The sequence below is a fragment of the Staurois parvus genome, unplaced genomic scaffold (assembly GCF_062004578.1).
Source record: "Staurois parvus isolate SC_StPar_1 unplaced genomic scaffold, SC_StPar_1.0 ptg000321l, whole genome shotgun sequence".
Taxonomy (NCBI): domain Eukaryota; kingdom Metazoa; phylum Chordata; class Amphibia; order Anura; family Ranidae; genus Staurois; species Staurois parvus.
Window position 1 is genome coordinate 181,302 of NW_028318117.1, and position 125,766 is coordinate 307,067.

Sequence of the window (125,766 nt, forward strand, 5' to 3'; positions counted from 1 at the left end):
ACGTCCAGACAGGAAGTGGTTAATAACAAAAAGTTAATACTTTTTTTCCCCTCAAAATTGTCGGCTTTTTTTTTTTTTATAGCACAAAAATTAAAAAATGCACAGGTGATCAAATACCACCAAAAGCTCTATTTGTGGGGAAAAAAAAAGGAATGCAAATTTAATTTGGGTGCAACGTTGCATGACCGCGCAATTGTCAGCTAAAGGCCACAGTTTGGACTGGCTTGGACTCCCTACCAATGCTTATACCACTGAGCTGAATTCCACAACAGCACACTAGGCAAACAAACAGACTTGCATATCCAAAACGAACTACAGAATAAACTTCACAAACACCTGTGCCACCCCTTGAAGGGAAAACTGAAATTTCAGCCCAAATAATAAAGTGCAACAAAATAACTATTCAAGGTCTTGTGTGTGAGTAGCAGTTTCTATGCAGTCAGATATCTTTCCACTCCTACCCCCATCCAAAACTGCAATCAGCTGTGCTTTGCTGCCATACCAAGTATTGCTGACTGTAGCTTCATAATGCTGAAAGAGTACAGCAATTCTTTCCTGCAGCATGATATCAGGCGAGGACTTTCCTGCACTGAGCATGTGCAACGAATGTGCAAACAGAGCAGCTGTGTCAAACTCAATTTAATCACAGGCTGCATCAGCATTATGGTTTCCCTCAAAAGGCTGGTGAATTTGTAACACTATATAAAATGTATTCATTCTTTATCTTATTAAATAATTTCCTCTGCATTCAATTACCAATTTCAGTAATAACTTAATACTTAAAGCTGTGAAGGGCAGGTGGGGACCATCACTGAGTCCACTCACACCTCTGTAGCAGATAAAGTCTGAATAGGAGGGTCACACACCACTGGTATCATCCACAAGAAAATGTATTTGAGACTGCTCAGACAGAACACTGTCCTGCCTAAGAACACAAAACTCCACGAGGAAGCCGACACATTGGTAAAGAACAGCAAGTGGTTATCCTTTATTATAGTTATAGTAGAGTGAAGTACAGCCATAAAAAGAGAATGCATTTTGGCCTTTCGGGCCTTAAATCAGAGCCATGATTAAGGCCGGAACTTGTATTTCACACTAATAAAGGATAATCAGTTCTTTATCGAAGTGTCAGCTTCCACTTGGAATCCAGTGCAACTATGCTGAGGCTTGTGTGCACAGAAGAAGTGAGCATGTCCACACCGGCAAGCATTTTGCACGGGGTTGAACTTATGAATAAATCGTTTGCAGCCTCTACTAGCAGTCTCCAGGTCCTCTTCATTCTCCTGCGTCTACTGCATCAAGAGCAGGTAGATACACTTAAGACATAGGTAGCATAGGTGGAGATGGGGAAGCCTGGCACTCCAGAGCTCTGTACAGTGATGGCTATTAGCTGTCAGAATGTTATAGTTGTAGAGAAATCTGCCTTGGTCAGATAGGCTGCTTGTTACATGCCTGAGAGCTAGAATTTCATGCAGATACTAGTGTTAAAATAAGGTCCTGCTCCAGTGCAAAACAAACAGTCATTGAGCAGCTCAAGTGTCTTGCAAACCTTTGACAGAGCAAGCATTTGAGTTCTTGCCTTGGTTCCCTTGAGCCTGGTTTTAGTGTGGGTGTGGAAAGTGGGAGTGTCTCAACCTTCCTGCAGCAAAGTCCTTGTGGGTGAAAAAAAAAAAAAAAAAAAAAAAAAGGGGCAGAAGGAAATGCCCAAGTACCTTATAAGACAGAAGTGGTGATACAAGTACAACCTGTGGTGTTATGGAACACCTATTCATCAGACTAAGTGCTGCATGGTGGAATTTTCACTACAAGGGTTTAATATTCCGACAGAAAAACTTTGACAGTTTTGAATGAAGTGACTACTATTCAGAGGACATGTAGAAAAGTGTACTGCAAGTAATAGAGATATTGGTCCAATAATCAGGATAAACCTGTCCAACCTTTCCATGTCACTGGATCCCATATGGATCAAGGTTTAGCCCGTCACTGTGGGAGTCTTTAGGGTCTGGGAACCAGAAAAATGAACCACAGTCCTGGACCTGTATAGCATCCTGCTGCTAAACTACACTCTCAGCATTCAGTGCCAAAGTGAGCACCTAAGCAAGTCCCCGCAGCATGGGGTCCGGGTGCAAAAGGTATTATTGAGGGTACACTGTTCCGGATGAACGGCTTCTATTGTTATAGTAGAAAGCATTAAAGAGTTGACTGAATCCAAAATAAAATAAAAGTGAAGGAAAACTGGTTAATTATAGAAAACCTGTCCCATAGGGGTAAAGAGGTTCATCTAAGGACACCAGCAAAAAACTGAGGACTCACAGAGTAGGGTGGCATTATAAGTGTGCACACCCGTAAACGAACACGTTGTTGAAGCACCTTTTGATTATATTACAGCACTCTCTTTTTGGGTATGAGTCTATCAGCATGGAACATTTTGACTTGGCAATATTTGCCCACTCTTCCATGCAAAAACACTCCAAATCTGTCACATTGCGAGGGCATCTCCTGTGCACAGCCCTCTTTAGATCACCCCCACAGATTTTCGATCAGATTCAGGTCTGGGCTCTGGCTGGGCCATTACAAAAAACGTTAATATTCTTCAGGTGAAGTCATTCCTTTGCTGATTTGGATGTATGCTTTGGGTCGTTGTCATGCTGAAAGATGAAGTTCCTCTTCATGTTCAGCTTTCTAGCAGAAGCCTGCAAGTTTTGTGACAATATTGACCGGTATTTGGAACTGTTCATAATTCCCATTACCTTGATTAAGGCCCCAGTTCCAGCTGAAGAAAAACAGCCCCAAAGCATGATGCTGCCACCACCATGCTTCACTGTGGGTATGGTGTTCTTTTGGTGATGCGCAGTGTTTTTACACCAAACATATCTTTTGGAATTATGGCCAAAAAGTTCAACTTTGGTTTCATCATACCATAAACACATTTCCCACATGCTATTGGGTGACTTCAGATGTGTTTTTGCAAAATTTAGCCGGGCTTGGATGGTATTCATAAGAAAAAGTTTCAGTCTTGCTACTCTACCACATAGCCCAGACATATGAAGAATACGGGAGATTGTTGTCACATGTACCACACAGCCAGTGCTTGCCAGATATTCCTGCAACTCCTTTAATGTTGCTGTAGGCCTCTTGGCAGCCTCCCAGACCAGTTTTCGTCTTGTCTTTTCATCAAATTTGGAGTGACGTCCGGGTCTTGGTAATGTCACTGTTGCACCATATTTTCTCCACTAGAGGATGACTGTCTTCACTGTGTTCCATGGTATATCTAACGCCTTGGAAATTCTTTTGTACCCTTCTCCTGACTGATACCTTTTAACAAAGAGCCCTCTGATGCTTCGGAAGCTCTCTGCAGACCATGGCTTTTGCTGTAGGATGTGACTAAGAAAAGGTTAGGATAGACCTACTAGAACAGCTGAACTTTATTTTGGGTTAATCAGAGGCACCTTAAAATGATGGCAGGTGTTTACCGACACCTATGTAACCACTTCCAGTCCGGACACTTACCACCTTCCTGTCCAGGCCAATTTTCAGCACTATCACACTCTGAATGACAAATTGCGCGGTCATGCAACACTGTACCCATATGAATTTTTTAGCATTTTTTTGAGACAGATAAAGCTTTATTTTGGTGGTATTTATTCACCACTGGGATTTTTTTTTTTTTTGCTATGTAAATTAAAAAGTCCAAAAATTTTGAAAAAAAGTGTTTTTGTTATAAAGTTTTGCAAATAGTATTTCATCATAAATCTTGGCCAAAATTTATTCCGTTATATTTTTAGTAAATAAAAAAAAAAAAATATCCAAATTAGTTTAACCAAAAATTATAATTTTTAAACTTTTTTACATTTTATTTATTTTTTTTTACATACTGTCACCCTAGCAGTACAGTGTCACCATGGTGACACTGTACTACTTGTGGGAGGTGATTTTTTTTTTTTTTACAGATTGCTTTTACACCCATAAAAGGATGTAAAATAAATAGTTTCTCCTCTCTAGCTGCATTCTTGCATCCATTGAGAATTACTGAGTGAGCTGTGATTGGTCACAGCTTGTCACATGGTACAAGGCTGTTAATAGCCTTGTACCATGTGACCTCTGATCATTCACAGATTTCACAAGTAGTAAGCAATGATGTCACAAGTGACATCTTGCTTACTACTCTGCATGTGATCACTGATTGTCCAATCAGTGATCACTGATTGTCTAATCAGTGATCACATGATCAGGACCTCGTACAGAGGTCCCGTCCGACTATCTTTGTTCCACTGTGTCCGGATCATGGTGCTGCGCGTTCCCAGGGAGCGCGCACAAGCAGGGTGCAGGGAGGCCATTTATAAACGGCCACCTGACCCTGCACTGCCACCGTCCGGCCGTTTATATACAATGGCCGGACGGGAGGTGGTTAACATGATTTTGAATGTGACTGCCTAATTCTGAACACAGCTGCATCCCCAGCTATAAGAGGGTGTGCACACTTATGCAGCCACATTATTTTAGTTTATTGCTGCTGGTAATAGCAATCTGATTGCTATTACAAGAGAACTGACTGACAGCTCTTAAACAGTACCAGGATGATGTCTTCAGCTGGTACAAACACTTGAAGGGTACTGACGTACCAGGTACATGACTGGTCGATAAATAGTGAAAATTTGTGAAATATTGACGACCAGGTAATGCTGTTTTCAAAAAGCCTAAATTACATCTGTGACACAGTCTAACCAGATCCCAAATATAGCTGCTACAGGATGCACAAGCCTCAAACAGAAGAAAAAAAAAAAAACCAATCACTTTATGTATCCCAAGTGAGCCAAATCCTTCCTTTTGTGCAACACATGCTCCCCCTCCCAGACACTGCAGGGCACAATGGGAGGGCTTCATCAGCACAGCAAGTGCTGTCAATCATAAAGCAGTGGGTGGGCACAGCTAGGTGTGATTAACAAGAGATAATGTTGATAACCACACCCCTTAAAACATCTCATCCCACTGTAGTGCAAAGTGGCGACAACACTGCTTTGAATGCACACATAAAATACATATAAGGGAGACGTTTTACCAAAGGATGGCAGGTCTTGTCACAGCACACTGAAGAGCTTTCTCTCGCTCTGCGCTCTCCTTGCTGTCAAGTAAGCACTGCACCACAACTCACTGGCTTGTTTTAGGCTGCACACTTTAGCGTTTTGTAGCTTGACGCTCAAAGCTCCAAAAAAGCTCAAACTTAAAAATTAAATTGTTTACACCTGATCGTGCGAACAGGCACTATAGAGAACAATTTATTTTCAAGTCTGAGGTTTTTCGGAGCTTCAAGCTACAAAACACTCAAGTGGGAATTAGGCATTCCTCAGCCTTAGGCATGTTGAGCTATCAGAAAGCCTACCCTGAGGAAAGACGTGTAGCTGACATTGTGTAGCTGAACGAATGAACATGGATAGAAAGTGGCAGGATGTTATCAGAACTTAGACAAAAGAATAGGCAAGAGCAAAATAAATATAAAAAAAAAAAAAAAGGTAGCGTCTTAGCAAATAAATGGTCATTAAACTAGAATTTAATCCAGCCCTCCGTGAGATAACTAGCCTCCACTGCTACCTCCCACGTTCTGGGAAGGCTACATGCCTGGCTGTTAAAGGATAATTTCACCTTTGGGAACATGTTACATGTTCCACCCATTTTAAGGGCTCTGGGAGCTGCAGCCGCTGCCCCTCCCTGTGACAGAAGTACAGGGAGAAGCTCCCTGTACTAGCTGTCACTTTATAAAAACAGCTCTGCTGATCGCTGGTGCAATGCTTTACAGGCTCCTGCAACTAAAAATAATACCTGCAAAAAAAGTGCCATATATAAAAAGAAAAAAAGTGTGATGTGAAAACATGTGCACCATTGTACATTGATGCAGCACACAAAAAAGGCATTTCATATGCTCTGTGGTGCCACTCATTGTTAACTGCACCCAACACGTACAGCTTATTAACATGCGTTGTGGTACACGTACAGTATCACACCCCCCACATTTTTGTAAATATTTTATTATATCTTTTCATGTGACAACACTGAAGAAATGACACTTTGATACAAAGTAAAGTAGTGAGTGTACAGCTTGTAACTCAATACACAGCCATTAATGTCTGAACCGCTGGTAACAAAAGTGAGTACACCCCTAAGTAAAAATGTCCAAATTGGGCCCAATTAGCAATTTTCCCTACCCGGTGCCATGTGATTAGTTAGTGTTACAAGGTCTCAGGTGTGAATGGGGAGCAGGTGTGTTAAATATGGGGTTATCATTCTCACTCTCATACTGGTCACTGGAAGTTCAACATGGCACCTCATGGCAAAGATCTGGAAAAAAGAACTGTTGCTCTACATAAAGATGGCCTAGGCTGTAAGATTGCCAAGACCCTGAAACTGAGCTGCAGCACAGTGGCCAAGACCATACAGCGGTTTAACAGGACAAACTCAGAACAGGCCTCGCCATGGTCAACCAAAGAAGTTGAGTGCATGCGCCCAGCATCATATCCAGAAGTTGTCTTTGGAAAATTGACGTATGAGTGCTGCCAGCATTGCTGCAGAGGTTGAAGGGGGGGGGGGTTGCCTGTTAGTGCGAAGACCATATGCCTCACACTGCATCAAATTGGTCTGCATGGCTGTTGTCCCAGAAGGAAGCCCGTAAACATTTTGCTGAAGAGAAGCAGGCTAAGCACATGGATTACTGGAACCATGTCCTGTGGTCTGATGAGACCAAGATAAATTTTTAGGTTCAGATGGTGTCATGCGTGTGTGACAGCAACCAGGCGAGGAGTACAAAGACAAGTGTGTCTTGCCTACAGTCAAGCATGATGGTGCGAGTGTCATGGTCTGGGGCTGCATGAGTGCTGCCAGCACTGGGGAGCTACAGTTCATTGAGGGAACCATGAATGCCAACAAGTACTGTGACATACTGAAGCAGAGCATGATCCCCTCCCTTCAGAAACTGGGCCGCAGGGCAGTATTCCAACATAACCCCAAACACACCTCCAAGATGACCACTGCCTTGCCAAAGAAGCTGAGGGTAAAGGTAATGGACTGACCAAGCATGTCTCCAGACCTAAACACTATAAATCATCATCAAATGGAAGGTGGAGGAAAGAAAGGTCTCTAATATCCACCAGCTCCGTGAGGTCATCATGGAGGAGTGAAAGAACTCCAGAGGCAACCTGTGAAGCTCTGATGAACGCCATGACTAGGAGGGTTAAGGCAGTGCTGGAAAATAATGGTGGCCACACAAAATATTGACACTTTTGACCCAATTTGGATATTTTCACTTAGGGGTGTACTCACTTTTGTTTCCAGCGGTTTAGACATTAATGGCTGTGTGTTGAGTTATGTTGAGGGGACAGCAAATTTACACTGTTATACAAGCTGTACACTCACTACTTTACATTGTAGCAAAGTGTAATTTCTTCAGTTGTCACATGAAAAGATAATTTACAAAACGTGAGGGGTGAACTCGCCTCTGTGAGATACTGTATATATTAAAAAAAAAAAAAAAAAAAAAAGTTGTACACGTACCCTCCTCTTCTAGTGTGACCTCGGTGCACTGGCCAGTCCATTCAAATTGTGTTCCCCAATACAACACATGCTAACTCACGTAACATCAATGCGCACATGCTGGGGTACATTGTGCACAAGTGCTGCAGTGGATTGTTAAAACTCAGTGTTTTCCCCCCTCCCTATACTATGCACGACAGAACATTGCCGCACATGTAATGCACCGTGCTGTGGTAAAATGTATGCCTGGATCATTTTATGGCAACACAGAGCATCGCAGATCGAATCAATCACAACACAAGCGTAAGCCCCCCAGTCACATTGGGTGCGACTTGGCATACGATTTGCAAGTCTCCTGGTATGCAAATCGTTTGCCAAGTGGCACCCTATTGTCCGCTTTAGAGTGGTCAGATCGGTGCGGTTCCAACTTTGTACTACACATGCACTACTTTTGTTGCGATATACATACACACCTGTGTCATATCTTGCAAATCGCAATGAGATCAGCAAGTCACCAGATTCTGACATCGTGCAACCTCACTGTAAGTCGTACAATTTCAAACTCGGCTTTGATGTGACCGGGGTGTAAAGCCAACATCCAGATTTATAGTACAAGTTGCTTATTTAGTTTTAATGTACTGTTTTGCAAAAAGGCAGTTTAAAATTTTTAAATATTAACACAGTTTTAGCTTTTATATTTAGCAGGAATGGTGTTTTTGTGACCGCCAATAAAGATTTGAGTTCATTTTGTATTGAATAAATATTGGTTTTGATAAACATTTGCACAATTATCACGGAACCTATAAATTAGCATGCTTTTTTACTCTACCCTCTGCTTTCAGAAAATGTATATTGGGGGGGGGGGGGGGTGTATTTTACATCTGAACGTTCCAAGTGAAAAATGATAACCTCCAGACTTAGTGTAAGGTGCTTATTTACAGTCTGCATCCCTTTGATTTTCACCATTTTGAAAAAAGAAAAAAAATCTAAACTGTACAAATAATACAATACAGTTTAATTTCTTAGATTTAGTAGGCATTTTGTAGGTTATGTTGGTCCGATTATGTACAGATACATACACATGGATCATCTAAAACATTATCACCACTGACAGGTAAAGTGAATAAAATTGTTTCTCTCATTACAGTGGCTTATGTTAGGCAGCAAGTAAACATTGTCCCTGCAGTTGATGTGCTAAAAGGAAGAAAAAAAAAAAAAAATTATGTGCAAATGTAATGGTTTGAACAACTTTGACAAGGGCCAAGTTGCACTGGCTAGATGACTGGGTCAGAACTCCTCCCAAACTGCAGCTCCTGTGGATGTTCCCAGTCTGCAGTGGTCAGGGCCCACAAAAAGTGGTACAAGGAATGAAAACCAGCCACCCAGCAATGGATCATGGGCAGCCAAGGCTGATAGATGCAAGCGGGGAGTGAAGGTTTGCACGTTAGTCCAATCTACAGTAGCTCAAACAGTTTAAAAAATGTATGCTGGTTCCGAGAGAACAGCGCATCAGTTTGTATATGGGGCTGTGTAGCTGCAGAACGGGCAAGGTGCCCATGCTGACCCTTGTCCACAGCCAAAAGTGGCTGCAATGGGCATATGAGAATCAGAACTGGACAACCGAGCAATGGGAAAAAAGGTGGCCTGGTTCATGTTTTCTTTTATATCATGTGAAAGACCAGGTGTGTGTGCGCACATGTTGCTTAAATGGAGGAAAGATGGCTCCAAGATGCAGTATATGAAGAAGGCAAGAGAAGCAGTGTGATGCTTTGGGTTGAGAAACCTTGGGTCTTTCCATTCATGTGAATGTTACTTTGATACATTCCATCTATCTAAACACTGGTCCTCAAGAACACCCCTTCACGGAAAATATATTCCGAGTGGCCTCTCAGTAGGATAATGCGCACTGCCACACTGCAAAAATGGTTCAAGTATGGTTTATGGAACAAAGGTTTGAGGTGTTGGACTTGGACTCCAAATTCTCTAGATCTCAATCCAATCAAGCATATGTTGTACAGTGCTCAGCATAAATGAGTACACCCCTTTTGAAAGTAAGATTTAATCAATATCTCAATGAGCATATGAACAATTTGCAAAATTTTGAAAAAAAAAAAAAAGAGAGTTTTAAAGAACATTTGTTTAGCACAAGATAACAGATTACAAAATCTTCCGTTTTACTCAAAATTAGTTGATGCAAAAATGAATACACCCCACAGGAAACTGCTACATCTAGTATTTTGTATGACCTCCATGATTTGTAAGGACAGCACCAAGTCTTCTACACATGGAATGAACAAGTTGGCGAAATATTGCAACACCTTTTTCCATTCTTCAAAAAGGACCTCTTTTAACCTCCTTGGCGGTATTCCCGAGTGTAGCTCGGGGTAACATTTCAGTACCAAAAGCGGTAACCCCGAGCTACACTCGGGCTTACCCTGCGGCACTGCTCCGGCAAGTGTACTTCACTTACCTTACCCTGCGCTCCCACGATGTGTCCCCTGCAGCGTCCCCGGCCATCTCCTCCGGCCGATGCCGGCATCCGGCTTCTGTGTCCTGTCCCTGTGACGTCGGGACGTACGGGCGCCGCCGCCGGGAAATTTAAAAATTTTAAAAAATGTCTTTTTTTTTTTACATTTTACATAGTAAAACATTGCTGTCTCAACCAATTTCACATACATTTTGTCCCTAGTGCTTTGTCCTGCGCCCTGCCTGCATTTTGTCTGTTCTTTCTGCCTGGAAACTGAGAAACGTCCATGGCGTCCAAAAAGTGTCCCTTTATGTCAAAAGCGGTTTAGATCAGCTAGAGAACAGCGATAGTAAATCAGAACCACTTGCAGAATTGAGTGATAATGATTCGTGGGGGAAATTCGTCATCAGACACTGAAAACGATTTTGCGACTGAGCTCAGCAATGTGCGAACTTGGCGCTATATTTCACATTTCAGTGTTTTTGGTTTGATTATATTATTGAATTAAATTTTTTATTATTTTTATATTATTTTTATGATTATTTATTAAATTATAATTTATGATTTTGTGTTTCAAATTTTATCATACCCGGGATGTTTACTAGACTCTTGTTCGGACAGATTTCAGTGAGTTTTTCCTAAAAATTACAGCCTACAATAAAAAAAATACATATTTCCATGCAAAAAAAGGGTACCGCTTTCAGCACCAAAAATCTGAAATAATCATACCGCTAGGGAGGTTAAAGCCTGGATGTTGGATGGAGAGTGATGTTCAACTTGTCTCTTCAGAATTCCCCATAGGTGTTTTGATTGGGTTCAGATCAGGAGACATACTTGGCCACTGAATCACTTTCACCCTGTTCTTCAGAATTGCAACAGTGGCCTTTGATGTGTTTTGGATCATTGTCATGTTGGAAAAGTGCATGACAACCAAGGACACAGGGTGATGGTAGCATCTTCTCTTCCAATATAGAGCAATATCTCCCCGACATCAGCAGCACTCATGCAGCCCCACAGGAGGACACTGCCACCTCGATTCACTGTAGGAACCATGCACTTTGTACTCCTCACCTTTGCAACGCCATACATTTTTGAAGCCATCAGTTCCAAAAACATTTATCTTGGTCTCATCACTCCAGAGTACAGGATCCCATTAGTCTTTTTCAGCATGGGCCCTGGAAAAAACTGGCTTATTTTGTGCATGGGCTTTAGGAGAGGCTGCCTTTGTGGACGACACCCATGCATACCATTCCTCTGCAGTGTACGCTGTATCGTGTCACGGGAAACAATCACCCCAGTTTGGCTTTTTACTTTAGCCAACTTCGGTGTATGGCAATTTTCTTCAACCCTTCTCTTTAGAAGACGCTCCTGTTGAGGTATTAACTTCCATGGACGGCCTGGACATCTGTGAGATGGTTACAGTTCCATCTGTTACATTTTTGTATCACTTTTGCTCCAATATTCTGACTGACAAGTAAAGCTTTGTTGATCTTCTTGGAGTCTTCACCTTTCTTGTGTAAAGAAAAGAAATTATTCTCTTTCTCAAGCCTTGTAGCATTTCTCTTCCATATCCGCCATTTCTGACAGCATGAAATGGGAAGAGGGTTTCTTTGTTAAAGTGTTACTAAACCCATGACCCTGCCATCACTATATCTAGTCTCCCACAGTACATGGAAATGCAATTATTTTAGTAAATATAAACTGCTAAATACCTTTTCTCATCAGCAGTTAGAAGTCACGAGACTGCTCTATTAGTATCCAGCAGAGCACTGGTTAAAGCTTGTAGGAGTTTTCATTCTCTCCTGATTGTCCTATGAGGCTGAAAAACCCCTGACCCTCTGTCTGGACAGTGCTGATTGAAAAAGAAAAAAAAAAAAAAACAAACCTCTAGCAACGCACACCAAACAGAGCTTGTGCAGCTTGCCAAGGCTGTTCTATCAGAACATGGATTGGGGACCGTAAAAGAAGGGGGGGATCTGAGAAGACATGATCAAACATCCTTTACACACAATGCAGAGGATTAACCCCTTAGGTTCCACTGTGAGTATAACAAGCATGCTTCACTGCATATACAGACTGATTTTACGGTTGTGGGTTTAGTAACATTAAGTGACGCCTGTTTATAATCAACTGTCTGCTGGACACCTGTTTAATGAATACTTAGACTCACTTGTAGTTGAATTCTTGTTAAGGATTTTGTTTTCTAAAATTTAGCTTTGCGCCTAAGACTTTCATTGGGGTGAATTCATTTTTGCAACATGGCCTTGAATTAATTTGTTAGGAAAAACACTATGTGCAAATTAATAAATCTTGTCTTCAATCAATGGCCTACATTTTGTAGTATAGTGACCCATAGAAAATGTTGATTCTGAAAGGAAAGTAAAGGTTTTCTGACAAATTTGTTGGGGTGTACTCATTTATGCTAAGCACTGTATAGGCTGGAAAAAAACAAGTCTGATCCATGGAGGCCTCACCTTGCAACTTGCAAGACTTAAAGCAGAACTTCACCTAAAAATAAAGTTATGCTTTCCCCCATCCCCTCCATCACCACCACTTTGAAGAGCCTTTTTTTCCCCAGGTACTGAGTATCCAGTTGTCAGAAATACCCACTCCCACTTGGGCGCCTAGGTGATCAGAGCGAATGCCCTTCCCTGCCCGCACCTCCAGGTCCCAGGAGGTTGCGGGTCTATTCAGAAAGCACAGTGGGAAGCTGGCTGTGAAGTTGCTGAAGTCCAAGACGGCTTCCGCACTCAAGATAGTGGCGCTGGGAACCCAAAGAACTGGCTCAGGTGAAGATAGTGTTGGATCCCTGAACTGGTCCATTTAGTAAAAGTTAGCACCTACAGTATTGGTTTTCTTCAAACAGCTGTAGCTCCTTTTTAAAGGATCTGCTACTGGTGCCTTGGTGCCAGATACCACAACATACCTTCAGGGGTCTAGTGGCATCCACACCTTCATGGATCAGAGCTGTTTTGGTAGTAAAAGGGAGACCTACTTAACATTAGGTGGGTAGACAAAGTCATTGCTGATGGGTGTGGGTTTATAAGCAAATACTACATTTCTTACAGTGGAATAATATAATGTAATGTTCTATCATTATGCATACGATTGATATTTTCATGCTCCTGCATTACAGAAAACAAATTCCCTATTAAGATGTCCTTGGGTGCAATGCAGAATAATCACTGCAATAGGAAGTAGAACTGTTCAAATAGACAATCATATTTAACTGGGAAGCACTGCTGTACTTATCTGCAGATAGTGTGACTTCACCTGGAAACTGCAGTAATACAGAGGCCTCAGCTTCTTGGTAGTGAACACCACTTCACTGAGAACCGCAGCACAACATGAAAAATAATCTGTTTTAATAACAGTAATTTACATCACTGCTTTAACGTCTAAAGCTGCTTTAAGCTGAATTCCAAGTATGTACATTTTTGCATAGGTAGAGTGGTCCAATTTACACCACTGCATCTTCCATGTGTGAAAGATCGCAAGATGACACATGCATCCTTACATTGGTCCAAGCCGGACCAATAGACCGATGCAAAAACATGGATACCAGGAGTTTCTTTAAAATAAAGTGGGTCAGACTGTTTTCTAGACGGTTTTTAACCACAACACTATGAAAAACGATACCAAAAATTCTGAAATGCCACTTAGAGCAGTATGTACCCACTTTTTTTTTTTTTTTTTCCAAAAACATGGAAACTGTCAAGTGACATTTTCTAAGCTACAGGGATTTTAAATACCCACAATTTGGGATCTGTCCAGCTCTAAGACCTGCATAAATGTAAAAGCAAATGCAATAAAGAGCTAGTGTGATGCATACTTATCACAAGAAACATCAACTGGGTTCCATATTATAGCAATAACCACTTGATCCGAAAAGCATTAGTGTTAACCAATTCTCTATAAAGCAATGAGGAGTCTGGGAAATTTCAGCAGCGCCAGCAAAGTTTCATAGTATATACTCACAGCAGAGTGAATGTACTCCCTCAAAACTATTCCATACATTGTTAAGTGCATAGCTCATAGGTTCTAATCCTTTTCTGAAGCCTCTAAGTGTGCCTTTTGTAATCTACTCCCAAGGGCACAGGTAAATAACAGCCAAATTGCTGGTGACCTGTCCTCCAGTGTACACAAATAACTGCAACTCATTCAGGATATGCAACATGCCTGGAGGTGACAAGTTCACAATAAACTAAAATAAAGCGGAACTAAACTCTCTCAAACATTAACTATTTTAATCTTCTGCTACTAGCCTTAGTAAATAAATGGGAAGGTATATTAAGGGTATATTTACTTTTTTTTTTTAATTTCTTCAGTTTCTTCCTAGTTTCTGGCCTAGGTCAAAATGATGTTGTACATCACAAGACTCTTCATGGGCATTTTTTTTTTTTCTTTCATCCGGGGGAAGGAGGGCACTCAGCTAAGCCCACCCTTCTGCCTGCATGCCCAAGCTAAAGGCAAACGGATTCAAGGAAGTAAATGTTACAGGAATCATCTGCCCTTACTCAAGATAGCTGGAAATGCTACGTGGGAAGGGGTGTTTCTCAAAGCGATTTCTCAACAAATGTATGTGTATGGGTGAGTTTGCTTTGAATATTAAAATGAATTAGGACTTTAATTTTTGGTGCTCAGATACAGTTAAAAAATGTTTCCTCAATATCTCATTCCTGATATGTGACTTATACCATGGACTTGTGTCAAAAAGGATCTCGTCTTTGTATTGCTCCCTTTGTGTGAAATACTTTATTACCCTGCAGGTCCCCCTGATTTCCTATTTCAAACTGACCAAGCTAGGCATTGGAGCACAGCCTGTCTGTCCTACAATGATCAGACGTGTGCTTACACACCTCATGCAAACCCATTTGATAGGAAGATCATTGTACTGCTTTTTCTCTTCTAATCCCCTTATGCAACTAAGAACAGCCCTTATGTGACCAGGCTTCAAGGAGCAAATTAGTTTTTTGTGCTTGTAGTCTGATATTCACAACTACCCCTAACCTAACGGCACTTCCAAATCTTCCCTAAACCCCAGTTAGCCCATTGCTTTCATGCAAATGTTGTCTAAAACAACCCTGAGAAATGGTCAACATGGTTGGGGAGTGGTAAAAACTGGGTAAGCCACACTTTTACCCCCTTCCCCAGCTGCAAAAGGCACCTGTATAGAGGGTTTACACGTGTCACAGCACAAAGCAAAAACGCAGCTACACAAATTATTCCCTTGTCCCATTTGGCAGGACGTACGGCTCACCAAACATGACCCATTCATGTAAATGGGGTGGCGTCCCAATCTCTTACTACACACGTGGCTGCGTTGCAGGCAGGGACCAGAGCCAGTCAAACAGCTTCTGAAAAACTTACCCACCTCAGATCACTTTTCAGAGGGCAGAACTAGCATAAATAAGCCCCAAGTTTAAAGCAACCAAACAAAAAAAGCCCAATTATATAAGGTTTTGGAAAGAATCATTCACAGCCTTTGTCATCCACACATTTAAAATACACACAAATACCAAGCTCAACAACAGACATTGGATCTAAGGTATCCAACACCAAATTTCCATCCACGAATGGTGAGGCAGCTGCACAGAAGTCCATCTACTGATCAACTTCTGTAGAACCACCCTGTCAGATTTTTGCCACTTGAGCAGCACTCACCGGCTATAGTCAGCAGTGCTGATCAGTGTATTCTGACAGCGGGGAGACTACAGAATACAAAAGCACAATGTGAAAAATCCCCCTCCACCTCCTACATAGTTCTGAGCCCAGAACTACTTCATAAGACCAGCAGCATCGCACCGATATTTTCTTAGGAAGCATTCACTGTAAAAGGGCATTCTGCCTACTGAACCACAATTAACTCATTTTAATAGAAGTTCTGAGACTTGAATATTTCAAGGGTTCCTCAGGGATAAAAAGGTTCAGAAAGCCTGTTGTAAATAAATGTTTAAATGTTAAAAATAGGTACTCACAAATAACCAATAAAAGGTACATCATGAAGGAACAGCTCTGTCCAATTCGCACTGCATATCTGTCTGTAATGAGAATTCTGGACATCCAAAAGGCTGAGGCGTTTCGAGGACTAGCCTCTTCCCCAGAGCCAACAGGCTGCCACGTTTCGAGGACTAGCCTCTTCCCCAGAGTCAACAGGCTGCCACGTTTCGAGGGCTAGCCTCTTCCCCAGAGCCTTACAGGCTGACACGTTTCGAGGGCTAGCCTCTTCCTCAGAGCCAACCTCTGAGGAAGAGGCTAGTCCTCGAAACGCGTCAGCCTGTTGGATGTCAAGAATTCTCATTACAGATACGCAGTGCAAAGCGGGCAGAGCTGTTCCTTCATGATGCCATTTATTGACCATTTGTGAGTACAATACCTATTTTCAACATTTAATAAACATACTTTTAAGGTAATGCACTATGCCAGTGCACCCTCTGTTTTGCTCTATTCAGTATATTTGGACTCCCCCGGTCCATTGAGGGCAGCAATGCGTGCATATCTTTTTATGCATATTTATGGACTTCAATATGTACTTCTGGCTCAAATCACAAGCGGACAAATCTGTGGCGAGTTGAAAAACTAGCAGATCTGATCCCTTGAAGAAAAGCTCCAATTCTGGCACTTTATGTGTATACAAAAAATGATCTAAACCTGTTGTCCATCATTGTTACCGTTCTTTGAGCTCATTAAACGGTATCCAGATGGTTTATGATGTATATTGGCATCTTTATTCATAATGCCGGGTGTGCAAGCAGTCAGTCCCTTCAACAGTGTCACCCATTGGCTGCACCCCACCATACATAGAGGAGATGGACACAAAAATAACTGATTTGTAGGTACTGAAGGTAGGTAACAAAACACACAGATCAACTTTCATTGGTTGTCCAGTCCAGGGGCGAAGCAGATGCGTAAACCTCAAAATTAGAGATGTCCTTGAAGCTGCACCAGAGCACTGCACATTACCAATGTAACAAGGTTTCAAGAACTGCAGGTGCAGTGGAGTTGTGCGACCATTTTTTCAGTTAGAGACTTCTGCCATTATCTTGTGCTTGGCACTAGATATGTGATATACTACTTAAAAGAAACAAAAAGGTGGCGCCAGACTAAGTGTAGCAATGCTAAGTAATAGGCTTATTAAAAGACAGTTGGCAACTTACTTAAAAAGGAGATCTAAAAGCATATCAGTATCAATGGCCGTGGTAGCTTGTGAGCCCGGGAATTTTATGGACTTTTTATAAATGGACTATTATGACCTGCTACGCATGGTGTTTGGACATTGTTTCTAATAGTTTTTAATCATCTGGGCACTATTGTCTTGTCAGCACCATTTCTTTCCCATTATACACTACTGCAGTCCACTTCAGAAGTGAGCAAAAGGAGGATAGTTACATTCCCACATTCAGTTGGGCCATGTAGACTGAATGCAACCTCAACCAGAATGGATGTTTCAATAGCCCACATTAAAAACAAAAATTTGTGAATGTACTGACCAATGCAGCTTTTAACAGGTAAAAATATATCAGTTTAAAGCATTGAATATGAAATATGTGCATTTATTTCTTGCAGAAAGGTATACTTCGCCTTTAAAGAGTAAAAACGTTTGGTGAGGGGAAAACCCTTCTGTAATGTTCAAAGTACATTGCAAGGATTTTAGCAAACCTTGTTGCAGATTCCTACCTTTTATTATTCTGGAGAGAGCTGTTGTCTGTGTCCATGTACAGACTGAATCTGTATGGGAGTGGTTTCACAATTATTAATCATCCGCTGCACCTGCAGGGCTCCAATAAGGAAAGTACCAGGGTCTGCATCCCTTTACACATGATTTGGAAGGATCTCACCAAAAATGAGATTTTTGTTGCAGGAGATGTCCAAAGTCTGATTTGTATCTGAGTGCAGACTTCTGGGAAAACGAGTAAGCCAATCACTGAAGCAGGAAATGATGTTTTCAGTGGGTGTTCTGTACATCATCTGTGTACAGAACACCTCCAAGTTGCCATATTGAGTTTTACAGAAAATTACAGCACTGAAGATTGAAATGTAAAGGTCATTTTTAATAAAATTAAAATAGGATTTGTGTTGCAATTGTATATGCTGTATCCCCCCCCCCAAAAAAAAAGTGTTGTTACCCTTTAAGCACTGCTTCCAATATCAATATTACGTAGTGTACAGGGCATTCAATATTGGCAGATTTTTGTTACGGTCACTAGACCGAACTAAAAAATATACAGCAGGTAAAATAAGTATTGAACACATCACCATTTTTCTTGGTAAATACATTTTTAAAAAAGGTGCTATTGACATGATTTCTAATTCCGGATAGATTTCAGCAGGTGTCTTGGCTTTCCATGCCTATTTGCACCTCTTTTTCTTTGTGTGTTTAATACTTTTTCCCTGTGTCATTTCATTTTATTACACAACTTAATTTCTGAACTTATTTGTTTTGATTTCTTTGTACGGATGGCATGGGTTGTTAGCAACATGTGATGAAAATATCATGTCAACAGCTCCTTTAGAAATATATTTACTGAGAAAAATGGTGACAATTTCAATACTTATTTTACCCGTTTTATATTTTACAGGCAAAAAAATATGCATTTATTATCTCTGGCACAGGAGCCTGCAAAGTACTGCACCTGCAATCAGTGGATCAGAGGTGTAATGTTGAGCTCTTGCAGTCACATCCTCCAGCATCCTTGCTTTACTTCTATATAGGCTCTCTGTTAGAAAGCTGGAGGACATGTCAGTGGACTACAAGAACTACCTATTGGCAGACAGGACTTGTAGTTCTCATTCACAGAATGCTGTGAATGGGAAAAGGTGAGGGGGGACTGGTTCTGGAACATGTTACACCCCAACTATGTGTAAAATGCTCCAAAAAAGGTGACATTTTAAAGCCTATCTCCACCTTTACCCAACATGTTACACCTGTAATCAGGGTGTAACTATTTAACATGCTGCCAACTACTCAAACCCTTAACCCCTGAGCCCCAACTCCCAGTCACATTTAAAGTCGTCTGGGCATGTAGATCTCAATGGACTAAAACTGTGCTCACATGTAGCCCAATGCCACTTCCTGTCATGTAACTGAAAGCACATACAGCACTATGAACAGACAGGTAGGAAGTGCCTGTAAATGCCTGACATTGCACTTGTGAACAACTGATCACAGATGCAATACTTTGCATGCACCTGTGTTGTGTGTGTATATATATATATATATATATATATATATATATAAAAAGGCCATATTAAAACAGAAGTAGAGCCTCACTATCATAATTACATTTTAACAGACCAGTTGAGCAATAGGTCCTTACTTATAGACGAGGCCAGGCAAACATTTTATTTTTTGGTCTTTGCCAACACAGCCTCTGGGTTCTTGTGCACCACTTCTCTGCACTGCCTGTTGGGAGGGCGCACTCATTTTCTCCCTTACGGTCTGCAGTAGGGGGGCAGTGTGGTGTGCGATTCAGCGCACCCCACAGCTCCCTTTTTTTGTGAACTTTATCTGAAGTGAACAAAACATACATTTCATTCACAGAAATGTGCAGCAGTGCAATGCACTGCGTTGCAGTACATTGCCATGCGATTTGGCAGTCTTCATTTTATCGCAGCTCAGCCGTTGGCTGCGTTGCAGTGTGAACTGGACACACAGGAAACAACTATTTCCTGTGTCCTTGCAGTGACAGACATTTTAACATGCATTAAAACATCTGTCACCACATATAGTGTGAACTCACCCTAAAAGGGATCCCCGATCTCCCCCTTAAGACTTACATGTCCCATAATTCCGCGCACACCATGGTCCAATCTAATCTTCCCTAGCTGCCAATGTATGATGGCATAGGCATCAGCACACAAGGTAAGTACTGAGGGCAACTTCTGTAACTGATATTAATAAGTTAAGTGCTTGCTTAAAAAAAGAAAAAAAAAAAAAAAAAAAAAAGAGACCAGAGAGAAAGAAGTTTAACTTTTTTTTCTGGATTCCGGAGCACCATGTCTGGTTGGGAAGTGTGCACTTATTGCATCCTAAGAAGTTTCTCTGAGCTTCCTCTACATGTCCCTTACTTTCAAGTACATTACAGCCCTATCTAATCCTCCGTCTGCTTAAGCTGGAGTAGGCATCATCATAGCGTCCACCTGGAGCCTCCCAATAGTGCACAGGATAGACTGGCAAGCTTACAGCAGAACTACACTGCATCTGAACACCACAAACCGATGTTATTTACTTCATTTTTAATATCCGAAAGCAACCCCCCCCCCCCCATGTCTCAATACCTTTTTTTTTGTTAGAAATCACTTTTAAAAACACCTAGCATTTCTGGTCTGGCCCATCTTGAATAAGGGCAGATTATTCATGTAGCAATTACTTCCTGGAATGCATTGCCAGAAGGGTGTGCTTAGCTGAGAAAACCCCTCCCGAAGACCCCTGGGATGTATGACATCATTTGCCTAGGCATGGAAACCAGGAAGTAACTGAAGTGAAAAAGAAAGAAAAACAAATTCAAGTTTAAAACAAGCAAATATGATATACTTTCATTTATTTACTAATGCTAGCAGCACAAGGATTAATATAGTCCATGTTAATTGAAAGATTGAAATTCTGCTTTAAGACTGAGGAGGGGTGGGCTTTGTGAAGAAAGAGGCAGCACACAAGGCAAGTACTGAGGGCAGCTTGTGTAACCAGTAATAAAATGTTCTGGTTTATTAACAGTGCAAGACAAAGTTTAATATCAGATGAACCCGTGCGGTGCACTATTCACAAGCAATGCATACAGGTAAACCTTAACAAGTAAAGTGGGTCACACCCTTTTTCTTATTTAAATAAGATTGGTTTTCTTCTCCCTTTTCAAGAAAAATATTTTATGGAAAATCCATTTATGTAAATCACAGCCCATGCGTTTGCCTTTCGCACCTAGACGGGCACGACATCCCTTGCTGCCCTCAGCGTCCTGGGAAACTCACACCACATGCCTTAGGAGACTTAGGGGCAACACACTGGCTAAGTGTTTAGCACTTCCGCCTAGCAGCACTAGGGTCAGCAGTAGGGATGCAATGATACCGGTGGTTTTTTTGTTTTTTTTTATATTGACCAGTACCGATACTTTCAGTCAAGCACTCGCCAATACTTTGTGTTTCGATTTGCATTAATGGAGGCAAATTGCACTGCAAAGAATAGCAGGCGATTTGAACAGGAATGTGATTCCTGTCCAAATCGCATGGTTTCCACACAGCTCCTGTGTGAACCCAGGCTTCTCATAGTCCGAGTTCACACCGGAGCAGTGCAGAGAGGTTTCCCGCAGCAGAGTGGGCTGTATACTATAGAGGCATATGCTCCATATTCAGTGGTAGGAGAGGAAAGTAGCAGGGATTTGAAACCCCCATTACTTTCTTTCCTCTCCTTGCAGGGATGACAGTTGGGCTAGGACTTTTGATTGGTCAGCAGCACTAGCTCATGGATGGTGCTGACCAATCAGATGACGTCTAGCCCAAACTGTCATCACTGCAAGGAGGAGAGAAAGCTGCTTCACAGGTCTGGGGATTTGAAATCCCTGCTGCTTTCTCTGCAGCAATGACAGTAGAGGCAAGACCACATCTGACTGTGCTGACCAATCAACAGCCCTCTAGCCCACACTGTCATCCCTGCAAATAGAGGAAAGAGAGCAGTGAGGATTTGAAATCTTCGCCGCTTTCTCTTCTCTCCTACCACTGAGGCATGGGATTCCTTCAGTGAAGTCTTCCACGCTGCTTCTGTGTGAACTTGGGTTATGACAAGTCTGAGTTCACACAGGAGCAGCAGGGAAACTGAATTGGACAGGAGTCACATGCTAATCTTTGCAATGCAAGTTGTATCCATAAACGTAAATTGCACCGCAAAGCATCAGTTAAGGTATCGGGATTGTTTTCACAAGCACTCATGAAAATACTTGGTATCGGCACAGATATCAGTGCATCCCTAGTTGTCAGTTGAAATCCCAACCACGGCATACCTTCCTAGAGAATGCATGAACTCCCTGTGCCTGCGTGGGTTTCCTCAAGGCACTCCGGTCTCCTCCCACACTACAAAGACATGATGGTGGGTTAATAGGCTCCTGTCTGAATTGGCCCTAGTATGTATGAACGTGAGATAGGGACCTTAGACTGTAAGCTCCTTGAGGGTTAGGGACTGATGTGAATGTACAATAATGTGTAAATTGATGGCGGTATACAAGTACCTGTAAAAAATAAATAAATCCTAGAATGCACTGCACATCTGGGAGCTGCTTGCCAGAACCCAGAAGAGACAGATGACTCGATGACGTAAGCAAAGAAGATGGCAGCACGGCAGATTACAGAATGCTGGGATTCTCCAGACCTGCGAGCATGTGTTGTGAGAAAAAACCAAGAGGAACAAGAAAACAAAAATTAACATGGGGGGGGGGGGGGGCGCTCCCCTTTAACCTTGACCTCTGCAAGAGTCAGCGAACGAACGCAGTATTCATAAATGATCTTTAATACAGGAGGGGGCAAAACACAACCGTATCCTCCCTAAGGTTGCGTGTAAGTTACATATTGCAAGCAGGCATCCCTTTAAATACAAAGGATAAAAAGCCCGTAGATGGGGGAGACAAACACGCACGCCTCTGAACTGAACTGCCAGGAAATCGGCACTGCGATAGTTAAACATCAAAGCAATTAACGAAGGTTGATCCACCAGCAGTGCCAATCTGCCTCCTCGGCACTGCCATGGGTGGAGGTCGGCTCGCCTCCACCCTGCAGGACGCACCCTTTCCCATCAGGAGAGGGCTGCTGAATGCCCCTGCACGCTCAGGGACCGGTCTAACGAGAATGAATGAAATCAGGGGCCCGTGGTTTGGGCGGAGGTTCCCACAGAGCTGATCCCGCCCCGTCATCACCATGACAAGGCCAAGACTGGGGAAACTCCCACTGATGGCCACAGTGACCCCGAGATGAAGGGGGGGCAGGGCGACACCCCGGCATCCTACAAGGGGGTCCCACGATTTATAGAAAAAAAAAAAAAAAAAAGGGTGATGGAGAGAGGGCTGTGTGCCACCATCATTATTAATGAGACAAAGGCTGGCAGACACAATGACTGGGCACTGATTGGATGAAAAGGAGCCGGCTGTCAGAGCAGGAGCCCAGTGGGGCAGAACAAGGCATGCTGGGATTTGTAGTCCCCCAAGCTGTGTGTATGGGGGAGGTCACCTCCCTGGTGTCACCGCTGCATTGTGGTGACATTGATGCGGTCCACGCCCAGTCTATCCCCGGCTCAGGGGCCCCTCCAGCCGCCAGCCGGCCCTCCTCCTCCCCCGGGTCTCGCCCTACTCGGCGGTCGCCATTTTGCAGCCGTCTCTCTTCCTGCCCGCCGCCCTTCCGCCTCTCCGCCGCAGAGCTCCCCCCGCTGAAGCCGGCCTCCCCTCCCCCTCCGAGTCCGGCTTCACCACCGACCCCCGAGCAGGAAAACAGCCCCCCGCCGCCCTCTCCTTTGTGCTCTCCTCCCTTCCCCACACCGGCCGCCATTTTGTCTCGCCTCCATTCTCTCCGCCCGCCGACCTATGAGAGAGGGGAGGAAAGAAAAGCCGCCCGTTCATCTTACCGTCGTATCGCTCAGCCTGTTCAGCCAGCTTGGCTTGGTACACTAGGTCCTCTCGCTCTTCCATGGCGGTAGCTAGCGGCTGTTAGGGGTGATCTACTGGGCGGATGGAAGCCGATTGTAGGTGTCCGTCTCCCAGCAGCGCCTCTGTCTCTCTAGCCGAGCCCGGGAAAGATGGCGGCTCCTTGATCCGGGAACTTCCGCCTGCGCACGCGGACAATCGCTCAGTTCTATGGCAACGGCTCCCTGGCAACAGCCAGCAGGCGCGGCAGGAGGAGGCGTGGCGCGAGGTTCTTGCGTCACCGGGGGCGTGGGCGCGGCTATAACCGAGTATCCCTTAAATGGGAGCGCGGCGGGCACGGCCTTGGGTGTCGCTTTATAGACTGCGTTGCGGGTGTGTGAGGAGAGGCGTGTGCCCTGTTCAGGGACATTGTGTGCAGCACTCCCATCCTGAATGTGCACAAACACGTAGTAATTAAAAATGATTATTATGATATGCTCTTATCAGCTTCATGGTCATACATTTACCTCAAACCCTGGGGAGAGCTGGTGACTGCATTTGGCCAGTTATGAAATTCGGGCCAATGCCTGAGTGGAGATGTGGGACAAATGAGTTTCCGTTAGCAGGGGCAGACTGACAACTCATGGGGCCCCTGGGCAATAGGGGATCATGGGGCCCCTATGTCCTTGCCCATACTAAAAGAAACCTATGAAAGAAGCCAATGAAAGGTACCTGGGGCATCTCATGGGGCCCCTTACTGACCCTGGGCCCTCGGGCAGTGCTCGAATGGTCAGTCCGCCCCTGTCCATTAGTATCAATAAATTGTGTAGAGCAGCCAGTAACCCGTGTGGACAGACAAGTACAGGGCCCATGTAGAGCTATGCATGTGTGTAGAGGTGCGTTTCTTTTGGCAGCATTAGGCCGGTGTGTTGCAGTACCAATGTGTGCTTCCCGCATGTGTTGACATGCATTTTGGCTCACATTTGTGCAGTAAAAAGATGTGTTGCACCCTCTTGGCGTAGGCCTCATTCACACTTGCAACATTGACACAACTTTGGATGGGTGCGACTTGGATGTGACTTGTCCCTCTGCTAGGTCGGACCCTCTCTTGCATGTAAAACATTCAGGTTTGATTTTCATACTACTTTTGAGGGTTAACATTGAAGTCTATGGCCCCCAATTTGCAAGAAAGTCAGACCAAAGTAGCGAATGAACTACTATGAAGTCATTGCTACTTTAAATCACACATATAAAGATGCTAATCATTGGAAAACATGGGGTACGACTTGTCATGCAGCACGATGTCCAAACTTGCATGACAAGTCACACAAGTGTGAATGGGGTCTTAATTAGCTTTTCCTCCTGTAATCAAGGGAGCAGTAATGGTTTGTTCTGGCCTGTTCAGGATCTCACAGACTGGGCCTTTGATTGCTTCAGTATCCAGTAGAGGGCTGAAATGGTGATAAACAGTGTGAGATGCTGGAGAGCAGAGTTCCTTCTCCATAGGAAAGTTCCAGAGATAGTGGGATCTAGAGGTCTTAGCAGTGCCAAAACCGAGGGCCGTAATGGACTTTGCTTGGAGCTGATTGCAGAACCACACCTCAGGGATCTGGGCCTTAGAGGTGGCATGTCACTCACTGTGTGAGCAGGGTGCAGCATGGTGTGATGGCGGCAGAAACCAGACAGAGGCTGAGTAACGGGAACTGTGTATTGTAGAAAGTTCCAACAAAGGTAAAGCTAGGCCCGGTGGGAGAGCACAGTCCTCTGGAGCCACTTACATAATCTGTAGCAGAGGTACTTTAGATTGAAATGATGCCAACAGTTTCTGCATTGGGGAACCGGAATGCAGCCTGGCCAGTCCAACTCAATTGGGAGGCTTCATAAGGTGGAAGATAATGTGGTCTCTGCGCTGTCTCTACACCTCCAGAATCTCTGCCTAACGCTATAAATTGTCCCTACGTTAACACACCATATTAGGTAGCCAGTGTCTTATATAAGCACTGCCCTCACCTACGATGGTCACGCAGGGCACCAGTGTCCAATCAGTTGGCTGCTGTCCTGATGGCCACAGGAAGTCATAGGTTCCTCAGAACATCTGTGTTGCCACTCATACCTAATTCCGAATACATAGGGGATACCGACTGCACCTGCCTACAACTGAACCATGTCCAGAGGAAGCTGGAAGGAGGCAGCTGTTCTGGGGACTTGTGAGTAGTGACCTTAAACTGATCCATGTGACTGGGTAGTGTACCCGAAGCTGCACTGGGTAGCAGAAGTAGTGCACAAGGTAGTCAGGTGCCAACCCAAAGATTAACCCTGTTATCTTCAGCTGTGGGACCTGAGACTGCCCAATGGTAGCTAGTACTCCTAGAGAACATTTTCCTCCAATTGCTGACTACCAAGCATCTTGAAGTATCCCATGTCCAAGTTGCCCTCTCCTGCTGAAGTTCTTCAAGCAATAAAATACCAAAAGACATCCCCTACACTGTTTATTGTAGCCAGTGTGAATGGGCAGTTGCGTAAGTAGAAAGGTAGCCTCTGTGCTTGTTGGGTAAGAACCAGTTAAATGCCAGTGGCCCTATTGTGGTAGTGCTAAATATGGAAAGGATGGGGTTGAAGGGTTAGTTCACCTTTACAAAAAAATTACCCATGCATTCCAGTGGCCAGTGTATATTAGAAAACTGCTCAAGTTTTGAAAAGAAGCCTGTACCTGTAGGCCTTTCCCAAATCTGTCAAAAAAAGGTCCTAGGTAGGAGCAAACAACAACCCCACCTAGATGGCAGGATTTTTTTTTTTATGGAGCTCCATGGTGCGGTGCTTGCTGAACCCCTAAAAAAGTGAACCATGAAATCACAGCATAAAAAAAAATGTACAATATAAAAGAATACCAAAACTCCGAAGAGGAAGAGCCTCAAAACCTTGAACACCCAGAGAAGCAAGACTCCCCAACAGGAGCAAGGAACTCCAGGGTCTACCTAGGCTGAAGCCAAATGGACCCTGTTCCTTAGGGACCTGCCAAAGCTGGTCCTCCAATTACTTGTTTTAGGATCTTATGAAGAGAGACACCTCTGGTTGGGGAGAGGAAAAAGATCCAAATGTCACAGATCCTTCCCAATCAGAGAAGGCCCCTATAATCTGCACCCTTTGTCTCTGTGTATAAACAAAAAAAAAACAAAAAAAACAACAACAAGATGTGCAGTAGAAGTGCCTGTGAATAAACCATGAAAAAAGTGCTGCATGTAGCACACACAGCAGTCTTTTTGGCCTGTATAAATATTGCTGCAAGCCGGCCAAAAGGCCTGCTCAAGAGGTATTTGCAGGAAAAGCATAAAGTGACATGGCCAAGTTCCAGTGAAAAGCTCAATGGTGTGCAATTGCCCAAAGTGTTTTTTCCAACAACCCTGGAACGCTACTACCAGGAGGCACATCATCGGGAGCTCCTTGTGCCTCCTAGCCCCTGGCAAAACAAATGCAGCTACCAGTACCAGTAAGGTAGGAAGAGCTCTGCCTTCAACGAGCTCAACCACATCAAACCACATTCAACCCAGAAGAAAAAGACACCCCCCACCACCACCACCATAATAAATCAAGAATTAACTGGTGCCCCCAATTGGCAAGGAGAACCAATCTTCTACTCTCGAAAACTGAAAAGAACAGATATGACACTTGATCTTAGCCAAAAGGTTGAGATGGCAGGGTTTGCTGGATGCTAGGCATGTGCCCCTTACAGGGGCAGACTGACCATTTGGAAATTCGGACACTGCCCGAGGGCCCGATGTCCGTAGGGGGCCCCATGAGATGCCCCTGGCTCCTTTTTCATAGGCTTTTTTGAGTTTGGGCAAGGACACAGGGGCCCCATGATCCCCTATTGCCCGGGGGCCCCATGAGTTGTCAGTCCGCCCCTGGACCCTTAGCTTTGCATTTAGGAGCTCTCTCTCTCAGCTGAGCTCTGCATTGTGTGATTCACAACTCACCTCTGTATTCCTGTTTGCGGCTCATCTCTGCACCCCCAACCATTCGCAACTTACCTCTGTACCCTTGTGTGCTACTCATGTCTGAACCTCTGTCCACAACTGTCCGCAGCTTCACTCTGCATCCCTCGCCCAAAACTCACCTTTGTACCCCTTCCGCAATTCACTTCTGCACCCCCTTTCCGCAACTTACCTCTTCAACCCTGTCTGCAGCTCACCTCTGCACCTGCCACTCATCTGCAACTCACTTCAGCACCCCCATTCAGAACTTACCTCTGCACCCCCCTCCTGATTCACAGCTCACCTCTGCACTCCCTGACTACAGCTGGCCTCTGCATACATCGCTCCTTCAACAGCTTACCTCTGCACCCCTGGCCAAAGATAACCCCTGCTCACCTCTGCACTCTTCTTCCACAGCTTATGTTATGCATTTACATGGAAAAAAACACATCAGGCAAAAAAAAAAAAAGAAGCAGAAATCAAACAGAAAAATGCACAACCAAGAAAATGTTATGTCTGCAACTGTGGATAGTCACATGTGATTCTTTTCATGCGATCAGTCATTTCCACAATGGGAATGGAGGTTTTCCGGTAGCTAAACTATGCTGCTGTGGTTCCCCCGGGATCTTGGGACATCTCCCACAAATCATGAACATTTTGCTCCAAAATTGCCCTCATTTAGTGATGCATCGTCTGTTCTCCCACGGTCAATTTATTGCTGATGTTGACATGCTATCCTTGTTAGAAAGCAGAAGAGGTTTTATAGAAGCTGGACTGCCGATAGGGGGTACAGACAGAGGTCAGCAGGTGGGTCCAGGCCCGGAAGGGGCTGCCTGTGATGCAAAAGAGCACTCAGTGGAAGTGAACACAAGAATAGGGGCACATGCTTACTCTGTACACATAGAACTTTGGTGAGAACTAAAACTAGGATCCCAGTACTGAAAGGCAAGAGTGTTAACTGAGAATTTACAAATTTTCCATACAGTCAGCTATTAGGAGATGTGTAAATTTAAAGAATACCCATGTTATTACCCAACAGTATACTAAGCCTCCACCTACAACTAAAACATGACTTTAGGGTGAACTGGGCCTTTTTAAGGAATACATGGTGTTACCGATATCTCTAATGCATGGTTTGTGGGGCTGAAAGTTTAAGAAGGGATCTGATACTTAGTGTGACTCCGTGTGCCCAACCTCCACTGCCCTACAATGTTATATAGTTCATTGTACCTAGCATGATGATAACATGTTTAAATCTGGGTTTATGTGCACTGCTTTGTAGGCCCTGTCAGGCTTGCTGTAAGGTGTGAGGCCCTGTTAGGTAGATTGTATGGGGCCCCATGTTTTCTAATGGTGACACTGTTCATAAGTAGCCTGGTTAGGTACCATTAAGTACAGTGGAAACAGTATTGTAACAATTGTTGGGTTTCAGCAGCTAAGGTTTAAAAAAGAAAATCATATGTAACAAAAATTGTGGACCAGTGGTTCTTTGCCTAATTAGCCCCCTACCCACTCTATGTGGAACGATGTTAACTTTTCTATGAATAAATAGATGAAGGGTCAGAATAAAACCAATTATGTATTTTGTTTTCTTATTTTAGCTACAAAAGGAATAATAGGTAAGGAGTTGTTTACCTTTACCTTGGAAACCCTGATGCTATTGATGTCTGTAGGTTCTCATGCACACTGGACATTTTTACAGCTGCTGTTTTTGGCTTTTGACGGTTTTTTCTATAACCAGTAAACCCCCCAGCATGTTATCCTATGTGTCCATGCACACATACACTGTAATCAGCGTTTTTTGGCAGGGGCATTTTTTGGCTGGAAGAAACCCAAAATGCTCTAATGCTGAAAAACGCGGTAAAACGCTTTAAATCACAGCAAACCAACGTTTTTGGTAAAAAAAAACCCACAAAAGTGAAAAAACGCTAAAAGCTAATGCAAAAACACTAAGAAACGCTGAAAAACTCACATTTTTAATGTGACTGTACACAGCCAACGTTACCAGGGTTATTAAAATGTCCAGTGAGCATGGAGCCTAATGCTAAAAAGAATGAAAGGGAAGTAGTTAACCAGGTGTGAATTGGCAACCCAAAATTGTTTAGTCCTGGGACATGCGCAGAATCCATGATACAAGTCTGCATGTGATTGACTGCATTTCAGACAAGGGGAGTAGCTTAAAGGATAAGGTCAAATTTTGACCAAAAATAATAAATGCACATTTTTCTGCAGAAAAAAAAATGTGCATTTATTATTTTTGGTTTGGAGGAGCCTAGAAAGCATTGCACCAGCGACCAGCAGATCCTTGATGCCACGCAGGTCTCCCGCAGACCTGTCAGTATATCTGCTTGCCCGTATCGGATGTACGGACAAGCAGATATACTGACAGGAAGATTCAATGAACTACCACGGTGCTCCACAGTGCTGTGGTAATTCATTGAGAACTACAAGCCGACACCCACTAAGGCTGTTGGGACTTGTAGTTCATTTATTGACAGGACGCTGTGGAACCCCAGCACAGCCGCACTGTTTTTAAATAGTGACAGCTAGTACGGGGAACTTCTCCACCATCCTATAATCGGTTTGAACACGCAACTTGTTCTCAAAGGTGAACTTATCCTTTAAGCCCATGAGATAAGATCAATGTTTATATATGCAAGAAAGGTGAAAAATATGAGCATCATTGCACATTTGATTGCTGTCCAAGACAGTTGCAAATAATTTAAGGGCGTGTGTGTGTGTGTATATATATATATATATATATATATATATATATATATACACATACTGCTCAAAAAAATTAAAGGAACACTTTAAAAACACACCAGATCTCAATGGGGAAAATATCATTCTGGATATCTATACTGATATGGACTGGGTAATGTGTTAGGAACGTAAGGATGCCCCATCATTTGATAGAAATGAAAATTATCAACCTACAGAGGACTAAATTCAAAGACACCCCAAAAATCAAAGAACAAAAAATGATGCAGCAGGCTAGTCCATTTTGCTGAAATTTCATTGCAGCAACTCAAAATGGTACTCAGTAGTTTGTATGGCCCCCACATGCTTGTATGCATGGCTGACAATGCTGGGGCATGCTCCTAATGAGATGACAGATAATGTCCTGGGGTGTTTTCTCCCAGATCTGGACCAGGGCATCACTGAGCTCCTGGACAGTGTGAGGTGCAACCTGGTGGCGTAGGATGGACCTAAACATGATATCCCAGAAGTGTTCTATTGGATTTAGGCCAGGCGAGTGTGAGGGCCATTCAATGGTATCAATTCCTTCATCCTCCAGGAACTGCCTGCATACTCTCGCCACATGAGGGCAGACTTTTTCATGCGTCCCTCCATGGATATGTGTTAGAGATCCGGGTATGACCAGAAATGTATGGACTGACACAGGGAAGTAGCAGGCTTCAGGAACACAGGCGTAGTCAGGCTGGAGAGGTGGAATGGTCAGGCAGGCCGTAAGGTACCGTTAGGCACCGCCCAGCGGGATCTCTAGTGACCCAGAGAACAGGATTCCCCAGGGCGCGGAGTCTAAGCCCCAGTTTGCCTTTTCACCAGAGCCCCTGATGGTGGGGATGGACTTGGCGCAGGACTGAGACCAGGTCGTGGCCCCTGAGTGCACCCAACTGTGGTAGAGGGGTCTGCCGAGGGTATGTACCGGGGGAAAGGCTGATGTGAAGGGGCAGGCAGGTTTGGACAGTTGTGACTGGATCTGTGCGGGATGGATGGATCGTCTGGGTAGCGTCAGGCGTAGTCAGGCAGGCCAGGTCAGCAGTGAGGTACCGGAGGAGCAGGCAGAGAATAGTCAGGGTCACAAGCTGGGTTCAGTAACTCACGGGCAGCACGGTACAGAGGATCAGGCAGAAGGATGGTCAGGCAAGCCAGGGGTTCAACAGAAGACGGTCAGCAGAGGTCAGGATCAAAGCAGGGTCAGCAACTAGGCAGGAACACAGGATACCAGGTACAGGGGCTCATGGGAAACATACACCAAGGCCCTGGTCACAGGCCTGGTCATTCCTTAAATACACCTCCTGCAATCAGCCTCAGGTGTTGGCTGACTGCAGGAGTGAGTTTCTGGCTGCTGAGAGCACCCGCTGTTCAGCCCTGGTACTGCAGCCCACACGGCAGGTGAGTCCCACCACCAGTGCTGAGTCCATTCCTGACAGTATGCCTCCCCAGACCATCACTGACCCACCACCAAAACGCTCATGGTGAACGATGTTACAGGCAGTATAATGATCTCCATGGCTTCTCCAGAACCTTTTGCATCTGTCACATGTGCTCAGGGTGAATCTGCTCTCATCTGTGAAAAGCACAGGGCACCAGTGGTGGACCTATACATTTTGGTATTCAGTGGCTAATGCCAATCAAGCTCTATGGTGCCAGGCAGTGAACACAGGGCCCACTAGAAGACGTCAGGCCCTCAGGCCTCCCTCATGAAGACGGTTTCTGATTGTTTGGTCAGAGACATTCACACCAGTGGCCTGCTGGAGGTAATTTTGTAGGGCTCTGGCAGTGCGCATCCTGTTCCTCCTTGCAAAAAGAAGCAGATACTGGTCCTACTGATGGGTTAAGGACCTTCTACGGCCCTGTCCAGGTCTCCTAGAGTAATTGCCTGTCTCCTGGAATCACCTCCATGCTCTTGAGACTGTCCTGGGAGGCACAGCAAACCTTCTGGCATTGGCACATATTGTTGTGCCATCCTGAAGGAGTTGGACTGCCTGTGCAACCTCTGCAGGGTCCGGGTATTGCCTCATGCTACCAGTAGTGACACTAACTCTAGCCAAATGCAAAACTAGTGAAAAACAGCCAGAAAAGATGAGTAGGGAACAAAAATGTCAGTGGCCTCTACCTGTAAAACCATTCCTGTTTTGAGGGTAGTCTCATTGTTGCCCATCTAGTGCAACTGTTGTTAATTTCATGAACACCAAAGCAGCTGAAACTGATTAACAATTCCCTCTGCTACTTAATTGACCAGATACATTTCCCAGGAGTTTAACTGACTTGATGCTATACTCTGATTAAAAAGTGTCCTTTAATTTTTTTGAGCAGTGTATAAAGAAAAGTTGTCATGGATGAATAATCTAAGGGCAGACTATAGAAGGCATATAGACTAGGAACAGCTTGTTTTTCTGGATTTGGGGATTGCAAACAAATATTCAACAGGTTTGTCCAGTCCTTTTGGAACCGTTCCTTAACAACAGAGAAAAATAACATTGTACTTTCAGAAAGACAAATGAGTTAATAGGGAAGTGAAATTTCTCCAATGCAGTATCCATGTAAGCCTTCCCTACCTTGCCCAATACTAAAAAAGACGTTTTTGGTATACATATTTACCGGCCTAATGTGCAGCAAACTGAAATCAACATGCTGCTAATGATGATCAACAAGTTGTTAAATTTTTAGGTAGTGTAGCACCCTCCAGAATAGGCTGCTAGGTTGGTTAGACAAATTTAGTTCTTTTTGGCTCCTCTGCACTCAGTGGAGAAATTTCTGATTGCTTTGGGCTGCTCTGGGATTCACTGGCTGTAGGTTTGATTGCTTCCCTTTGTTCTCTGGAGGATTCTAGAATGTAGGGTGCTGGGTGAAGCAACTCAGCAGCTGAATAATTATGTTGTCGTAGTCAATCCCTGGTGAGGTTCCCAGAAGGTGGCAGGGAATGAGCATAAATACTTTGGAGCCTGAAGCTGCCATGTGTTTGTAGGAGAAGATCACAGTTTGAAGGGCTTCTGCCATTCCAGGCAGCCTGGAGAGAGTGCAGCATGTATTCATCAAGGTCCAAGCTATGCCAAAGGAGGGGGGCCTATTTGGATGTGTGTGGCAGACAGCTCTAAAGATATTGTGAGTACAGATCTGAGGGTTGAATCCCAGTGACTGTTTGCTGTCGCTATTTTGTGCACTGAATTCACTGCATGCTTTCATAGGGACAACCCCTATAGCAGCTTTTTTCAACCAGGGTGCCTTGAGGTCTCTTCAGGGGTGCCTTGGCAAAATGTCTAAAAACCGCCCAAAACTTTTAGTTATACAAAGCCATAGGTTTTCATTGTGCACCATTACAACCTTCTAGCCATCCACGTCCTGACAACCAATTACATCATCATTTGATAAGGAGTTGATGTCAATTGCCTGCATCTTTATTTGACCCTCCCCTGCCCCTCCATCAGTGCTGGTGTCACATTAGCTCAGGGATGGAGAAAAACTGAGGGAGAAGAAAAACATTGAAATACTAGTCAGTACCAGTGTGTAAGAGTTTATTTGCTTTGGAGGAATAAATCACTTCTAACATTGGGCATCCTAAATGTTTGGATGATGCTACATTATATAAAACTATTAATTTTTTACATTTTAGAATGGGGTGCCTCAAGACTGTCCATAATTTTGAAGGGTGCCTCAAGACTGTCCATAATTTTAGAGGGTGCCTCAACATTGTCCCTACTTTTAAAGAGTGCCCTGACTTATAGGGTTTTAGGGCTGTTCAACCATTTTCAGGCTACTAGAGCTCAGACAAAAGTGGATAGCGTCTTCTTTTGTTTTTATTATACTGTGCAATTAGGGTATCCCACAGTCCCCTACATCCTATGTTTTTTCAGCAATAAACCACCAAAAAGACAAACCACTAGACTGTTTATTGAGCCAAAGAGTGACTGTTTCTGTGTGTCTGACTGCCTCTGTACTGAATAGGAGGGACTTTGGGCATCAAACCAACCCCCCTGCAGGGGAAAGCGCTGCAGTAGCAAAGATATTTAATCAATAGTGTATCCATAGCTTTAGATACTTGCATATTCCAACTATCACCTTCAGGAGAGCAGCTGGAGCCTTAAAACTTGGGCACTGTATTATGCAAATCTCCATGTTTTGCTGGCTTGCCCCACATCCATATTGGCAGAACATCGGCTGTGACATCAGCTTTACACAGACAAAAATATTGACAAGTTTCCTTAATAATCAAAATCAATCCAGAAATTTTTAGATAACTTGCCAGTCTGAAAATATAAAGGCTGCCATAGCTAACTTTTTTTCTGGAAAGTTTGTTTGCCTGATTGTCATGTTAACCCACTGACTTTAATATTTTTTGGAATAACTGATCAAGTACACATTGGCAGATCAGAGGTTATGACCTAACCACTTGTCCTCCTGAGGATTTACCCCCCTTCCTAACCAGGCCAGTTTTTGCGATATGGCGCTGCATTACTTTAACTGAAAATTGTGCGGTCATGCAATGCTGTAGATAAAATTAAATGTATGTCCTTTTTTTTCCACAAATAGAGCTTTCTTTCAGTGGTATTTGATCACCTGTGCGTTTTTATTTCAAACAAAAAAAGACAGACAATTTTGAAAAAAAAATAAAAACAACATTTTTTACTTTTTGCTATAAAACATATCCAGTGAAAAAATTTAGAAAAAAAATTAAATTTCTTCATAAATTTAGGCCAAAATGTATTCTGCTACAAGTCTATGCAAAAAAAAAAAAATTCCAATACATGTAAATTAATTGGTTTACGTGAAAGTTATAGTGTCTACAAATGGTGGTATATATACTGGAATTTTTCTTTTTTTATACTAATAATGGTGGCGATCAGCAGGACTGTCGGACTGCAGCGAGCATTCTGACACTGGGTGGAAACTGACTAATTGCCACTGACATCCCAACGACACTAATACAGTGATCAGTGCTAAAATAAGCCCTGACACTGTACTAATGACACTGGGCAGAAGGGGTTAACATCTGGAGCGATCAAAGGGTTAACAGTGTGCTGTTTTGTTGTGTGTTTTACTAGGGAAACATGCTGCTGTGTATTTCTAAGCTGTGCAGGGAAATACACAGCAGCATGTCTTTGCTGGCAGGAGAGAGACCTGTGTTGTTTATACACAGGTCTCTCCCTTGTCAGTTCCACGCGGCGATCACCGAGTGCTGGCGGGGAATCTCCATCTGGGACCCAGTGATTGACATCCGTAGCCGCCAATGGCGGCAAGGGTAGGGCGGTGCACGTGTCCCCTACCCAGAAATGCAAATCACGTACATATATGTGATTTCGCACAGCCCTTCTGCCCTGTAGCAGTAGTTCTACTGTAGGGTGACAGGGAAACGGTTAAAGATGAATTCCAGGTGTGATGTTTTTTTTTTACATAGTTACATTAGTAAAGCTTAGATCAGTATAACTATGTATATACCATACTTGAACAATGGCCCTGGAAGAAGGAAATCAAAGTAGACAACACTACTCCAGTGATCTCCATTTGCTTCTAGGTCCCATAAAAAGCAGCTGGCCTGCTGCATTCTGAACACAGGAAGTTGGCCGCTCAGCACTCAGAGAATGCGTTACAATTTATAAATGAATGCAAAGCGTTCTTTGACTGGATAAAGGTGGAGAGTGTAATGTCACAGCCATGCTTCTCCACCTTGTTAAATCAGAGAATGCTTTGCATTCATTCGGAAAATGTAAAGCATTCTCTGAATGGAGATGATGTTGAGCCGCAGACATCCTGTAAACAGAATGCATCAGGCCAGCTATTCAGCTTGGGACCTAGAACAAGTGGAGATCACAGGAGTAAAAGTGTCTCCTTCAACGATTTCCAGCTTCCTGGGGTGTTCTGCTTCATCAATCTACACACTAAAAGTGTGATATCTACAGTATAAAACTTAAAGACAAAATTCACACTCGGATAAGATACTTTTATTAGAAAATGATGAAAGTTCAGCAACCAGCACAAAGTTTGTAATACAAAAGATATAAAAACCCTAACAAAGAAATAACTAATGGGGCTTTTAAAGCACCATACCATATGAAAGTATAAAGATGCACAACATGAACACACTAGATAAAATAGAACATATTTTATTGTAATTTTATAAAAAAAAAACACATAAGTGGTAAGAGAGACCAATTGGTAAGCCAAAATAGACACATGCATAATAAAGCAGAAAAAACATAGTATATATCTATAAGTAACATAAAATGAAGAAATGCTCTGGCCCGGGACGCAAAGGCGTCGCGAGCAAGAGTCTAAGAGCCCCAACAATACCATCAGATACATAGATCGTCAATAGGCAAATGTATTTCCATAAAGTTAAATTAGTGATCCAGAAATCTGACGCTTTTCGTAGGACCCACTTCTTCAGGTAATTTAGGAAAACAAAATAACTGTTGATGATGATGCTCTGTACAATAGTAACACCTGATGTAGATGAAGATCAATATTGGTAGAAACTAGAAAAAAGTCCTATTCAGCGGACATCGAGGGGGGAAGGGGAGGGGGGGACCATCAGTCCAGAAGTACCTCTGGACCTATTAGGGAACCGTTAGTCCAAGAGTACCTCTGGTCAGATAAACAGCACAAAGCCAAACCAATGTTCGTTCTAATTGTGCAAGGCTGCAGTAACCAATCATCAAAATTCAATGATGAAACCCAAGATTAGCCATATTCAGATGGTAAAAGAGCAGAAGTTCCAGCAATGGACAAAGAGAGGTCAAAACCTGCCCAAACAAGAGCCCCAGTGTAGTCCTTTGTAATACAAAAACTTCTACTAAATATAAATCCAAAATGTGCAGCACTATATAACGTTAGGAATAAAAATTGACAATCTAATCAAAAGTTTACTTTTTAAAACTTTTGATTACATTGTCAATATTTATGCATAAAGTTATATAGTGATACACTTTTTGGATTATTATTTAGTAAAAGTGTGATCTCTATAGCTGATCCAGTTGTGGTGAGATAGCTTTAAACTGATCTTCACTCTCTCAATCAACAATAAAAGTAGAACTATAGGCACAACCTTTTTTTCATTTTAGATAAAACAAGGGAGGGTTATAACCCTTGTCAGATTTTGTTACACTATCTGTGCCCCATAGGGGAGATTTCCCATCACTTCCTGTCCCATGGCCAAACAGGAAGTGAGAGGAAATGCCTGCAAATTAAGGGAATTCCTTGAGGACCTTCAACTCACCAAAACTAGTGTGCCCATTGGGAGATTTCCTCTCTATTACTGTTCTGGGGACAATGCAAAATTTGGTAAAAAGGACAAAGAGAGAGTGAATCTCAGCAAAAAAAAAACAACAAACAACTGACAAGCGTTCTAATCCTTCTCCACTCTACCCAAAACTAAGAAAAAAAATTTGCCTTTAGTTATACTTTATTTTTAATCTTTAAGCTGATAGCATTAGTAAATTGATAGGTACAGCATATTATATTTACTTGTTTTAAACTTTGTTTTTTACATTTCTTCACTTACTTGGTTACCTGGTTTTCAGGCCTAGGCAAATGATGTCAGACATCCCAGGAGCCTTCATGAGGGGAGGAGGGTTTTTTCAGCTAAGCACATCCTCTTAGGGCAGATGGATTCAAGGATGTAAATGCTACATGAATCATCTGCCCTAACCCAAGATGGCCATGGCCAGAAATGCTAGGGGTTATTTTTCAAAGTGATTTCTCAGCAAAATAAAGAACAGAGACAAATTTACTTTGAATATTAAAATATATTGAATATATTGAATATTAAAAATGGATTAAATAGAGTTTTTGGTTTGTGGTGCTCAGATGCAGTGTAGTTCTTCTTTAACTTACAATCTAGTAGCTTGGCAGACAGTGACTCAATCTAGATGACATCCTGCAGATTGCAGAAAGCTTTAATCGAAAACGTGTGCAGATCTTCACAGATGAACATCAGATAAGTCAAAACATCATAGTGTGTCTAGCCAATGGTGTATTTAGTTTATGCGCTGCCCTAGGCAACACTAAAATCAGGTGCTCCCCACCCCCCAGCACCCCCCCCCCCCAGATCATTGGAGGAGAGCACACTGACTTCCCAGCATAGCTAGAGAACTGACCACGGTGTGTTCTTATGCCTAATGTGGTCAGTTTTTAAATAGGAAACCAGAGGGACTGACAGGAACACCAGGGATTTCACACAAAGAAAGCAGAAGAGCACAGGATACTTTTTCATACAAGTACACAGTACAGCAGGTACATATCAGGAATATGAAATGTTGGGTTTATATATTCTTCTTTAAAAGGCAACCCTTTGACATCGCATTGATTCAGGAGATGATTGGGCTGATCTACTAAACAAGTTGAGAATGTTTGCACAAAAAAAAGAGTCAAGAAATATTCCCTTCAATTATACACGCATGTGAAAAGCTAATTGTTGTTTATTTCATGTTTCAAGAGTCAAGCTTCACTCTTGTTTGTTAAAACATTCTGAACTCAATTAGTAATCCTGCGTTTTATACACCTGTGTTTGATTCAACAAAATTTAGTAACCATGTTAAGCTGAATTCTAGGCTGATAAAAAGAAGCTTCCATGAAAAAAGAAAAGTCTGCTTCTCTGCTAGCCCTTCGTGACCTCCTCCCCAATACAATTATTTAGAAGCATTTCATGTTTTTGAGTCCCAATTTCCACACTTCTAGTAGGTACAGGTGATGTCTCTGTGCCTCACCATTAGGAAAACATGGGCATATGAAATCCCATTGGAATGTGGCCCAGTCCATTGCAGGCATGCAATCTTCCAAGTGCAATCACAATGCTGCCTTATTTTGTTTATAGGGATAGTGTTGTGCAACTCCACCCTGCATGTTTAGACTGGGCATAGTTGAATCAGCAGACAATGAATCACTATTAGAATTGATATCACTATGAATCACTATTAGAATTGATATCACTATGAATCATTATTAGAATTGATCAGATGCTGCATACGTGCATGAAGGAAATAGATCAGGTTTCCCTTATCCACAACCACCCTATGAAGAGAAAAAAGGCAAAAAATACACTAAATTAAAAAAAATATTAAAAAAATCAGTAAAATCTCTGTAAACACCAAACATTCTTGTAAACAATCACAATGTCCTTCAGAATTTTGTCAATTGCGTAGCTATAAAAATGTTGATGTTAATTTCTGTCTGCAAACCTGACTTGGTCTTATCTTAATGTTACACTAACAATCTGTGCAAATATTTTATTTTGCTGCGTGTGTTACATATTTGGCAGACCTCATGACCAAGCTGCCAGAAGGTGCTTGGAGTCAGAGAATACGGCTCATGTACATCCTACCTCCCAACTGTCCCTGATTTCAAGAGACTGTCCCTCATTGCAACAAAGTCCCTCCTCTTCATTTTGGTCTGATTTACACTATATTGTCAAAAGCATTGGTACACCTGCCTTTACACGCACATGAACTTGAATGGCATCCGAGTCAGGACTCTGTGTAGGCCAGTCAAGTTCCTTCACGCCAAACTCGCTCATCCATGTCATTATGGACCTTGCTTTGTGCACTGGTGCGCAGTCAGGTTGGAACAAGAAGGGGTCATCCCCAAATTGTTTCCACAAAGTTGGGAGCATGAAATTGTCCAAAATGTCTTGGTATGTTGATGACTCAAGAGTTCCCTTCACTAGAACTAAGGGGCCAAGCCCAACCCCTGAAAAACAAACCCACAACATAATCCCCCCCTCCACCAAACTTTGCACTTGGCACAATGCAGTCAGGCAAGTACCATTTTCCTGGCAACCGCCAAACCCAGACACATCCATCGGATTTCCAGACAGGGAAGTGTGATTCATCACTCCAGAGGACACGTCTCCTGCTCTAGAGCACAGTGGTGGCGTGCTTCACACCACTGCATCCGACGCTTTGCATTGCACTTGGTGATGTAAGGTTTGGATGCAGCTGCTTGGCCATGGAAACCCATTCCATGAAGCTCTCTATACACTGTTGTTCTGCTAATCTGAAGACCACATGAAGTTTGGAGGTCTTTAGCTATTGACTCTGCAGACAGTTGGTGACTTCTGTGCACATGCGCTGACCCCACTCTGTCATTTTACGTGCCCTGCCACTTTGTGGCTGAGTTGCTGTTGTTCCCAGTTGCTTCCACTTTGTTATAATACCACTAACAGTTGACTGTGGAATATTTAGTAGCAGGGAAATGTCACAGATGGACTTATTGCACAGGTGGCAACCTATCACGGTACCACATTTGAATTCATTGAGCTCCTGAGAGCGACCCATTCTTTTTACAAATGTTTGTAAAAGTAGTCTGCATGCCTAGGTGCTTGATTTTATACACCTGTGGCCATGGTCAAAATGTGTTTCCCAATGCTAAACCTTTTATCCAGTTTCTAAATGGTTGCATTTGTAAGCTTCAAAAGCCAGTATGAAGGAAAAGTAGTGGTTAACAAAAAGCACTTGTGGGTTTAACTAATCTTTTTTTTTATAATTCTCCTTTAAAGGGGGCTGGGGAGGGGTCCTATGCCTACATACATTTGCTAATAGGTGTCCCTCATTCTCATCTCAAAAAGTTTGGAGGTATGTGGACATGTAGTGATTACCTGCAGTTAGGGACAGTTATCCACCCTGGATGCAAACTGTCTGTGCGGAAGCCCTAAAATGATACATGGGGCGCTGTGTATCAAGGTAAGGAGATAGCTGAATGCACATCAACATGCTGCACATTTGGAAGACCAAAGGTGTATAAGGGCGTATGAAATTCCTGCAATGATCTCTATTTCTCTCTGTGCTGTATTGTTTCACACGTTTCCACTTTTTTCTGTAGCCTCCTTCAAAAGAAAAAATAAAGTGGTAACAAATTAAATCAACCTGTTAATACCAGTACAATACCATTCCAAAAAAACAGCTGCGTGACAATTTTCTTTCAGAAAATATAAAATGGATTTGTTTTCCTTTTTTGTACGCCTCATACACACAGAAATAGTTAAGCCTGGATTCACATATATGCGTACCGAAATCGCAATGCGATTTAGGCATGTCTTTCTTTCTGAATATCAATCCAGTTGCTGTGTGATTTCATTCAATTTTGCCAGCTTTCTCGCTCTTGACAACTGTCTCCTATTGATGTCAATGGGAGACAATGGCAGATGTCAATGCAAAATCGCCTCCCATTGATGTCAATGCAAAAACATCTCCCATTGACTTTTTTATATATTATTATACAGGATATATATAGCGTCAACAGTTTGCGCAGCTGTTTACAAAATGAAGGTAGACATTACAGTTACAATACAATTTGCTAAAAGAGGAATCAGGGGGCCCTGCTTGTTAGAGCTTACTCAAAGCAAATTGGCCTCCCATTCACTTCAATGCAAAATCGCCTCCCGTTGATTTCAATGCAAAAGCGCCTGTCATTTGCAGGGAGGGAAATATGTAAAAAAAATCTAGAAAAAAAACCCCAGGTGGATTTGCATTGATGTGAACGCAGAATTGAGATTTCAATCTGGTCCCATTGACGTTTATGGAGATGGAATTTGCACAATACCGCACTAAACTCACACAGGATTATTTAAACTGAATCAGAATCACACCACATAGATGTGAACGGCCTTCATTGAAAACAATTTTTTTTCAGATGACATGCAAATCTATGCCTTTTGGATTGCATCTGATCCACATAGAATTCGAATCAGTGTGAACAGTAATCAAATCTCCATCGGATGCATCAAACATCAAACCTTTGCCCTTACAATTCAGTTGTGTAAAAAAAAAACAAAAAAACAACTCACATCTCCAGTATAAAGAAGCCACCCTCCCATATTAAATCTTACTTACAGCAGCTTGCTCCCACATCTTAGTAAGGCTGCCAATCGCATCCATCCACTTGGACAAGGTCTTCTGAAGTGACCATGAACTTACATCCTAAGAAACTGAAGCCACCATAAGGATTCCTGACCTGGCATGTTTGGAAGCACTTCTGCCCCACCAGAATCCTTACAGAGGCAGCAGTGAAAGAGTTAAAGTGGAGTTCCAGCTGAAAAAAAAATAAAAGTCAGCAGCTACAAAAACTGTACCTGCTGACTTTTAAAATACAGACACTCACCTGTCTCTCGTTCCAGCGGTGTCCTCACTACCGCTGGTGTCACCGGCATCTTCTCTCCCCAGCATCTTCAGTGTGTCGGCACCCGGGTGTGACAGCTTGCGGCTTCATACCCGGGTGCCATTGCGCATGCGCAAGAAGCACTGCACTTTGTGAATGGCCCTGTAGTCTTCTGGGACCTGTCGTGTCCTAGAAGACTACAGGGAGGGGGGACAACTTCTGCTTCCAATCGCCTAGGCGATCGCAGCGGACTTGGGAGTGGGTACCTGTCCAATTTGGGTACCCGCTCCCCAAAGGTGCCAATCCTTAATGAGGAGTGGGGGACAAAGACTTAAAGCGGAACTTCCCCTTTTGGGTGGAGTTCCGCTTTAAACAAGTTTTTAGCAGATTCCATCAAGCTTTCAGCATTGCCAAAGTTTGCTTAAAACCAGGGCTTTTTTTCAGAGAATAGGTGCAGGAATCCCCCCTTCTGAGTCATCCTTTGTCTCCACCTCCAAGCACCCCCTTTTAATTCCACCCCCTAGTAACGCTCCTTTTAGAGAATACAGAACCAAGTATCATTTTGTGGTGCCAAGAAGGGCTTTTTTCTTAAAGAATAGGTGCAGAAACTCCCTCCTTCTGAGTCACTCCTTGTCTCCACCCCCTACCCACTTCCGAGTACTGTCCCTTGGTTCCACCCCCTACCCACCTTCCAGTACCACTCCTTTTAAAGAATACAGACTCACGTATCATTTTATGATGCAAAGTAAAGTGTATGGAATTTGTTAATGATAACAAGAAAACCAGTTAAATAGATCCACTGCAGCCAACAATAGACCCCCCAGGCAACAATAGATATCCCCAGTGACAATGGATTCACTCCAACAATACCCCTGGCAGCAACAACAGATCTCTCAGCAGCTAGCATCAATAAACTCTCCAGCAGCCAGCAACAAAGACCCCCCCTCAGCAGTAGATCCCTCTCGGGAACAAATGCCCCTGCCCAGAATCATAAGACCAACCAACAGCAATAGAACCCCCTAGCAACAATATACCTTCATGCAAACGTAGATCCCCTCAGCATCAATAGACCCTCTAGCACACCCCAGTACCCCTTGCCATTACATACATTCAGTGCTGGAGGTGCCGCAACTGCGTTTCCCCACGCTCTTGCTGAAAAAAAAGCCCTGCTTAATACTATAGCCAGCATTCCTATCAAAATCTGGTTTCAGCACCCCCTGACTAGAGCCAAAGGGTTCTTTATAGTGGATCCTAAAAAGTGTTTCAATAAAGTGATCTCTATGCTTTGTTCACTTAACAGATTTGCCTTTCTTTCTAGAAACCCCCCCCCCCCATCAAAACAGAGTACACTGCTTCTTACATTTCCTTCCCTTGTTACTAATACTGTACATGTGCCCCAGCATGTGTAGGATGCCACAGTGTGGAGCTCCAAATGCTGGGTTGGAATAGGCTGTTATTTCATTAGCATTTAAAGCTCCTATCCCAAGACCTTCACTCCTTGAATCCTGGGCCCTTGATCTAACATATTACCCAGGATTTTCCTGGACTCGCAGAAGAGTTCTGTTGTGCCAGAACTTGATTAACATTTTCAATCCTGAAGTACTGACAGCCCATCTAATTTCTTGAGGCCCAAAAATGTCAGAACAGTACAGATATCCCCCAGATTACCCCTTTTTGCAAAGTAGACAGTCTGACGTATTTGTAAGCATAAATCACCAGTGCCAAAATTAAACAAAATAAAACAAATAAATGCTGCTTCTCATCAGTGCAAACCCACACTAAAAAATATTTAAACAATACAAACAGCGCAAAAATAAATAAAAAATAAATAAAATATATAATGTGTTTCCCTCCAAAATATTATATCATGACATATATAAATAAATAAATATAAATCATATATTGATAAAATTGATAGAAGAAAGGCCCACTCCAAAATAAGTGAAAAAATCTTTAAAAAACACAGAAAGTCCTCTTTCCAAAGAAATGTGCTTCCACTAGGAATAGTGCTCAAACAATATATACCGCACTCACCAGATAGTGGTGAAAAAAACGCCTTTTAGGTTTTATTTGGGGATCCTAGACCCAGTTGATACGCCTCCAGATCTCCACTCCATCCAAGAATAGCCAACCTCCAACCTTCAGGATCACAAGACTCCACTCTCCAAGAACACTCAGTGCAATGTAGGGAAAGACAAAATAACATAGCGTAATACTGCAACACTTGGTTCAACTCAATAATCAAGTACCAAGCCACTCACATTCTCAATGATAAAAATCAGCATTTTATTTACATAAGATGAATCCAAAATCGCCACAACACCAGGGTAGTTTCCAGAGATCCCACAGTCAGCAGCAGATGACAGCATAGAGAATCTCCCATACACAAGATGGCTCCCAGGAATGCAGCACGCCGGCGTGCGTTCCACTCACCAGAACTGACGTAATACGTATGGTGGCGGAACCGGAAATGCGTCAGCGCGTTTCGCCCCTCCTCCAGGGCGTTTTCACAGACAACCTTCCAGTTAAGCGCCGTTTATATGCTGAATGCAGGATCCTCCCCCACTCTACCTGATAGGCTATATGCAAATAACAAACCCTTTACAGCTGTCAACTTCCACCGCCGTGGGATCTCTTTACAATACACTGTATTTGAACTTCTTACATCTCAAGGGCAAAAAACTTTAGCAAGTTCCAAAAAATGCATTCCTACTAACATTTTATTAGAAATACTAAATTTATTAAAATTAATAAAAAGGAAGATATTACAAAAAATAATTCTTTATTAATGAAAATATCAAAAAATAAAATAAAAAGGTGATAGGAGATTTTTGTTCAGACCATCAGAGGACTCCCATGTTTTTTTTATTCCCTACATAAGTATTTATATTTGAAAAGTAGGCGCATAGGCATGGAATTACTGCATCATGGCAGTTGGGCATGGCATCATGGCTGTGCCCTTCCGCCACCATTTTTCTCTTAGTGTCAGGAAAACTTGTCACTCATACCTTTAACAGAGGAACAAAGTAGCAGAGAGAAATGACTTTTAGTGCTGTGGATAGAGACAAATACATACTATAGAGGGATATGCTTTGTTCTTATTTGATGTCTGAGGTTTACAACCACTTCAGTAAAGATATTTATTGCACTACTATGGCATGCTCTTCCTTGGTCTGTTGTTTTATTGTTTAGATTATCCACAGTTCTTGTTTTGTCAATTCAAGGGATGGCTGCAAACACCCTGATATAGTGAAGGCTGTAACACTGGCTTGGAGCTTTATTGGCTGATCACATCTGAGTGCAAGAGTGGGATTAATGGTGATCTGGTTAATAAAAAAAAAGTGCTTTTTGTGATTAACCAGTGGTTAGACATCCAATGGAGATTAATCCCACGGAAAATGATGATCCTGATTATTGATTAACATTTTCAATATGCTATTCAAAATAAGAAAAAAAATTTAAATTCTGAACTATTTCATTTCATTGTGGCCCACGACCAGTCACCAAATCAGTTAAGTTTCCCACGCTCTTCAAAAGGTTAACCACTTCAATACCGGGCACTATTACCCCCTTCCTGCCCAGGCCAATTTTCAGGTTTCAGCGCTCTCACACTTGCAAGCATTTAACTGAATGAAATCGATTCATTCAGCTTTTTTTGTTGTGATTGGCCACGGCTAAATCACCTGACACAGATGGGCTGTGACTGGCCCAGCCTGTGATCACTGTGACCATACACAGCTAGACACACTTGTATACAATGGATGGCATGAAAGGAAGCCATCCATTGTATACAACTGTCATGTGACCTGCTATGATTGGGCACAACAGATCACATGGTACTGGCAACGGGGCAGGTACACAGATCTGTCATGCCCGCGGTACACAGCTGGTAACAGATCTCGCCACAGCGTGGCCCTGCGGCACGTTTAAAGCGCGATCTGGGAAGGACATCATATGACGCCCTACTGGAGGGACGAGAGGTTCGCCCGGCTGTCATTTTACTATAGGCCGGGCGGGAAGTAGTTAAGCACCCCTGATCTAGTGCCTGCATCTGCATTTTGAAAATGCCAATTCTCAGTGTATGTGTGCTCTGCCAGCTGCTCTGTACAAGTCCATAATTAGCGGCAACCCCACTGATGTTTAGGGGGTCAATTTCAGAACTCCAGCCAACATAACATAATAATGAATAGCACTGAAAGATGAAATAGCAAAATCAGCTTGATGTCCTCAGTCTGATGGCCAGCATCATTCTGCCCACTTTTTGAGCCCAGGTCCTCCTAGACACACCCCAGCCTTTGGCTGGACAGTGAAAGGAGAAGCAGCACAGTGATGAGCTCATCTCTGTCACTCCAGTCTCTCCTCCTATCAGCATGCTTGTCAGCACACAAAACTTATTGTGCTACTTCTCCCTCTTATACTCCAGCCCTGCTGAACTGCAAAATGGTGATACCAGGTCAAATTCAGATTCTTACACTGCTTGCATTTAAAAAATACATTTACCAATCATTCGACTATTTAAATGATTACAGAGCTGCCTTAAAGCAGTAGTAAACTCCCTCCCAAACTGCAAGTTAACGTCATAATGTGCTATATGGTGAATGTGAACAGTAACAGCCGAACTTCTCTTAGCAATGTCCTAGGAGATTTTTAGTTAGGTTTCAGGAGGTACATAAATGGCCTACACCTACACCTATTAAACTTTGATCAAAGCTGCACAGTTTGTTTATATCTACAGACGCTCCTGTCAACTCTGCATAGGTATTTTTCTGGTAAAGGTAAACTAATAATAGTTTGAATTGTGAAGTAAAACATAATTAAAAGCATGTAAGATATAAAGGTATTAATACTTCGAATACAGTATTTATTAGTATTAAGCACATAAAGTTATCAAAATGAAATTTTTTACAATAGTGGTACCAATGAAGGGACATGTTGGAAAATTTGTCTCGATCAGCAACTGCAGCCAATCAGCTGCTGATCAGCATACTCGGACAGCAGGGGGTCCCGCTGTCAGAATACAATGTCATAGTGATGGGGATTCTTCTATTCACCTCACTTGTCTGGATGGAATCTGTTAGTTATTTTTCATTCAGCCAGTATACTGAACCGTATATGATAGCTTAAAGTGGTACTTAAGTCTAAACGCTCTTTTCCTCCCGCCCAGCTTATAGACAAATGATGGCTAAGCGGGAGCCCTGCCATCCTTGGTGGAGGTTATAAGATGTCATCCCAGGACTGGGCCATGCTGTTGCATGATCTGTCACCCTCAGGGTCCACTGGACACAGCAAATGACAAGTCACTGCACTTGGCAGCTGCCGGTACCATGTGATCGCTGTGACCAATCACAAGAGATCACATGGCAATAGTACACAATGAAAGGCTTCCACTCACACAGTGATCACATGGTACAGACACAGCCAACCACAGTACATTTGTATCATGTGATTAACTGTGGTCAATCACGCCTAATCACAATAGTACACTCTGGATGAATGGATTTAATAAAATGGTTGCTTATAACAGTGATTATCACTGTTATAAGCAATCATAGTGTGTTAAAAAAATCCTGATCACCTCCCCAGAGTAGTACAGTATTACTATGGTAACACTGTATTGCTCTGGTGTATGTAGCAAAATTATACATACTGTAACCAGGTAGTGTACTTGATCACCGCAGTACCAGTTATATGATGATGCTGTTCTGCACTGGTATGTTTAAAAAAAAAAAAATATGAGAAAAACTATTTTTAATAATTTCTTCATTTTCCAAAAAAAAAATATGTAACAAAAATTGCAACTTCTAAAATTTACCAAGCCTCTTACTAAGTACCTTGGAATGTCTACTTTCCAAAAAAGGGGTAATTTGGGGAGTATTTGTACTGTTATGGCATTTTCAGGGCTCAAGAAATGAGTCAGTACATCAGGACTGATCGATTTTCAGATATACTGTATATACTAAAGTTTGTGGACTCTACAGCTTTCCTACAGACAAATAATACACACTGATTTGGGTTATTTTTTACCAAAGAAATGTAGCAGTATACATTTTGGTCTAAATTTATGAAGAAAGATTATATATTTGCAAAATTTTATAACAGAAACAAAAGAAAAATGCTTTTTTTTTTTTAAATTTTGGTCTTTTTTGTTTATTAGGAAAAAATACAAAATCCAGTGGTGGTTAAATACCACCAAAAGAAAGTTTATTTTGTGTAAAAAAAAAAATGTAAAAAATGTTGTTCCATGAATGAACAACTGTCATTCAAATGTGTCAGTGCTGAAAATTGACCTGAGCAGGAAGGGGGTGAAAGTGTCCAGTACTGAAGTGGTTAATGCATTAAAGTATATGTAAACCCCCACCTTGTAAAACAACCTATTTAGTTTAACCGTTTCTATACAGGGCACTTTTACCCCTTTCCTGCCCAGGCCATTTTTCAGGTTTCAGCGCTCTCACACTTTGAATGACAATTGCGCGGTCATACAACTTTGTACCCAAACTAAAATTTTATAATTTTCTTCACACAACTAGAGCTTTCTTTTGGTGGTATTTAATCACCGCTGGGGTTTTTATTTTTTGCTAAATAACAAAAAAAAGACCAAAAAGTTTGAAAAAACCCCCACATTTTTCTTTGTTTCTGTTATAAAAGTTTGCAAATAAATAATTGTTCTTCATAAATTTAAAACGAGATGTATTCTGCTACATGTCTTTGGTGAAAATAACCCAAATTAGGATGTATTATTTAGTTTGTAGGAAAGTTATAGAGTTCACAAACTATGGTATAGATCTGAATATTGATCAATCCTGAAGTACTGACAGCCAATCTAATTTCTTGAGGTCCAAGACTGTCAGAACAGTACAGATATCCTCCAAATGACCCCTTTTTGCAGAGTATACAGTTCGACGTACTTCATAAGAGGCATGGCGAGTTGTATTTTTTTTGTCATAATTTTTTGGAAAATGAAAAAATAAAAAAAAAATTTTTTCACTATTTTTTTTTTACGTTCTGTCACCAGTGCAGTACAGCGTCATCATATAACTGGCATGGCGGTGATCAGGGACACTGACTGGTGACAGAATGAAAAAAAAATAATTTTTTTAAATTATTTTTAATTTATTAATTTTTTTTCTTTTTTTAAGATTTTTTTTTTCATATTTCACAATGACCAAAGTAGTACAATGTTACCATAGTAACATTGTACAACTTTGGGGAAGTGATCAGTATTTTGTTGTTTTTTTTTTTTACACAATTTGCTTATAGCAAAGAATTACTTTGCTATAAGCAATCATTTACCTGAATGACATTGATTCATTGAGGGTTTTTTTTTTTTTTTGTGCTTAGCTGTGATTTGGCCATGGCCAATCAGATGACACAGCTGGGCTGTGATTGGCCCAGCTTGTGCATGTGATCGCTGTGACCATTCACAGCTAGACACACTAGTATACAATGGATGGCATGAATGAAGGCATTCATTGTATACAACTGTCATGTGACCTGCTGTGATTGGTCACAGCAGGTCACATGGTACCGGCAACGGGGCCGATACTCAAATCTGTCATCGGCCGTGTCCGAGGTACACGGCTGGTGACCGATTGCGCCGCTGCACGGCTCTGCAGGCGCGCAATCTGCACATGCCCGAAAGGATGCCATATGGCGTCCACCAGAAACGCTGAGGGATTTTGCCGGCCGCCAATTGGCCATTGGCCGAGCGGCAAGAGGTTAAAATAGAAATTAAAGGGAAAACATTTCTGTATAGATATAAAAAAACATTATAAATACCTTTCCCCCTTTTGTTCTCGGCTAGGTAAGGAGCTCAGAGAGCTAGTGGAGGAGAAATGACAGCACTGGTTTTCCCAGGGAATGGCTTGGGGAAAAATTCCAGTATAGATACCATTTTGTAAACACTATAACTTTCACGTAAACCAATTAATTTACACGTATTAGGATTTTCTTTTAGCAAAGACATGTAGCAGAATACATTTTGGCCTAAATTTATGTCAAAATTTAATTTTTTACTGGACATGTTTAATAGCAAAAAGTCAAAAATATAGTTTTCTTTTTCAAAATTGTCGGGTCTTCTTTTGTTTCTAGTGCAAAAAATAAAAACCGCACAGGCGATCAAATACCACCGAAAGAAAGCTCTATTTCTGAATTTGGGTGCAGCGTTACATAAACGCGAAATTGTCAGGTAAAGTAGCGCAGCACCGTATTGCAAAAAATAGCCTGGTCAGGAAGGGGGTAAATCCTCTGGAGGGCACATAGAGCATTCGAGATGAACCACTGCTGCCAGAATTTGAAAAACAATATACATCCTAAATTCCTGCTCTGCAAACAAGTGTTAAAAAAGAAAGAGCAATACCTTTTTGGCCATTTAATTAGGCATCAGGTTACCAGGCTGATGCCAATCCAGAATACCTGCAGGGACAGGGAAGTCAGCAGTGTCTTGGCAGCATGGTTTTGCCACCTGCTATGTCCCCAATGCCTGCAGTGCAGAGCTGAAGCAGCTGGGAAACATAGGCATGCAGGAGAGGCTAAAAGAGAGGTGTTCCAGATCGGGAGCTGAAAGGGAGCACTTGCTGCACCTCACCCCCTTCCTGTTAATGATACTCAGAAAGATGCTACCCTGTGAGATTATTGTTCAAAGATTCCTCCCAGTATAGCTGGAAAGGAAAAAGGACCCAGGAGAAGTAGATAAAGTTCCTTGCTGAACTTATATCTGCTTATATTTTGCCTGGCCTAGTTTCTCCCACCCCATCATTTTCTCTGTGCTTCTCTATTCAATGCAGGCAGATAATGACTGAGGGGAGGGGCCAGTAAATTACTTCTTGAAAACATCACAGCACCCTGCCTCAGTACTCAAGAACGCTTAGCCCTGATGCAAGCAGCAGGCTGGCTTTTGGAATTATTCACATATCCAGGGGTATTGCTAGTACTGCGCACCCAGGGCGTGTGCTCCGCATCCCCAGTGCAGGGATCCCTCACCGCTGCAGGACCATCATCTCTCCCTGCTAGCTGCCTCTCACATTAGACTTCAGAGCCGAGGGAAGCTGCTCCTAGGTTCCTACTTAGCTACAAAGTGTTACATGATACAAGACAGGAGCCTAGGAGGAGGAGCATCCCCTACCCATCTGCTGTGCTGTATCAGAGATCTGTAAGTTGGGGGAGGGGGGAATTGTACTGGGTGATTCAGGAAGATGGGGGAGGTGGGAAAAAACAGCGGTAGAGTAACAAATATTTGTATTTGCGGGAGGGATTGGAGATTTTTCTCAGGGGAGGTGTGAATTTTTGCATTTTTGTATTGGGAAAATTTTGGCTTGCAGAAGGAATGTGTGTTTGTGGGGTTTGTGCACATTAGAGTTGGGTAAAGTGTGGAAGACTATTGCTTGCAGTGGGGACCTATACACTTTCCTGACTCCTAAAGACTCCTTAACTATTTTATATACGAGGTGTGACAATTTGACTCCCGGAATACCAGTGGCGTAGTACTCTATGGTGGTGATTCACAGCATATGATATGTTCTAACTTGCACTCACCTGGGTCGCAGACCAGTTGACTCAGTCTTTACGGAGTAGTAGAAGAAATAACACGTGTGCATTGCACTGTTGGTGGAAAATGAGGGATTAACATCAAATTTTAAGTGAAAATTAGCAAAAGTGCAAGTGAAACTTTAGCTCTATTACAAAATGCTTATGGTGAACATTTTATGAAGAAATCAAATCTCTTTGAATGGCATAGTCTGTTAAAGGAGGGCCAGGAAGATGTTCACGGTGACGCAAGAAATGGGCAGGCAAAAATGCAAAGGATGGATGCAAATGTGGACAGAGTGCAAACAGGAATCTGGAAAAAAGACAAACTGTGGCCTGGATTCTCCACTATGACAATGCTCCTGCACATGATGGTTTAGTGTTCACAAGTTCCTGGCCCAGCAATCCATTTGGAAACTTAACCAAACACCTTTTTCCCCTGACTTCGCCCCCTGCGAATTTTGGCTATTTACAAAATTTAAAAAAAAAAGCCTTAAAAGGACATGGATTTTATGACAATCTGGATATCCAGCACACGGTGACAAAGATACTGCGCAGCATTCTGGAAAACTAATTCCAGGAATGTTTCCAGCAGTGGCACAGTTGTCCAGAAAAGTGTGTCGCCTCACAAGGGACTACTTTGAAGGTGACAACGGCCACTAGTGTATAGGTTACCAAATATTTTTTTTTTCAGTCCATTCTGGGAACTAAAAATTGTCACACCTCACACACTAGGGGGTTTATGAAAACAATTGTTGGATGAATGTGACAAGCATTCACCCAGCCGTGACAAAATTCTGACCGTACTTAGCTTAATAAAATAATTTCCTATGATTTTCAGTTTTATTTAGGGCTCATGTACACTGCAGCTGATAAACTGACGTTCAGGAGCTGTTCAGCGTTTTTTTCAGCAGCCCTTGAACTCTCCCTAATGTTTTCCTATGTGTCCATGTACACATCGTCGTTTACAGGCAGTTGCGTTTACAATCATTTTTTTGAACGCACCAAACTTGAGTTCAGGATTAGATTTTATCAGCGTTTCAAACACTTGTAAATGTGTGTAAATGCGGCTAACCGTGTTTATAAGCATTTACTTTTAGAAGCGTTTTTTGACTGGTCCATATCCAGGGCACAATTCACTAAGCAGTATCCTACAGCATTCTAGTATGCGGTAGGATACCGCACAGCATTTAAAAAAAAACAAACAAAAAACAAATTTAAATCCACTAAAAAAAGGCTACTAAAATACTGTATGATTTTATCAAGTCATGCAGAATTTTAGTAGTGAAAAGCATGCATCATGTTTCAGCTGTAAGCGGGGTTCCCACTGGCAGCTAAATATAAACGAAAGAATTGCTGGCAATTAAAAAAATAAAAAAATGTTGTGGGGTCCCCCCCTCTCATCCATACTAAGCCCTTCGGGTCTGGTATGGATTTTGAGGGGAAGTCCCACGCCAAAATGTAAAAAACTGTGGGGGTCTGCGGGCAGAATCTGGAAGCCCCCTTTAGCAAGGGGGCCCCCAGATCCCGGGCTCCCCCCACGTGAATGAGTATAGGGTACATGGTAACGCTACCCATTCACAAAAAAAAAGCTGTAGTGTGAAAAAAAGACAGGAGTCATTCTTTGACAATAAAAGAATGTCTCTCGAAGTAGATCAACGTCAATCACGATTTAAGAACTGTCAAACCAGCTTCTGAGCAGACGGCCGGGGACCAGCGTAGGTAGCGAATCATTTTTTCTTTTCCTCGGAGCGGCGGCAGACATCGTGATTGACGTTGGATCTACTTTGAGGGACATTCTTTTATTAAAGGATTTGTCAAAGAATGTCTTTTTTCACACAACTTTTTTTTTGTTAATGGGTAGCGGTACCATGTACCCCATACTCATTCACTGGGGGGGGGGGCCCGGGATCTGGGGGCTCCCTTGCTAAAGGGGGCTTCCAGATTCTGCCCGCAGACCCCCACAATCACAGCCCAGGGTTGTGGGGAAGAAGCCCTTGTCCCCATCAACATGGTGTTGAGGGCATGTGGCCTGGTATGGTTCGGGGGGGGGAGGGCACTCGCTCACCCCTTTCTTGACCTGCTGGGCTGCATGCTCGGGTAAGAGTCTGGTATGGATTTTGGGGGGCACCCCACGCCATTGTTTTTTTAATTTTGCCGTTTTATTATTTTTTAATTACCGGCAATTCTTTCTTTTACATTCAGCTGTCAGTGGGAATCCCGCTGACAGCTGAAACATTAAGGCATGCTTTTCACTACTAAAATAGCACGACTTGATAAAAACTCATGCGGTATTTTAGCAGCCTTTTTTAGTGAATTTACTATTTTTCAGTGCATTCTGGGCATTTGGGAGGGTTTCCTGAGGTTATCTTTTAAAAACGCTTCTAAACGCAAATGTGCATAAACGCGGCTAAACTGATGTTTTTTAACCTACGTTTTCCAGCAGTCAGTTTCCATTGTTCAGAAGAGTTTTCCAAACGCCCCGTGTACATGAACCCTAAATCACTCCCATACAGATTCACTCTGAATATGGACACAGACAAACAGCTACTCCATCAGAATAACAAATGGTAGGACTCTGCAAAAAAATTTATTAACCACTTACCTACTGGGCACTTTCACCCCTTTCCTGCCCAGGCCAATTTTCAGCTTTCAGCACTGTCGCACTTTGAATGACAACTGCGCAGTCATGGAACACTATACCCATATGAACTTTTTATCATTTTTTTTGAGACAGATAGAGCTTTCTTTTGGTGGTATTTAATCACCACTGTATTTTTATTTTTCGATAAACCAAAAACTGAAAATTTTGAAAAAAAAAAAAGTTTGTTAGTTTATGTTATAAAATTTTGTAAATGAGTAATTTTTCTCCTTCACTGATGTGTGCTAATGAGGCTGCAGTGATGGGCACTGATGAGGAGGGCACTGGTGGGCATTCACAGACATCACTGAAAGACAGTACTCATATGGCACTGATAGCGGCACTGAAAGGCAGCTCAGATGGGCACTGATATGTGGCATTGATGTGCACTGACAGGTGACACTGATGGGGCTACACTGATCATCAAGGCACTGATCATGAGTGCCCTGATGATCAGTGTAGATGTCCCCTCTGAGGAATGCCGATTACCGGCTCTCCTCTCCTCCCGAGCTACCCACATGACAGCTCGTGAAGAGAGAAATGCCGATAACTGGCATTTCCTTATTTACTTGCGATCAGCTGTGATTGCACACAGCTGATCACATGATAGCGCCAAAGTCATTGGCTCTTTCCGCTGATCAGTGATCCAGTGTGTCCGCCGTGACACGGCTTTGTGGCTTATGTATGTATTTGCAAATGTGTGCTTACTAAACCAGTTTTTAACGTATACTGGTAGGTTAATTTGGTTGTTAGTAAGCCGGCTGGCAAATTAAGCTGTGAACTTTCTTTTCTTTTTGACATGCATTGCCCGTTCATGTGTTCCTTGCTGTAAAAGCCAGTTATAGACTGGGGCAGTGGCCATTTTTTGTACTGTTGAATTGTTGGCGAGTGGGTGCACTGCACACCCTGGCTGCCATTGTGCTACATGCTGGGTATCCAGTGCGCTCCTGTACCTTTAAGGAGGGGTGGGCTCCTTCAGGTTCACCTGCCCTTGGTCTATCCATTAAATGCATGTGCCTCTACGAGGGCTCTCAAAATTTGTAGAGTTAGGATCACAGATTATATCGGGGTGCTGTGACGTGGCTCTGTGGCTTACATATGTATATGCAAAACCCCTGTTTTTAACGTATACTGTTAGACAGGTAATTTGGTTGTTAGTAAGCCGGCAGGGAAGTTGAGCTGGGAACTTTCTTTTATTTTTGACCTAATTCAAGTTCCCCGGAGCAAGCAAGGGAAGGAATGTTGTTATTCCCATGTTTTTGTAGTGGGGAAGCCTGCTAGCAAGTTTTGCCTGGTCCTAAACCTGCGCCCTTTAAATCAGTCACCTTAGTGCACTTCAGGATGGAATCGATCTTCTCTGTAAAAAACATCCTTTACCCAGGTTGTTTTATGGCCACGCTGGCTCGAACGAATGCATATTTCCACATTCCCATTCGTCAGGCGAGTCAGAAATACCTGACAATAGCAGTAAGGATGGGTTCAGGAGATCCTCCACTGGCAGTGTCGGGCTCTACCTTTTGGTCTGGCTTCCGCAACAAGAATTTTTACAAAAGGTGCTTGCGGAGGCTTTAGCTCCCCTAAGAATGAGGTCTATTACCATTGTTCCCGATCTGGACGATCTCCTCTGCGTGGCCAGATCTCACCAACAGTTGGCAAAAGATCTGCAGGTGGCTCAGGATTTCCTTTCTGACCCTAGGCTGGCTCATAATCAGGGACACGTCATCCTTAACTCCCTACCAAAAAGTTACCTATCTAGGGTACGAGATTTCCTCAGTGGAGAGGAAAGCCTTCCTCGGGAAAAATTTCTCAGGATAGGTTAAACGCTGGCAAAATTGCAGTGCAATCTATCCGTGGCAATAAGGAAGATTTTGAGGGCAGTGGGTCTCATGACTTCATGTTTCCTGGCGGTCCTGTAGGCAAGATTCCACCAGCGACCTCTGCCGGCTTTTCTTCTGAAAGTTTGGAATGGGAAAAGGTCTACTTTAGATCTATCAGTCCAGCTCTCGTCCAGGGTCAAGGGGTCCCTCTGGTGGTGGCGGAAAGAAGTCAATCTGGCCAGGGGTCTGGATTGGAACTCTCCTCCACTTATTATGGCCAATGCCAGCGGTTTTGGTTGGGGCGCCCATCTAGGCGACACAGTGGGCCAAGGGCTGTAGTACAGGGAGGCGGCTCAGAGATCTTCAAATCAGAGAGAGCTTCTAGCAGTCAAACAAGCATTGGATGCCTTCAAAGCAGATCTATTAGACCGTCACCTACAGATCCAGTCGGACAATATGGCTACAGTGGCGTATATTAACAAGCAAGGGCCCTCCTCTTCAAATAATAACAGGCAGCATTCTATCCTGGTCCGAGCAAAATTTGCTTTCGATATCTGCCATTCATCTGAAAGGAACACAAAACTCCCTAGCACACTTCCTAAGTTGGCGTCCAGTCAGTCACGACGCATGGTCCCTCAACCACGAAGTGTTCTCGACCATCATTCCCAGGTGGGGCCAAAAGGCCAATCTCTTTGCTTCCCGGGAAAACAGGAAAGTCAGCCGATTCTTTTCCCTAAATCTGCGGGAGCAGGCTTTGGGGGTGGATACCTTGGCGAGCACGTAGAGGTTCAATATCTGTTACGAGTTTCTTCCTGTGAGGCTGATCCCAGCAGTCCTGCAGAAACTTCTGTTAGAAAAAACAAATCTCATTCTGATAGCACCATTCTGGCCAAAGAAGCCTTGGTTTTCTCTGCTGTGGAGCTTGGGCTCGGGTCACCCGCTCCCCCCTTCCAGAGAGGGAAGATCTGATCTCTCAGGGTCCCATGCTGCACCCTCAAGTCAGAACCTTGAGGTTGGCAGCGTGGTTTCTGAAGAACAACTCCTGAAAGCACAGGGGTTTCTGACAGCGTTATAAAACTTTAGTGAGCTGCCATAAACCAGTAACCAGAGCTATCTATGCGAAGGTCTGGAAAAGCTTCAACTCCTGGTTGCTAAGTAAGGGGCGGGGCCCTCCGGATATTCTGGCAGTTTTGGATTTCTTTCAGGAGGGGGCAGATCAGGGGCTTTTAGTCACCACCTTACAAGTGCAGGCCTTGGCCCTTAACGTTTTCCTTTAGATCTCCCTCCAGCAGGATCCCTTTATAACAAATATTTTTCAGGGCCCTTTCCAAATCCAGGCCAGCAGTGGTCAGATCTTGTCCAATTTGGAATCAGTCTTTGGTCCTAAAAGCCTTTGTCCTTTGAACATCTGGAGAAATCTGCAATTAAGTTTTTGACTCTAAAAACTGTTTTTTTGATAGCAATCATGTCAGCCCGTAGGGTGAGTGAACTGCAGGCGCTTTCCATTAGGGAGCCCTTTTTGGCTGTTTTTGAGTACAGGATTGTGCTCAAAACAGATCCAGGATTTCTCCACAAGGTTTTCTCCTCCTTTCATAGGTCTCAGGATATAGTCTTGCTGACCTTCTGTTCTACTCCCGTAAGCAGGGAGGAAGACCGATTACGTTTATTGGATGCTAGAAGGAGCCTTTTGTCTATCTTAGTAGATCCAGAGAATTCAGGAATTCGGATTCTCTTTTTGTTCTTTTTGCAGGGGCACGGAAGGGTTCCAAAGTGCCTAAGTCCCACCATAGCTAGGTGGATTAGGATGGCCATCACGGAATCGTATAGTTTATTAGAAATTCCTCCCCCATTTGTTAATACACACTCAACCAGACCCTTGTCAGCGTCCTGGGCATAAAGAGCCGTTGCCTCGCCAGAACAGATATGTAAGGCAGCCACTTGGTCCAGCTTTTCTACCTTTGTGAAGCATTATTGCCTGGATCTCCTTTCAAGCAAGGATCAGGTATTTGGGTGCAAATTCCTCCAGGCAGTAGCCCCGCCCTAGTGGGTAAATTCTTGATTATCGTCTCAAGAGGCTGTGCTGGAAGACATTTAGAGAAAACCAGAGTTAGGCTTACCGGTAACTCCTTTTCTACAATTCTTCCAGGACAGCCGGGATTTCCCACCCTAAGAATGTACGGTAATGTATATTTTTTTTACTTAAGTGGTTGTGTCTTCCTGTGGTTCTTGAATAAAACTGAGGAGGGAGGCCTGGAGGTCTTCCTTTAAAGCACTGGGTTTACATGTTTCCTGTCCCGGAGGGAGGAGCTCTACATCTCAAGGGGCTGTCTTGGAAGACTCGTAGAAAAGGAGTTACCAGTAAGCCTAACTCTGGTTTTCAATGCTCCAAAGGGGGGGGGGGTATGGCCTAAAGCACAAACTGTATTTTAGAGGCCAGCGACATTAAATAAAGTACTATGGTGTGATATTAAGAGTATGTAGCTCTGCCATGAATTTTTGAAACATATGCTGAGTATGACAAGCTGTGAGAGCCAGCACCTGATGCAATAATAGGACCTGAGGAGCACTTTAGCAGAACTGTATTAGTTTTTGTGGAACTAAACAGTGCACTTACAAGGCTAAAAAAGAGCTTCTGAAAGCCATGAGATTGTCTGAAAACTAAGGCAGTAGTCTGGGACCCTAGCATTCCATGTTTGCAAGATTTTTTTGTTAATCAAATGCTTACGTCCTTAGTCGTCAGAACTGTGATAGAGCATTTAAGACTATTAATTTAAGTTACCGACCCTGCCTTGTTCAGGAGGCTGCAGAGCTTTCCTGATCCTCCAACGAAGACAATCAGAAGTTGCAAGAAGTGATCTTCTTGAGCTTGAAATCACCAAGAAAGACCCACATCTACCAGGTCTTAGCTACTTAAATGCTGTGCACAGTGTTAAGCCGATTGTAGTAAGATGACTACACAATATTCAGAACATATGGGTGACAGGTGGTTCCAAATATAAGCAGGGGTTCCAAAAACAAGCAACGCAAGCAGAAGCTGGTCAAGCTCAAGCTACTTAAGCACAAGTTCAAGCACTGGCTGTAAAGTAAACCAGATTCCTAGCACCGGAAAACCAGTGCAGGCTTATGCTCACACTTGTGTGTGTGCATTAATCACATGTTCATACTTCTAGGCAAAGAGGCAGTAGGTGTACTATTCCAGTTTATCATGCTCACATTTGTGTACCCACTGGCACAAGTACACACTTACGTGCGCATACCAAATAGCATGCCCACTTGGAGCCCAGTGACCTATTTAAATTGGTCTGTTACCATAAGTAGTTGCTGGTCTACAGCTTGTACCTGGATTCTTCAGAACCTGATGCATTGAACCAGCTTGCCTGTGTAGGACTCGGCTTTCTCCTGGACTTCGCCTTTGCTCTTGCATTAACCTTGCTCATCTGATCTCTCTGACCTCAGCCTGTTTACTGGACTTGTTTTCGCCTACTGGTTCTGTACTGCACTGCCGGGTTGCACCATAATGCCTGGCTGCCGCTAGGCGCTGCCTGTATTCCGGCTCTACTACCATCTCCTGTTCTGATGCCAAGCTGCTTCAGTATCCTTTGCTGAAGACTGTGACCCCAGCTTCACCCACCTAGAGAGTGGACTTCACCAGCCAGCCACTCTGGCACTTGTGACATTCTGAGCCCTAACCCTCTGTCTCCACCTTCAAGAGTGTTGGGCGGGAGGTGCAAGAGAGGCCGCCCCAACATTCCAGTCGTCACCAGATACGTGATACTGGCACCTACTATAGAGGCCCAAGCACAAGCTGTAAGGAATCAAGCAGAAGTTGAAGCAGAAACAGAAAAGAAGCAGTAGCTATGGCCAAGCTCAGAGTTTTGGAACAAGCAAAGGAAGTCGTCGCCCATCATCCCATCTTGACTACTGCCAAGACAAACCTTGCAATGCAATCTAAGCCAGAACAGTGACAAAACAATGCACTGCATGCTTTAAACCCTGTACACCAACCCTCAGTACATTCAGCAGCAGAAAAAACTATAGCAATCACCCATACAGGTAAACTTGGAACACTGAACATTTCCCTATATCCAAAGTTACTAACATCCTAGGCAGCAGGATTAATGTAACATTACAGACAGCCTGAATCCAACTCAACAAATCAACTCAAAACCTCCTGAGACTGGTCACCTTATTCTCTGGACCCACACCACGAGACTTCCAGATCCCAAACCTTCACCTCTACTGAACCTGTCTGTACTTCATACTTTCCGCCACCAGCTAAACACCATGTATTGCATACCACCACTTCTATATATGGTGAAGAAGCACCTGTCATGACAATGCCTCAAATAACTGATACTCAGACCTTGCTAAGTACATGACCTGCAGAGAGCTAATTAACACCGGCCATGATGATCGCCTGGACAACTATATAGGTGAAACTCGAAAAATTAGAAAATCGTGCAAAAGTTCATTTATTTCAATAATGCAACTTAAAAGGTGAAACTAATATATGAGAGACTCATTACATGCAAAGCAAGATAGTTCAAGCCGTGATTTGTCATAATTGTGATAATTATGGCTTACAGCTCATGAAAACCCCAAATCCACAATCTCAGAATATTAGATTACTTGCAATCAATAAAACAAGGATTGTACATAGAACAATATCAGACCTCTGAAAAGTATAAGCATGCATATGTACTCAGTACTTGGTTTGGGCCCCTTTTGCAGCAATTACTGCCTCAATGCAGCTTGGCATGGAAGCTATTAGCCTGTGGCACTGCTGAGGTGTTATGGAAGACCAGGATGCTTCAATAGCGGCCTTCAGCTCTTCTGCATTGTTCGGTCTCATGTCTCATCTTTCTCTTGGCAATGCCCCATAGATTCTCTATGGGGTTCAGGTCAGGGGAGTTTGCTGGCCAATCAAGCACAGTAATCCCACGGTCATTGAACCAGGTTTTGGTGCTTTTGGCAGTGTGGGCAGGTGCCAAATCCTGCTGGAAAATGAAGTCAGCATCCCCATAAAGCTTGTCTGCGGAAGGAAGCATGAAGTGCTCCAAAATCGCCTGGTAGATGGCTGCGTTGACCCTGGACTTAATGAAGCACAGTAGACCAACACCAGCAGATGACAAGGCTCCCCAAATCAACACAGACTGTGAAAACACTGTGTGCCTCTCCATCCTTCCTCCATACTCTGGGTCCTTGGTTTCCAAATGAGATGCAAAAGTTGCTCTCATCAGAAAAGAGGACTTTGAACCACTGAGCAAAAGACCAGGTCTGTTTTTCCTTAGCCCAGGTAAGACGCTTCTAACGTTGTTTGTTGTTCAGGAGCGGCTTGACAAGAGAAATACGACATTTGAAGCCCATGTCCAGGATCCAGCTGTGTGTGGTGGCTCTTGATGCACTGACTCCAGCCTCAGTCCACTCCTTGTGAAAGTCCACAACACTTTTGAATGGCCTTTTCCTGACAATCCTCTCCAGGCTGCGGTCATCCCTGCTGCTTGTGCACCTTTTTCTTCCACACTTTTCCCTTCCACATAACTTTCTATTAATGTGCTTTGATACAGCACGTTGGGAACATCCAACTTCTTTTGCAATTACCTTTTGAGGCTTTTCCCTCCTTATGGAGGGTGTCAATGATGGTTTTCTGCACAACTGTCAGGTCAGCAGTCTTTCCCATGATTGTGATTCCTACTGAACCAGACTGAGAGACCATTTAAAAGGCTCAGGAACCCTTTGCAGGTGTTATGGCTTAATTAGCTGATTAGAGAGGGACACTTTGAGCCTATAATATTACATCTTTTCACAATATTCTAATTTTCTGAGATTGTGGATTTGGGGTTTTCATGAGCTGTAAGCCATAATCATCACAATTATGACAAATCACGGCTTGAACTATCTTGCTTTGCATGTAATGAGTCTATCTCATATATTAGTTTCACCTTTTAAGTTGCATTACTGAAATAAATTAACTTTTGCAAAACATTCTAATTTTTCGAGTTTCACATGTAGAAGCCAGAAATCCACCTTTAAGGCAGTAGTCCAAGACCTCAGCATCTCACATATGCAAGAATTAGATTTTTTAGATGGTTATGTCCTCAGTTGTCAAACTGCATTAAAAGACCTAAAACTGTTTGTATCCATGAACCAGAAAAAGGCCTTAATCTTGAATGGCAGAGACTAGAGCAAATTAATGGGAGCTGAAGTTATTGAGCTTGCCTTGTTCAAGAGGCTGCACTTTTAAAACTGTCCATCAAAGAAAATCAGAAGTTCCTGGAAATGAGCTATCTTCTTCTTCAGCTCGAGGTCACCAAGGAAGACCTATATCTACTCAGTATAAGTTAGACACTGCGTACAGTGTTCACCCATTTGTAGCAAAATTACCATACAATATTCAGGACAAATGGGAGACAGCTGGTTTCAAGTACAAGCAGCAGCATCAAGTTTCCTTCCTACCCTTTTCATTCTTTACAAAGTTCATCAAAGACTTGAGCTAAAAATGATCCAAGCTCCTCAATTATTAGCTCATTCCTTGCCCTCCAACTACAGGAACAGAAAACTTGAGATTGAGTAACCACCAAGAGTCTAACAGTCAGCGGCCAAGGAGATTCATGCAGACCATCAGCCTGAGATTTCAAACGAGAGAGTTCTCCATTTTGCAGGTTAAGAGCCAAGCCTTCTGAGGACAGAGTCATCCAAAATTCCTTCAAACAAGTGAGATTTTTCAACTTCAACCTCAAAGTAGTAATGCACACTTTGCCACCCGTAGAAAAATTACTTCATGCCTCAAAAAAGGTTTCAGGTATCAAGACACCAATGTCTTGATCATCCTAGGCTATGCCTGGTGTTTTAGAAAAAGCCTTCGAACCTGTCCTCTAGAAGGTACTTGAACAACTAATTCCCTGGATAGTGCAGGGCCATTCTGCAAATCTGACTGTCCTGTTTGAGAGAAGAAAGCGGGGGGGGGGGGGGTAATTTTTTTAAAAACAGTTTTGTACTCTTTTGAAATCACGGGTCTGGGGCTTCTGTGAACCAGAAACACCCCATCTCATGGGAGTGAGGAACCCCTTCACTGGGAAGTGGGCTTTAGACAAGATTTGGTTGGCCTTGTAGGTCAAGTCTTAAACAGAAAGGAAAGGCTGAATTTGGGCTTGTGAAGTGGAAGCCTGGGTAGAGTACTGAGGTGTTCTACATTTTGAGGAAATATATTTGCAAATTTTCATTTGTGGAAGAACTTTAAGCCATAAGATTCTGCGCATGTGAACGTAAATCAGAGCCATTCTAGAGATTTGTACCATAACTTGTTCAGAAGAGTCGACACAAAAAAGCAAGCCAGAAGTAAATTTCTGTAATTGTTCAATTAAAGTACAGGCTTGGAAAACAGGATGATGTAGGTTTTTCATTGTCCTAGTCCAGTTAGCTGGAGTGTAGAAGACCGAAATTGTAGCAATGGCTGGTTTCAGAGCTGGGTCTGCGAAAGTTACAAAAAAAAAAAAAAATTTTGACTTGCATGTAAATTCCATATCTTGAAGTACAGGACACAGGCTGAGTATTCATAAATCCTGGGTTGTAGGCTCATATTGTCATGTAATTGCACACTGGCAAGCTTTCGAGAACACCCCCCCCCCCATCCGTTCCCCTATAACCTTATCCCACTCCTGACTCGTCAGTTTTGTATACTGAATTGTATATTGAATTTAAGATAAAAGGAAATTTTGACTTACCTGTAATTGTATACTACAGGACACAAGTATTCATGGACCCTAGGACATCCCCCAACCAGTGAATGAGAAGGGTGGGCAACAATGAAGCAAACAAAACTGTGCCAACGAACCAAACTTTAGAGTGCCACTGCAAAAACCTTGAGGCCAAAAGCAGCATCTGCAGGAGACTGGATGTCCATCTGCTGAAACTTTGAAAGTTATGAACAGAGGACAAGGTGGCACCATTACAAATCTGGGCTATGGAGCCCTGGTGTTGGGATGCCCAGGAAACTCCCACTGACCTGGTGGAGGGAGCACATAAAAGCACAAGAGGAGATTTATCCTTGAAAGTGTAAACTCTTGCAGTCAGATGTCCTACCTATTGAGCAATGGTGGACTTGAAAGCATCCCCTCGTGACAGGGAATCTGTCTAATTGAAGCTGTTGCTTTGAGGGCAACTCTCTATATCCCTATGTGCATGCAATGGGGAGAATTTCCTTTGGATGCTTTGCAGCAGGGCAGGACTATTTCTACATTGAAGTGGATGGTTGTGAGAATAAGACTACCTTGTCATTGAGAAGAATGGCTCCTTACAAGAAAGAGCTGCAAACTCAGAGGTTCATCTGACAGATGTGACAGGAACCAAAAAGGCCACTTAGGAGGACAATTAAGGTTGAAGATGCATGGGTGAAGAGCCAATTTCCCTTGATCCAGGCAGTGGAGGCTGAGGTAATCTGCCTTCTAGATGTCCATTTCTGGAATGTGGAACAAAGATCGCTAGGCAGTGAGTCTCTGTCCATGATATATCTGGCTTGCTTTCTTCAAGAATGCATGACTTCTGTTGCCCCTTTGATGGTTGATGTAGGCCACAGCCTACATGGCATTGCCTGACTGCTCCTTGATTGGGTATACTACTTGTAGAAGGGGGTAGTTTAGCTTCCACTGGTGACCATGTGCCCTGGATTATGAGGGACTGGAGCACTCCTTCCCAGCCTGAAGATAAAGACTTCCCTATTGTTAAAGCACAGCTGAAGATCCACCAAGTTAAGGAATTCCTTGCTCGACAGGAGCATAGGTAGGCTGAGAGAAGGAGCATGCTATTTCCAGTTCTACAAGATGTTGTGTGGAGAGGTCTCAAATGAAATTGGGCATTTAGTACAGCCTCAAAAAAGGAAGATACAATGTGGCGTAGAACTCTCAAGGAGAATCTCATTCTGGGATGTCTGACCTTAATTCTGGAACATGAGCTCAGAGAGAAATTTCTCCTCTGGAGGGAAAACCTTTACTTGGGATGTCTGCAGGACCAGACTCCAAGTATTCCAGGTGAAGAGAGAGCCTGGAGCATCTAATCTCTCTTGTGGACATTTGCAGAGAGATAGTAGGGAGAGCAGTCCTTCTGAGTTTTTGAGACCTGAAGGTAAGAGCCTATGACCCAGGGTCAATGAGTACTCGGCCTATATCCTGTACCGTCTGATTAAGATAAAGGAGGCAGCAGAATCTACCACCAGAACAGACCATTTTTTAGTGACAAAAAATTTGGTTACGATTTTTGGAGGTTTAAAAAGTCTTTTCTGGATTTACCCAATTGTCATAAATTGTCCATTCTAATGGTTTGCAACTAGGAAATGTGTTTTTAGCAGGTCTCTTTGTACCCAAAGGGGCATGGCAAGACAAAGGAAATTCAAGTATACAGCAGAAGTAAGCACATTTGCAAGCATATTGCTTAAGGTTTTGATGTCAAGAGCCCAAGGGCAAGAAATCTTTTGTTGCTTCCTCTTGTACCACCTCCAGGTCTTCATTCCCTTCTATGTCTGGCTCTTTCAGGGCAGGCATATCAGGACCCAACTCGGGTAGAGATGGTGGAACTGGAGAAAGTATGCAGTTTTTGAGGCCTGGACAGTGATGGCTGTATTAAAAAACTGTTAGTTGTCCTAGAAATTTGGACATACAGTACGGTTCACATATATTTGGACATAGGCACAATTTTAGTTTTTTCAGGTATTTACCAAAACATTCAAGCTATAGTTATAGAATGAATATGGGCTGAAAGTGCACACTCTCAGGTTTAATTTGAGGGTATGTACATCCAAATTTGAGGAAGGGTTTAGGAATTACAGCTCTTAAGAATAGCCATCCCCCTTTTTTCAAGAGACCAAAAGTAAATGGACAATTGAATCAAAAGCAGTTTCATGGCCAGGTATGGGCTACTCCTTCCTTATTTCTTAATTAAGCAGGTAAAAGGTTTGGAGTTGATTCTAAGTGTGGTATTTGGAATCTTTTGCTGTGAACCTGCATCATGCGTTCAAAGGAGCTGTCCATGCAAGTGAAACAGGCCATTGTAAGGCTTCAAAAATGAAACAAATCCATCAGAGAGATAGCAACATTAGAAGTGGCCAAATCAACAGTTTGGTACATTCTGAGGAAAGAAGAATGCACTGGTGAGCTCAGCAACATAAAAAGGCATGGACATCCACGGAAGACAAAACAGTGGTGGATCCTCTCTATGGTAAAGAAAAACGCATTCACAACATCTAGACAAGTGAAAGACACTCTCTGAGAGGTGGGCATATCCTTGTCAAAGTCTACAATCAAGAGAACACTTCACGAGAGCAAATACAGAGGTTCACCACAAGGTGCAAACCATTCATAAGCCTGAAGAATAGAAAAGCCAGATTAGACTTTGCAAAGAAAACATCTAAAAAAAGCCAGACCAGTTCTGGAAAAGCATTCTTTGGACGGATGAAACTAAGATTAATCTGTACCAGAATAACGGGAAGAGAAAAAAAAAAAAAAAGATGGATGTTGCCTACATCTTTCATGTGCCTAATGCACACAACCATTACACCCCAGCCCCCCCTTTCTTGCACACAAAGGCAATCGCATACCTAGGTTGCGCACGCAATATGTAAGTGCTATAACAAGAGCAATTGTTTCAATCGTTTTTATTGTAATTTTTTTTTTACAAAAAAAAAACAACGAACAAGACATAAGTAAATAGAGGTTTTGATAGTATCATCCACAAAAACATTGAGATTCATACATAGAAGGAAAGAGACATATGGATAGCCAGATACACGTATCTATCCCCCTTAGGGGGTGAACCCTGTGGTAGGCAGAAAATTGCAGCAATAATTTAGGCTCCAAGAATACAGAATAAAGATTAAGTGTACATGTCTGGTCGGCAACTTACAGACAGCCACTGTGCAGTTGCATTAAACAAAGTGGAGCGAAAGGTTGAGCCAATCCCTCCAAATCTCGCAAGACCACTGGCCCACCTGGGCCCCTTCGGGTCGGACCGGGACAATATAATCTTTGGGTCCTTCCCCTGAAGGGCCCACAAAGGCCAAGGCATCATCAACATCAGACATAAATATAAAAGTACAATAACACCGTAAAACAAGGTCATAGTTGGCGATTAACAACAGATGTCCAGGTATTGAGACGGACTGTCAATGCTCAAAGCAGTGATCCCCCAACTCAACCAAGACATGTTCAGATCGAGGGGGGGGAAAAAATACTGGAAAGGGAGAAAAGAAAAAGGGGGAGGGAAGAGAATAAAAAGTAGGGATAGAAAGGAAAGGAGGAGGGTAGAGGCAAAGGACAAGCATAAGGAGGACAAAGAAAGAGGGGAAAGAGAGAATGGAATCAGAAACGAGAAGGGAAGAGCTAGTCCGAGACAAGAAAACATCCGTGAATGAATGAACTGCAAGTCCCGACAGCCTTCATGGCTCTCGGATTGTAGTTTTAAATTAACTGCAATGGCACTGTAGAGTGCCGTGGTAGTTCATTAATGCTTCCAGTCAGACTGCTTGCTCGTACATCCAGTACGCCAAGCAGATATTCTGACAGGTCTGCAGGAGACCTGCACCTGAATAGCTGGTGCAATGCTTTCCAGGCTCCTGTAGACAAAAAATAATAAAATGCACTTTTTTTTTTACCTGCAAAAAATGTGCATTTATTATTTTTGTCTAAAAGGTGAACTTATCCTTTATCATTTTTTTTTTAATTTTTTAACTAAAAAAGCCTTTACTTACCTGGTCTGTGCAACAATATTGCATAATGCGTTCCCTTACCTCCGTTATGGCAATCCCCTGCCGACACTGTCCACTTATCCTGCAGGTGGCCAAGGGGGCAGCCACGTGCACTCCTGAGCAGGGCTGTGTGGGTTCATAGACATACAGAGTGGCTCAGCCACACCTCCACTGACAGCAAGATTTTAGATAATTGTATTTCCATTTTGTCCTCACAAACCAGTTTATGCTTAATGTAGTAAAACCAATGGTTAGAATATTTTTTTTATCAATTTCAACCTTAGTAATCAATATGAACAGCACCACATGGACCTCTTATATCAGCTATACAAATTGAGTCATGGTCACTAATAACTTATTACACAGATTGCATTTACAGCCATCATGACTGTAAAAACAATCATTTCTCACTCTCTCCAGCTGCATTCCTGCTGCCATTGAGAAATAGTGAGAGCACTGCGATTGGTCACAGCTTATCCAATGGTACAAGACTGCTGTGACTGGCTTTGTACCATGTGATCTCTGCGATCAATCACAGAGCCCATAGTAGTAAACAATGATGCCAGGAAAGGACATCTTGATTACCAATGTGCATGTGATTGCTGATTGGCTAATCAATGATTGCATGTTGCTGGGGCCACCCACTGTTGCCTGGTACCACAATCCGTGTTCTGTGTCCACTGGATCTCACAGTTACAGGCGGCAGATGCGGGGGTGGGGGGGGGGGGTGTTGGACATTTAGAAACATCCCCCTGCATCAGCGCTGCTCCCGTCGGGCCATCCACATAAATGCTTAACCCCTTGGCACCGGCCCACTTGACCCTTTAAGGGTTGCAGAAGCCAGGGGGCGGGGTCATATGACCGCTGTGACACGCATCACATGATCGGGAAAGGTCCAGATCGAAATAGGAGATCGGGACCTATCTGTGAGTACCGGACATGTGTGCTGGGAGTGTGCAGGTTGTGCGCTCTCAGCACATATGTATTTTTTTTTTTTTTTTTTTATAGAACGCAAATACGCAGCAGCTCGTTTTTGTGAACAGCATATACAAATACACTCAGGAAATTAGGGATACAAACAAAAACCCACACATGGTATTTATCCATATCTTTATTTACTAAGCATATTATGAATATACATACATGCTATAAAAAGTTCGGTACTGGTGGAAAAGTGTATAGTGTTAATATACAATGGCACATTTTATTTTTGTTTTTTTTTTTTACATTGCCCCTTCTATGTAACACAACAAAACATTAGAGATGCAATGTATCTTTACTTTTTATTCTTACACATGGTTAGAGCTGGAATAAAAAGTTTACAGAGATTACCCAGACATTTGCAATATAAAATATTAGTGATAAAATGCTGGGATCTACTGACATTAGTAAGGAATGCAGCAGCTGATTTGTTCCACATATTTAAAAAATAACACTAAAGTAATGAATAAATGCACTATATAAGTCAGTGATTTATGTTCTCATTAACATTAAACACATCAGCCATTTCTAATTTAACGTCCCCTTCAGTACAACCATTAATTACCTAGTACTCTAGGCTGACACTCACAAATCTCAAATATGGGAGGAAAAAACAGAAAAACTTACAGACTTCAAAGATAGGTAATGAAATGCTCACAGGATTACCCGGATAATCAAAAAGCACAGAGCTTTGAAAGGACAGGGGAATAGAATTGAATTGAAACAGTTCACAGACCTATTTTGATAAGAATGGCCTAAACAGTACAAGGTATATGGTAAGGTGTCTGCATATTAGACAATCTGGGTTCAGTAAAAACTTGTCCCCAAGCCCTGGTTCACACTGAATGTGGCTTTAAATTCAAAGTCGCTGGTCAGTGAGATTTCATGTGCGGCTTCCTTAATATCTGTGCAACTTCATGTACAGATGTCTATGCAAGTCGCACATGAAATTGCCAAAAATAGTGCAGGAACCTTTTTTCAAAATCGGTGCTGCATCGCAACGTCAGAGTCGCACCGATTTGAGCAGTTCCATAGGCACAAATAGGGTGTGACTTGTCATGCGATTTTGACCTGTCAAGTTGCATAGGTGTGAAGAGGGGCTTAATTTATTAGGTTTATGTACATAAACCTGCAGGAAAAACAAGTGCCTGCAGAGCATCGTAAACTAATCCTGCTGTCATTTTCTTTATTTAAAACTAAACTGAAATGTGATGGACAGACTTTTTAAAAACAATTTTCAGTCAAATACTTGAAATATAGGGCAAATATAGGAAGCAGGAGGTTGTAGTCACAATTGTTGCAATTCTGGAAAAATCTGAAAGTCTCCAAGGGAGACAGTTATACGACACTTTCGGGCTGAACAATGGACAATGTCTGCAAAGCTTATTTCCAAATTTCTGTTCTATTTTGCAAGGCAAAAATCAGCAAAATTGAGGTTTTTAGCGGGTTTGATTTTTTTTTTATACATCTCTATCATCTTTATACATCTCTACGAAGTTTAGTGGTCCTAGACAACATATTTGAAACCAACAGTAGGTGCAATTTATGTGGTAGCACATGCAGTAACTTGAGAACACTTTTCCACACTGACTACTGCAGATTACCATGTCCCTTTTGTTTGAACGGGGACAGCACAGAACGCCCACATTCAAACTGGCAAAAAAGCTGATGCAATAGCTCAACACTGTCAGGAAACTCAAAGCACTATAAATGCAATGAAGCATAAATGGGTGTCCCAACAAGGATATGTTAATATAGAATGTAAAAGTGGGCACTCTGTTAGACCTTCTAACCACTGAGTCAGAAAGAGCATATTGGGCCAAGAAGCTCAGTACATGCTTTCACGGTCGATGGGCATAACTTTGCATTATGCTGACCCCTATGTTGAATGCAATGACTGGGCAGCATCTGCCATTGGTCCAAGTAAGAGAGCTTATATAGCACAGACAGAATGCAGTATATATTCCATATTCCACTTTTAGTGCATGTGAACACAGCTTTGGAAAATTGTAGATACGATCACAAACCTTCAGGCATAACGCAAAGCTATACCCAAAAAGCATGAAAAATGTACGGAGCTTCTTGGCCCAAATTTACACCTAGAATAACACATGTATGTTTGACCTCTGTGCCTGTTTCACCTTTTACCAGTACTTTGACCAATAGTGTCCCATTTCTTTCAATGCAGCTTGAGCCACCTATGTGTATGCAAACACTGACTAATGTCAGTACTGGATCATGTTTAGGCACTAGGGTTTTCAGACATGGAGCACCATCACCTAGGGAGTGTTGTTACTAGAGCCATATTACAGAGGTCATGGTGTTACTGTGAGCTGCAAGTGCCTCTTAAAACTGAAATGCACCCCACTTACCAAGTATTCATAAACTATTTAAAAGGTCTAGAGCAGCTTTCTTGAAGACCTCCAAACACCTTTCAGCACCAGATTTTGAATGCTGAATACACATCTTAATAGAAATGCCTTGTAGCTTTGACAAGCAGAAATTCTGTAAGCTCCAAGAGTCTACTGAGCTGTGCTCCCCACATGCTAAATGCATGATTCCCATCTGAGACCATCTGTGTTGATAGCTATCTGCTTGGAGTTATGTACACATGGTCATTTTTAATCTTGGCTATAAACATTCATCTTAAACACGATCGGATCTGCAAAAAGGATTTTCAATCCTATTCAGTCAGCCTTGTTACCCTGGTAAACTGACAACATTGCCCAGTGGGTGAACTTGCATTCCTTCACCATTTAAGAGATAGAGCTTGGTTTTAGACATCACCTCCAGCCTTCTGATTGAAAAATGGAGAAGGAGCACCACACTGATGAGGACACACTGTTCTCTCCTCCAGGCGGCAAGCTCCCGAACTAACATTGCCAGTACTGTGCGTCTTGAGTCTTGTTAGGCAGGAGATCTCAGAAAACGAAAAAGGTGTGCAAAATTACGTATATATACACACACGTGATTTTGCAGATCCGGGTAGGGGGCATTCTCTCCCATCAGCTCCTGCACACTGCTTAGTATGCTTACAGTTGAAAGCACACACAGCACATAACGTAAAATAGAACACAGTTAACCCTTTGACCGTCTCACATGTTAACCCTTTCCTGCCCAGTGCCATTAGTACAGTGTCAGGACTTTTTATTTGCACTGATCACTGTATTAGTGTCACTAGGGATGTCAGTGACACCAAGTCAGTTCCCCCCCAGTGTCAGAATGCCCGCCGCAGTCCCGCTATAAGACGCTGATCGCCGCCACTACTAGTGAAAAAAAATACAGTATATGTACCGACATTTGTAAATGCTATAACTTTCACGTAAACCAATTAATTTACACGTATTTGGATTTTCTTTTTAGCAAAGACTTGCAGCAGAATACATTTTGGCCTAAATTTATGACGAAATTTGATTTTTTTGATTGAATTTTATACTGGACATGTTTAATAGCAAAAAGTCAAAAATATTTTTTTCAGCACAAAAAATAAACACACAGGCGATCAAATACCACAGAAAGAAAGCTCTATTTGTGGGGGAAAAAAGGACGTAAATTTCATTTGGGTGCAGCATTGCATGACTGCGCAATAGTCAGTGAAAGCAATGCAGCGCCGTAATGCAAAAAATGGCCTGGTCAGGAAGGGGGGTAAATCCTCTGGAAGGCAAGTGGTTGAAAAGTTCACCCATTCAAATAAAAACAAACAAGTGCAGGTTAAGGAAAGGAAAAAAAAAAATTTTTTTTTTTTTTTTTAAATTGGGAGCCTGTAAAGCATTGCATCCACAATCACCATGCAGGGCTTTTGCAGACTGTGTGTAAGCTCTCTACTCGTACCTCTGATTAGCAGTTAGTTACACACTGACTGAAAGCCTCAAATGAACTACCACAGCACTCAACAACAGCACTGTGGTAGTTCACTGAGAACTACAGCCTGACAGCTGCAAAGGCTGTCGGTAGTTGTAGTTTCACATTCAGAGAATACTGTGAATGAGAGACATGGCTGGGTGGGCAAAGCCCCACGCAGCTGTCTTTTTTGACTAGTGACAGCAGACATGGGGAGAAGATCCTTGGTCAGCTGTCACAACAGGGACTCGGGGAGGGGGGCACGAGGGCAGCTGCAGCAGGTGAATACAGTACAGGTGCAGCATGTAACATATTAGAGAAGGTGAATTTATCCTTTAATGATACCTTTCGTGTTCTACTAAAGACTACCTGATTTCACATGCTGCATCATCAGCTGCTGTTAGAGCTCAAACTGAAAAAACAAAAAGAAAAACACAAAAAAACAAAAAAAAAAAACACAAAACACGCTATGCCCCAGTTTGAAAATGTATTCACCTGATAACTACACACCCCAGATAATATAAAATGGATTACCACTTAAAGGACTCAATGCAGCCTTTGCACATTCAAACTGAAATCATCCCTCTATGCTAGAAGAACAGACAAAAAACATTGGTAAACACATGCTGTTTCCACAAGCAAAAACCTGGCACACTGTAAACTAGAAAAAGTGCTTTTTTAAAGAAAACCGCTTGTTTTAGCCCCTTTGTGAGCGTAAGACCTAAATCCACTTTTTTTCAAAAGGTGGCACTAATAAAAGTAGATTAGCAGATTTCTGCTCATTGTACAAACCAAAACCACAATTTTGCTGTCACTTTACCTCACAAAGTAGCTGTTGCTGTGCATTACAAATTATGTGCAGATGTGTTGGGGGTGCGCACACACTACCCTGACTGAGGCTTGCCTTCATTATATAAAAGATCTAGCACATTTTTGTCCAAAGGTATAGTTATTACTTACAATATTTGAATGGACTAGAATCTAGTGACTGGTTTAGGGCTGATCTCTATAGGAGATTTTAATCTTCTGCTACTGAGTTTATCCACTTGTTTGCAATATCATCATTAGCAGCACACGGATTTCAGTGTATTGTGGATTAGGCAGCTGTATAGCTTGGGACTAGGCTTGCCATACATGTGTCAATTTTTAGCCAATTTCAACCAGTTTTCATCAACTGATAAACATATGATTATACGTTATCGCCAGAAGCCAAGTGATGTACCAATCTTGAATTTGAATGATCACCGTATTTCAGTAGATTGTAAATTCTAGAAATCGGGAAATAAAGCAACATCTTCATTATAGTTTATTAAAATTTCAAACAGAAATGGGAGGGAGGAAGGAAGAAAAAAAAAAAAAAAAAAAAAAAAAAAAAGCTTATGGCAGTTTGGGCAAAAGCAGCTTAATTTTGCCACCTGGTTTGATTACAGCAATTTTGATCCAATTTTGCAGTTGTTCAAAACCACTATTTTAGGTCTTTGACAAAAAAAACACACAACAAGAAAAAGTTTGATCGATCCCTCTATTAAATTGCCACAAGTATGGCTAACTTTAGGTATGTTGAAAATCTTCTAGTGAGAAAAGAATGGATGTAAACTGTCAATGGCACTCGTCAAGCTGACAAAATGATGGTATTCAGTACATATTAAACCATGACAATACAGTCACTGTATTGTGAAGCAGAATATTGCTACATCTTTCTGAATGGGGAATTCAAAAGTAAAAAAAAAAGAAATGTCATTAAACAATCTTCTAAATATTGCTAGAGTACATAGCTCTGTACGAAAACTTAGGCAGTATTTGGCAACATAAGTTTTAAGAATTATGGGTTCATAAGATTCAACTTAAATCTGCGCAAGATGTACAAATAGTATCGCCGCTTTGTTTTACAATATACAATAATACAAGGACATTGCATGATCAGTAATACAAATAAAACATTCAGTTTTGCAGGTGATTAAAAAAGGTGCTTCAAACTAGTAACTGGAAGAGCCTATCATTCTGTAACAACCACATACATAAAAAGTCACCCAAGACTTTGGTTAATACATTTGTTGCTGACCAGAGCACCAATTTACTTTGAATCTATTTACAATAGTGTTCTAGAAAGAAATTAGTGTTTGTTGCAGCTCACTAGGTTCACTTAATTTGATCTGGAAACTTTTCCAGATTATCAACAGTCAGTGTCAAAAGGCATAAAAAAATAAGCATATTTAAAACAAGATTTCTCAGCTCATGAACTTGATGGCCATCAATCAGAATTTACAGCAGAATCAAAAGGAAATAACATAGCTCTTGAAAGAACATGAATGTTTGGCAGTGACCAAGGGCCGGAATAAAAAACACTTTACACCATGGTTTTAGCTTGAACCACAGAAACTAGACTGACAAAGTGCAAGTACAATGGGTCATCAATAATTAAGTGTGGCCTACAGTATACGTGTACAAGCGAATTCAGCTCACTGAGCATGAAGTATATGTTGGAGAAACCAGAACATAATATAATGTACTGAGAATTCCTGAAATTATGGCACATTTACATGGGCACCAGTATCCCTGAGCAGCTAAAACATGAAAGTTATGGGAAATCTTTTACAATTTTGCTCAGTATTTGTTTTAGACAGTATAAAAGACTTGACAGAAAAATGATATTCCATAATTTTTGGGCTCTTTAAGGCCTGTGTCAAAGGATGTAGCTGGCAAAATAGGGTATCTTCCCACAAGTCAATGGTAATGCAAAAGCAGCTTTAAGCAAGGTAATGCATCCTAGGCCCTTTCCACATGGGATGGGTTCCGTTGGTGTCCGCTTGCTCAGTGGGGGATCTGTCCGCTGATCCCCACTGAGCAAGTGGATAGCAGGTCAGTGTCCACTCCGCTTATGACAGAGCCTGCTCTCCTCTACAGGCGGTCGGATGTAAAATGGACCGCCTGTTTACATCCATATCCGCTAGACAGATGGGGATCCCCATCCGTCTGTTTTTATCAGATAGAAGCGGACGTAGGAGGGTGTAAACAGACACGTCCATTTACATGGAGGCCGGTAGAGGAGACTGGAGGGTCTGCCTGAAAAATGGACAGGTGGACCCAAATCGGTCTGCTAGTGTGAAAGGGGCTTTAGGAGGTCAACTGCACTGATCGATGAGCGACTGAAAAAAACTGATCTCAAATGCTAGCAGAATGCACTTGCCGAAACATGACATCAATGCAGGAAAAATACAGGCATTTATTGGCCTTTTTCTTGATATTCTAAGTTCAGGGGCTACCATTTTTATCCTTCCTCTAGTACCTTGTTGGGAATGCCAAAAGGTTTCCCCGTGGTCATTGACTTGGTAAATAGTTTTAACAAGCGTGACAATCTTCACCTTTAAAGTCAGCAAATGCAACTTCTGTAGTTCTTTCTTAACAGTTTGCCTTGAAACTTTTCCTGTCATGCTACCTTTATGCCAATTCCTTCTCATATGTGTGGTTCATGACCATTTAGGAATCCTTTTTCTTTCATAATCTAGTAAAACCAAAAGGCACAGGCTGAAAAAAAAAAAAGAGCTGCAAACTGCAAATAATTGTGAGCCCACTTTAAAGATTGTGTTTGTGAACATGCACCAACATAAAATCTTGGCTTAATTCTAAAAGTGGGTCTGGGCACTTGAGATTGGGGTGGGGAAAAATAACAGTGTTTAGTAACTAGTCAAGCCAATCTAGGTGCAACAAGCAACTTGGCTCCCTTGGCAATAAAAACAAAAACCTATTATTATTAGGCACCAGTTGTAACTTTAGGCACACTAGATGCCCACTACCCGGGATCTGTCGAGCCCAGGTGGATGAGCAAAAATATCCAAGCAACACATTGCTGAGACTAGAGAACCCAACAGTGGCAGGTCGTCTGAGAAACTATACAAGTAGGGACTAAACCTTGAGTTGAACATTAATTGCACATTTATACGTACACAAGTCATGAAAAAGACTAATGTATGATAAAAGTACATTTGACATAAGTCAAAGTCCAAGTATTTATTAAAACAAGAACGGGTGGTTGGGGGGGGAAGGTAGTAGTAGTGTTGTAAAAGGCACACCATCCACAGTGATTTAACACCCCCATTAACTTGCCTTTATTAATCCTTAAATTGAAGAAGAAAAAAGAAAAAAAAAAAAAAAACACACAAGTTTGCATTACTACAAACCGTAATACCATCTAGTGGAAGCCCAATGTCTTCATAGTTGTAGGGTTCACTTATAAGAGAAAGTTATTTCGTTAGTATTAGAAAGCAGTTTGTTTTTAGATGTACATATTGGGGCACATTTGTGAAGTAGCGAGTTCACCAAACAGTCCCTGCTTGAGAATCAACCACTCATGTAAAGCATACACCTAGATTTACCACTTGTAGTGAATGTTTGGTTAACACTATAATTCAATTTGGGGGGGGGTGAACCACAGAGGATGCAATTACCCCCCCCCCCCCCCCCCCCCGTTTGAAAGAGCTACATTACCTGCAGCAAGTACTAAACAACCAATTAAGGGATAGATATATAGGGGGAGAGTGTGAGAGAGCTTGCAAGATGTGCAAATTGAAATAAACTGATAAAAGGTTTAAAAACTGATACAATTTTACAATTTACACACCTTGTTAACCATTTAGAAGTGGAGGCTGCTGCAGACATGGCTTAAATGATGCTTCTTGCCCTTGTGTTACTGCTCTTTTTTTGTCAGTGTGCTATAGATGATACAGCTCACACCTGACACCACTATTAAACTATCAGCAGCACCATGCCATTGCTTGTAAAGGACAGCAGGAAAACCATTCCCTTTTTTCAAGCACATGTTACAAAACAAAATGTGGCATTTGAAAGCTGGTACTTACACGTTCTACAATGACCATGGTATACAAGATGCGCCAACCTTTTTTTTTTTTTTTTTCTTCCTAACTTGACCTGCTCTGCATCCAGACAATGAATGGTTGGATAAACTTGTCTAGGAACGATTATGGGGTCGATGTAATAACAGTACCTCAATAGGGGTATTCTCATTTTGGGATGGCGATGTGACCATGAGAATGAAATAGGTGGAGAAGAATGGCATGACCACTCCAAGGGCAGGGACTGAGTTATTTGTTCGTAGGTCTGTCAGATATACAAGGTTCAAAAAAAAAAGGTAAATTGACAGGATCAGTCTCCTAAACCTAGGTCACATCCTTTTCCGTACTCTGCAGTGACACGGTCACTGTCAGTCCTTGTCATTACTTAATCTTTGTGTAACGCTGTTTATCAATAGCTGTCTTTTTGCACACTGATTGCTGAATAAGTGCAGATCACTAGAGACATTCTATTTGCTCGGCCCTATTAGCTGGCACGATTTTCATAGTACTGTAGAAACTCAGAATTTGATCAGGGAGATCCTCACTCACTAGTTTTGCTTCTTTAATAAAAAGCTGAAGACACTAATTCTCACTCCCAGTGCTGCTTTCCAGAACCCTTGGAAATGGAGGGGACACATGTGGCGAGAAGCATGGCAGAGAAGCGATGGCAGAAGAGTAGATTAGTGAGTGGTATCAGGGAAAGTGGCAAGGAGGATAGTGTAGCAACCAGGACAGCCTAATGAAGGATGTGTGAAGCAGTTAACAGACCATTCAGTTAGAGGAATGATCCTAATGGAGATGACTGCACAAAGTGTGGAGAAGATGAGACAGCAAAAAAGTGTCAAGATCCCAAAGAAAAAAGCAGCCAGACAGCAGACTGACAGAGAACCCACAAAGAGAAATCAGAATACAAAAGCACCATGCCAATGTTAGTGGTGTGTAGCCTCCAGGAAGCATAGAGAAATGTGCCAAAAAGAGGAGTGAGAGGTGGCCGGGGCAGAAGGGCAGAATGCTGGGTGGAAGACACATGATTTTACTGGGACAGACTGCAGTGCAGCATACAGGTATTTTGAGGCAAAAATGGGAATCCCCTTGTGTTGAAACTTTAAAATGCCTTGCAAGATCAGCTTTTAATTTATATATAGGATTAAAGAAATAATACTGGAAATAGCAAAGCAGCTATTTGATTTTCATTTACAGCTGATTTAAACACAATATGCATAACTATTTAGCCAAATAAATTGGCGTACAGTGTTTACAAAAAACATTAAAAGTCAGTTTTAGAAAATGGTGATGTCCAATGTCAGATCTTGAGACTTATGCTGGTCTGGAAAACTATACAAAATGAGAATGAACAAAAGCCCTGCAAATATGTCTCTTGTTCAAATAAAATGCCTTGCTATAAGCAACCGTGCAGTTCACTGCATCTGTATGTGGTATTGCCATGCTTTGATGTTTCATTATTGCCTACTTTAAAAAAAAAAAAAAAAAAACACGCAATGCGAGCTTGTACCCTGCCAAATCTCACAGGAACTGCCTGATCACAACTGAAGGGGTTCTGGGGTATTTGCTACTTTTTGTAAGCTACACATCTGAAAACCTGAGGAAGGCAATCTAAATGGCAGATGGAGAAAGAGAGAAACAGAGCAAGATTGTTCGCATTTTGGGAATTGGTCCAAGTCACACTCAGCTGAAGTCTTCATCAGGGTTCTGTTGATCCAGCAGACGTACATGTGTAAATGGAAAGTGACCATATTTTCCATTACACTCTCCTTCCCATTGACCGCTCACGTTAATCTTTGTTACTGTCACTAGGTCACCAAGCTGTGGAAGAAAATGGGAGAAAATGAGCCTAAACAAAAGCAAAAAAAATATACGCAGTTGCTCTGTAAATCAGGAAACATTACCATTTTCCAAGAATATATTTAGTACAACGCACTAAAGTTTCATTTGGTCTATTATAAGTTCACCACTGTAAGCAAAGTTATAGGTTCAAAACTGAATTAAAGTATAGTTAAACCCAAAATTAAGTACTAAATAAAGATTTTTCTATAAAAGGCAATGTCATAATGTGCTAGTATGCATCACATACTAGCACATTATGAAAGACTTACCTTAAAATGAAGCCATACAGCGGCCTGCTGTCACTGATGACAGGGCTTCCATCTTCATCCGATCTTCCTTCTGGGTTTGCGGGCTCTGGCTGTCTATCTAGCCGAACCGTAATGACTTCACTCCCGCGCATGCACCTGGGAGTCACCGTTTCCGGCACAGACCTCTGAAGGGAGAGCATGGGCATTTCGTTCCTTCAGAGCGCACGCGCAGGTGACATCACCGGCTGCTGCTCACTGGAATATCTCCTAAATGGTGCACATTTAGGAGATACTCATTTTACAGGTAGGATTTACTATACAAACTTACCTGTAGGTAAAAAGGTCAGAAACAAAAGTTAACTACCACTTTAAATGGCGTGTGCATTTTTTCACTTAATTTTCACCCAATAATCCTGCGAACACCACCCTCTGATGTTTTTAGGTCTCATTTCTCCACTGTATCTACAGGGACAGCCATGGTTGTCACACGGGCTGGATTTCAAATAATACTTTATTCTTCTCCACTGAGGCTCATTCACTGCATGGATTAGTGTATTTCTGTGGCAGATAAGGACAAGTGCTTGCAATCACCTGTGGACAGGAAGCCTGTACAAATCAATGATAGGACAACACAGTCATGTAATACAAAGTGCAGCAAGGACAGATGAGGACACCTGGCTGCGCCCACCACAGAAACGCTGATCTAGGCAGTGTATGTTCATGTGAATGAGCCCTTACATATAGAAATAATACATTAAATTTGTGAATTGATAGGATTATTGGATTACACAAGAAAGAAGGTTCATTCTTTCTGTGCCTTTTTTTACATTCACAGAAGTGACAAGGACAGTGCATTTGCCAACAAGTATTTTCTGTACTTGCTGAAAATGATCTTAGCTGGAAAAGTCAAACATATGCAGCCACCACATCCAAAGAGTGCGTGTGTGTCACTTAATCTCCTGGGATATTGATCTGGTCAGTTAAGTAGCAGAGGGGGTTGTTAATTTAATTAACACCAAAAGCAGCTGAAACTGATTAACAGGTGCACTAGATGGGCAGCAATGAGACAACCCCCAAAACAGGACCGGTTTTACAGGTGAAGGCCACCAACATTTTTTTTCTCCCTACTCATCTTTTCTGACTTTCACTAGTTTTGCATTTGGCTAGGGCCAGTGTCACTACTGGTAGCATGAGGCGATACCTGGACCCTACAGAGGTTGCACAGGCAGTTCAACTGGATGGCACATCAATACGTCATTGCCAGAAGATTTCCTGTGTCTCACAGTTCCTGCCACTGAATAAGAGCATGGAGGAGATTCCAGGAGACAGGCAGTTACTCCAGGAGAGCTGGACAGGGCCGTGAAAGGTCCTTAACCCATCAACAGGACCAGTATCTGCTCCTTTGTGCAAGGAGGAACAGGATGAGCATTGCCAGAGCCCTACAAAAAAATTACCTCCAGCAGGCCACTGGCATGAATGTTTGACCAAACAATCAGAAACAGACTTCATGAGGGTGGCCTGAGGGCCTAACGTCCTCTAGTGAGCCCTGTGCTCACTGCCTGGCACCACAGAGCTCAATTGGCATTTGCCATTGAACAACAGAATTGGCAGGTCTGCCACTGGCACCCTGTGCTTTTCACAGATGAGAGCAGGTTCACCCTAACCACATGTAGCAGATGTGAAAGGGTCTGGAGAAACCATGGAGAACGTTATACTGCCTGTAACATCGTTCAGCATGACCATTTTGGTGGTGGGTCAGTGATGGTCAGGGGAGGCATATCCATGGAGGGATGCACAGACCTCTACAGTCTAGACAATGGCACCCTGACTGCCATTAGGTATCGGGAAGAAATCCTTGGACCCATTGTCAGACCTTACACTGTGGTGCAGTGGGTCCTAGGTTACTCCTGGTGCACGACAATGCCCGGGCTCACGTGGCGAGAGTATGCAGGCAGTTCCTGGAGCATAACGGAATTGGTACCATTGAATGGCCCTCACACTCGCCTGACCTGAATCCAATAGAACACCTCTGGGATATATTTCGGTCCATCCGCCACCTCCAGGTTGCACCTTAGACTGTCCAGGAGCTCAGTGATGCCCTGTTCCAGATCTGGGAGGAAATACCCCATGACACCATCCGTCGTCTCATTAGGAGCATGCCCCAACGTTGTGAGGCATGCATACAAACACGTGGGGGCCATACAAACTACTGAGTACCATTTTGAGTTGCTGCAATGAAATTTCAGAAAAATGGACTAGCCTGCTGCATCATTTTTTCACTTGGATTTTCGGGGGCATCTTTGAATTCAGTCCTCTGTAGGTTGAGAATTTTCATTTCCATCAAACGTTGGGGCATCCCTATGTTCCTAACACATTACCCAGTCCGTATCAGTATAGATATCCAGCATATTTTTCCCCATTGAGATCTGATGTGTCTTCAAAGTGTTCCTTTCATTTTTTTTTTTGAGGTGTGTGTATATATATATATATATATATATATATATATATATATATATATATATTTTATACACATACACTGCATCTAGAAAGTTTTCACAGCGCTTAACTTTTGCCAGGTTTTGTTATGTTACAGCCTTATTCCAAAATGGATTCAATTAAAATTTTTTCTCAACATTCTACAAACGATACCCCATAATAACAATGTGAAAGAAGTTAGTTTTGAAATCTTTGCAATTTATTAAAAATTAAAAAATAATAGAAAAAAAAAAACAAAAAAAAAAAAAACACATGTACATAAGTATTCACAGTCTGTGCCATTACACTCAAAATTCTCAAAGCTCTGGTGCATCCTGTTCCCACTGATCATTCTTGAGATGTTTCCACAATTTGATTGGAGTCCACGTGTGGAAAATTAAGTTGATTGGACATGATTAGGAAAGGCATAAACCTGTCTATATAAGATCACACAATTACCAGTGCATGTCAGAGCACAAACCAAGCCGTGAAGTCCAAGGAATTGTTCGTAGACCTTCAAGACAGGATTGTATCAAGGCACAGATCTGGGGAAGAGTACAGAAAAATTTCTGCAGCATTGAAGGTCCCAATGAGCACAGTGGCCTCCATCATCTGTAAATGGAAGAAGTTTGGAACCACCAGGAATCTTCCTAGAGCGGGCCGCCAGGCCAAAATGAGTGATCGAGGGAGAAGGGCCTTAGCCAGGGAGGTAACAAAGCACCCGATGGTCACTCTGAAAGAGCTCCAGCATTTCTCTGTGGAGAGAGAACCTTCCAGAAACACAACCATCTCTGCAGCACTCTACCAATCAGGCCTGTACGGTAGAGTGGCCAGACAGAAGTCATTCCTCAGTAAAAGGCAAATGCCAGCTCACCTAGAGTTTGCCAAACGGCACCTGAGGGACTCTCGGACCATGAGAAACAAAACTTTCTGGTCTGATGAAACAAAGATTGAACTCTTTGACCTGAATTCTAAATGTCATGTCTGGAGGAAATCAGGCACCGCTCACCACCTGGCCAATACCATCCCTACAGTGAAGCATGGTGGTGGCAGCATCATACTGTGGGGATGTTTTTCAGCGGCAGGAGCTGGGAGACTAGTCAGGATCGAAGAAAAAGATGAATGCAGCAATGTACAGAGACATCCTTGATGAAAACCTATTCCAGAGTGCTCCAGACCTCAGACTGGGGTGACAGTTCATCTTTCAACAGGACAACGACCCTAAGCACACAGCCCACATAAAGGAGTTGTGTAGGCCAACTCTGTGAATGTCCTGGAGTGGCCTAGCCAGAGCCCAGACTTGAAACCGATTGAACATCTCTGGAGAGATCTGAAAATGACTACACAGACGCTCCCCATCCAACCTGATGGAACTTAAGAGGTACTGCAAAGAATGGGAGAAATTGCCCAGAAATGTGTGCCAAGCTTGTAGCATCATACTCAAAACGACTTGAGGCTGTAATTGGTGCTAAAGGTGCTTCAACAAAGTATTGAGCAAAGGCTGTGAATACTTATGTACATGTGGCTTTATTTCATTTTTTAATTTTTAATAAATTGCAAAGATTTCAATATGAACTTTTCACATTGTCATTATGGGGTATTGTTGGTAGAATGTTGAGGAAAAAAATGAATTTAATCCATTTCGGAATAAGGCTGTAACATTAATATATATATATTTTATTATACATGCACACATGCAATATACTCAAGATTTGGGTTTAGATACACTTTAAAGCAGTTGTGCATGAGATCACAGATCTTTAGTTCTTGACCTTGCTGTTATTGGAATGGTCTGATCAAAGTTGGTTGGAGATAGTCTTTTGAAAGAAATTGCTGGCAATTCTGGACTAAAGATCTGTGAAGTCCTGTTTTCTTTGGTCCACCTTTTATCCTGTGTTGCCCCTGAAACACATGTTTTTTTTTCGAGTCTGGTGCTCCTTTCTGTATTTCTATGATTTGAAGCCATATTATCAGCAACACTGACAATAAGATCAGATGTCAAATTACCATTTTTGTGCATTTAATTTTTCTGTAATTATTGAACAGACTTGAGACTACCAGTAGGTGCCAGAATATTAGATATGACATCTGCAGCCTCAGAGCGGTCTATCAAATGACACTGTAGTCAGGGATGTTGAATTTATATCACCTGATGCCAAGGACATATAGTTTATTTTTCTTTAACCTTTAGCCCTGCTGCAGGCAAGCAGCAGGGCTCACCTGTCAGGTGGAAGCCATCGGGCGGCAGTTTCCACACAGTGCCAGCCTCTCCCCCCACACGTCCACTCCCCTCACCTTCTTGAACCGACCAGGAAGTGAAGTTATGTCACTTCCGGGACCCCGGTTGAAAGATTTCCCAGCCATCAAGGCCAGGAGAGAATGCACTGCATTACATTCAGGGGAGTACAGGGGAGACATGCAGGATCTTTTAGTCCCTGGAAGTCTTAATAAAGAAAACCTGTTACCAAAAATCATCTGAAGAAAAAAAAAAAAAAAGTAAAATTTTAAAATTGTAAAAAAAAATCAGTTACACCCAAGCACATAACATTCCCCCACTCCACATATATCCATGTACAAAACGTAAAAACACAAACTGGGGAGCCTACGCATGAAAACATCGATTGCGATACATGTTACATATTACCAAGCACTCCAAAATGAGAGCAATAATTCTAGCATTACCTCCTCTGTACACTATAATGATGACCTATAAGGGGCTTTAATAGTGTCGCCTATAGAAAATATAGGGTCATTTAATGAGCGCACGCAAATTTAAGGTTTGACATGTTGGGTATCTACTTGGTGTAACCTCATCTTTTGTATTTTACAAAAAAAAAAAAAAAGGTAATTTATTGCTTTTTTGTGCTCTAAAAATTTGTTTTTATAATACAACAAGCTCATGATACGCCCACGCAGGAGCAAAGCAGAACAATAGCATACATAAGCAGATACAAGTCAGCAGGGTGTATTAGCCAAATAACAGAAAGTCCAATGGCATCAAGAAGGGGCAGCAAAAAGCTGAACCAAAACAGTAGCAGCAGCAATCCATCATATTACCGGAAAAAAAAAACCAGAGGAAAAACCCCTTCCAAGAAATATCAACTCAGAACATACGGGAAAGGAAAAAGAAGAAAGAAACCCAAACTGATAGAAAAAAGAAAATATAAAAACATAGAAAGAAATAAGGAAGAAAGAAAGATTCAGAGAGAAAACATGGAAGAAAGGAAGACTAGAAGAAACACGAATCCAGGGCTAACATAGGCAATGACTATAAGAGGCCATAGCTAGAATAACGTATCCAAGATTCCCAAACCTTAAGGAATCTCGGATGAGAATCTTGAAGAACGCTAGACATCTGTTCATTGATCAGCATAGCATTTATCCGGGTCTTCACCCCCTGGAAGACAACCGAAGGGGTTCTCCAAGCTTGAGCTATAGCACGTTTGGCCGAAATGAATAGGTAGGATGCCAATTTCTGCTGAGACCTAGACGGACCCAAAATTGGGCAATGCAGGAGGGCCACCCTTGCATCCCTACAGACCGTAATATGAAATAACGTTTGCAGCAAACCAAAAACCCTAGACCAGAAGCCTATCAATCGCAGGCACGACCAAATGTGCAAGACGTCCCCAAGTAGACCACAGTTCTGGAAACACCTATCTCCGCCAGCTGGATTAAAGTGAGCAGTCCGCGGCGGGACCCTGTACCACCGCAGGAGAACTTTGTAGGCTGCCTCAAGAGTGATGGTATTGAAGGAACATTTCTCCACCATCCCCCATGCCCTACGCCAATCCTCCGCCGCAATCGAGAAACCTAGATCTCGCTCCCACTGAGAGACATAAGACAGGGGTGGTGAGGAGAACCTACTGTTAAGAGGCATACATTACAGGAATGAGACCAGGAGACCCTGGGGAATGTTGACAGATGTGCTCAAAGGGCGTTTTGCAGTATGGATATGTAGAGGTACAACAGAGGGACAGGACCCAGTAGCGCAATTGCAAATACCGAAAATATTCCTGTGGCGGGACCCCCCGTAATTCTCGAAGAGACTCCCATGATGGAAACGTACGAGCGCTCAGAAAATCATGTACAAGAACAAAGCCATGGGAGGTCCACCAAGAGAAAGAAGGGGGATGTTCTAAGCCTGGTGTAAATAAAGGATTATGCGTAATCAGCAAAAGAGGTAGAAAAGATATTTATTTATTACAGGTACTTATATAGCGCCGTCAATTTACACAGCGCTTACATATATATTGTACATTCACATCAGTCCCTAACCCTCAAATGGTGTACAATCTAAGGTCCCCAACTTACATTCATACATACACATACTAGAGCCAATTTAGACAAGAGCCAATTAACCGACCAGCATGTCTTTGGAGTGTGGGAGGAAACCAGAGTACCTGGAGGAAACCAACGCAGGCACAGGGAGAACAGGCAAACTCCAGGCAGGTGGTGTCGTGGCTGGGAGTCGAACCAACGACCCTAGAACTGCAAGGCAGAAGTGCTAACCATTTAGCCACTTTGCTGCCAACATATCAAATTACCTGAATATTTAACAGAATCCCAGGTTCATAAACTGAAGATGATAGGGCTCAAATCCAGAGGGCGCAACTTAGGCGGGAGCCAAAGCAATGTAGTAAGGAAAGCGGAACACAGTTGGGTAATCCAAGAGTACCCATAACGGGATATCTGTCGTGGCATGAAAAATGGACAATTGGGAGATTGGAGCCGACCAAATATTATCTAGAAACATGTGGAACTCCCAAACCTCCCTGTAGTCTGAGTATACAGAGTGGATCTAGGCACTCTGGGACATTTATGAGACCAAATAAAAAAAACAAAAAAAAAAAAAAAACAAAAAAAAAACAAAAAAAAAACGGAGAATCCAGCTTTGCAGTAGACGAAGAAAAAAACGCAGGGACCTGAATAGAGAGAGTGTGAAGAAAGTATAGGATCTTTGGCAAGATAGTCATCTTGACAGCATGTATCCGGCCAATCCATGATAAGGAAGGAAACTGCCAAGAATGAAATAGGGAAGTAACAAATCGCATCAAGGGGTAATAATTAGCCGAAAATAAGGCAGAGTAGGAGGTAATAAGAGTAACGCCAAGATAAGCCAGGAAATGGGATGCCCAACGGTAGGGAAATTGTGTCTGCAACCATTCAACCAGGTTGGCAGGGAGCGTAATATTCAATAACATGGTTTTAGACAAATTGATGCGAAGGCCAGATATAGCAGAACAACGGTCCAATATGACCTGGTGTTTGGGGAGAGTGATGAGAGGATTGGTTAAAAACCAAAAGAGCATCATCTGCATAAATATTGGCCTTGTATTGAGTGCTGGCATAGGGGACGCCAAAAATATCTGGGTGATTTCGAATGGCTGCAGCTAGAGGTTCGAGAGCGAGAACAAAAAGAGCAGGTGATAGTGGGCATCCCTGTCTCGTGCCCCCAGAAAATAGGGAAAGATGAGGGGAAAAAAAAGCCTGCATATTTGACAGAGGCTAAGGGAGACAAATATAAAGTCGAGATCGGAGACAAATATAAAGTCGAGATCCAAGACAAAAATGTGTCACCAAACCCCCATCTAGACAGCGCATATGTCAAATACTCCCAAGAAAGCAAATCGAGCACTTTATAAATGTCCAGGGATGAAGGAAACCCCAGTATCCTGCTGCGATGTAAGATATGAATGAGATGGATGACTTTACGTATGTTATCAGCAGCTTGTTGCCCCGGAACAAAGCCAATCTGATCTCTGTGGATAAGTGAGAGTAGATACTTATTAATTCGGGTGCTCAGAACTTTTCCCAGAATCTTGAAGTCCACATTTAGCAGCAAGATCGGTCTGAAAGCTTACGGTTCAAAGGCATCTTCTTAAGGATCATAGTAATATGCGCCTGAAGAGACTCCAAAAAAAGCTGAACCCTGCTTCAAAGAATTGAAAGAGGCTGCTAAGTGAGGAACCAGAACAGTGGCAAATTTTGTATAGTAGAACCCAGAAAACCCATCTGGGCCTGAAGCCTTGGAGGCTTTCAAAGATTTGATGGCTTGGTAGCATCCCGGACTGCAACGGATAAGGAGGGTAGGCGCAGCTCAGCAAAAAAACTATCAGCATGTTTCGCTACAAAAGGTATTCGGTTTCTGTTAAAGGAAGGACAAAAAAATCTGTAAAAAAAAAAAGTCCATATATACGTCTTCAGAAATACGTGTTCACTTGAAAAGATGAAGCCATGTGACCGATGGCGTAACGCGCAGGGTAGGGGCTTTTTCACCACTGCCAAAACTCAGGAGGATATATTTTTTTGCACAAAGCGGTTCCTTATACAGATATCATGTGAGTGCATTACCTTTTATCAATAAGATGTTATCTAACAATAAAACACTATGATCTGATTATTCCTTTACACAAACCACTGTGGGAGGAGAGCCTATCGATGAAATGAAGGGGATCCCATTCAGCAGGATATCATCCCATCCACATTTGGTCCAATTAAAAAGGGACACAAGCGTTATATGACCTCACTTAATGGTTTAGTGAACACGCGTATTTCTGAAGAAGTATATATGGAATTTTTTTTGGTATCTATATGTACACTTTTTTTACAGAAGATGTTTATAGCAGATATTTCTTTATTGCACTAATTGTCAATAAGAGAACCTGTGTGTGTGTAATATATATATATATATATATGTATGAATATATGATTTGATAATATCATTAATAAGTGGAGCGCAGCACATTTTGGAAATTTATCATTCATTAAATCCGGTCAGTATATCTGCTTGCTCATACATACCATACAGGCAAAGCAGATATACTGAAAGATCTTCAGGAGACCTGCATAGCAATGCTTTACAGGCTCCTGCAGCAAAAAAAAAATAAAAATAAATGCACAATTTTATATCTGCAAAAATGTTAAATGTTAAAGTTTTTCTTTCCTTTTCAAACGGCAGCTTCTATAATTTTCTATAAAATTCAATGCAATACAGCAACCTGGAGGTGTATCGAGAACTTTATAAACGGCTGCACGAATATCGATCGAAAGAGCGGACCGAAACCTTTCCGTGAGTACCTCACATGTGTGATGGGAGCGCACGCTCTCAGCACATATGTTTTTTGCTACATGAACGCAAATGTGTGGCCGCTCGGCATCTAGGCCCAGACGCCGGGAGGCCGCACATTTGTGTGCGGCCGGCGTGAAGGGGTTAATCACCACTGGGGATTTAATTTTTTGCCAAAATTAAAAAAAAAAGAAAAAATTTTGAAATAAAAAAAAACAAAACACTTTTCTCTTTGTTTCTGTTATAAAAGTTTGCAAATAAATAATTGTTCTTCATAAATTTAGGCTAAGATGTATTCTGCTACATTTCTTTGGTGAAAATAGCCCAAATTAGTATTTATCATTTAGTCTGTAGGAAAGTTATAGAGTCCACAAACTATGGGATATATCTGAAAATTGATCAATCCTTAAGTACTGACAGTCAATCTAATTTCTTGAGGCCAAAAAATGTTCGAAAGTAGATATCCCCCAAATGACCCCTCTTTGCAAAGTAGATGGTCCAACGTATTTCATAAGAGGCATGGCGAGTTTTTTGAAGTTGTAATTTTTTTGTCATTTTTTGGAAAAAAAAAATGAAAAACAAAAATCTCTATTTTTTTTTACATACTGTCAACAGTGCAGTACAGCATCAGCATATAACTGGTGTGGCAGTGATCAGGGACACTGACTGGTGACAGTACAAAAAAAAAAAAAGTTTGCTTTTCAATTTATTACATTTTTTCTCTTTTAAGATTTTTTTTCATATTGCACCATGACCAAAGTAGCATAATGTTACCATAGCACTACTTTTGGGGAAGTGATCAGTATTTTTTTTACAAAGAAAGCCATCCATTGTATACAACTGTCATGTGACCTGCTGTGATTGGTCACAGCAGGTCACATGGTACTGGCGGGGGGGGGGTGGTACACAGATCTGTCATTGGCCATGTCCAAGGTACACGGCCAGTGACAGATCTCGCCGCAGCACGGCCCTGTGGGCATGCGCGATCTGGGAAGGACGCCATATGGCCATAGGCTGGGCGGCAACTGGTTAAAATCTAGTAATACAGTCTCATCCTGCTCTGCAGATGCTCAGTTGCTCTCTAATTATGGGCATTGCCGAATTTGTAGAGGCTGATCTGCTGACAGCCTTAGCCGAGGATCACACTAAGGTGTGGGCCACTGCATGTAATTCATACAGGAATCGCACCACATACCTGTGCAAATTACATTTACATGTCTGTGTGGTGCGATTTGAGCCATATATTTTGTATGGCTCAAATCGCATTGCATCCGCAGCAAAAAGGCGCAGGACCCTTTTTTAAATCTGCAACTGAATCGTTAGGGTGTTTTCACCCATGCAATACGATTTGTGGCAATCACATCAAGTTTTGCAATCTGTTTCGGGGTGTCATAAATTTATCATTGACACCAGCAACAGATCACATGAACAGGATGAGACTGCAATGTAGTGTGGGAAATGCACAGGATTCGCAGCGTTTCCCGCACCACATTGGTGTGAACCTGGGCTTAAAGTGGAATTAATCCATCCTATCCTTTACAGCCAAGGAAGCTGCTCCAGTTTGATCTGCAACTGCCATGGTGCTGTATATGTGATAACACCATACATTTGATGACAATTTGATGACAATTTGATTGAGGACACAAGCAACTGTGACAGTTGACAGTCCCGGCATTCCAGGGATGTAACTGTTTTTTGACACTTCTAAAAGCAATGGTGTTAGTTCCGCTTTATGATTTACTGCTGTTCAGGGGCTCTGGGCTTCAGCAAAATGGCAGTCTCCAGCAAGAAAAAACAGGTACAATGCTGGAGGCAATTTACAGCACATGCTAATTTTGGTAGCATAATTATTAATGTGGAATGCATGTACCTTGCCAACAAACCTTTTTTTATCAAGTTGTTATGGGTAAAGTTCCACTTTAAAGAATATGCTAACCCAACATTTCATATTCCTGATACATGCCTTCTGTACCATGTACTTGTATGAAAATGTACCCTGTTCTCTTTGTATTGCTTCCGTTTTGTGAAATCCCTGGTGTTCGTGCCCGTCCCTCTGCTTTCCTATTAAAAACTGACCACACTAAGCAGGAGAACATAGTGTGGTCAGTTCTCTAGCTGTGCTGGGATATCAGCCTGCTCTCCTAAAATGATCAGACTTGTCCTGATCTCCCCACCTAGCTCTATATGCAGCTGAGAACAGAGGGAATGTGAAAAAAAAAAAAAAAAAAATGGGGAGGGGGGGTTGGGGTGATTGGGAATAATGTTTTTATATCTATGCAAAAAATGATCTACCTGCATGGGGGTTGTTTTATAAGGTAAGGGTTTACATATACTTTGAAGACATAAATAGCACGTATTTTTCCAATGACCCCTAAAATGTAAAGGTGTTGACAAAATGTTGCCTGTAACAGAAACAATAGATGTCCATCTGGAAATAGTATGGCTATAAACATGAGTCAACTTGGAATTTCATGTTCCATCTCTAGCTCTGAGTTTCCGAATCTCATGAATAAATGACTGAAAATTCCCATTTGGGCATAAAATATTTCAGTGAGGGACTTCCTTTCTTTTCTAGCTACTTACACACCGAATCAACTGTGTAATGACTAAGTGCTACTCATAATCTTTATAATAAAAAGTCATACAGGTCTGAAATCTTATATCTTCGCAAAAACCTGTCTACCAATGGCTCAAACAACCAAGTCACAGGGTCTGAAAACACAAATCTGAAAATTTGCTGCTTGGATAGCAGGGCAGTATTTTAAAGATATGGAACTGCAGGATAAGTAGGAATCTGTGTGCTCTTTATTGTAGCCATTGCCTTGATTCGCACGCAATGCTACAGACTAAATTGTGAAAAAGAAACCCATGGTTTTTTTGGCAGCAATTAGTGAGCATAGCATTTTCCTTATATATAGCTGTCCTCATATTATGGAATGATCCTTAGAAACGTAAAAGTGGTATACGATTGTGGTATGCGAGATAGTTAAAACCCCTCTGACATCCTAAACCTCATGTGCTGTAAAAAGCAGTCCAGGTAGCGGCTTTGCATATTCAGATTAGAGATGCTTCAGCCTTTTCTGCCTCTGAGGTTGCTAAGGCCCAGGTGTAATGAGCTTTGACGTTTGATGGAGGCTCCAGGGAGGCAGCTCTATAGGCTCAAATGATGGCTGTGTTCATCCATATTGCAATGGTGGTTTTTCATGGCTTCTTTACCTTTCTTTGGCCCTGAAAAATATGTTGGAAATTAACCACCAGTCTTTAGACTGCTCAATGGAGGCCAACAGATCTCTCCTAACATTGATTCTATTATATTCCTCTTCTTCTGGATTCCTTGCATCTCTGCAGAAAGCTGGGAATATTCTTTCTTGCTTCCTGTGAAAGTTTGAAGCTACTTTCAGGAGGAAGTCCAAGTCTAATGTTAGAATTACCTTTTCTGGGAGGATACAAAGGCTGAACCTCACTGACCCTCCTGGCTGAAACCTGAACTAAGAACACCATTTTCAGAGTCAAAAACGTTATGAACAGTCCTCTAGAGCAGTGGTCTCCAAACTGCAGCTCTTTGCTTACCTTATCCGGCCCTTGGGGCACTTTTACTCCCACTGATACAAGACACTATACCTCCCAGTGACACCAACAAGTGGACATAATTCCGGCTACTGACATCAGCAACAATCACTATTCCTCTCACTGAAACAAACCATGGGGCCCTATTCGTCCCACTAACACCAACAATGGGGCATTATTCTTCCCACTGACAATAGTGATGGGGCACTATTTCTCCAACTTACACCAAGAATAGGGTGCCATTCCTCCCCTAATGCCAAAGATGCATTGGCCCTTTGTTTAGAAAGTTTGGAGACCCCTGCTCTAGAGGTTCAAATGGTTCCTTGCTAAAGCTTTGCAAACACTATAGAGAGCTCCCACGATGCGAATCTCACCCTTTGTGCTTTCGTTTTCCTAGCTACTGCTGTCAAGAACCGCTTGATTAATGCCTACTCTAATATACGAAGTTCAAGAAAACTTGAGAAGGTGCTACTTCAACTTTCAGTACATTTGGGTTACAGTTAAAGCGGAGCTCCACCCAAAAGGGGAAGTTCTACTTTAAGGCTTTGTCCCCTGCTCCCCCGATAAGGATTGACTCCTTTGGGGAGCGGGGTTTTGAGCGGGTACCCGAATTTGATAGGCGATCGGAAGCGGAAGTTGTCCTCCCCCCTCTCCCCGTAGTCTTCTGGGACATGTGACAGGTCACTGAAGACTACGGGACCAATCACAAAGCGCAGCGCTACTCACACATATACAGTGAGCACCTGGCTGTGAAGCCGCAAGCTGTCACAGCCGGGTGCCCACACTGAAGATGCCAGCGCCGGGGAGAAAAGATGGCTAGTGATACCACTAGAACAAGGGACAAGCAAGTGTATTTTAAAAGTCAGCAGCTAGAGTTTTTGTAGCTGCTGACTTTTTTTTCTATTCACCAGGAACGCCGCTTTAAGGTCTGCTCCATCTTAAAGAAATTCCAGGACTGCAGGAATGATAGGACCCAAAAACGGTTATCTGCCCTGTGCCAACTGCAGAATCTTTAAAATTTTTCCATGAATTAAAGTATTTCTACTGGTCAAGATGGTACTGATTATTCTGTTTGACAAACTTATTTTTTTTTAGCAGTTTCCATTAAGGAGCCAGGCCGTAAGAGAAATCTGAGCCACTGCTAGGTGTATCACTGCCCCCTGCTGTAGGAGGTCTGCTCTGATTGGTAACTTCCAAGGTCTCGCCACACTTAGTCTGAGTAGTCCCAAGGAGCAATGCCCTCTTGGGGCCAGTAAGGCACAATAAGAATTACCTTTATTGCGGAGACTTTGATCTTGATCTGATATTACTTTTAGAACCTGGTGGAAGGGGGGAAAAGCATATAATATGTTCCCCTTCAAAAGGATGACCTAGAGCATCTATGGCCAAACTGTCCGTATCCTTCTGAAAGGAAACGTATCACACCACATTCTAGTTTACCTTGGAGGCAAAAAGATCCACCACTGGATACCCCCATTTTTGTATGACTAGGTCAAACACTTCCTGATTAAAACTGCATTCCATGTGTGTGACCTTCTCCCTGCTTAGAAAGTCTGTTAATGCATTCAGTTCCCCTTTTAAACAAACTGCCGATAGTGACATTATGTTCATCTTGCCAACGGAAGAGGTCTTCTGCTATCAGCATGAGACTCTTTCACCTCGTTTCCCCTTGTTTATGTAGGCTACCGAGGTGATGTTGTCCGTAAATATCTGAATGCTGCTTGGAGAGTCAATGTGACGTCTTTGGGCTGGAGGGGTTAAATAAAACCCCCCTTTCTCTTTTCCTTTATTGAAGTACCAACATTTCTTCTGATGTTGGCTTCCTGATTTGTTCTGTTGCAGCTTCCTGAAGAGATGACAAATTCTCTTCAGCTGCTGCTTCTTGAGGATCAAACCTATACTGAGGGTCTGAGAGTGTTCCAGGAGTTTTTATATTAAAACATTTTCCTGTGCTAGGTGGGAGGAGCCTCTCTTGTAAGCTGTCCTAAAATATGAATCGGGGGGGGAAGTTTCGCCTATAGTTCTACTTTAAACACAAATACAAAACTGTAATATGTTGCAGCTTACCAACTCTTGGACAAGGTGGCTCCATTTTAGACTAATTTTAATCTATCTTCTCCTGGTGATGTGACCAGTAAGTGTTATTTTTTATCTTCATTTAACAGACCAAGTTGTCCACCAAAAGTGGCAGTTAGGTTGAGACAAACCATTTAATGACAGAGGTGCTTTTATTCATATGTAAAACTTATATGTAAAAGGTAAAATAAAAACAGCTTAACCACTAGCCTACAGGGCACTTATACCCCCTTCCTGCCCAGGCCAATTTCTAGCTTTCAGCGCGGTCACGTTTTGAATGACAATTGCGCGGTCATGCAACACTGTACCCATATGACATTTTTATCATTTTTTTGAGACAGATAGAGCTTTCTTTTGGTGGTATTTAATCACCTCTGGGATTTTTATTTTTTCTTAAACCAAAAACCACTGAAAATTTTGAAAAAAAAAAATGTTTCTTAGTTTTTGTTATACAGTTTTGTAAATAAGTGATTTTTCTCCTTCACTAATGTGCGCTAATGAGGCTGCAGTGATGGGCACTGATAGGTGGCACTGACAGGCATCACTGATGGGCACTGAAAGGCAGCACTGATACATAACACTGATAGGCAGCACTGACTGGCATTGATAGGTGGCACTGAAAGGCAGCTAAGATGGGCACTGATATGTGGCATTGATGTGCACTGGTATGCACTGAGATGTGGCACTGATGGGCACTGGCACGTGGCACTGATGGGGCCACACTGATCAGTGTACATGTCCCCTCCGCGGAAAGCCGATTACCGGCTCTCCTCTCGAGCTGTCAGCGTGACAGCTTGAGGAGAGAAATGCCAATAACCGGCATTTCCGCGTTTACATGTGATCAGCTGTGATTGGACACAGCTGATCACATGACCGAGCCGACATCTTCGGCTCTTTCCGTGATCCGCTGTGTCCGAGGGACACAGCGCACCGGCGATCGCCGTGCTGCGTGCTCCCTGAGCCGCACATGCGCAGTGAGAATGGTAGGACGTCATATGACGTCATATCAGAACGAGAGAACCACCTTGCGCCTGTCATACTATAGGGCGGGCGGAAGGTGGTTAAAAAAAGTGTTCGCTGACATTTGGCTTATCCGTCTTCCCAGTCTGACAATGCTGCCACCATATTTAAGGATTGGTCAGCTGCGATATATTAAAATTTTGTTATTGGGTTTAACACAGCTTTAAAGTGGAACTTTAACTAAAAAATAAAAAATTGGCAGACAGGCAGGAATTTTAATGTAGAAGAGGCATGCTTTGTCTCTTCTGCATTAGTTACTTACCTGCCTGTCTTCCCCTGTACAGTGAACCACGCATGTGCAGCTCACAGTACAAATTCTGCAATGCCAAATCTGACGTAACTCCCGTGCATGCGCAGGAGTGATGTCATCCCCGCCCGGCTAATGACATCAGCCGAAATCGAGACCCGGACCGAGACTTGAAGCTGTCAGCGGCTGGTCGGGTAGCAAAGGGACGCTGCATTGCTGGAAGTATAGTTCCATTTTAAGACTGGAGTATCTAGTTCAAGAATGATTCTTTAATTTTAACATTGGTCTCATTGCCTGAGAAATCTCAGGCATGATATTTAAGCTCCCAATTTTGTACTGCACTTAAAGTAGTTGTAAGCCTTCACATATACCCAGTGAAGTGACTACAGGTGATACACAGATTAAACAAATTCTCCTGCATAAATTATACCTATTTGCAGTCTTCTCTTTTCTGTAGCCGTTCAAAGGGCAGAATTTATACAGCTCGTCTGAGCTTCCAGAAAGCTGGGGGTGGGTAGCTGAAGTTACTCCGCATACCTCAGTGAGAAGAGCTCTCAGCCCTGATTGGAAGTAAGGGACACACTCCCCCACATCACCTTTTTATCTCTTGGTGCTGAATAGTTTGTACTGTCTATAGAAATAAAGAATGCCCAAAGTACAAGACAAGAGATCTATAACTTTGTGGGCAATACCTTACTGGATCGGGAACCATTGAGAACACAGCTTGCCATACAGGTCTACATTTTTTTCGATCAGCTTACGAGCTGAACAAAAGAAACTGAACAGGCATGCTAAACACAGTTAAATGGAAGAATCTCCCCTGCCGGCTCCAGTGGCTGTCAAAAGACTTGAACAGTGCTGGTTGGATGCAGGCACTGTTTACATGACAATTTTCCACCTACCTCCTTCTAAAAAAGTAAATTGCTCAACTGACTATTGTCAAGCCGGGTGGTGCCAAAATTTGAGCCATGTGGCCCAGTGTTTCCCTTTAGATATTATATACCATACAACCACTACTGTTAAGTACTTTATAAGGTTGATGTGGTATAAGAAATGGGCTTAAGGGTGAAAGAAGAGGAAATTGTGGTCCAGACTGCAAATCTTGACAGGTTTGTTGATTTCTAGTTTAAAATGCACTTCCATAAGGTGTTTGGAAAGTTTACAAAAATGTTGCAAATTGTACATGTCAAACCAGAAACACAAAAGGAAAAACAGACAAAGACCCAGAAGCTGGAAACTGTAGATACTAGATTGGTTTTCCCAAACTCAAAAAATTCAGAAGATGTTACGAAGCAAACTTGTCCCAGATGATAGTGCTCTACAGGTTACACTGACTGGAAGGCTGAGGGTCAGCATGCATGTTACAAACTGAGTATACAATCTTTGTGCAATCAATTTCAGATATGTGATACGAGTAACTCCATAAACTATCCAGTCAACAAAACCCATACAGTACATAGTTGCTCAATCAAAAGGAGAAGGTATAATCCGATTGTAACGTGTGGTGAGCTTAAGGACTCACACCAGGACAACATTTGCACTGCGTATGGGGCATTTGTGGTTGATCACATAATGCATGGAAAGTTACATATAGAGCAGTATTTACAAACACAAGGTTTTCCTTGATGGAAATATTCTGGCCTTAATATAATTAATAGAGTATGAAAAATAATGAACATGAAAATTAAAGAACAAATTATTATAGATAGCTTGACTATCCCTGTACACAGTGCAAGTATTCTCAAGGTATAGGTATCTAACTTACATTTAAGAAGTTATATTAAAACTGACAGTTATGTTAAACTGATTAAAAACCAGGATGACACTTTCTTAGAAAATCTTCCTGGAAGGCAAAAATTGTAGAATTTGAATATCTGTTTCAAATGGCAAAAACAACAAATCTCATGACATGCAATCTTAAATGCCCATATTTCAGTCTGCAGAAAAATCTATACTACTGTTAGCTTAGCCTAAACAATGATTGTACTTGAAAGGAAAATCAATTTGAAATACAATTTTCCTTCATGGCTGCCCCCATTATATACCTCCAAAGCCAAGGCTGTCTTGTCGTAGGCATTGGGGACTCGCTTCTGGATAACCCTGGCATAAATGGGCCCATTCTGGAGGTTAGGCAGCGGAGTGTTGACACTGGGCTGGGCATAGGGCCCTGGCTCCGGCCCACCCAGTGGCTGCGGATGCGAATTTTCCTGGTTACCTCCAATCAGAGCAGACCCAGAAGTTGGGGGAAGCTTGTACTTTTCCACATAAGGCACTGGTATCATGCCCCGTCTTCCTTCGTTGTCCTCTGCATTCCACCACTGTTCCTCAGGCTTATCCCGGATTCTCAGGATGTCTCCTTTCTTAAATGGAAGATCTTCTTCATCGTTGCCATTAAAGTCAAAAAGAGCCCGTACATATTCTGCTTCCTCCTGCTTCTGGATCACACCAGACTGCTTAGACTTAGAAACAGGTTCTATTAAAGTGGTAGTGTCCAGATAATGTATCTTATAAAATTCCAGTAGAGTAGGTAATGAGTCAAACTCTTGATCCCCTATCCGAAACCTGGTCTGGCCCATGCCTGTAACAAAAGAAAAAGAAACATGAACAAAACCTAAAATAAGCTTTGTGCACTAATGATGCAGAAAAGGGCACTAAAGTCTACCCATGAGCACTGCCCTTTGAAACATGTAAGACTGGCCAGCCCCAGAGAAGAGGACTCTGCATCATGTCACCAGCCTGAAGACACCTGGAAAAGTATTATAAAAACATAAATCCTGTATAATAATAATATTAATAATACAAAGTCTGGGATGAATTGAGGGAGCACAGAGTCAGGCTTTAATTACAAGTTTGCAACTCTTTTATAACATCTCTCAAAACATAGCATGATACATAGTGATCATTGCACAATATTAGAATCACTTGAAAGCAAGATTAAAAACACCCAGGTAGCGCTCAGCTTATGACTGAAGCGTTGATGTTTCATAGGAGATTTTGATAAGTCACTGACTGGCCTCCAAAGGCAATTTCTCTGTTCCTTCCTGTAGTTTAAAGAAAGCTCCCATGAACAAAAGGGGAATGATGGTTAGACAGATTCTTCAGGGATATGCAATGCCTATCACCCGACGCCCAGGACATGTAGTTCTAGAAGCCAGGCAGGTAGTTTTTTTTTTTGCTTTTAGCCCTGCAAGCAGCAGGGCTCATCTGTCAGGTGGAAGCATTCGGGCAGCAGCGCTGCAGTCCGATTGCTTCCACAGAGCCCACAGTGCCAGCCTACGCTGCCCCCCTGCCCACTATATATCCCGGGCTCTGCTTGCACATCTGCTCTTCCTAGACCTTTGTGATAAGAGTGACATAAAAAAATTGGAACTACTATTTTATTCTCTAGGATCTCAGATTTCAGAAAATATATCATATTTCAGGGGTTTGTGTCATATTCAGGCCTTAAATTATTTTTTGTTAAACGTGTGGAAATAACGCAAAAACAGCTCCGGCAGTGAAATGGATAAAGGCGGACACTGCCCTTTCCTGACGAGCAGCCAATCGGTGCTCAATACACTGCAAGGTCTCTCCCCTCCCTGCCAGTCCCTGGGCCCGGTGCTGGAGACAGGCAGTGAAGGGAGGAGGAGAGAAACAGTGCAATGTTAAAAATATTAAAGGTTTAAGTCCCTTTTGTTTTTAAAAGCCCCAGATATTACTTAAAGCAGGTTTAAATACAGTTTTGGTTAAAATGTATGTTTTTTTTACTAGGACAAGTAGATTGGGACACGATTTAGTCCCTAGACAAGTAGTTTTTTTCAAAAATGTCCACACCTGTTCTTGTAGTAAAAGTTATTTGCAAATAAAGTATCAGCAAACCTTTATTACTGTGGTGTTTTAATGCCCCACACCCAAGTGCAATCGGCCTAGTAAAATACTTGCCCCTTTCAAACATCAAGTGAGCTTTACTGTAAAATTCCTGCTGCAACACAGCCTCAGCAACAAAACTGCTTTCACCAGGTGCTCTCACTATGCACAAGAACCACATCCTCATTCATTCCAGTAAATCAGCTGTACCAATAATGGCTTCAAACTATGCAGCAGAGCATGGCTCATCCATAGTAAAAAAAAAAATGTAGCTATAGTGTGCATGGGCAGCGACCTTACAGGGACATTTTCATTGCAAGAACTGTACAAGGTGTATGGGGGTTATTTACACAGCGAGCACACTCTTAGCACAGAAGGCTCCGGTGCCATGGATGCACATAAGCAGCATCTGGGCATTTAAGACAGCTTCTTTGCTGCCGCACATGTGTTATGGGGTGGCATGAGGTTCCCAATTATGTGATCTGGAGCCGGTAAGGCTCCTGCCTGTAAGCAGTGACAAGGAACAGTTTATGACAGCGTGACTACAGTGCTGGGACGCTGAAGGAGGCTGCGCCTAACACAAAACAGCAGTGCTGGTTCTACCCATTTATGTAGCAGCACAGAATTAAAGCCCACAAACTTTAAATAAACCTCCTAAAGAGAAACGATTAATGAATGCTATCACACATCCAGCCTTTAGTTCTACTTTAAAAACACACAACTGTTGGAAACCCTAAAAATTAGAAATGAGCCTGATTTATTCTTGCTTGACAAATCATCCATATACACCCTGTTCCAAATTATTATGCAAATGATGTTTTTCTCATTTACCTAAATAATTGATGTAAATAACAGTCAGCATAATTCTCATGTTATCAACTATTAAGAGTATAATTAAAATTTTATTGAACAAACCTAATGATAACAGTATTTCTTTAAACAAACTTACAATGCACTGTTCCAAATTATTACGTACAGTAAGTTTCAAAACACTTTATAGGGTGTAAAGAACTGAAAATTGTCATTTGTTGTGTTTGCAGCATATTTACTGAAATCAGAAGCTATTTCAATCAAACTTTTAACATTTTAACTTTTTAAAACATTTTAACAGGTCACGTTACATTGTAACATAGGACCCCTTATTTGATAGCAGCTTCACAAGTCTTGCATCCATTGAACTTGTGAGTTTTTGGACAGTTTCTGCTTGAATTTGTTTGCAAAATGTCAGAATAGCCTCCCAGAGCTGCTGTTTGGATGTAAACTGCCTCCCACCCTCATAGATCTTTTGCTTGAGGATGCTCCAAAGGTTCTCAATAGGATTGAGGTCAGGGGAGGATGGAGGCCACACCATGACTTTCTCTCCTTTTATCCCCATAACAGCCATTGATGCAGAGGTATTCTTTGCAGCATGAGATGGTGCATTGTCATGCATGAAGATGATTTTATTATGGAAAGCATAGTTCTTCCTTCTGTACCAGGGAAGAAAGTGGTCAGTCATAAACTCCACATACTTTGCAGAGCTGATCTTTACAACTTCGGGGACCCTAAAGGGGCCGACCAGCTCTGTTCCCATGATTCCGGCCCAAAACATGACTCCACCACCGCCTCGCTGACATTGCAGCCTTGTTGGAACAGGGTGGCCGTCCACCATCCATCCATCTGGACCATCCAGGGTTGCACGGCACTCATCAGTGAACAGGACTGTTTGAAAATTAGTCTTCATGTATTTTTCTGCCCAATGCAGCCGTTTCTGCTTGTGAGCATTGGTTAGTGGCGGCCGAATAGAAGGTTTATGCACAGTTGCAAGACTCTGGAGGACTCTACACCTTGAAGTCCATGGGACTCCACAGGCACCAGCAGCTTCAAATATCTGTTTGCTTCTATGTAATGGTATTTTAGCAGCTGCTCTCTTGATCTGATGCATGGATCTGGCAGAAATCTTCCTCAATGTGCCTTTATCTGCACAAACCCGTCTGTGCTCTGAATCAGCCACAAATCTCTTAATAGTGCGATGATCACGCTTAAGTTTTTGTGAAATATCTGATGTTTTCATACCTCGTCCAAGGCATTGAACAATTTCACTCTTTTCGGCAGCAGAGAGATCCTTTTTCTTCCCCAAATTGCTTGAAAATGGTGCTCTGCTTAATAATGTGGAACACCCTCCTTTAGTAGTTTTTCCTTAAATTGGGCTCACCGGCCAATCTAATTATCACAGGTGTCCGAGATTGTTTTCAGTGATCAAAAGAGCCCTGACACACAATGCCATCCAGGAGTTAAACTGAAAAACAAAATATTTAATCTTTGTGACACAAATAGAATTTGCATAATAATTTGGAACAGGGTGTAAGTATAAAAAGTGAAGGAAACTTTGAGTTACCTAATGCTAATTGCATCTGTTTTTATACAGCAAATCAAACAACTGGGAGCAACAGCCAAAACCTACCATTTTCCTTCTTCCTCATTTTTGTAAATCAGCCTAAATAAAACCATACTAAAGCTGGACAGAGACCGTTGATGTGGGAAATCGAATGATTTTCTTCCCTGCAACCTGTGGTTGTAGGAAAAAAATCTCTCCATCTATGGCCGGCTTTAGAATTAGCATTGCACCACAGACAATGTCATGATTCACTCCCTAGTCTAGGCTATATAAGAGCATATCTGTGCAGTTCTGAAGCTGAAGGACTGTACTCCAAGGTATATTCTGTTGTGTCTTAAGACATTGAGATCCTGGAGTTAAAGAAACTTTGACAACTTACTCATGCTGTGCAAAGTAATGTATCAGGAAAAGTTCACTTCACCTGTCTGTTCTTTATTACACTGCAGCGAGCATTAGAATAAGCTGTTCTGGGGACCCAGGGAGGGATGACGTCACTTCCCTGGCCATGTAACAGTGCTCAGGTCTAGTGCTGGTTGCTTGACCCACAAAACTGTCAGAGGGGAGAAAATCACATGCTCGGAACATAGCGCTGTCAATAAGGGGGTTCAGTAGGCCCTCCTATACTGGGCCCGGACCCCATCATTTCAACACTTGCCAAGCAAGACTGGCTGTACTGCCTTATCACTGGAACCAATCCTCCTGTGGTTCCCCCTGAAGAGCACCCAGCTACTACTCTCCCTACTGCTGGTGCAGCAGGATCAGTATCTGTGCCCCACTGCACCCTCTTCCGTTTACTGCCCGGGCCCCTAAGGTAAGGAGAATATAGGAGCGTCTGAGCTTTCCAGAGACACTTTGCCTCACTTGTATAAGTCGTCAGCATTTCTTTATACGTGCTTTTAAAGTAATTGTAAAAGATAAACTTTTTTTTTTTTTTTTCGAAATGGCACATTTAACATATCATCTAGCTGCTTTGAGCAATAGTTTTGCACAGAACAGCCCCAATTCTCCTTTTCTGGGGTACCCCACTGGCGCTCCTGGCACTTCCCACCTGCCGAGTACCCTAGAGCAAGCCACTTGTTATAGGGGCACTCGTGCATGCTCGCTCCCAAGCCGGCTGTGTCTATTGTCAGGGGGAGCTGCATGAAGAAAGATTTCTACTTTAATGCATAAAATGCATCAAGGTAAAAAAAACTTTCTGCCTTTAGAACCACTTTAAGGACACTCAGGCAGTCTACATGTATCTTTGCTAATGTTCCATTTATCTGGTCATCCATTACATTTTATTTTCATTACATGTGTACTTTAAAGGAACACAGAAGCTGTCCATACTGCCCACATTTTCTGAAAATGCTATTCGTGAGATGTGATGTGGACCTGACTGACTTGCTGCAGTACTTTGGACCACTAGCAAGTATTCACGTGAGCCCTTCTCCATCACTTATTTGGGACAAGTATGCAGATCAGGATAGAGTATTAAAGCCAGTAGTCAGCATGACAACCCACTTTCAGCATTGACAGGGCCTGGCTGAAGTCATTGCTCCATTAAACACCTCCATGTCCATGTATTAACACACCTCATTGGCTACTGGGCAGTAACACAGGAGTTTCATTGTCCCGGTCACCTGGCTTTATTTTGGGCATGTCGAGAAAAAGTGAGAATGTACTTTATGCTACATGGTGCAAGATACTAGAAAAGCTGTTAGGAGCTTGGGGAAATATTTTATTATTTGCAAATGGCTTTGCATGTCCCTTGGAAAAACAAAACAAACAACACACAACTACTAGCAATTTTAAACATTTGGACTTTAGTTCCACACACACCATGTGATCAGAACTCTCCAATTTTAAAGTTTAAAAAAAAAAAAAATCTGCCACCTCAAAAAGCAGTCAAACATGGCCTCATTTGTTCAATATCTGAAGTCATATCCATGGCTTGAGGGCATCTTTTTCACCTGTTTACATGACCACTTAGCATCATAACTCCTGTCATAAAAAAACAACCCGCAACCTATATATTTACACATAACCATGCAACAAACCTGTACGATTTAAACAATTTGCCATGTCACCTACATTCTGTATTTCTCTGCAACAATTTATGTGAGCATACATAAAAACAATGTATTGATAAACGGTTTACAAAATTTAAAATTAAATTTCTAGGACCAACAATGTTGAACTGCCAACTTTGCAACTTACTAGGGGTATAGGCTCAAAAGTCCACAAATTGGTAGTATAGAATTTTTTATGATAGAAGATCATTCCGTGAACAATAGCAACTTTTCCTTCCCAGGAAACTGTAAGTTTGCAAAATACACATGACAAAACCACAAAGTGTCCAAAGTGATGTTTCCAGGCATGGAAAAAGTTGAGTCACAAATCAAAGAAGAATTCCAAGATATTTTTATTTGCCCTCCCCATGCTCCAGCATTGTGCACAGCTCCCTCCCTGGTCCTGCACTGCCAGTCCTCTTTAGGCAGAAGGACCCACGTTATTCTGCCTATAGAGTCCAGCTAGACACTGAAACGCGTCCATGTGGGTGTGCCATGAAGCAGGCTAGGCTTACAGTACTCCAAGACTGAGCGGCCACCTGCATGTATTCGTTCATGGAGCGAATTGTTGTGGAAGATGTCAGCCTCCAATTGCTTTCAATGGTGCTGCTTCTGTGGCTAATTGCTAGGAACCCCTACAAGTATTTGCCAATGCCCCCATTGGCAAGTGTAAAGGGGGCCCAGGACTGCCATCTATGCCTAGGAAAGATTGTGTTAGGTACTTTCATTGCAGTGTCAGAACAAACACAGCACACAATATTCACTAAATGAGGATATATACTAAGCTACATTTCAAGATATTACTTTATAATTAAAATTGTAGGTTAAAATATACTGAATATTGTAGTACAGCAAATGCTGCAGTGTACTTTTGCTAAAACACAACTCTGTACTTGCCAGTCTGCAACATATCACTCCTTGGCATTGCATCTCATGCAAGCAGGAATGTGTGCCTACTCAGACAGTGGATTTAACATAAAGAAGGCAATTAATATTACTTACTATTTTACAAAAATTATAGACAAACACTTTTCTTCACTATGGTGAAAATTTATAAACCGTGAACATGTACTGTAATGTACAATAGATGCACCTGAAATGAACGTCAGGTGAACTACTTTATAAATATGCCCCATGAGTTCTGGAAGGGAAGGCAGGGAATAAGTGATGAATTCCTGAAAGCAAGGCCAAACACACGGAGCTTGGTTTGGCCTCACGCCGCGCGTGCGCGCACACACACACTTTCCTCACTGGCTCAGGAGCAAGCCCACACACAAGTGCCCCCATAGCAAGCAGCTTGCTATGGGGGCATCGGGGTAGGGGGATGTGGGATGAGCCAAGATCAGGGCTGCTCTGTGCAAAACCATTGACCAGTGCACACAAGTATGTTTTTAAAACAAACTATCAGTGATTACAATCACTTTAATAAGAGTAAACTCTAGCAGTTTCATGCAATGTCCCCACTCTCCGGCCATCTCTTACAGCATTGACTTCAGTCTCCAACTACTCGAACAGTACAGTGCCTTGGAAAAGTATTCATACCCTTGAAATTTCCACATATTGTTATGTTACAACCAAAAACGTAAATGTACTTTACTGGAATTTTATGTGATAGACAACATAAAGTGGCACATAATTGTGAAGTGGAAGAAAAATAAATGGTTTTCAAAATTGTTTACAAATATCTGCAAAGTGTGGCTTGCATTTGTATTCAGTCCCCCTGCGTCAATACTTTCTACAACCATTTTCTCTGCAATTACAGCTGCAAGTCTTTTTGGGGATGTCTCTACCAGCTTTGCACATCTACAGAGTGAAATATTTGCCCATTCTTCTTTGTAAAATAGCTCAAGCTCTGTCAGATTGGATGGAGAGCGCCTGAACAGCAATTTTCAAGTCTTGCCACAGATTCTCAATTGGATTTAGATCTGGACTTTGACTGGGCCCTTCTAATACATGAATATGCTTTGATCTAAACCAGTGGTCGGCAAGCCGCGGCTCGCGAGCCACATGCAGCTCTTTACACATTTTAATGCGGCTCTTCTGTGTGCCGGGCGCCCGCTCCCCTCCCTCCTCTCGGGCGGCCGCCCCAAAAGTCAGGACTCTGCAGCTAGCCCAGCAATGGGCAAACTACGGCCCGCGGGACGTATATGGCCCGGCAGACCTTTTAATCCCGCGGAGCGTGGCAAACATTGGCTGTCAGGATGTAGGCGGGGCAGCGTGACGAACTCCTCTCCTCTCACAGTCCGCCCTGAAGACCGGAACGGCGCAGGAACACGGCGAGAGGAACGCGCGGAGCAAAGGTAAGTGAATTGACACAATATGGGGGATGAATTACTATATGGGGGATGAATTACTATATGGGGGATGAATTACTATATGGGGGATGAATTACTATATGGGGGATGAATTACTATATGGGGGATGAATTACTATATGGGGGATGTATTTTCAGTTTTAAAAATGTGGCTCTCAAAATAAATTTCAATCGTGGTTTTGGCGAGATTTGGCTCAGTTGAAAAAAAAGGTTGCCCACCACTGATCTAAACCATTCCATGGTAAGTCTGGCTGTATGTTTAGGGGCGTTGTCCTACTGGAAAGTGAACCTCCCCCCCAGTCTCAAGTCTTTTACAGACCCAACAGGTTTTCTTCTAAGATTGCCCTGTATTTGGCCCCATCCATCTTCCCATCAACTCTGACCAGCTTCCCTGTCCCTGCTGAAGAAAAGCATCTCCACAACATGATGCTGCCGCTACCATATTTCACGGTGGAGATGGGGTGTTCAGGGTGACGTGCAGTGTTAGTTTTTTGCCACACATAGAATTTTGCTTTAAGGCCAAAAAGTTCAATTTTGGTCTCATCTGACCACAGCACCTTATTCCACATGTTTGCTGTGTACCCCGCATGGCTTCTCACAAACTGCAAGTGAGGCTTCTTATGGCTTTCTTCTTGCCACTCTTCCATAAAGGCCAGATTTGTAGAGTACATGACTAATAGTTGTCCTGTGGACAGATTCTCCCACCTGAGCTGTGGATCTCTGCAGCTCCTCTAGAGTTACCATGAGCCTCTTGGCTGCTTCTCTGATTAATGTCCTCCTTGCCTGGCCTGTCAGTTTAGGTGGACAGACATGTCTTGGAAGGTTTGCAGTTGTGCCATACTTTTTTCATTTTCAGATGATGGATAAAATAGTGCTCCGTGAGATGTTCAAAGCTTGGGATATTTTTTTTATAACCTAACCCCGCTTTAAACTTCTCCACAACTTTATCCCTGACCTGTCTGGTGTGTTCCTTGGCCTTCATGATGCTACTATACTGCTAATATACTATTGTTCTCTAGCAAACCTCTGAGGGATTCACAGAAAAGGTGTATTTATACTGAGATTAAGTTACATGCAGGTGGACTGTTACTAATTAGGTGACTTCTGAAGGCAATTGGCTTCATTGGATTTTAGTTAGGGGTATCAGAATAAAGGGGCTGAATACAAATGCACGCCACACTTTTCAGATATTTGAAAAAACTTTTGAAAACCTTCTTCTTAGTACGACATCATTACTGTATGTTGCCCTTTGGTGATATCAGTGGCCACATATAAGGCCTGGCAAGTAAACAACCAGTGGGGAAGGAGACACTGCAAGAGAGGAGAGGGCTAAGATATGCAAGGTAGGAGGGGCTGTGCTAAGGAACTGATTCTAGCAAGATCAGAAAATCATTAATAGAAAAGAAACCACAGCAAGTACGCATTCAATGTGTTTGATTTTTCTGTGCTTACTCCTGCAGTGTATGTTAGTGACAGCAATGCCGTCAGATATCTATCCATCCATACACACGGAGACACAGATCAGCCATAACATTATCACTGTTCACCTATTATTGAGTAGGTTCCACTTTCTTCTGCTAAAAAAAGCCAGACTCATTGAGGCATGGGCTCCACTACACAAAGCATCACATTGCCTCCGCTGGTCTGATTCTTTCCATACTGGATCCTGGTGCCATCTCTTTCACAGATGAGTGAGACACACTTACCCCACCACCCATATGACAAGAAAAAGAAAAATAATCAGACCAGGCCACCTTCTTCCATTGCGCCAAGGTCCAGTTCTGATGGTCACATGCCAACTGTAGATGCTTTTGGCTGTGGACATGGGTCAGCATGGACATCCTGACTGGTCTGCAGCTAAGGACCCCCAAAAGCAACAAACTGTGATGCACGGTGTGTTCGGTCACCTTTATATCATTACTAGCATTAGCTTTTTTTTTTTTTTTTATGGCAATTTGAGCTACAGTAACTATTAGATTGGACCACATAGGACAGCCTTTGTTCTCCATGTGCAGCAATAAGCCTTGGCAGCCCAAGACCCTGTTATCAGTTTTCCTTCCTTGGACCATTTTTGGTTGGTCCCAACCACTGCAGACCAGGTCTTTGATAACGCCCTGGAGGGGCAAAACGCGTCAAGACATTTTCCTATGTTGAGCGTGTGACGTCATATCCGGGTGAGGAGTGCACACCGGTCGGTGTGTTCCAGGGTCATCTTGTACATGCTTAGAGCTGATCTCTTACTCAGTGCTGCCAGTTTGGTTTACTTTCTGGAATCCGTTTTACACTAGGAAGTCTGTTTTGGAAGATTGTGTCAATTGGCGACTTATTTTAAGTTATAATGTGAGTAGACTGAGCATTGTTTTATTCAATTGAAAGTCTTTGCAATATTGTACTATTGGTTCTCCTTTGTCTTCCTATATGAGGGGAAATCCCTTTTGAAGTTGGATGTAAGGAAGCTCTTGTATATGGAGGAGGCTATGGAGAGGAAATTTTCCCCGGGAATTGGAGGGATAATATTGTATCCATAAAGTGCAATTTATTCATATCTCTGGTGAGTGCAGAATACATCAGTATTCACAGGAAGGTGTGGATCCGTGGAGTCTTTTCTCTGTATTACACTTATCCTACATTTTTTTGGAGCACTATTTGCATGTTTAAAGGGGACTCTGTTTTTGGTTTCATCACTTTTTGTAGTTGGACACAAATTTTATAATTTATTTTCATTTTGGTGGTTTTGGACATTTATTTTATAACCACAGAATTTATTATGATTTGTGTATAATTTTTTATTTCATGTTTTGTGCTGTTTTATGGTTTCACAGACCAGGAACATAGCTGCAGTTGTGGAAATGTTCAGCCCAGTCATCTAGCCATTACAGTGTGGCCCTTGTCAATCCTTACACATCAGCTTCAGGGACAATATGTTCACTTGCTGGCTAATATATTCTGCCCATTTGCAGATGCCGTTGTCACCAGATAATCAATGTTATTCACGTTACCGGTCAGTGGTTGTACTGTTATGGCTAATCGACGTATATACTGAAGCACCCATAGATCTGTACTTTAGGACTGATGTGTTATTACACGGATAGCAACCTTGTAAACACACTGCCAAGGACTGCTATTAAAGGAGTCCAGGTACTAACATGTAAACAGACATGAAATAGCCCAATTACTACAAGCAAGGGCACCCCATTACCACAGCACCAGGCCCCTCATCACTCCAGCACCCCCCCGATAACCTACCTATACAAAAGTGATATTAACGGGGTGTTAGATTACTAGCAGATTTAGATACCATAAATTAAAGCCAAACTCCAGCCAACACGTCATACACAGTTGCAGCAAACTGATTCGGTAAGCCCCCACTCTTCTCAAACCTCTAACTCAGCGGTGTCAAACTGTCAGCCCTCCAGCTGTTGTGAAACTACAAGTCCCATCATGCCTCTACCTTTGGGAGTCATACTTGTAACTGTAAATCTTGCAATGCCTCATGGGACTTGTTTGGCAACAGCTGGAGGGTTGCCAATTTGACACTCTTGCTCTAACTGCTACATCTACAGGACAGTCTGTTCTGCTAAAAGCTAACAGCTGCTGGATCATCAGGCAGGTGATATTAGAAGAAAGCAAGTAAAGAAAAGAAAACTAATGCAGCCATCACAGCTAATGAAAGGTAAGCTGCAATATAATGAAGGCTGATACCACTTTAAAGCCAGCCCTGGGCCTCTCATCACCACAGACCTGCCCCTGCTCCAACCCCCACAGCCCCAGGGTCTTGATCACCCCAGCTCCCCATAAAGTACCGTCATTACTCTATTAGAGCCAGCCCCTCCCCCTCGCTCACCGCTCTGCCGGTTGTTGCTGACGCTGTTGATGATGTAATGGGAGACTTTGGAGTTCTCGCTGACGGACAGCACGTAGTCCCCGGGGATGGTGGTGGAGTCCCGCACCAGGAAGACCCCGTGCCGCTGGCCCTGTAGTAGGTTCACCGCCTCCTGACGGTTCTGCCTCCCCCAGTACCAGCTCGCTCGGTCCTCGGAGTCGAAATTGCCGGCCATGGCCCTTTCCTCCCCCCTTTGTCGCCGCTCCCCGGTATGCCTTCAACCCGGCTCTAGGCGCCCACCGACGCCGCCCGTCGTCACTCACGCAGCACACGGGCCACTTCCAACCGATCCCGACCTCACCAAACCCGAAATGGCGGCACAGGAAAGATCTGACCTCACCTTCCGGATGTACGTCATCAGAGCGGCGTCCGCGGCGCGTCCTAAGACGTGCACCGCCTCCTCTGTAGAGGTCAGGAGGGCCCGGGGCGGGCTGGGGAGAAGCCTGCGGGATGCATAGACTTCAATGGTTTCTCCAACACTGAAGCCTGATACATAAAAGAACCGACGCTGGGATCTTTGTCAGGCTTTCCCCAGTGTGCCCTCATGAATCCAGTGTAACCAGGGGCGGACTGACAACTCATGGGGCCCCCGGGCAATAGGGGATCATGGGGCCCCTGTGTCCTTGCCCAAACTCAAAAAAGCCTATGAAAAAGGTACCAGGGGCATCTCATGGGGCCCCCTACTGAACCCGGGCCCTCGGGCAGCGCCCGAGTTTCCAAATGGTCAGTCCGCCCATGAGTGTTGACTTGAGGCTTGACATGTATGACATAAAGGTGAACTGCAGTGTATCTGAGCACCACGAACCAAAAATGCCAATTAAAAGATATAAATGGGTATACGAGTGCCAGGACCTTCCGTACAAAACCAATCAATGCAGCACTGAAATTCTATAAATAATATGTAACGTACCAAAATATAAAACGTGCTGTAGAGTGCTTAGATAAATGTGCGGAAAATGTCTAGAGGGTGACGTTTTTAAAGTGCAAAAGTGACATAAATGGCTATAAATCAGTAAATAGTCTTTTAGAAGTCCAACAATAAATAATAAAGTGAATTTCGTGACTCCAGTGATTATGAATGAGTATATATTGCACTAACCAGATAGCGCAAACTAATGCGCATTTGAGTAATCAGACCACTCCTGGTCATCTGGATTTGGAAAGGTGAGGATCAGGTGATCATCTGGCAAACCAAATGACAGGTAATCAGCATGTCATCACTCTCCAGGTATCAGGATTACTCCAGGACTTCTCCAATCCTCTGGAACTCTCTACCCCAATCTATCAGACTATCGCTTACTCTGCTCACTTGTAAAGGATCACTGATAACCTATCTCTTCAGGGAAGCCTATCCCGCCCTCAGCTAATTTTGGAATCCTCTACTCTTCCAACCACTCCATCCCCCACAGTTATTACCTTTTACCCCACTAACCCCTCCCTCCTTGATTGTAAGCTCCGAGGAGCAGGGCCCTCCTATCCCTCTTGTATTGAACTGTATTGTCTCCCACTAAAATGTAAAGCGCTGAGCAAACTGTTGGCGCTATATAAATCTTGTATAATAATAATAATACTCATCCATCCAGAAGGGGGATCACACTCCAGGTATAACAGATATACATCCATCCAGCAGGGGGACCACTCCCAATAGTAAGCATGGAGCACACAAGAATCCACCTTGAAGGGGGGCTCGCAATAAACCGAGCCCAAGCAGAGAACTTTGATAGTGTAGTATGTTTTTATTGAATTAATCCACATCAAAGTAAAAGAATTTGCACTCACATCTGTACTATACAGCAATAGAGATGGCCGCCGGCCTTCCACGTGGCCTGTGCAGCGTGACATCACCAACCGGGCTCCTAGGTAACGCGTTTTGTGCCCCTGCACGTTATCAAAGGGCTGGGAAGAAGCCTGTGGGATGCATAGACTTCAATGGCTTCTCCCACACTGAAGCCTGGGACATAAAAGTACCGACGCTGGAATCTTTGTCAGGCTTTCCCCAGTGTGTCCTCATGAATCCAGTGTAACCTTATTGCTTCTTGCTTGACATCTATGACTTAAAGGAGAACTGCAGTGTATCTGAGCACCACGAACCAAAAATGCCATTTACTTCATTTTTAATACAGGTGTACCTCTGTTTACGAATTTAATGCATTCTCTGGGACATTTCGTATTGTGAAAAATTTGTAACCCGAAACGCTGTTTCCCATAGGAATGCATTGTAAACCAATTAATCCGTTCCAGGGGTCAGAAAAAAAAAAAAGTTGCTGTCACTATAGGTGAGTGCCAGTTTTTAAATGTAATTGTTCACACCAAGCTGCTTGCCTATTGAAGATTCAGTCTTCCCAGCCTGGTGCAGGTCTACAATTTTGTTTCTGGTGTCCTTCGATAGCTCTTTGGTCTTTACCATAGTGGAGTTTGGAGTGTGACTGTTTGAGGTTGTGGACAGGTGTCTTTTATACTGATAACAAGTTCAAACAGGTGCCATTGATACAGGTAATGAGCGCAGGACAGAGGAGCCTGTTAAAGAAGAAGGTACAGGTCTGTGAGAGCCAGAAATCGTGCTTGTTTGTTGGTGACCAAATACTTATTTTCCACCATAATTTGCAAATAAATTCTTTCCAAATCAGCCAATGTGATTGTCTGGATTTATTTTCTCATTTTGTCTCTCATAGTTGAGGTCTACCTATGATGTCAATTACAGGCCTCTCTCATCTTTTTAAGTGGGAGAACTTGCACAATTGGTGGCTGAATAAATACTTTTTTGTCCCACTGTATTTTAGTAAGCCCCATTCCTTTGTTTGGCAGAAATTATTTCTAAAGCTGCCTGGTACCCCCGTTGAGCTGATTGGGCTAGGGCCACTGATAAGGGAGTACAGCTGGCCCTGTTGTACCGGGCCCCATCAGCTCAACAGGAGGACCCTACTGCACTGTCCACTGCTTTACTGACACAATCGCACTGCCCTACTGACACTGTCCATTGCTCTTCTTACTGACACTGTCCAAGTTTAAGGTAGGCTAAGTTTATATTTTTACAATGACATTTGTTTTATAATAGTTTTTAAAGTTTTCATTACTATTTAAAAAAAAAAGGAGGGCACCAAACCCCGGTGATCTTTGATCTCTTTCATGTTCAGGAAGATCTCCACCTCTCAAAGGTTACCTACCCCTGCTCCAGGGTATTCAAAATTGGAGAGTTATGTCAAAATGTTGTCTATTGTACAGCGCTGAGCAAACCCTTTGGCGCTATATAAACTCGATGTAATAATAATAATAAAATGTGGACAGTTTCTCCAAAATCTTTTGAATTATCCTCTCAATATGTAAATTAAGATCTGAAATAAATCTTTAGGCTCTTGGAGTATCTTGGCGCACTGTGGAAGCATTGTATGGTGGTGGGGGGCCCCAGGTCAACTACTGCATTGGGGCTCACAAGCTTCAATCTACGCCTCTGTGTTTTTAACTCTGTTTGCTTTGGAATTCAAAAACAGGCAGAGGACAAATAAAATTAATAGAAGCTAAAGCCAGGATAGGAGCCTGGTGTTGTGACCTGTCAAAATCGTTAATAGATGTTCCTCCAATCAAAAGCTCTCTCTGCAGCATTAAAGTGGAACCAAATCTGCCTATCCTTTACAGTCAAAGAAGCTCTGTTTGGTTTGCAGTTGCCATGATGCTGCACATCTGATCAGTTATGACACCAGCCATTTGATCCTTGCTTGAGGGTACAAGCAACCATGGCAGTTATCATTCATGGCATTCCTTAAAGTGTTATTAAACCCAGGACCCTGCATTCACTATATCTGGTCTCCCTCAGTACACAGAACATGGAAATGCAATTATTTTAGTAAATATAAACTGCTAAATACCTTTTCTCATCAGTAATTAGAGCAGTCTTGTGACTTCTATCAGTGTCCAGCCGAGCACTGGTTAAACGTATAGGAGGAGTTTTCATTCTGCTCTGACTGTCCTATAAAGCTGCATGACCCCTGACCCTCTGTCTGGAGAGCGCTGATTGGTCCTGTGCTGATCACATGCACCCTCCCAAAGAAAAAAAACTAGCAGTACACACTAACCTGAGCATGTGCAGAGTGACTCAGAGAGCACTTTATTGGGGACAGTAGAAGAAGAGGAGATCAGAGAAGCCTTTTTACACAATGCAGAGGATTACCCCTTAGGTTCCACAGTGAGTATAACAAGCATGCTTTACTGCATATACAGACTGATTTTACTGTTGAGGGTTTAGTAACACTTTAACATAACTGTAACTGGAAAACTAAAGTTCAGTTGTCACAAACTGCAAGCAGGCAGGCTCCTTATTGCAGAAGAGACATGCTTGCAGTGTTCTCCATCATGTAAACTGAGCTGCGCATTCGCAGCTCAGCTTACATTGTCAGCATGATCCCTGTGTGCCGAAATGACTGGCTCATGTGCAGGAGTGACATCATTTTGCGCCAGCCAATAAAGATGATCAAAGACCAGCACTCAGTAAAAGATGCTGGAGAGGAACAGTTACCATTGAAGGAAAGGTAAGTTTAGCTCCCTTTAGTTCCGGTTTAAATTGATTTGTATGTTCCACTTCAAAGCAGGACTAAAGTAAAAAATACTTACCTTTGGTCCAATGGTCGAATGCCCATAAAGTCCCTCAACAATATCTTCTCCCCAGATTCTTCCAAGTGCCGGTCTTCAGCTGCCTTGATTGGCCAGTGTGGGGTGACATCATATACATTCATCCCGACACACTGGCACTGTGCCAAAAATGTAGACAGAGCTGTGCAGAGGTGCAGTCATCTCAGCATACAGGCAGTGTGACAGAATGTAAACTGAACAGTACATTCTAAACATGCTTCCTCTGTGAAACAAGCAACATATCTTAGACGACCTAACTATCCTTTACAAAGTAACAATGAACTATCAACATAAAATACCAATCGTTCAATTGTGATCATCCAATAGTATAAAAAAGTGTCCAAACAAACAAACAAAATATTTTGATAAAATTTATACTGGCAGGCATGTGCAGGCACAATCGCATACATGTACAGTTAGGTCCATTTATATTTGGACACAGGCACAATTTTCATACTTTTGGCTCTGTTTGCCACCAGAATAAATTAAAACGAAACAATCCAAATGAATTCGAAGTGCAGACTTCCAGCTTTAATTCAAGGGGTTGAAAATAAATATCAAGCACAAATTTTAGGAACTTCAACCATTTTTATACACAATCACTAAATTTTCAGGGGCTCAAATGTAATTGGACAATTGAATATAATTATAAATAAAATGTTCATTTTTAAAATTTTGTTGAGAATCCTTTACTGGCAATGACTGCCTGAAGTCTGGAACCCATGGACATTAGAAAGACTGGGTTTCCACCTTTCTGATGCTTTGCCAGGCTCTAACTGCAGCTGTCTTCAGTTCTTTGTGGGTCTTTCTGCCTTTAGTTTTGCCTTCAGCAAGTGAAATGCATGCTCAAATGGGTTGAGATCAGGTGATTGACTCGGCCATTGCAGAATATTCCACTTTTTCCTTCAAAAGCTCCTGGGTTGCTTTTGCAGTGTGTTTTGGATTATTGTCCATCTGTATAGTGAAGCACCATCAAATCAACTTTGCTGCATTTGACTGAATCTGGGCTGACTGTATATCTCTAAACACTGCAGATTTTATCCGGCTGCTTCTGTCTTCTGTCACATCATCAATAACCACCAATGACCCAGTTCCACTAGAAGCCACGCATGCTCATGCCATCATACTGTCTTGTTTTACAGATGACGTTGTGTGCTTTGGATCATGAGCTGTTCTAAGCCTTCTCTACACTTTTTTCTTCCCGTCATTCTGGTACAGATTAATCTTAGTTTCATCCGTTCAAAGAATGCATTTCCAGAACTGGTCTGGCTTTTTTAGATGTTTTTTGGCAAAGTCTAATCTGGCTTTTCTATTCTTCAGACTTATGAATGGTTTGCACCTTGTGGTGAACCCTCTGTATTTGCTCTCGTGAAGTATTCTCTTTATTGTAGACTTTGACAATGATACGCCCACCTCCTGGAGAGTGTCCTTCACTTGTCTGGATGTTGTGAATGAGTTTTTCTTTACCATAGAGAGGATCCTACGATCATCCACTACTGTTGTCTTCCGTGGACGTCCATGCCTTTTTATGTTGCTGAGCTCACCAGTGCATTCTTCTTTCCTCAGAATGTACCAAACTGTTGATTTGGCCACTCCTAATGTTGCGGCTATCTCTCTGATGGATTTGTTTTGTCTTTGAAGCCTTACAATGGCCTGTTTCACTTGCATGAACAGCTACTTTGAACGCATGATATAGGTTCACAGCGATAAATTCAAAAAGTATATACTACACTTAGAATCAACACCAGACCTTTTACCTGCCTAACTGATAAAGAAATAACAAAGGAGTAGCCCACACCTGGCCATGAAACAGCTTTTGATTCAATTGTCCAATTACTTTTAGTCCCTTGAAAAAGGGGGGATGGCTACTCTTAAGAGCTGTAATTCCTAAATCCTTCCTCCAATTTGGATGTACCTGAGAGTGTGCACTGTCAGCCCATATCCATTATATAACTATAGCTCGAATATGTTTTGGTAAATACCTGAAAAAACTAAAATTGTGCCTGTGTCCAAATATATATGGACCTAACTGTATGTCATTGTGCCTTCTCCAGGTTAGGAGTGTGCATCACGCCCTTCCTGTGACCACTGTGTCCACCTGACTACCTGTACAATGTGAATAGATGTAGCCAATGACAGATCACAACCAAAAGCAAACTGTTCATGAATGGCTAACCCATTCAGGACAGCTAAAACTATTGCTTATACAGTGATCTTCACTGTATAAGCAATAACAGTGTAAAAAAAAAAAATTAAAATCTCTGATCCACCCACCCAGAGTAGTACAGTGTCACTATGACATTGAGCTACTCTGATGACAGGATGTTAAACAAAAAAAAAAAATAGAAAAACGTTTAAAAATGTAAACATTATTTAAAAATGTCTTTCTTTCTTTTATTTTTTTTTTAACATACTGGGCTCCATTCACAAAAGCAGATTGCATGTGTTATTTAGGTAATCTGATACATTTTCCCTAAACATCGCATGCGATCTTGAAACTGTCAATTCACTATGCCATGTTGTATTTTAACTGGTTGTTAGGAGCCAGGAGACCCCGCCCCTTACTTTATAGGGCAGAGGTGGCGGAGGCGTTATTTGGCGAGAGCCTTCATTGAGTGCGGACCTGTTTTTTTTCCTAGGTCGGTGGTAGGCGTTCATTGTAATTGAAGTTGGATCTACTTTAGGGGATGTTTATATTTGTTTTCGACTAAAGGACTTGTCAAAAACTGTTGTTGTTTTTACGCACTCTTTCCACTTTTTTGGTGAATGAATAGGGGTACCCCATACTTATTCACATGGGGGGGGCAGGATCTGGGGGCTTCCATCTTCCAATAAGCCCCCCACCCGTATCCCCCCACAACCACCAGCCAGGGTTGTGGGGAAGAGGCTCTTGTCCTCATAAACATAGGTACAAGGTGCTTTGGGGGGGCAACCCCTGCCCCAAAGCATCCCCCCATGTTGAGGACACCTGGCCTTGTATAGTTCAGGAAGAGGGGCGGATGTTCGCTTGTCCCTCCCCTTTCCTGGCCTGCCAGACTGCATGCTCACTTAAGGGTCTGGTATGGATTTTGTGGGAGACCCCACGCCATCTTAAAAAAAATATTGGCGTGTGGTTCCCTTTAAAATCCATACAAGACTCAAATGGCCTGGTATGGATTGGCAATTGTTTTATTTACATTCAGCTGTCGTTCAGGAATGGCGGCTGTCCGCTCCTTAACAACCATGACATTTACTGGTTGTTAAGGATGCCAGCAGCCGCCTTCTCCTTAACAACGTGGTATTTTTTACTGTTGCTAAATACGCCGGCTACCACCAGCATTAAATTACCTCATACAGCATTATAAAATACCACATCACATAAAATACCTCATGCAGTATTTTAGTAGTGTTTTTTTGTGAATTGAAAAAACATTTTTGAAAAATGGTGTGCGGTAAGATACTGCCACCACCACACCAGTCATATGATGGCACTGTACTGCACTGGTGACAGTATGTATATGTGGGCAGCACAGTGGCTAAATGTTCCAATATAAACCAGCGCAAAACAGAACGCCCTGTGGGTGGGGCGAAACGCGTTGACGTACTTCCAGTTGGTCCCCCGAACGTCCGACGTCATTTCCGGTGAGTGGAACGCACGCCGAGGGATGCGTTCCAGGTGGCCATTTTTTGACTAGTGAAGAAAGTTTGTTCGTTATGGAGGCTGTCATCCTGCTGTATACAAGGCTGTGAGTTCCTAGGAGCTGTGGAAATTCGTTTTTGCTATTCGAAAAATTCGTTTGATGTCCTTAAATAAATGCTGGTTTTTATCCTTTGAAATGTGAGTGGTTTGGCTTGAATTAATTAAAAAGGGGTATAACAGTATTACACTATTAGTTTTTTTCTCCCTTTTGGAATTTGGTGATTTGGCGAGGAGACGAATGGAGAAATACCCATAGATATGAGGTGGAAAACAGAGGAGTCCTCAAAGGGGGTCCAGGAGCCCTAAATAATCCTGAAAGGTGTTTTACTCACCAATATCTGGTGAGTGCGGTTTATGTCGGTTTCGGCACTGGTGGATGGTGGAAGAATTATTTGAAGCACTGAAGTTTATTTTTTAGAAAGTTTTTTTAGATCACTGGACTTTTGATTTATGAAAATTTTTTTTTAGTTTTTTTAGTTTTTATATGTCACGGGATTGTGGTCACTTATTTTTATCACTGGACTTTGAAAATTATTTATAAAATAGTAATTTTATATTTATTTATTATTTAATATTTGTGTTTTGCGCTGGTTTATATTGGAATATTTGTTTAGGTTTATATACCTATGCACAGCAGCATTTCACTTATAACTGTTTGTTAATAGATTGGTCCTGGGCGCTGTGTTTTTTTCTGATTTAACCAGTGGCTAAATGGTTTGCACTTCCGCCTGGCAGTACTAGGGTCGTTGGTTCGAATCCCAACCACGGCACCACCTGCCTGGAGTTTGCATGTTCTCCCTGTGCCTGCGTGGGTTTCCTCTGGGTACTCCGGTTTCCTTCCACACTCCAAAGACATGCTGGTAGTAAATTGGATCCTGTCTAAATTGGCCCTAGTATGTGTATGTATGAATGTCAGTTAGGGACCCTAGATTGTACGCCCCTTGAGGGTTAGGGACTGATGTGAATGTACAATATATATGTAAAGCGCTGTGTAAATTGATGGCACTATATAAGTACTTGAAATAAATAAATAAATAAATGTATATAACGTGAAAACATTTTTTTTCTATTGCTTCTTTTTCAAAAAATGGTGACAAAAAATTAGAGCTTCAAGAAAACCACCATGCCTCTTGTACTGTCCTGACATTTTAAGGGCCTCAAGTACATCAGGACTTATCAATTTTCAAATATATATACCATAGTTTGTAGATGTTATAGCTTTATTGGATATGTTTTATAACAGAAAATCAGGGTTTTTTTTTTAAATTTTAAGTCTTTCTTTTGTTTATATAGTAAGAAGTAAATAACCCAGTGGTGATCAAAAGAAAGCTCTATTTTTGTGGAAAAAGTTATATAAATCTCATTTGTGTACAGTGTTGCATGACCGTGAAATTGCCAGTTAAATTGGTTTAGTGTTGAATAGGAAAAAATGGCATAGTCATGAAGGGGGTAAAACCTTTAAGCGCTCAAGTGGTTAAACTCCTTCTTTTGTGTCCAAATAAATAACCTAGTGACTCTACTTATTTGAATGAGCTTGAGTGATACTTGATGTGTCCAAATGTATCACCCAGTGGATCACACACAAACCAAATTGATCAAAGGTGTTCCGTTCACCGTTCTCCATAAAATGCATTCACCAATGAATCAAGTCTTATCCCAACATAGTTATAAAGAACTTGAGTGAAATCAAAGGAGGTAATCCTGCATAGATCACACAGAAGCAGCAGCAGGCTCCAGAAAAGCTGGATGGATGGTTCCCACAATGGAAAATCATTGACACATGTATTAATATCCAAACATATACTCACCAGCCACTTTATTCGGTACACCTGTTCAATTGCTTGGTAACACAAATTGCCAATCACATGACAGCAGGTCAATGCTTTTAGGCATCTAGATGTGGTGAAGAGGACTTGCTGAAGTTAAAACCGAGTGGGGAAGAAAGGGGATTTAAGTGACTTTGAGCATGGTGTGGTTGCTGGTACTTCAAAAACTACTGATCTACTGGATTTTCACACACAACCATCTCTAGGGTTTACAGAGAATGGTCAGAAAAAGATAAAATATCCAGTGAGCGGCAGTTGTGTGGATGAAAATGCCTTGTTGATGTCAAAGGTCAGAGAAGAATGGCATAGAAGAATAAGATGAAGAGCCAACAACTCATTCTCTCGATAAAAGTACTTTATTCATAAAGGGTACAGAGTGCAAGTTACAGCAGCCTACACGCTTTGGTAAAAAACCTTACTCATAACCCGAGGAGAATGGGGAGACTGGTTCAAGATAATAGAAAGGCAACAGCAACTCATGTCAATATGGACTAAAATCTCTGATGAACGTTTTCAACACCTTGTTGAATCTATGCCATGAAGAATTAAGGCAGTTCTGAAAGTAAAAGGGGGTCCAACCCGGTACTAGCAAGGTGTACCTAATAAAGTGGCTGGTGAGGATATATACTCATAAGCAATATAAAATTTGAACATGCTGAGACATACAAAAGTAGAGTAGTGGAATTAATATCAGCACTTGCCGATGAATGAGTGTAAAATCGGACGCTCAGTGTCAGGGCGTTTTGGGACCTACACACATCACCACACCATTGACATCCGTCTGTACTGCCTGGCTCTGCCCCAACAAGTTTCATGATTAGATTTTGTCAAGGGGAAGACCCGTGTACATTCTACAGGGGACTGCACACAGTTAAGTATGTTTTATTGCAGAAGAGACATGCTAATTTTAGTTCTGTTTTAAGTGAAGAAGTGAATTTTCTCAGTGGGCTATAAAATGGGGTGTGACAAAAAGTCTGTGCTATATATACCCCCATAAAGCTGACTTTGCACTGGTAGAATTTTGTTTAAATATTCTCATGTTCTGAACATTTGTTCCATTTTCTAATAGTGGGGATCAAATGGATGTTTGTTTTCATTGGCAGTGAAGAGAAAATTTGAGAGAGCAGAATGAAAAACTGTTTTCAAATGAATGAAATCCTAACTTTGAATGTGGTTTTTGGTAGAGAAAAATCATACAGGTGAATCAGGTAGCAGGTCCAGATGAAATTGTAAGGGCAAAGAGACAAAATGAGTAGTCGCAATGATGTCAAAAATCATTGGTCAGTGTTCTGATGAATGATTTGTCTACAAATGTTGAAATGAAAATCTAACCATTTATGACCAGTTTTAGTCTTCATCCTCTAAAAGTCAGTCCCTAATTTCCTTGTCATAATTGTATTAGATTTGATATCCAAAAAAGAACTTGGCACATTTGATACGCACACATACATCGGTGTCTTTACCTCCATTCATTCAAAATAAAACAGAAAATAAAATTAGCCCTCACATCCTAATGATTACGGGAGATTTGAGTATTGTGTGTATTTCATTCCTTTTTTTAGGCTTTTTTCTCTTATTATCACTTGGTGATCTGGGCTAGTAAGTCTGTTTTTATTTTTCAACTTTAGCAGACCAAGTTGTCCAGCAAAAGTGGTGTAGCCTGCGCACTCGCACCGCCGCGGCTCGTTGGGATCCGTCGCACGGCTTCACGCAGAGGACCTCCAGCCTATTGAATCTTCTTCTTACCACCCTGAGGGTTCCCACCATCACTACCCACCTAGAGGGAGGATTCATTCCAGGTGTCCCTGACCAGACCAATCATCCAGAGGGAGGACAACTTCCCCTATTCCAGACCAGATCCTGAAGGAAGCTTCTGTGGATTTTTGTTCAATGCACATTTTTATTGTGCATCTGGTGAGTGCACAATCCCCCTATATTACTTGGAACACCACCACGGTTTTATAAGAAAAGCACTTTATAAGACTCTAATGAAAACACGGAACTATTTTTATATAATGTTTTTCTTGTCTTGACTGATTGCATGTGATATTATGCGTTTAGACATTTTGATTTTTTAGTCTGGTTTTAACTGACATGTGCTATTGTGCATTTAGATATTTTTAGTCTTGCTTTGACCTACATCATACCCATAGCGCTGCACTATTTTTTATGACGTTTTATTAGGGTTTTCACTTGGTTACCTTGAGTGTCCAGCAGCTTACCCTTTAAGAGCACTCACTTTTATACTATTTTTTACATTGATTTAACAGTTTCAAAAAACAGTTACATTCCTGGTATGCTGGGATTACTAACTGTCTTATTTGCTTGTGTCCTCAACTAAACTGTCAAACCATCAAATGGCTGAAATCATAACTGATCACATGTGCTGCACCATGGCAGTTGCAGATCAAACAGAAGCAGATTCCTTGGCTGTAAAGGTAGATGGGGTTTAATTTTGCTGTAAGGCTGTCAATAGATTGGCCTCTACAAATTCTGTAGTGCCTAAAAATTGAGAGCAACTGAGCATGTGCAGAGCAGGGTGGGACAGTATATTACTGGATTTTAAACAGTATAGAAACTTATCTTTAATGTTTTACATAGTTAGACCTGCCAAAGGCCAGTCAGCCTGAAGTGATCTAGCAGGACTCCACTTTAATACATACATACAGTAGGTGGCACTGTGTTCTGCACCAGTATAGACAACTTCCTGTCTGCTCAGAACTAATGCAGGCCATAGATGGGTTGAAAATCGGCTGATTTTTCGGCCGAAAATAAAATCGGCCGATTTTCGGATCGTTAGTGGGCTAATTTTTTGGCCGTTTTTCGGTATTTTGGCAGATTTTTTTTATCGGTAAAGTTGGAAGAAAATCGGCCGATTTTGCCGATCGGCCAATTTTCGCCGCAATGATGGGCAAATCGGCCAATCTTTTTACCGATAAAAAAATCTGCGCATGAGCAGTGACCTGCAAGAGGAAGACAAAAAGAAGAAGAAAAAAGAAGAAGAGGATGAAGAACAAGAAGAAGAAGAGGAAGAGGAAGAAGAAGAGGAAGAAGAGGATGAAGAAGAGGATGAAGAAGAGGATGAAGAAGAAGAGGAGGAAGAAGAAGAAGAGGAAGAAGAAGAGGAGGATGAAGAAGAAGAGGATGAAGAAGAAGAGGATGAAGAAGAAGAGGATGAAGAAGAAGAAGAGGATGAAGAAGAAGAAGAGGATGAAGAGGAAGATGAAGAAGAAGCTGAAGAAGAGGATGAAGAAGAAGATGAAGATGAAGATGAAGAAGAAGATGAAGAAGAAGAGGAAGATGAAGAAGAAGATGAAGAAGAAGAGGAAGATGAAGAGGATGAAGAAGCTGAAGAAGAAGAGGATGAAGAAGAAGAAGAAGAAGAGGATGAAGAAGAGGATGAAGAAGAAGAAGAAGAGGATGAAGAAGCAGAAGAAGAGGAAGAAGAAGAGAAAGATTAAGAAGAGGATGAAGAAGATGAAGAAGAGGAAGATGAAGGAGAGGAAGAAGAGGATGAAGAAGATGAAGAGGAAGAAGAGGATGAAGAAGAGGATGAAGAAGAAGAGGAATTCCAGTCCGGCAAAAAATGTCCCTGCAGAGAGCTCCGCTATTTCTTTGACAGTTCCTTGACATTTATAGCGCTTGCAACATTGTATCTATTTGAATAAAAACATCTGTATCCTAAATGGATACAAATAGATACATTGTTGCAACCGCTCTAAATGTCAAGGAACTGTCAAAGAAATAGCGGAGCTCTCTGCAGGGACACTTTTTGCCGGCTGTAGACGGGATGAAAATCGGCCGATTTTTTTTACCGTTGCTGGTAACGTTGGCTGCTTGAACAACCGATTTTTCGTTTTCTAAAAGAAAAATCGGCCAATTTTCGACCCATCTATGGCCTGCATTAGGCTCTGTTCACACCTATGCAGTTTGCTTTTTTGTCCATTTTTCAGTGCTTTTCACAGTTTGTTTTAGGTTTTTCTATAAGCATTTTTGATGTGTTTTTACCGCATTTTTGATTTTTGTTCAGCGGTTTTTCTTTTTTAAAGTGGATTTTTTATTTTTTTTGCTAGACAGAATAAAAATGCAAAATGTAAAACGTGACAAAAATGCACTACCATGCATGTCAGCAGATTCTCCATTGAACTCTATTGTAGAGAAAACATTTTTTGCTTTTAAAAAAGTCTCTGACCCTTTCCAAAAACGCAGCAGCTTAAAAAAGCATAGGTATGAACATGCTCCATAGGAAACTATGTTAAATGGACTGTAGTGCGTTTCTGCAAAAAGCACTTAAAAACGCATTGGTGTGAGCGGAGCCTAAATCGAGTTGACTTTTACAACCAATCGGAGGAAGCCTTGTATTTATTGTATATATTTTAACTGTGTGCAGCCCTAATTACAGGCTTCTAACTGGGTTGGCTACACACAAATTGAAATTTGGCTGGCCCCTGATGAACTGACCAAATTTCAATCTGTGTGTACTGATCCTTGAGTGTGCTGATCAGGATAGTGAGAAGTATTGAAGCAAGAGGGGGTGCCTGACAACTCACTAGCATTTGCCCAATGAAAAGTCAGCAATGGCAGTCTCCATGTCGCAGAAGAAAATATGTTGCAGAGAGGTTGCAGTTCTCTTATGCTTTAACCACTTGACTTTCAGGGATTTTTTTTTCTACACTGATTGACATTGGCTGCATGTTTGGGGTTGTTGCTCTGGTGCAAAATAAATTTGGGGCCAATAACATGCCTCCCTGATGGTATGGCATGATTGATAGGCATCTGTCTGTATTTCTTAGCATTGAGAACAGCAATAATCCGGACCAAATCTCCAACTCCATTTGCAGAA

The 125,766-nt window shown here is 42.3% G+C and overlaps 2 protein-coding genes across 3 annotated transcripts in view; both read right to left on the minus strand.

The window, feature by feature from the left end:
• YWHAE (tyrosine 3-monooxygenase/tryptophan 5-monooxygenase activation protein epsilon) overlaps positions 1-23,796 on the minus strand; it is a 54,333-nt gene extending 30,537 nt beyond the window's left edge. The window contains exon 1 of one of the 2 annotated variants that reach the window (XM_089683736.1): positions 23,586-23,796. In XM_089683736.1, the coding sequence (XP_089539862.1) occupies positions 23,586-23,649 (64 nt within the window). In that variant the 5' untranslated portion in view covers positions 23,650-23,796. The remainder of the gene's footprint in view (positions 1-23,585) is intronic. The other variant, XM_089683735.1, reaches the window with a different exon arrangement.
• A 45,403-nt stretch (positions 23,797-69,199) lies between these two features.
• Positions 69,200-111,129, minus strand: CRK (CRK proto-oncogene, adaptor protein). The gene is made up of 3 exons (XM_089683737.1): positions 110,757-111,129; positions 98,370-98,902; positions 69,200-79,601 (listed from the first exon to the last, which is right to left on the minus strand). Exons 1-3 carry the CDS (start codon positions 110,968-110,970, stop codon positions 79,464-79,466), a joined length of 885 nt encoding a protein of 294 aa, XP_089539863.1. The 5' UTR covers positions 110,971-111,129; the 3' UTR covers positions 69,200-79,463.
• Positions 111,130-125,766: the final 14,637 nt, after the last annotated feature.

What these genes read in the sequence shown, in the direction of transcription:
- CRK (XM_089683737.1), bottom strand. Translation starts at nt 110,970, where the DNA reads ATGGCCGGCAATTTCGACTCCGAGGACCGAGCGAGCTGGTACTGGGGG. An exon ending in CAGCAACAACCGGCAGAGCG is followed by an intron (nt 98,903 to 110,756) that starts GTGAGCGAGGGG and finishes CTTTTGTTACAG; the next exon opens with GCATGGGCCAGACCAGGTTT. An exon ending in AGACAGCCTTGGCTTTGGAG is followed by an intron (nt 79,602 to 98,369) that starts GTATATAATGGG and finishes TTTCTTCCACAG; the next exon opens with CTTGGTGACCTAGTGACAGT.